The 140035-nt window shown below is 60.8% G+C and overlaps 2 protein-coding genes across 6 annotated transcripts; one reads left to right on the top strand and one right to left on the bottom strand.

Moving 5' to 3' along the window:
- Positions 1-12778: 12778 nt before the first annotated feature.
- Positions 12779-20791, top strand: ODC1 (ornithine decarboxylase 1). Of its 2 annotated transcripts, none has more exons than XM_080684534.1 (12): positions 12779-12957; positions 15515-15627; positions 15719-15849; positions 16104-16277; positions 16409-16581; positions 16802-16936; positions 17064-17145; positions 17309-17392; positions 18321-18483; positions 19031-19143; positions 19234-19448; positions 20320-20791. In XM_080684534.1, exons 3-12 carry the CDS (start codon positions 15748-15750, stop codon positions 20459-20461), a joined length of 1383 nt encoding a protein of 460 aa, XP_080540660.1. In that variant the 5' UTR covers positions 12779-12957; positions 15515-15627; positions 15719-15747; the 3' UTR covers positions 20462-20791. The 2 variants fall into 2 exon arrangements, with proteins under 2 accessions (XP_080540660.1, XP_080540659.1); XM_080684533.1 differs by having other exon boundaries at positions 12952-13209.
- Positions 20792-27649: 6858 nt separating this feature from the next.
- On the bottom strand, positions 27650-107941 carry HPCAL1 (hippocalcin like 1). 4 transcript variants are annotated; one of them, XM_080685993.1, is made up of 5 exons: positions 107805-107941; positions 47729-47813; positions 33395-33790; positions 30047-30152; positions 27650-28397 (listed from the first exon to the last, which is right to left on the bottom strand). In XM_080685993.1, the coding sequence occupies exons 3-5, from the start codon at positions 33770-33772 to the stop codon at positions 28300-28302; spliced, it is 582 nt and encodes a 193-aa protein (XP_080542119.1). In that variant the 5' UTR covers positions 33773-33790; positions 47729-47813; positions 107805-107941; the 3' UTR covers positions 27650-28299. The 4 variants fall into 4 exon arrangements, with proteins under 4 accessions (XP_080542119.1, XP_080542120.1, XP_080542118.1 ...); XM_080685994.1 differs by lacking the exon at positions 107805-107941 and adding an exon at positions 106965-107258 and having other exon boundaries at positions 33395-33784; XM_080685992.1 differs by lacking the exon at positions 107805-107941 and adding an exon at positions 106965-107258.
- Positions 107942-140035: the final 32094 nt, after the last annotated feature.

The raw sequence follows: 140035 nt of genomic DNA on the forward strand, positions 1-140035 counted from the left end.
GCCCACTACGTAGGGAGATTGCATGACTCTCTGCCTCCCTTGCGTTCTCTGTGCATCTCATATAGAAAGGGGAAGTAAACACGACCTTTTTCAGTGTTGGCTGCTTTACATGCATGGACGAGGCGGCCCCAGGCTACAGCCTTCACCCCACGTCTCACAGCTCCCGGGGGCCCCACGCCACCTGTGCTTCCCCAGTAGAGGACCACCCTGAGACCTGGCTCGTTCTGCCCACCCCCCACCCCCCCCGCAGGGCTCCCCAGCCTGGACATAGCTGCGTGCACGCCCGGGCGGGCTTCCAGGAGAGATGAGAGTGATCGGCCGCACAGATTTCCCGCACGCAGGCCTTGTCCGAAAGCTCTGTCTCTCCGCCCACCATCTGTTCACTTTTTAAAAGAAGAAAACGGACTCGCCAGCACCGCTCGGAGCAGGTGGAGACGGTCTTTCCTTTTTTCCTTATGAAGGAAGAAGCCTACAGCCCGGCCGGACTGGCTCCGAGGCTGAGCGTCACCCTACGAACCAGGAGGTCAGGGTTCGATTCCCGGTCAGGGCACCTGCCCGAGCGGCGGGCTTGATCCCCAGTGGGGGGTGTGCAGGAGGCTGAGCCATGGTTCTCTCTCATCATGGGTGTTTCTCTCTCCCTCTCCCTTCCTCTCTGGAATCAATAAAAAAAAATTTTTTTTTTAAAGAAAGAAAGAATCCTGGAGATGAGCTAGGCGGTTTTGTGGGGGAGACGGGTGTTTGAACGTGAACTACAATGCAGGATGGCAACACATCATTTTTCCTTTATTTTTAATTATTTTTTTTAATCCTCACCCGAGGATATTTTTCCACTTATTTTTTAGAGAGAGTGGGAAGGAAGGAAGAAGAGAGAGAGAGAGGGAGAGAGAAACATCAATGTGAGAGAGACACATCAATTGGTTGCCTCCTGTACACACCCAGACCAGGGCTGGGGATCAAGCCTGCAACCGAGTTACATGCCCTTCACTGGGAATCGAACCCTCAACCCTTCGGTGGGCAGGCCGGCGTTCTAACCACAGACCCACACTGGCCAGGGCAAAACGTGTTATAATTTTTTAAAAATTATATGAATTAACCTCTGGACTTTTTGGTTAAGCTTTCTATGACTATATCTGCCCTTGTTTCTGCTTGCATAGACATTAAATTTTTGCCTTTTCCTGCAAAACGATCTTTTATAGCCTCCCGGGTCACGGTAATAATGCTGCTACTTCTGCAGCGCCTTTTATCCGGGCTCAAAGCACTTCATAAACTTTAATTAATTCTTGCAACAAGCCCCGTGAGGTGGGTAAGTATTATTATCCCCATTTTACAGATAAGGAGAGCGAGACAGGGAGAAGTTAAGTAATTTGCCGAAGGCCCCAAAGCAGTTAGTAGCTAAGTCTGAACAAGACCACAGAACACAGAACGCCCGTCTCAGCCCTCCCTGGGCCCCAAGGCGTGATTGATGGGGGAGGCCTCCGTCCATGGCAGCGCCCGTGTTAAATACATGTTGTACCGCTCCCAGGCATTATGAGGAATTATTCGGGCTGACTCATAGGTTTCTCCCGCGGGGACTGGCCTGTGTTCAGGGGAGCCGCGCCAAGCCTGCAGACCCACTTCTCAGCTCTGAATGCTCCTGCTCCGACACGGTCTCGGCCAGGGGTGTCCCATCCCCCCATATTTTGGACTCAACCAAGCAGCTGCTGTGTGCCAGGCCTGTGCCCGCGCCTCTAAGTGAATCCTCATGGCAAGCCCATTGTTATCCCCATTTTACAGATGAGGACAACTGAGTCAGGGAGTGGCACCCATGAGCTCACACAGCGGCACCGGGATCCCAACCAAGCTCTGACCCCAAGGTGAGTGATCCTGTCACTCGGCCAGCCGACACCGGGGCCCAGGTCCACCACAGAAAGCGTCATCGACCCCACATGGCGTTTCCAAGGGCGACCGCAGGCGGGTAAAGAGCTTTCACTGCGTTCGTGAGGCAGGGCAAGCTGGCGGCTCCCGCCCGAGGCAGGTCTGGCCATCGGCGAGGGGTCAGTCAGAAAGGGCCATGTCCCTGCAGAGGCCCTTTCCGGTGGTGCCGGCCGCAGGCTCTCCTGTCTGCCCAGCCGACCCCTCCCCCCGTCCCAGTGGCCTCTCACCCAGACGGCAAAACCCCTTCCCTCGGGCCCCAGCTTTGGGATGGCTCAGGGTGCCTCTCTGTCCTCCCTCCCAGGTGAGTGCGGAAGCCGGACAAGCCTGGATTTGAATCCGGGTCCTGCATTACGGTTGACCTGGGGCAAGCCCCGACCTCTTCGCGAGCCTCGGCTTCTTATCAGCAGGAGGAGCTGCTGCCGAGAGGGCCTGGCCGGTAGCGAGCCCGCAGCCAGTGTCACCCCTCGCCCTCCTCACCCAGGAGACACGGAGGCCCGAGAGGTTGGGATCTGCCCAAGGTCACACCGCTGTTCCACGGGGGCGGGGATCTGACCCCAAGCTTGGCTGCCTCACAGCCCGAGCCCTTCTCAGAGGAGAAAGGCGCTCCCGCCGAGGTCCTGGCGACCAGCAACCCGTTCCCGCTGCACGTGTCCGGGAGGCGGGCGGGGACGCTGGCGTGTGCCCTGCCGAGGGCACGGCTCTGCTCACGCACCCGAGGCCAGAGCTCCGCCCACATCGCCACCCGTCTCCCTGAGCAGATCTTTTCCTCCCGTTGCTCTCTTTTTTCTTTTTTTCTTTTTAATGTTTTTATGAATTTTCGAGAGAGGAAGGGAGAGAGGAACATCCATGATGAGAGAGAATCATGGATCGCTGCCTCCTGCACGCCCCACACTGGGGATCGAGCCCGCACCCCAGGAATATGCCCCGACCAGGAATCGAGCCTTCTGGTTCTTCTTCTTTTTAAATCTGTTTTTATTGATTTCAGAGAGGAAGGGAGAGGGAGAGAGAGAGGAACATCAATGAGCCCTAGCCGGACTGGCTCAGTGGAAAGAGTGCCGGCCTGCGGGCTGAAGGGTCCCGGGTTTGATTCCGGTCAAGGGCATGTACTTCCATTGCAGGCTCCTCCCCGGCCAGGGCCCTGGTCGGCGTGTGTGCAGGAGGCAACCCATCGGTGTGTTTCTCTCACATCCATGTTTCTCTCTGCCTTTCCCTCTCTCCTCCACTCTCCCTAAAATCAATGGGAAAATCTCCTCGGATGAGGATTTAAAAAAAAGAAAGAAACATCAATGATGAGGGAGAATCATGGATCGGCTGCCTCCTGCACGCCCCACACTGGGGATCGAGCCCGCAACCCTGATATGTGCGCTGACCAGGAATTGAACCGTGACCTCCTGGTTCCTGGGGGGACACTCCACCCCTGAGCCCCGCCAGCCCAGCGGCGCGTGCGGCGGCTCCCGCGGGTGCAGGTGCGGGCCCTGCAGTCCTCGGCCCCGGCCGTGCACACGTGCAATTAGCCCCCGGGAGCCGCCTCGCCCGCGGTCTGCGGCCACAAGGCCGCTCTGTGCGCTGCGTGCAGTGATGTCACCGGGAGTTGTCCGCGTGTGACTCCGCGGAGGTGGGACAGTGGCGCGCACCTCTGGGCAGCCCGGGGCTCAGCACCCTCCCGGAGCCTCCCTGCCGTCCGTGTGCGGCAGGAAGAGCTAATGGGTAGGTGGAGTCCATTTAGCGTAATGAGGGGGTTGGTTTTACGAGCAGGAAGAATTGCTTTTGTCCAGCAGCATGAAAAAGTGGTTTTAAAGTTAAAATTATGTCACGGGTGGCGCTCAGACTGGTAATTTATGGCACCTCGTTGGGCGCTTTCTTCCGAGGCCGGACCGAGGGGCTCAGCCGGCCTCCGGCCCGTCCCCGCCTGCTCTGAGGCCGAGCTCCCGGACTTCCCAGGACGTCCCGAAGGGAACGGGGGACGTGGCCCTGGCAAGCTCAGGGGCCTCCAAAATGCAAGTGCCGCTGGGTGTGCTGTGTGTGCACCCGACACCAGCGTTTCCGGCTGGGGCTGAGCGCCGCAGCGTCCGGTGCGGTAACCACCAGCCCGCGTGGCTGCGTGAGCTTCCACGAGAGTGAAAATAAAATGCAAGGACAGATGCGCTTTCTCCGTCACTCCTGCCACATTTCAAGGGCTCGGGAGCCACACAGTAGTGCCATCCTGGGCAGCAAAAATACAGTCACCGGCTGCTGTGGGTCAGCGGTTAGAGCAGGGGTGGGCAAACTTTTTGACTCGAGGGCCACAATGGGTTCTTAAACTGGACCGGAGGGCCGGAACAAAAGCATGGATGGAGTGTTTGTGTGAACTAATATAAATTCAAAGTAAAGGAGCGGAGGGGCGAGCAAGAGAACCCTCCGCTCTTTCGGCTCCGTGGGCCGGATAGAACAGCCGAACGGGCCGGATCCGGCCCGCGGGCCGTAGTTTGCCCACGGCTGGGTTAGAGCATCAGCCCACACAGCAAAGGGTTGAGGGTTCGATTCTCGGTCAAGGGCACATACCTGTGTTGCAGGTTCAACCCCTGGCCCGCTCAGGGTCAGGGCATGTGCAGGAGGCAACCAATCAATGTATCTCTCTCACGTCAATGTTTCCCCCCTCTCTCTCTGTCTGTCTGTCTCTCTCTCTCCTTTTCTCCCTTCCTCCCTTCCACTCTCTAATATTTTTTGTAATATATTTTTATTGATATTTTACAGAGAGGAAGGGAGAAGGATAGAGAGTCAGAAACATCGATGAGAGAGAAACATCGATCAGCTGCCTCCTGCACACCTCCTACTGGGGATGTGCCCGCAACCACAGTACGTGCCCTTGACCGGAATCGAACCTGGGACCTTTCAGTCCGTAGGCCGATGCTCTATCCACTGAGCCACACAGGTTTCGGCCCTTCCACTCTCTCTAAAAATCAATGAGATCCCGAGATGAGGATTAACAACCTATGGACACGGACAATATAGTGGTGAAGGCCTGGGGTGGGGGGCGGGGGCGGGCCAGAAGGGGTCCATTGGGGGAAAAAGGGGACACATGTAATACCTTCAACAAGAAAGATTTTTTAAAATATATATTACTATATTTTCCTTCTCCCCACAAATCTCATCCATTTTCAGGAAGGATGGCTGAGTACACGGATGTGATTTTATACAGACGGGAGCCGTGTTCTCCTGTGCGGTCCCCATTCGCCCGTCATTGTAACATGTTAGAAGCGGAATCTAACAATGTCGGCTGATGCCTCCATAGCCACCCTTCCCTTAATACAGCCCAGGCTGTTTCCATGATAATACTTCCGTGTATTTGCTCGCATCTCATCTGTTACCTTTAATAAGGGGGCTGGGGGAGGAGGTGGGTCTCCCACAAGTTTAAGAGATCGTGCTGAATTCAATCTTTATGGCTTGTTTTGTGAGTGTACTACGAGACTCCGTGAAGCTGAGAAGTAAAATGAAACAGCATCTAAGGTTGAGGTGTTCCAGAGATGCAGAGGCAGATACAAGCACTGACAAGGTTTCTGTTTGTTTTTGTAAGCCTCACCTGAGGGTATACATATATTGTTATTGATTTTGAGAGAGAGGGAGGAAGGGAGGGAGGGAGAGAACATAAAAAGAACAAAGCAGCGACCTATTGCCTCCTGCACAAGCCTCAGCAGGGGATTGAAGCCAGAACCTGGGCAGGTGCCCAACTGGGAATTGGACCTGCAACCGCTTGGTGGACAGGACGATGCTCCACCCATCGGAGCCACCCAGCTGGGGCGAGAGAAGAGACGCACTGTGAGCCCCTTTATTTATTTATTTTTTTTATATTTCTTTATTGATTTCAGAGAGGAAGGGAGAAGGAGAGAGAGATAGAAACATCAATGATGAGAAAGAATCATTGATCGGCTGCCTCCTGCACACCCCCTACTGGGGATCGAGCCCGAAACCCAGGCATGTGCCCTTGGCCAGAATCGAACCTGAGACCCTTCAGTCTGCAGGCCTGACGCTCTATCCACTGAGCCAAGCCGGCTAGGGCTGTGAGTGCCTTTAGAGCTACCATCCTAGTGGATAAGCCTATGCAGCCCGCTGTCCAACAACCAACAAAGTGACGCTTAGACGCCCAGGCTGCCAGCGGCAGACAGACTGAGCGGCTGGCTGGCACGGGCGCTCCCTGGCGCCCCCCAGGTGTGCAGGCTAAGAAGGACGGGGCACGAAGTGGGCATGGGGCCCGTACGGCCTGTGGGTGATTTAGAAAACCCGGATACAACCCACTGCATACCGCTCTGCTGGCTCTTCTCCCTGTGCCCCTCAGCTCTCAGCAGGTGTCTCTGACAACATGCTCGCCCTGCCAAGCCCCTTTGTCCCCGACAACTGCTGAGGGTATGCGTGCGTGTTAATGACATCCGTGGAGCCCACTCCCTGCGGCTTGCCCTCGCCTGAACGTCGGATCCCGCACCGCACTTCCCCCGGAGGACTCCCAGCTCCACCGTGGCCCCCGGTTCCCACGGGCCGGGGGACGTGAGTTCACTGTGGGATTTCTCCTGGTTTCCAGTCCTTCCGCGGGCTGGCCCTGAACGGCACACCACCAGCTCCCTGGCCAACAGGTTCGGCCCTGGCGGAAGCCTGGAGGCTGGGAGGCGCCGTCCCGTGTGGCTGCTCCCTCTGCGCGGTGCCAGCCCCCCGCCGCCCCCCCCCGGGTCAGCGCCTCTCTGGGGTGGTACCCACTGGACAGCCCGGCGACCACAGCTCTGCGGGCCCTCGCCCCCTCTCAGGCCCTTCCCTGTGAGTGGCAGCCGCTTCCTGAGCGGTGACATGTCATCCTGTCACTGGCTCCCGTGTTCAATGCCCCCCTGCCCCCGTCTGCCTGCTCAGGCCGGAGTGACACAGGACATGCCAGCGGCAATGTGATGTGCTGTCCGCGTGGCTGACTGCCTTCTGGGGTCTCCGGAGCTGCTGTCGGCCAGGATCCAGGGGGGCTGATGGCAATGCACGTTGAGGCGAGCTGATTGTGTGCACAACAGAGGAGTGACACGCGGGGGCCGGCTGCCGCCCCAGGGGGACCCCTCGGCCCTCTCCCCTCTGAGCTGGACGTATGGGTGGCCCACCAGGCTTGTGCTTGCCCTGGTGCCTGGCCCCTCCCCACTCACCCTCGCCCTGCACAAGCCTTTCCCAGCCCAGGCTTCTCCGGGGGCTGTTTCTAACCGCAGCGCGGAGCTCATGGGCCACCGTGGCACCCTGCGCGGTCACGGTCCCGGTGTCAGAACACACCGGAGCCCAGGACAGGGCCCAGCGCCGTCTGGACCGTGAGCTCATCTCCTTCTCCTCGGCAGCCGAAGGGCCCGGCCGGCCCCGGGGCTCACGTTTGCAGGGAGACCCGGAGCATCCTCTCCGGATGCGCAGCCTCTCGGAGCCCAGCTGCCCCGTGCCCAGGCCCCTGGGGCTCCGCCCAGCGTGACCTCACAGCAGGCCCTTCGGACTCGGCGGGAGTGCGGAGCTCAGGCCACCGGTCAGGGCACACGCCTCCCAGAAGCCTGGGTTGTGCAAGGCCCGCCGTGTGCTGTTTCCTAGCGCTCGAAATCTGGGGCTTCCCGAAGGTGGGGCCCGCTCGGGTGGGGCTCCAGCAAAAAACGGGGCGGCAGCAAACCCAGCAGAGGTGCTGCGACATGCCGGGTCAGAGGCGGTCACCCGGAGCCTAGGAGAAAATGAGACAGAGGCCGTGTTTCCTGTACGTCGGCTGGAAGGTGGGGCTTCACTGGGCCTCACGGCTTCCCTGCGGGTCCCCCAGCGCCCAGATGCAGCCAGCGGGGTCCCCTCGCCCAGCCTGGCACTGGCACGCGGGCGACACTCAATATAAACGTGTTGAATGAATCGATGACCAAAGGAAGAACGTTTAGAATATTTTGTCCCTTTCATTTTACTTTTTAAATTTATTTCATGGAGAGAGAGAGAGAAACATCCATGATGAGAGAGAATCATGGATCGGCCGCCTCCTGCACGCCCCACACTGGGGATCGAGCCCCCAATCTGGGCGTGTGCCCTGAGCGGGAATCGGACCCTGACCTCCCGGTCCCTGACTGGATGCTCCCGCACGGAGCCGCGCCGCCTGGCTGTCCCTTTAGGTGGCACACGGGAGAATCAGTCACGTGGCAGGCAGCCGACCACGGGGTTCTCAGGACTGGTCTCGACTGAACGATATTGATTGTGCTGGGCCCGGGGCCAGAAACGGGGCGTGCGAACATCAGTGAATTGCGGTCTTGACTTCACAGGGAGATGGAGGGCAGAGGAGGGGCGCGGCCAAGGTGCCCGCTGGGTAGCCCCTGCTGTGATGGCAGCGGGCAGGGTGGGCTGGGGAGGTGAGCAGGCAGCCGGGGAGCCTGGGGGCCAGGCTAAGGCGTTTGGACTTTATCCTGTAGCCCAAGGGCCACAGGGAAGGTTTAACGTGAGTGACGGAGTCAGATCGGAACCTCCTTTCCTGCCGACGGCCCCCACGTGAGGAGGGTGGCCCCCGCGTGAGGAGGGTGGCCCCCGCGTGAGGAGGGTGGCGTGTCTGAACGCGGGCCCCGCACACGCTGGCACTGGTTTCAGTCCGGTGAGAAGGCAGCTGGGGGCGAAGGCCCCGCCGAAACCCTCGGCCCGTCCAGTGCCCTGCTTCTCAGCCTCGGGACAGAGGCCGCCTCTGCTCTCTCTGCCGTGTGCTGTGTGGCCAGCGACCCGCCACAGGGAGGCCCCAGCCCCAGCCCCTTCCCGGAGCCACACAGGGCGGGGGCCAGGCGGGTGGGGCAGTGGTGCGGGACTTCTATGACCTGGGCGAGGGGGTTCCAGCAGGCCCTTTCGGGGCGTCCCTGATGACGCGTCTCTGATGACGCCCGTGTTGCTCAGAGCGGAGGACCTCCCGGAAGCTCTCTGCGCCCGGGGCTCCTGGTTTGCAGGTCGGCAAACATGGCCTTACAGGGCGGACTGGATTTTTTGGAAACGCCTAAAGCAATCCAAGGCCGAGGCTGGCGCACGGGAGAGCGATAGAGCTTTGAAACACTATTTTTTGGTCAAACATCCACACGTGACCAGGGTGTCCCATGCCTGTTGGCCGTAGTAACCAGGTGTCCTGAGTTCCGGCAGGAGAGGTCCTGACCACCCAGGGCCCCAGGTGGCTGGGTGTCATGAGCCACTCCCCATAGTCAACAGGATTTTTGTTAGTCCTCACCGGAGACTATTTTTCCATTGATTTTCAGGGGGAGTGGAAGAGAAAGGGAAAGACAGAAACATCGACCGGAGAGAAACATCGATTGGTTGCCTCCTGCACGAGCCTGATCAGGGCCCAGGCCGGGGAGGAGCCTGCAACCGAGGTCCGTGCCCTTGACCGGAATCGAACCCGGGACTCTTTGGTCCGCAGGCCAGCGCTCTATCCACTGAGCCAAATCGGCCAGGGCATCCATAGTTAACTTTTTAAAATATCTTAATGTTGAAAGTATCACATATGTCCCCTTTCCCCCAACCCCCCAATGACCCCTTCTAGCCTGCCCAGGCCTTCACCACACTATTGTCTGTGCTCATGGGTTATGCATATCTGCATATCAGTTCTTTGGTTAATCTCTGTGCTCATGGGTTATGCATATCTGCATATCAGTTCTTTGGTTAATCTCTTCCCACCCACCCACCCACCCCCACCCAACTCTTACTGTGCTTCTGGGAAGAAATTTTGTTTTGTTTTGTTCATCCTCACCGAGGATATTTTTCCATTGATTTTTTAGAGAGAGTGGAAGGGAGGGGAAGAGACAGAGAGAGAAACATCGATGTGAGGGAGACACATGGATTGGTTGCCTGTGCCCAACTGGGGCCGGGGAACGAGCCTGTACTGAAGTAGGAGACTTTATTAGAATCCAACCCAGGACCCTTCAGCCTGCAGGCCTGCACTCTATCCACTGAGCCAAACTCGCTAAGGCTTGGGAAGAAATTTGGTGCAGAATATGACCACAGACAGAACAAAAACCCATTTTCCAGGAAGTTCTCAATGCTGAATATTCCAGTATCCAGAATACATGGACACATAAATGCTTGCTATTTCTTTCCAGCAAATATGACTCCTTAAATTTGTAATCACCATATACCTTTATAAGCCCTTTCCTGTAAATAAATTAAGAAAAAACACCTTCATTAGACGTGTGGCCTCATTTTTGGTTTAAAAAATGTGGTCAGGGCTCTCTTTGTGAAGAAGTCAGAGATTCTTAGATCAGCCTGCCAGAGCCTCCGTTTTCAATCAGTCCAATCAGGCGTGAGAGCATCTCACAGAAAGATCCCGAGACCCAGACAGGGGAAGGGAGCCGGGGCTTCCTGGTGAGCTGGTGCCGAGAGGAGCTGACAAAATTGCAGTTGGTCCCAGAACTCAGGTGGGGTGACTAAGGATGCAGGTCCCATTGGCAAGGTTCACATGCCTTTGGACGGTTTTGCTCACTTCCTTTACTCCTGCAGCACACATAACATGTCACCTCCAGCCCTGGCCAGTGTCTCCCAGTGGTTAGAGCATCAGCCTGTGTACTGAAGGGTCTCAGGTTTGACCCCTGGCCCGGTGGGGGCACGTGTGGGAGACAACCAATGGATGCGTCTCTCTCACATGGAAGTTCTCTCTCTCTCTCTCTCTCTCTCTCTCTCCCTCCTTCCCTGCCGCCATCTCTAAATATCAACTTCTGGATGTTAGGAGGCCCCGCAGAGTTTACAGGGACCTGCTGCTTCCTTTTGGAGGAAAACGCAGTAGGGGAGGACAGAGTCTGCTGAAGACACGCAGAAAGGCGTGGGCCGGTGCATCTGAGTGAGGCCAGGCTTAGTCACCACGGCTTTCCATTCTCAAATCCAGGTTAGTAACCCAACTTCATGACTCAGCCCAAGGCCAAGGCCTCCGAGAGTCTGCCCGCCGGCGGCAGGGCCAGCCTTTGGGGAGCAGCATTGCCTCCTTCCCTCGCCTCTGTTTCCCCGTCTGAGTCAGATGCACCGTCTGGGCACAGCCTGGCCTCCGCGGAGCGAAGTGCAGCCTGTGGGCAGAGAGTTTGCATGTTTGAGGTTAGGGGCAGACAAACCACCTGGGTCCTGAATCAAGAACTGAACTCTGGGGTTAATAGGGGGTGGGGTTGGGGTGGGGGTGGAGGGACATATGTAATACTCTCAACAATAAAGACTTTTTTTAAAAAAACGAACTTTCACGGCCCGGCGTGGCTCAGTGCTTGAGCATCAACCTATGAACCAGGAGGTCACGATTCGATTCCCGGTCAGGGCACATGCCCTGGTTGCAGGCTCCATCCCCAGTGTGGGGCGTGCAGGAGGCAGCCCATCGATGATTCTCTCCTATCACTGATGCAGAAATCCCTCTCTCCTCCCTTCCTCTCTGAATTCAATACAAGTATGTTTTTAAAAGTTCCTTCAGCCCCTCCCTGGGGCCAGCAGTGGGGGCCGTATACACCCAGAGAGGTGCTGTCCTCCAATGGGGTTTCCAGCTCAAGGGGTCCACCACTTGGGGAGCTCCCTTGTCATGAGTTAGTTTTATTTATTTTTTTATATATTTTATTGCTTTTTTACAGAGAGGAAGGGAGAGGGATAGAGAGTTAGAAACATCGATGAGAGAGAAACATCGATCAGCTGCCTCCTGCACACCTCCTACTGGGGATGTGCCCGCAACCAAGGTACATGCCCTTGACCGGAATCGAACCTGGGACCCTTCAGTCCGCAGGCCGACGCTCTATCCACTGAGCCAAACCAGTTAGGGCGAGTTAGTTTTATTTACCCGTAGCAAATAAGGAGACAGGGACTCATGTCCTAAACTCTGCCTCCCTAAAGGGAGGCTTAGCCCCTGCTTATACAGGGTGTCCCCCAAAAATGTATGCACACTTTAACAGCTGATGGCTGAATTTTGAAAATGAAAGGTATTTTAAGAAACACTCGCTGCCTTTATAATTATTCAAAGCGTGTCTATACGTTGTTGGGAGGGACACCCTGTACATGCCATGTGGTCTGTTGCCTGTTGATGTCTCCCTTGCAGTTGGCTACACTTGACCCTGTTGGATTCCGGTCAAGCTGACCCAGTTGAAGGCTGATCTGCAAAACGCTGTGCTACATTTTAACATTTAGCAAGACCCGCCCAGACCCTGAGACTCTGGGGCTGACTCTGGCGGCACTGGCTCCGCTCTTAGGACCAGTCACTTCCTACCGGGCCTCTGCCCTGTGCACTCACTGCTAGGCCTCGGGGCGCCGGCACTTAGGCAACTGTCCACGCGGCCAGCCACCGCGCCGTCCGCGGGCACAGGGCAGTGGCGCCCCTGGTGGCCTGCGGACCCCTTACCTCCCACCCCTTCTCCGGACGCCCGGCCCCGCCTCGGGCTGGATGAAGCCCGGCGTGTACTTCGCGTGTCCCCTGCTGTCGGCCTGCCCCTTCTGGTGGCGACAGCGGCGGCCGAAGCCTGGCCAGGCCCCTTCCACGGGAATGGAGGTGGCGGGGTCCACGTGGCCCGCTCGCGTCCGATTTCCTTTCTCTGCCCAAGGGCCGGGGGCTTTTAATGCCAGGTGGAGGGACAGTTTTGCGTGGCGCGGCCGCTGGAAGTCGGCGGCGGCTCCTGGCCCAAGGCTGAAGGTCCAGCGAGCGGCGGGTACTCAGCACCCCGCACGGACGGAGGTAGCGCCCGCGGGGTCCCTGCGGTTCTCTGCGCGTGCGCGGACCTGCCTCGGGGTCGCAGGGCCAGAAGGAGCGAGGCCGCCGGTGGGGGCGGGGGCGGGACCTGCGGGACCTGCGGGGGCGTGCGCGTGCGCAGACCTGGCAGATGGCGCGAGGCCGCCGGCGGGGGCGGGGCCTGCGGGGGCGTGCGCGTGCGCGGACCTGCCTCAGGGCCCAGAGCGGTGCGAGGCCGGGGGCGGACCGGGCGGTCCTGGGCGGGGCTGACGTTTAGCCGCCCGCGCCCCCCGCCCCCCGCCCATCCTCCAGGCCCCGGTTGGCCGCCGCCGCCGCGCTCCGCCCCCTCCCTGGGAGGACGCCCGGACGGAACCGATCGCGGCTGGTTTGAGCTGGTGCGTCTCCATGACGACACGCGCGGCGCTATAAGTAGCGGAGCAGCGGCGCGTCGGGCTTTGTCAGTCCCCTCAGCCTCCGCCGCCGCCGCCGCCCCTCTGCCAGCGCTCCGGCGCCACTCGGGCCGGCGGTCTCCGCGGGAGGGAGCGAGGCGGCGGGCGGCCGGGCGGGCGGCTGACGGGGGCGGCCGGCGGTCCTGCGCGCTCGGCGGCGACTCCATGGGGTCGGCGTGAGGCGTCCGGCGCTCCGAGGTGAGAGGGGCGCCGGGGGGCGGGCGGGGGCGGCCACGTGTCCTGCGCGCCGGGCCGGAGGCCGGGACAGACCCGCGCCCGGACCTGCGAGGGACACGTGGTCGCAGAGCCGGCCGCCGGCCCCTGACCTTGTGGACCGGTGCCCGCGGGGCCCGGGTTCCCGGTGACGCGTGCCGGCCCGTGCCCTCCCCGCGGCGCGGCCGTCCCGGCCTGGGCGTCCCGCCTCGGGCAGCCGGGCTGCGGGGCCCCGCCTCGCCTCTCGGGCACCACGGACTTGGGGTTCTGAGCCGGAAGCTGTTGGGAGGCCCGTTGGTCCCTTCAACCGCTGTTTTCCTTTTTTAAACCCACGTGGCCCGCCGGGCGGCAGGTGCAGGTGGGAGCGCCCGCGCCGCTGCGGAGACCGGGCTGCCGTTCTGCCGTGCGTCCGACTTTGGCTTTAGGTTGTTTTTTGCGCGGTTCGTCGCTGCGTTTTGCTCTCTGGACAGAGCAAAGGGCCCGATAGAGAACCGCGAGGGCTGCCGGGGCCGAGATAGCCGGTGGTGGCGGAGGATCAGTGCCGGCCAGCCGGCCCGGAAGGTCCGTTTAAGGAATCGCAGTGACTTAGTGATTCCAGAGAAGCCCGAGCGTTCAGGTCCCAGCTCCGGCGCAGGTTGGACGTGGAGCCCACCCCTAGGCTTTCAGAAAAGGCCATTGCGTCCGAGAAGCCTAAGTAATGGGTGCAGGCGGGGGAGCAAGACCTTAGAAATGCGGGGAGAACAAAGAATGTGTGGACCTGATCCAGACCTGAGACCGGGCGGCAGTTAGCCGACGGGTGTACCGTTTTCATTTCTGTTGGAATCAGCCCCTCTCTCTCAACACGAGCCAGTGGGCCGCCAAGGCTCTCCTGGCAGGAAGGTGCCGCCTGGTGCCTGTGGACTCGTCCTTTTAGGGAACTCGGCTACACGGAGCGCCTGGAGGGAGGCGTTCCTGGTTAGACTTCCCTATGGCCAGGTGCTCAGAGCCTCCGAAGAGACAGGAGAGCAGCGATATATTCAAGAGAAAAACGTCCCAGGTTTAAGCCTGAGCATTGCCTTGACGATAGATATTTACCAAGACCCTAGTTAACCCAAGCCGTCACCGCTCCCGCCCCTGATGTTCTTTTTTTAAAATATATATATATATTTCTTTGTTGATTTCAGAGAGGAAGGGAGAGGGAGAGAGAGAAACATCAATGATGAGAGAATCATTGATCGGCTGCCTCTTGCACGCCCCCTACTGGGGATCGAGCTCACAACCGGGCATGTGCCCTTGACCTGAATCGAACCTGGGACCCCTCAGTCCGCAGGCGGACGCTCTATCCACTGAGCCAAACCGGCCAGGGCACGCCCCTGATGTTCTTTATACACTAGTAGGCGGGAGGTATTTGCTGGCCTCAGTCCGTTGCGCTGCCGGAGGGGTGAGATGGGAGGTGGATAATGCCCAACAGTCACATTCGGTGGAGAGCTGAAACCAGCCCTGCCGGCACGGCTTTGGATGGATGGCAGGCCCGTCCCCCTGGGTCTCTCATATGCCCCGTGCCAGAGCAAGCTGCGGCCTCGAACCATTGCCCGGCCTCTGCCCATAGGCTGCAGGCACTGAAGCAGGTTGCACAGGGGGAAGCAGGCTTACCTGGCAGGAAGTGAGTCGGTTTAAATAAGTAACATTCAGACAAGTGTCCTTCACCAGGGTCATAGTTTATGAAGTCCAAGGACAGTGGCTCTGATTGGTACCAGCTTTTTGCTTACCCATAAGTCATTTATGCTTGCTTACTTAAGCAAATATTGCAGATATTAGAGTGCCTGTGGGGATTCCCAGAATTGCTCATTTAGTAGGCAACACTAGTCTAAGAATGCTGATTTTTCTGGTCAGCTACAGCCACTGCAATATATTATGTTGATTTGAAGATGCAGTTTTTAAAAATACATGCCCACCCTGCAAATAAAATTAGCTCATAAAATTCCCAGGAGATTTGAGCACACTCTGTAAGTTGAGCCCTAGATGTTTCCATGATATGATTCTGTATAATTTAAAGTATAATTCTGCCCGATGTACAGTCCTCTGTATGGGGTTTCAATGCTGCTTAAAAATAATCTGAGGTGTTGAGTCTGGTGTCCTCAGATGCTGTAGAGGTTTGTGGGTTCATAACTTATACCCAGGAGTAATAGGGTTCCCAAACCCAGAGGGAGCTGTGAGGTGTCTGAGCAGCCCTGCTGCCTGGGTGGGCGCCGTTAGGGCCTGGTGTGTCCACTTGATGTGTCCTAAGGGGGCAGCACATCTGTGTTACCAGGCATTCCTGCTGCTGCACCGAGAGGACCCGTCTCCCGTGGACCGGGAGTTCCTGGAGAGCCGCGTCTGAACAGCTGGCAGTAATTTCCCAAGTCCCGTCTCTTCATTTTCCTTGTAAGTATTCTTGGCTGTTGCACGTTAGTCTTGTTCAGATGACTAAGTATTTAATGTAATTTAATGAGTGAATGTCTCCACCCTCTTGCAGTGTGTAGCATTTCGGAACATCCAGAAACCATGAACATCGTTAGTAATGAAGAGTTTGACTGCCATTTCCTCGATGAGGGCTTTACCGCCAAGGACATCCTGGACCAGAAAATTAATGAAGTCTCTTCTTCAGTAAGTGTATGGAGTCCGTGCTGGCAGCGTCGCCGGGGCAGTGCGGCCCCTGGGGGGGACCTTCCGTGGGGTCTGAGGAAGTGTGGTGGCACTTGGTGTCTTGGTGGGGAATTTAGAGTTTAATTGGCTGCGGATCGTCCAGAATAACAGTGATACTCACGTCGTTGGGTGACTTGAGGGTGATGGGAGAGATGGGGGGCCGCGGGTGCACACATTGTTTACGGCTCGTAAGCTCTGTGCGCCCACTCCTGTAGGACGACAAGGATGCCTTCTATGTCGCGGACTTGGGAGACATTCTAAAGAAACACCTGCGGTGGCTAAAAGCGCTTCCGCGGGTCACCCCCTTCTATGCAGTCAAATGCAATGACAGCAGGACCATCGTGAAGACCCTGGCTGCCATCGGGACGGGCTTTGACTGTGCCAGCAAGGTGAGCGAGACGCAGCTGCATCGTTTCCTGGGCAGTAGAGGGGGGTCGGGGCGTGATGGGGCAGCTCCCCGTGTTTCTGTGTCCTGCACTATTGCCTGCATGTGTACGGTGCAACATCTCTTCTGTCTCAGACTGAGATACAGTTGGTGCAGAGTCTTGGGGTGCCTCCAGAGAGGATCATCTATGCAAACCCTTGTAAACAAGTGTCCCAGATTAAATACGCCGCCAGTAACGGAGTCCAGATGATGACTTTCGATAGCGAAGTCGAGCTGATGAAAGTTGCCAGGGCACATCCGAAGGCAAAGTGAGTTCCTCCACGAGAGGGCGGGGTGGGAGACGGGATCTGTGTGTTGTCGAACAGGCTCAGATGTCCAGGTGCTGGGTCAGAGCAGCGTGGGAAACGGCTTACAGCCACTTGGTTAAGGAAGCCGTGTTAGCTCCCACCAGGGACCAGAGCCCAGGAGACCGTGTGGTGAGCACGTGCGTGGGCCGCCCTGTAAAGTCGGTGCCCCTCTTGCTTCTAGGCTGGTGTTGCGGATTGCCACCGATGACTCCAAAGCAGTGTGTCGTCTCAGTGTTAAATTTGGTGCCACACTCAAGACCAGCAGGCTTCTCTTGGAACGGGCCAAGGAGCTAAACATCGATGTCATCGGTGTGAGGTGAGAGCGTGGGGGGTGGTTAGAGGCTAAGATAACGATAGACAATGCACGTTTTACAGTTTGTTCCCCGCCGTGAACAGTTACCTCCAGAGGTGATAAAGAGCGTCTTCTCCTTTTATCGCCCCAGCTTTCACGTGGGCAGTGGCTGTACTGACCCGGAGACCTTTGTGCAGGCCATCTCCGACGCCCGCTGTGTCTTCGACATGGGGGTGAGTGTGGAACCCTCAGTGTGCGGTGGGCAGGGCCGCAGAACTAGGCTCAATTCTAGAATCAGCCTTTTAGGAGGCCTCACTGCAGAGGCTCCAGCCCCCTCCGTTCTTCATGGCCTGTTGTTACACATGTCGCTGTTTGACCCCATTTTCTTGCCTCTAGGCTGAGGTTGGCTTCAACATGTACCTGCTGGATATCGGTGGTGGCTTTCCTGGATCTGAGGATGCAAAGCTTAAATTTGAGGAGGTAATTCATAGCAAAACGGACATGCGGTAGCTGCTCTAGCACGTCCCCTAGTGGAGTACTTCACAATGCACGTGTTTTAGCTGATAACCAGAGGGACTGACTAACATGAAAAGAAATGTCCTGAGCGACGTTTGTGCTATTTAAAATTGTACTTAGTATTCTTTGGTTTTCTAAGACGTGAGTCAATTTCTAAAATGTCTCGGGAAACAATTAAGAAATGTTGCTGTGATGAGAGAACACTGACTTTAGTACAGCAAGTGCCCACTATGTCATTAATAGGTTCTGTGACTTTAAATGAGACGACTTGTAACAAAACAATTGCTTTCTCCTTGGCTAATGGATATACTGAGGGTTCAGTTCCTATGGCTGCTCATCGGTGTTACAGCAGAATGACAACATTTGAACAAGGCGACATAACTGGGGGACCTGCTGTTCATCTTTATACCAAATGTGCTTTGCTAGAAGTCGCATTTCCTCTCATTAAAACATTAAGTGTTTAGTCACTTAGGAAGTTAAGCCCCATTAAGTGGTGTTGAAGTTTATAAAATATCCACATTGTTACTTGTTCAAATTCTGTGAGGTTGACAGAAGAGAGTTTTATCCTGTTGGCATGTATTTGCTAGATAAAAATATTTGGGGCGCTCTGACCCCTCAGTAAGTAGTAATACATTGTTTACCGTGTGATGAAATCGTCCCTGTAACATCTAGAGGATAGGAGGGTGTCAGGAGGGGAATCCAAGTGAAACCGTGGGGTGGGGTACGCAGCTGGTTTGGAGGGGCAGTGTTTATTTTTGCTGTTGCCTGGTGATAACCTGCTGAGGCTGTGCCAACGTTTCTATCACATCAGAGCACTGCTCTCTCCACGCCTGGGGCCCCTGATGGCTGACTGCTCTTGTCTGTCTGTCTGTCTGCCTGCCTCACTCCGCAGATCACCAGTGTAATCAACCCAGCCCTGGACAAGTATTTTCCATCAGACTCGGGAGTGACACTCATCGCGGAGCCGGGCAGATACTATGTTGCATCAGCTTTCACGCTTGCAGTTAACATCATTGCCAAAAAGCTGGTCTTAAAGGAACAGACGGGCTCTGATGGTAGGTGTAAAGGGGAGCTCAGTGCACCTGTGAGTGAAAGCTGGTACAGAAGGTGGTCACTGAGTCAGCAGATGACTGGATCAGAAAACTATGGTACATCTACACAATGGAATACTATGCTGCCATAAAAAAGAAGGAATTACTACCATTTGTAGGCACCTGGATGGAATGAGAGAACATTATGCTAAGTGAAAAAAGCCAGTCAATGAAAGAAAAATACCACATGATCTCACTCATTTGGGGATAATGAAAAACAGTATAAACGGATGAACAAAAAGATAGATACAGAGGCAGTAAAGCATCAAACAGACTGTCAAATTACAGCGGGACGGTTAGGGAGAGGTGGGGGAAATAAGAGATCAACTGAAGGACTTATATGCATGCATATAAGAGTAACCAACGGATGCAAAACATTGGGGGGTGAGGGCATGTATGAGAGTGGGGTGGGGGGGGCAATGGTAAGATATGTACACATAATTTTAATTAAAAAAAATTAAAAAAAATAATTTAAAAAAAAGGTGGTCACTGAGACTGATCTGCTTTCTAGATGAAGATGAGTCGAGCGAGAAGACCTTCATGTATTACGTGAATGATGGAGTATATGGGTCCTTTAACTGCATCCTCTACGATCATGCGCACGTGAAGCCCCTTCTGCAGAAGGTACCTCCGATCAGCGTACTTACTGTGTGCGAGGGAAGGTGGTTGGTCATGGTGAGGGTGACTAGGTGCGTGTCTCTCTCTCTCATGCAGAGGCCCAAACCAGATGAGAAGCACTACTCCTCCAGCATCTGGGGCCCGACCTGCGACGGCCTCGACCGCATCGTGGAGCGCTGCGGCTTGCCCGAGATGCACGTGGGGGACTGGATGCTCTTCGAAAACATGGGCGCCTACACCGTGGCGGCTGCTTCCACTTTCAACGGGTTCCAGAGGCCGACGATCTACTACGTGATGTCAGGGCCCACATGGTTAGTGCCAGTGCGTGTGTGTGGGCCTGATAAGAGAGACCTTGGGGCGCTCCCTCCAGGAGCCCCGCACCTGTCTCTCGCCCTCTTCCCCTACAGGCACGCAGCTAAAGGCTAAGGGCTCCCACAGGACTTAGAAGCGGGGCAGCAGGGGCAGCTCGTGCTGGGCTAACCCTGAGCCTGTCTCCGAGGCCCTCTTTCTGCCTTCTCAGCCCCACCTGGTCCCTCTCGTTGCTGCTTCTGTTCTAAGCCCTTCTTGTCCTAAGCCCTTCTTGTCCTAAGCCCTTCCTGGTTTTGGTGTCCCCAGCTTTAGTAAATGTACTTTTTGGGGGGGTGGGGGGGGGAAGGGAATAGATACCTTCTTAGATTTATGCTCTTATCTTACTCTAATTGAAAGGAATGATGTTGCTTGATTAAATAGAACATTTTTAAGTTTATTTTCTCCCTATTAAGAGAGATGCTCTAGAATAGATGCTAGAAAATTTGGAGAATACAAATGGGTGGGAAAATCTCTCCAATAACTGTTTCTACACGTGGGAATCCATGTTTCCATTTCCCCAGAGGACTGGAGAGTCGGTGAAACTCCTTGGACACGCTTTTCTGATGGGCATTTCTGTGTCAAGGTTTTCCCTCACCCATAACCATTAGAAAAGTCTGGTTAAGCTATTTCTATGTGGCGGGAATATTAATGAGTGCACGTGACCTGTGGTTTCCTTATTACCCAAAGGATGGTTCTGGAGAAACGCTAGCTTTAGAAATACTGAGGTGCTCCTCCTGGCAGGAACAGGGAAGTAAGCGGGCTCCTGAAGAAGTTAGTGGGAGCTGCTCGGTGTGGGAGACCCGGGTTCCTCAGTGTGCCCCTTCTCTCCCTCAGGCAACTGATGCAGCAGGTCCAGAACCGGGACTTCCCGCCCGAGGTGGAGGGGGACGCCGGCGCCCTGCCTGTGTCCTGCGCCTGGGAGAGCGGGATGGAGCTCCTCCCAGCAGCCTGCGCGTCAGCCCGAGTTAACGTGTAGACGCCATTCCTGTAGCTGTGACGCGAGTGTAGCTTGACTTAAGGATTGGGGGGACCACTTAACTTAATGATTGCTAGTTTGAAATGTCTTTGTAAGTGGGGGTGACACAGATGGAACAAGGTGGAAGGCCTAGGCGACGGGCTCACACTTACGTGTTCCTATGGAAACTTTGAATATTTGTTTTATATGGATTTTTATTCAATTCTCAAACGTGCTACTGCAGAGCGCCCCTCAGCTGCCGGGCAAGCATTTGTAGCTTGTGTGTTGGCAGAACCAGCCGAGGCGGAGTGCTGTGACCTGTTTCACCAATAAAGTACCTTGGAAATTGGGCGCTGGGAGGTCTTCAGTGTGTCCGTCCACACGCCGCCTTGCCTGTGCGTCTACACGTGGGAATCCATGTTTTCACGTCCCTAGAGGACCTGAGTCGGTGAAACTCCCTGGACACGCTTTCCTGTTGTGGGCGTTTCTGTGTCGAGTCCCCGAGTCCTGCATGAAGTCTGCTGGGGGTTCTGGAAGGGAGTAGGTCCAGCCCCAGGCAGCTGGAGGGAACAGGATGGGTGAGCAAGGCCACGTCTGCCCTAGTGGCTCAGCCCGCCCGAAGGTCCGCAGGAGCTGGGACTGCAATGCCCAGAGCCCCTGGTGACTGACTGGCCTCTCCTGTCCCAGCCAGTGCCCAGGGGAGGTGCACGAGGCCCCGGAGCCCTGCCCACAGAGCAGGGCGTTCCCTTCCCACCTGTCAGCACTCCCCAGGCAGGTGCCAGGGTTACAAGTGAGGAATGGAGTGCAGCCTTTGGCAGTCCACTTAAATCCAGCAGCACTGTGTGTTGTAGATCTTTGCCTTTTTCTCTGACCACCACGTCCCCAAAATCAGCAGGCCCATACACAGGCGGCTGTACCAGCACCCACGGCCCATACACAGGCGGCTGTACCAGCACCCACGGCCCATACACAGGCGGCTGTACCAGCACCCACGGCCCATGCACAGGTGGCTGTACCCAGCACCCACAGCCCATACACAGGTGGCTGTACCCGCACCCACGGCCCATACACAGGTGGCTGTACCAGCACCCACGGCCCATGCACAGGTGGCTGTACCAGCACCCACGGCCCATGCACAGGTGGCTGTACCCAGCACCCATGGCCCATACACAGGTGGCTGTACCCGCACCCACGGCCCATACACAGGTGGCTGTACCAGCACCCACAGCCCATACACAGGCAGGTGTACCCAGCACCCATGGCCCATACACAGGCGGGTGTACCCAGCACCCACGGCCCATACACAGGCGGGTGTACCCAGCACCCACGGCCCATACACAGGCGGCTGTACCCGCACCCACGGCCCATACACAGGTGGCTGTACCAGCACCCATGGCCCATACACAGGCGGCTGTACCCAGCACCCACGGCCCATACACAGGCGGCTGTACCCAGCACCCACGGCCATGCACAGGTGGCTGTACCCAGCACCCACGGCCCATACACAGGCGGCTGTACCCAGCACCCATGGCCCATGCACAGGTGGCTGTACCCAGCACCCACGGCCATGCAGAAACAGCAGCTTCTTCACCTCCCCCCTGGCCATGTTCCTTGCCCACCCTTCCCCAGGGGTTTGGCTGGGGTCTGCGTTCAGCCAGGCTGCCGCGGGCCCTTGTCCACTGTGACTGGTGTCCCTGTAAGAAAAGGAAGCAGCACCTGGTTGCTCTGCCCCCGGTGGGCCCAGCGCTCCTATAACTTACAGTGTCGGTTTCTTCTGTGGGTGTGGTTCCCTCACTTTGGGCTCCGATTTTTAAAAAGAAGAAAAGAACACCATCTGCAGGTGGCTTACCAAAACTCCCCGGCGTGTGGTGTGCCGACCCTGCACTCGCCGAGGCAGGGCCCTGCGCACCCGGAGGCGGGACTCCCTCCGGGCACCTCACGGTCTGCTCCATGGGCTCCTCAAGCAGGATCTGTGGCCCGATCAGTTTGCTCAGCCATTTACACCTGTTGCGCTCTCCCTGACTTCTTACCACCCTCTCCATTCTCGGGTGCATGTGGTGCGCAGGTGAGGGCATCTGTGTGAGAGGGAGACACGTATTGCTGCCCAAACTCACCATAAACAGATGGCGTGTAATGTGAATGTAAAACCGTGCAACCCGTTTTATGGCAGACACCTGTGAACACGGCCCAGCTTCCGCGGAACCAGGCTGGGAAGCTGTAAGAAGCGCTCGGAACGGTAAGCAGCTGCTAACACTGGAGCCGATGTCTGGATTTTCCACGAGAGCATTTTTATCGAAAAAAGAGTCTAATGTAAACTCCAGTTTTAACCTGTAAGCTGAGAAGAGCCAAAGCTGAGATGCCGAGTGGGTGGTGTGACTCAGATCGAGGAGGGCCACTTGGGTTAGTGAACGCTCCGTCAGCCGCTTGCAGGACCTCGGATTTCCCGACAATGATTTTTCACTGTCTGCTATTTTGTTGTTGTTAATCCTCACCCAAGGCTATTTTCGCCATTGATTTTTAGAGAGAATGGAAAAGAGGGAGAGAGACAGACAGAGAAACATTGATGTGAAAGAGGTACATCGATTGGTTGCCTCCAGCATGTGCCCTGTGTGGGGGGAGGCAGGGCTGGAGCCTGCAACCCTTGACCAGAATCAAATCCTTCAATCCACAAGCCAACGGCTCCAACTGCTGGGCCAGCCGGCTAGGGCTGACTACTATCCATTTAAATGTTGGCTCCTGCCACACTGAAACATGCCTGCGTCTTCCCACGTAATGATGATGCTCCGAGAGTGGTGGAGCCTGGTGGGGGGGGGGGGGGGTGCGGGGAGGGCATTGACAGAGTGGAGGGTGACCCTGCCAGGCCCCGCAATCAGAACCCCCTGGGTGCCAGCCTGGACCAGCCCCTTCCCCAGCCTCTGGCACAGCCCAGGCCACGGCCTGAGCGGGAAGCAGATGCCGTGAGTGACAGCTTCAGCCTGAAATGATGGAAATCCTGGAGCTGAGAGGTGCTCTCCGCCGGGCAACGGGACCAGAGCTCAGCGGGGATGAAACTGTGAGCCAGTACAGACAGGTCCCTCGAGGCCCTGGGGCCTGAGGCTGTGGGCATGGACACGCCCACGTTAGGTGAGCTTTAGGGCGTCATTGTAACGTGAGCCGAAACTTGCTGAGCTCGGCTGCCAGGCCCTGAGCGGGAGCCCTTCCCCAGGGAGCTCGCCCACCCCGCGGCAGCCCTGCAGGCGCCTGGCTCACGTTCCACGGAGCAGGGAGAACCCCCGGGCTGGCAGACGGAACTCACGCAAGGGAAGCCCCCTGGAAGCTGGCCAATGGGGAGCTGGCTTCAGAGCCCAGACCCCTGCTGTGCGTCGATGGCCTAACCCCTCAGCCCTATGGCCCCTAAACCCATCACTTTTCTTTTAAATCCTCACCCGAGGATATTTTTCCATTGATTTTTAGAGAGAGGGAAAGAGAGAGAAACATTGATGTGAGAGAAACACATCGGGTGCTTGCCTCCTGCATGCGCCCCAACCAGGGCCTGGGCCAGGGAGGAGCCTGCAACCAAGATACATGCCCTTGACCGGAATCGAACCCGGACCCTTTGGTCTGAAGTCCAATGCTCTATCCACTGAGCCAAACTGGCCAGGGCCAGATCCATCGCTTCTAATTTTTTTAAATTATTTTTCTTTCTTTTTTAAATATATTTTTATTGATTTCAGAGAGGAAGGGAGAGGGAGAGAGAGCTAGAAACATCAATGATGAGAGAGAATCACTGATCAGCTGCCTCCTGCACGCCCCCTACTGGGGAATCGAGCCCGCAACCTGGGCATGTGCCCTGACCTGGAATCGAACCTGGGACCTTTCAGTCTGCAGGCCGATGCTCTATCCGCTGAGCCACACCAGCGAGGACTAAATCCATCGCTTCTAAAAAATATACATTTTTATTGATTTCAGAGAGGAAGAGAGAGGGAGACATAGAAACATCAACGATGAAAGAGAATCACTGATCGGCTGCCTCCTGCAGGCCCCCTACTGGGGGTCAAGCCCGCAACCCAGGCATGTGCCCTGACTAGGAATGGAACCGTGACCTTCTGGTTCCTAGGTCGACGCTCGACCCCTGAGCCCCGCCAGCCGGGCTCTCAGCCTCTAGTTTCACAGATGGGAAGCCGGCCAAGTGATCCGCGTAAAGCCAGCCAACCAGGAGGGCCTGGGAGGAAACAGGTCCCCCGCTGCCCTGGCCACTTGCTGAAGAAGGAACACCGAGGTTGGACTGAGCCCCCTTCTCCGTCCCACCTGGGTGGGGCCGGGGCTCCAGTCCGTGCCGTCCCCCAGCCTCATCCCAGCCCAGGGCGGCGGCAGTGGGTGGCCAGGGCACCTGTGGTCCCAGCTCTGCGGGGTTGGCCCTGTGAGCTGACTCCGCTGAGTCCAGCCTGGCAGTGACCAGGCCCCCCGTGGTCCCACCCCCTGAGCTGGAGGCTGGCACGCATGCACCTGGCGGGTCATTAGCGGGAGACAGGGACGCTCTGGGCTCCTGGAATCCTTGCTGCTGTCCTGGGCGATGGAAGGATTTTTCCATCCTGACTCCAGAATGAGGAGGGTCAGGTTGTGACGAGACAGTCCGTGCCTCTGGCCACAGGGGTCACCGAGGTGGAGCCTGAGTCCAGTGACCTTCCTCGGACTGTGGTCTCAGGGCTTCTGAGCGGCCGAGCTCAGGGGGCCTGAGCTGGACTGAGGTCAGTCATTGGCGTGACCCTCATGTGCCCTCCACCGTCTAACCGGCCCCAGGCTGTGCAGGCTCAGCCCCATGGCTGACACGTGGGGCTGCCAGGCACAGCGAGTCAGCACGTGAAATACCGCGTGGGACACGTGCACGCTGGACGATCACTTGTGGTTTGTCTGAAATTCACTTTAATCGGGCGCCTACTGACAGGCCTCTGAGTGCAGGGTACCAGGCGCCCAGCCTCAGATTCGGGGGCTGGGTCACTCACCGAACTCCAGGCTCTGGGAGGCCTTAGGGGTGCAGACAGCCTGGCCCGGGAGGCCCTCCCGGCCACAGCCACCAGGGGGCAGCAGCACCCAGCGCCCGAGGCCCCTCTGCAGGTGGGGGCCCTGACCCAGGTCCCAGGTCACCCAGGTCCCAGGTCACCCAGTCACTCAGCAACGCTGGCGGAGCCGATGGGGACAGGGCTGTGGGAACAGGGGTGTGGCCTGGCTCAGAGGGCGATCCAGGGCTTGAGGAAGGGGCTCCAGCCGCCTTGTCCCCAAACCAGGCTGCTCCCCCCGAAACTCTTCCCGGGCCCGACAGGGGAAGCCCCCCAAGCCCAGCCCTGGCCTCCTGCCTGGCCCGGGGAACAGCTCCTGGGGCCCTGCAGCCTGTGCCTGCTGCCCCCTGCCTGTCGGGCGTGGGTGACGCGCCCACTCACCTCCCGAAGGGCCCACAGGGCGCTGCAGCCCTGGGCTCTGCTCACAGCCGCCCGCCCTGGCCGTGCGCAGGTGGGTGCTGTGGGAAGCGGAGGGTGCTGTCCTCGCCCATCCCCCACCCCTCACCCCCCACCCCCACCCACGGAGGCGGCCCCGAGGCCAGGGTCCAGGTCCGCCCCCCACGACCAGTGTCGCCTGCTTCCCACCTTGGCACTCTCCATCCGAGCACTTCCCACACTGGGGCTGCCCCCCAGGGTGCCTGGTCCCGCCCCGGCTCTGACCCCACATCCAGAGGAGCGGGGGCCGCCCCGAAGCCCTGCAGCCCTCTGCCCGCTGACAGGCAAGGCCCAGGTCAGGGCCCGGCTCCCCGACTCCGGTCTGGCTAGTGGGACAGGGAGGGCCTTGTCCAGGGTCACGGAGCCACCCTGGGACGTGCGTGCCAGGCCCCTGTGGGTGCGCTTCCAGGCAGGGCCGGTGGGGGGGCCACTCACTGACTCATCCGTCCATTCCCTCACCCACCGCTGAGCAGCGGGTTCTGCCGGCCTGGCCCTGCGGAGCAGCCGTGGGCGGCTTGGGGGTGTAGGGGTATCGAGGGAGGGGTATCGAGGGAGGACGGGGGACAGCTCCCTGAGGAAGGGACACTGCTCGGAGTCTTAGGAATGACCTGGGGTGGAAGGGGGGTGGGAGAGAGAAGAGGCTCTGGGGTAGAGATGGTGATGGAGAGAGACTTGACTTGGGGTGGTGAACACGTAACACAACATACAGATGATGTGTTATAGAATCATAGACCTGAAACCTACATAATTCCATTAACCAACGTCACCCCAATAAATTCAGTAATAAAATAGTAATTTAAAAAACGAAAGGAATGGCCTGGCATGTGGTGAGATGAAGTTCAAGGCCACAGTCAGCCCCCGTGGGGGCCAGGGGCAGGGCGGGGCCCACAGCCGCGGCAAACCTGGGCTGCTGATGGCCGGGGGCAGAGGCGTGGGTCCCCCCCACCCCACCCACCGGGGAACGAGCTGTGAGGGCTGCCACTCAACGCAGCCTCACACTCGTCCCCAGGAGCCACCCACCTGCCCAGCAGACCCAGGCCACGTGCTCCGGACCCTCCACGCCAGCTCTCTGCACAGGAGGTGCGTCTGCCACACCCCATACAGGACACACTTCACACTGGGCCCGTCCCACAGCCGCGCCAGACCCAGCCACACACCACATCTCCCGTCCCTCCCAACACACAGACACCCCCAGCCACACAGACCTGCACACGCCCGGGGAGGCAGGGCGGGGCGCTGCCGGGGCGCAGAGGGCCTGGCTGGCTTAGTTCCGATTCTGCCATCGAGTGAGCCCGGGGGAGGGCCTGGCTGGAGTCGGTGATGTCTGTGGGGCAGGCCCTTCCCTCCCGGTTCTGTGCACCCCGAGGCCCTTGTAAAGTGTGAGGTGCGCGGGAGCAGGTCAGCCACGCTGGGGAAGGTGCGCGGGCGGCCAGGGCCACGCGTGTGTGCCGGAGACAATGGCCCCCTCCTCTGGGTGCGCCCACGGCCACCTTGCTGATTACACCACAGGGTGGAGGCGCGGGGGGCAGTGTCCCCACAAACCTGCCAAGGACAGTCCTCTCTATTCCCACCAGTGCTTCTCGGCACCAGGCGGGCGCTGAAGAACAGGCTGTGCCGACCTGGAGACACAGTGACAACGAAGGGGCTCCGAGGGGCGAGTTGCGGGGGCCCACCCTTCCCGAGGGCGCGAGGGCGCGGGCTGGGGCTCTCAGGGGCCAACACACGACTCGGAGGATGCTGTTTATTCGATCATTTTAATACAGGAAACGCCGGGCCGGCCACACGACACCCCTTACCCAGACCCTGCATTCTTGGGGGCCTCCCCGCCGCGGACGGGCATGCATGTCCTCGGACACGGGCAGGTTGGGCATAAATACCACAAGAGAACCGGCTCGGGGGGGTCACAGGCCACGAGGGGACCACGCTTCGGAGGCCATCGAGGCATTAAATACGGGACCTACACGTGACACTTCACATCAAAAGGCGGGTAATTTACACACGACAGGGAGGCGCCCGCAGCACACGGACGAGCGCGTGGCTTTGGTTGAGAAGACGAGCTGGGTGCTGCCATGCACGGGAGGCCGCCCTCCTCGCCGCTCCTGCCCCCCCTCCCATCACCCGCAACCGCAGACACCGCCGCCTGCGCCACCTTCAGGGCCCACCGAGTCCTGGTGGGGTCCCGGCTCCCTGCGGCCGATGAGCCCTGGACGCGGGCGGGCGGGAGGGTGGGGGAGGCCAGGCGGAGGGGGCGCGGCTGCGGGGGGACAGGTGAGTGCGGGGTCACCTGGCCCGGCCGGCCGGGGTAGCAGGGATGATGGAGGAGGCATCGCTTCTGCGAGCAGAGCTTTTCCGGCGAGAAGCCCCCGCTCCTGCCGCCGGGCGCCGGGCTCAGAACTGGCTGGCGCTGCTGGGGTCGCACTGCAGCAGCCGCACGATGGACGGGTCGCTCTTGGCACCTTTGATGAACTCCTCCAGGGACAGCTTGCCTGCGGGGAGGGGGCGGGAGTCAGCGGTGCCCGCGGGCTTTCCTCCCGAGCCCGGGGACCCCTCAGCCGCCCCTCAGGAGGCCGGCCGGACGCCATCCCGGTGCCGTTGCTTCGTGGGCTTTTCGGGAGAACCCTTTTGCTTTCCCTGCTCACTGCTGCAGGCACACCCAGTGTGGCGGCATGCGGGGCCGGTGGGCGGTGTCAGTCCTTTAAGGGTCACCCCACGCTTTACCGAAGGGAGACGTGGCTTGTCCCGAAAACAAGGCCTCTGCCTCTAACCCGTAACCCGGCCAGGGCTGGGGGCCTGAAGCAGCCGGCCCAGGGTGACTGCCCACAGGGACAGCCCGGCCCACGGTCACTGCCCACGGGGATGGCCCAGCCCACGATCACTGCCCACAGGGATGGCCTGGCCCAGGGAGACTGCCCACGGGGACGGCCCGGCCCAGGGTGACTGCCCACAGGGGGCGGCCGGCCCAGGGAGACTGCCCACGGGGACGGCCCGGCCCAGGGTGACTGCCCACAGGGACAGCCCGGCCCACGGTCACTGCCCACGGGGATGGCCCGGCCCAGGTCACTGCCCACAGGGGGCGGCTGGCCCAGGGAGACTGCCCACGGGGACAGCCCGGCCCAGGGTGACTGCCCACAGGGGGCGGCCGGCCCAGGGTCACTGCCCACGGGGGGTGGCCGGCCCACATCACTGCCCACGGGGGACAGCCGGCCCAGGGTCATTGCCCACAGGGGGTGGCAGGCCCAGCTGGGAGACCCGTCTGCTTCTGGCCCGTCTGCCCCTGGGGTGGTGGGGACTGGTGACACGTGCGCCCTCCCCAGGGGCCTGACCCCGCGCAGACGTGGGCAGGACGGGGTTTGAAGCAGACACTGTCGGAGTCTGTGCCAAGCTCTGCTGCCACCAGGGCGGGGAGATTGGGGGGGTCAAGGGAGGAGGGGGCAGTTCATGGGGGGGGGAGGCAGTAGGAGCTCGGCTGGTGCCCAGCGGTGCCCAACGCTAAGGAGTGGTCAGCTGCCAACCTCCCCGCCCCAGGGACTTCAGTGCAAAGCGGGGCCAGGGGACAGCCGTCTCCAAGGGCCGCTGGCGGGACGGAAGGGGAGGAGGCGCTGGAGGGGTCGGCCCAGGCTGGTCGGGGGCCCATCTCAGTTAGGGAGCTTCTGCCAGGAGGCCGGGAGCCGGCTGCAGTGACAGGTACAGCGGTGGGCAGGGACCCCGCCTGTCCAGCGGAGAGGGCCCCCTCCCGGGCCCCAGCAGGGGCAGGCCGGCACCACGGAGACTAACAGCGTCCAGGCTCGGGCAGGCTGGAAGGGAGGGAACAGCACCCTCCCAGGAGAGTTCCCAGGCACCCCCCCCGCCCCCCCCTAACGCCCGCCCCGCCCCGGGCTCTTGGCCTGTTGCCCTCCTTGGCGGGTGGGGCTTTCAGGGGTCACACCCACTCCTCAGGCTGAGGGGTCCTGAAGGCGCCCCCTCCACCAGGGCGGGTGGGGGGGGCCATCAGCACGCGGGCCACGCCCCCAAGGCTGCTTGTGTCCCCAGTTTAGAAGCTCGGAGACCGTGGCTCAGGGGTGCAGCCCCACCACCCTGCCCTGCCCTGCCCCGGGCTCTCCCGGGGACACGCTGCAGGGGAGGGGCCGGGCCTTACCGTCGTTGTTGGTGTCCATCTGCCTGAAGATCTTGTCCGTCCGTTTCTCCGGAGTGGACTCGTCCTCGGGCATCTTCATCACCGAGGACACCATCTTGTAAATAGCCTGCAAAGGGCACACGGAGGCGTGAGCTCAGATTCCGGAACATTCCTGGGCGGCGGGGCAGGAGTGAGCTTCCGTCCAGCCCACACCCCCGCACGGAGAGGTGGGGATGCTCGCCGGCCTCCAGGACCCCCCCCACCCCCCCACCCGCTGGAGGAATGGCCCCGGCCCCTCCCGGCACCCGGGTGAGTATCACAGGTGGGAAGTCGGGCAAAGGAAGCCGGACGCAGTGATGGGGGCTCAAGAGCAGGCGCAACGACCTCACTGCAGCGGTCAGAAGAGGGGGGCCGCCTGGGGGGAGGTGCCCAGAAGGTGCGTGAGGGAGCCTTCCGGGGGCTGGGAGCTCCCCGTAGCTCCCCGAGGGGCTGACCCAGGCCTGTGCTTGTACCACCCCTCCCGCAGCACACACCGCTGTGAGCATCGCACCGTGAGGCTGGGCCTCGGTTCCGAATGAAGACTCCGCCCCTGAACCCCTGGAGAACCACAGGAGCAGCCCGACGGGGCAGCCGGCGGAGGGGGGACCGGGCGGCCAGCAGGATGCGGAGACCCTCCTCAGGCACTGCCATCCAGGGCTCAGCCCCAGGGTCCGGCCGGGCAGGGTGTGTGTGTGTGTGTGTGTGTGAGTGTGTGTGAGTGTGTGTGTGTGTGTGAAGGGCCTCGATGCCGGGACGGGCACGCGTGGGGCTCTGTGCCAGTCCCCGAGCCTGCGCGGTGTGTTCTGTGTGGAAACCAACTACAGGGGACCTGCGTGGCCACACCTTTGCTCACGGAGCCCTGAGGGCCCTAGCGGGTGGCGAGCACCTCTTCCGGGACATCTAGACCCAGATCCGCCGGCTGGGAGTGGGGGGATAGCAGGGGCGAGGGGGGGACAGCGGGGCAGCCACGGCCCTCTGTGCCTGCACATCGCTAGGCACCCGGAGAGCGAGCACTCGGCTTCCCTCCAACAGCCTTGCGCAGAGTCCTCGACAGCGCGAAGGCAGGGAGCCGGCTGGCACAGGCGCCGCTGATGTCCCGTCCACCGCACACCGCACGTTCCTGGGGGCACCGCCAGCTGCCGGGGCCCCTCAAACCAGGACTCACAACTGTCCAGGGTCCCCTGAATCACGCCACTCTCAGCTGTTGATTCTCAGGAAACCGCCTCCGAGGCTCAGCTGTGTGACGTGCAGGGAGTGACCCTCTCCTAGGGCCGTGGGACCAGCTGATGGCAGGCAGCATGTGACTCATGGTCACCGGGGCAAGGACCCACAGCCTTAAACAAAAATGCCTGCACGCTGCGGGGGAGGGGGACACAGCCCTGCCTGACAGTGGACCTGGCGCTCAGGACCCTCAGCCTCCCCCCAGCACCCCTCCCACCCGCACCATCTCCAGCCTCTTCCCCAGGCCCCTCCCACCCGCACCATCTCCAGCCTCTCCCCTGCGGCCCCTCCCACCCGCACCATCTCCAGCCTCTCCCTCGCGGCCCCTCCCACCCGCACCATCTCCAGCCTCTCCCCCAGCACCCCTCCCACCGGCACCATCTCCAGCATCTCCCCCAGCACCCCTCCCACCCGCACCATCTCCAGCCTCTCCCCCAGGCCCCTCCCACCCGCACCATCTCCAGCCTCTCCCTCGCGGCCCCTCCCACCCGCACCATCTCCAGCCTCTCCCCCAGGCCCCTCCCACCCACACCATCTCCAGCCTCTCCCCCGCAGCCCCTCCCACCCGCACCATCTCCAGCATCTCCCCCAGCACCCCTCCCACCCGCACCATCTCCAGCATCTCCCCCAGGCCCCTCCCACCCACACCATCTCCAGCCTCTCCCTAGGCCCCTCCCACCCACACCATCTCCAGCATCTCCCCCAGGCCCCTCCCACCTGCACGATCTCCAGCCTCTCCCTCGTGGCCCCTCCCACCTGCACCATCTCCAGCCTCTCCCCCAGCACCCCTCCACCCGCACCATCTCCAGCCTCTCCCCCAGGCCCCTCCCACCCGCACCATCTCCAGCCTCTCCCCCAGGCCCCTCCCACCCGCACCATCTCCAGCATCTCCCCCAGGCCCCTCCCACCCGCACCATCTCCAGCATCTCCCCCAGGCCCCTCCCACCTGCACGATCTCCAGCCTCTCCCTCGTGGCCCCTCCCACCTGCACGATCTCCAGCATCTCCCTCGGCCCCTCCACCCGCACCATCTCCAGCATCTCCCTCGGCCCCTCCCACCCGCACCATCTCCAGCATCTCCCCCAGGCCCCTCCCACCCGCACCATCTCCAGCCTCTCCCCCAGGCCCCTCCCACCCGCACCATCTCCAGCATCTCCCCCAGGCCCCTCCCACCCGCACCATCTCCAGCATCTCCCCCAGGCCCCTCCCACCCGCACCATCTCCAGCATCTCCCCCAGGCCCCTCCCACCCGCACCATCTCCAGCATCTCCCCCAGGCCCCTCCCACCCGCACCGTCCCCACCATCTCCCCCAGGCCCCTCCCACCTGCACGATCTCCAGCATCTCCCCCTGGCCCCTCCCACCCGCACCATCCCCACCATCTCCCCCAGGCCCCTCCCACCCGCACCATCCCCACCATCTCCTCCAGGCCCCTCCCGCCTGCACGATCTCCAGCATCTCCCCCAGGCCCCTCCCACCCACACCATCTCCAGCCTCTCCCCTGCCCCTCCCACCTGCACCATCTCCAGCCTCTCCCCCAGGCCCTCCCACCTGCACGATCTCCAGCCTCTCCCCCAGGCCCCTCCCACCCACACCATCTCCAGCCTCTCCCCTGCCCCTCCCACCTGCACCATCTCCAGCCTCTCCCCCAGGCCCCTCCCACCTGCACGATCTCCAGCATCTCCCCCAGGCCCCTCCCACCCACACCATCTCCAGCCTCTCCCCTGCCCCTCCCACCTGCACCATCTCCAGCCTCTCCCCCAGGCCCCTCCCACCTGCACGATCTCCAGCATCTCCCCCAGGCCCCTCCCACCCACACCATCTCCAGCCTCTCCCCTGCCCCTCCCACCTGCACCATCTCCAGCCTCTCCCCCAGGCCCCTCCCACCTGCACGATCTCCAGCCTCTCCCCCAGGCCCCTCCCACCTGCACCATCTCAGCATCTCCCCCAGGCCCCTCCCACCCACACCATCTCCAGCATCTCCCCTGCCCCTCCCACCCACACCATCCCCAGCATCTCCCCCAGGCCCCTCCCACCCACACCATCCCCACCATCTCCCCCAGGCCCCTCCCACCCACACCATCCCCACCATCTCCCTCAGCCCCTCCCACCTGCACGATCTCCAGCATCTCGCTGCGGCTGATGTAGCCGTTGCCGTCCAGGTCGTACATGCTGAAGGCCCACTTGAGCTTCTGCTCCAGCTTGCCGCGGGAGGTGACGCTCAGCGCGATGATGAACTCCCGGAAGTCGATGGTGCCGTCGCCGTTGGTGTCGAAGGTGCGGAAGACGTGCTCGGCGAACTTGGAGGCGTCGCCGTAGGGGAAGAAGTTGGCGTAGATCTTCTTGAACTCGTCCACGGTCAGGTGGCCGGTGGGGCAGTCCTTGAGGAAGCCCTTGTACCACTCCTGCAGCTCGTGGTCCGTGAACTCCGTGTTCTCCCGCAGGTCCTGCAGCACCTCGGGCCGCAGCTTGCTGTTCTGCTTGCCCATGGCGGCCGGCGGCTACACCTGCGGACAGGGCTCTGCTGGGGCCACCGGGCAGGCCTGGCTCCCCACCCCTGCCGCCACCCGGAGGGCTAGGACTCCCCTGTGGGTCCTGCACCCAGGGCTGGGGGGCCCCTAAGGGCCATCCCTGTGCCCGGCTGCCCTGGCTCCTCCAGGCCCCCGGAGGGGCGGGGGAGTCTACGAGGCATCGCTCCGGTCCTTCCTGGCACACGCCAGAGCACGCCGCCCGGGGCCCGTGCGGCCCAGTGGGCACCGACTGCGTTCTGGTGATGGAGGGGGATGGAGTGGCCCCTTCACTGCCGGACACTATCCCAGGGAGGCTGGGGCCCCGTGGGCACAGGCCCGGAGTCTCCTTACGCAGCTCAACCAGGCTTCCTCACCTGACCACGCCCCTCTCTCCGTCTCCTCATTACCACCGTTTGGGGTGCACGGGGGAGAGCCATCCTCTGCTCACAGCAAGCACCTGTTCTTCCCTGGACCCCACCCGAGCTGACGGAAGGGAGCCGCTGGAGCCCTGGATGACTGGGTGGAGCGGAGCTCGCGCGCCCAAGTCACATGGCCCTGGAGCGCCTGGGAATGCACCTCGGCTGTGGTAAGCAGGGAGATTTGGGCCGTCTGTGCCAGCAGTAAAGCAGCCCCTCAACGGGCAGTTGGGTGGCTACACCCCCATCTCCAAGGGGGGGCCTGTGGGGACTCTGGGCAAGGGAATGACAGGGCCAGAGGAAGTGGGTGCAGAGCCAACATGGGAGTTACGGGGAGGCCTGCTCACCGACAGAGCCCCAGCCTGCTCACCGACAGAGCCCCAGCCTGCTCCCCGGCCCGCCAGCCTCAGCCCACATCACCGGAGGATCTTCTCTGGAGAAAATGACCCCCTCCCACGACAAGACCTTGAACTACACTACATTTGGGGTCCTCCACAAAGCTGGCCACCCTATCAGCTGCTGCTGTTTTTGTTATAAAAAATGAGAAGGTATAGTCACAGAGCATGAATATAATCCAGTGTGGATCATCTTCGGAAATTCAAATAAATTCTGAACAAATCCTATATAATAAAAGGCTAATATGCAAATCGACCAAACTGCGGAACCACAAGTTGCTATGACACGCACTGACCACCAGGGGGCAGATGCTCACACAGGAGCTGCCCCTGGCAGTCAGTGCACTCCCACAGGGGGAGCACGCTCAGCCAGAAGCCGGGCTGAGAGCTGGGGAGAGCAGCGGCCCGTCTCCACAGCAGCGCTAAGGATGTCCGACTGCGGGGGGCGGGCCTAAGCCATCAGTTGGACATCCCCTGAGGGCTCCGGGACTGCGAGACCACCCCCCTTCCCAGAGTGCATGAATGTCGTGCACCAGGCCTCTAGTATTTATTAAGAACGTATTTCAAAACCACCACCATCCTAGAGTTTCCGGGTGGGGGTGGAACAGAGGCATCGAGCATGTGTCCCGTTTCAAAGCACTTATCAGGCCCGAACACACAGCAGGTCGCACACTGGTCCATTCCGGCAGCACATTAACTAAGGGCAACATGCTAACCGCAGCCACCATTCGCCAGGCGCTCACGCTGTGCCGGGCGGGCGAGGGCAGACCCTTTTACGAACGGTGACATCGACGCCCAGGGGGTGTTAGGCAACCTGCTCAGGGCCCCACAGCTCATGCACACTGGTCCGTGTGAGCGTGACCACAGAGCTCTACCCTGGACCCTGGGCCCTGGGGGGTGGGCCCGGCAGGCCTGGCACGTCTGCCATGTCAGAGAACAGCTGGGAGATAGTGAGTGACGTGTTCAGGAAACAAAAAGGATAAGTTTTATTTTGGAGAAAAACGATCAAGAAATCGTGGATGACATGGAGACCCTGCGGCTCCGAGGCGGGCGCCCACCTCCGCCTGTGTGGTGTCTTGACCACGCCCATTTAAAACCGTTTTTAAAGTCGGTAACATTAATTCCACTCTTAGGAAGTTCAAGCCAGCTGGTGTTCTCAGAGGCTGAGCACTGACCTATGAACCAGGAGGCCACGGTTCAATGCCCGGTCAGGGCACATGCCCAGGTTGTGGGCTCAATTCCCAGGAGGGCACGTGCAGGAGGCAGCCAATCAACGATTCTCTCTCATCATTGATGTTTCTATCTCTCTCTCCCTCTCCCTTCCTCTCTGAAATCAATAAAAAAATATATATATATATTTTAAAAAACCAACTGGATGCTGAGGACTTTAAAAGGTGCCCCCCCCCCAGGCCACCTCTAGGGGGCAGGGTACATGGCAGGTCCCAGGTGCTGGGGAGGCGGGGGCCATGCTGGGCCAGGCTGGGAGGAAGCAATGCCATCTCATCGTAGAGACAAGCGCTGAGGCCATTCCGGGCATGTGCGTGTGCGCGGCAGGTGGGCTGTGAAGGGTGAGGGTCCCTGGGCAGAGGGAAGGCGCCATGGCGCTCCAAGCCGGCGCCCGCCTTGCTCCCTTGCCATCACACGTGCTCCCAGGACAGGTCCACTCGCTGGCCTTCCCGCTGTGACGTGCAGGGAGCCGCGACGGAGCCCGTGAGTGCCCAGCATAGCCCACGCACCCCGGCATCGCTGGGCCGGCCGCGGGCGCTTGCCAGCGGCTCGGCTGGAACGGGTCCTAAGAACCACCCTTCCGGTCTCTCCTGAGGCTCAGCCGAAGCAGGCGGCCTCGCGGGGACGGTGGGACGCGGCATGCCCGGTGGCCCCTGCTACCAGTGAAGCCAGGGACCCAGCTGTACCGACAAGCCACTCTGCAAAGACAGCGCCATCACCCCGTCACCCAACAGAAATGGCGCCCTGGGCAAAGGCTCCCGCGGAAGAGGAGGGCTGACTGCACGCGCCCCTTTTCCTCCAGGGGAGCAGGGCCTGCAGCAGGCTTGGGGCACAGCTGCTGGGAGGGAGGGCCGAGCCCAGTGCGGGGAGAGGCAACCGGGGGAGGCTCGGGCTGCAGTGAGGCGAGGCGGACACCAGAGGGCGCAGCGGGGACAGGCTTCCCAGGGCCTCAGCTGGAGGCCCCACCTCCGCTTCCCGACCCCGCCCCGGCCACGCCCCCTCCACCTAGCAGCTGCCAAAGTCCAGGGATCTAGCTCAGTTTCTCCATCTATGAGCTAGATCTGTCCACCGACGGAGCCCCAGCCTGCTCCCCGGCCCGCCAGCCTCAGCCCACATCACTGAAACAGGTGCAGCTGCCTCAGTTTCTCCATCTATGAGCTAGTGTTACCACCACTCCCTCCCATGCGGCCATCTGAATTCGTACCCGTGCCCTCAGAGTAAGATGCACACTAGGTGTTGACGGCTTTATGAGGAAGACGAAGTGCAGCACCTCATGAATACTTTTCCTCTCCCGATTACATGTGAAATGGAACCTGACAGCCTCTGGGTTCAATGACTCGTGTCGGTAACATGCATCTCACCTGTCTCTTTTTCCGTGTTTAAATGTGTCTCCTGGGCAAGGGAACCTCACACATGCAGGTGGTGCTGCGTTTCTGGTGGCCGCTCGGCCCTGGGCGACCCCTGGGACACACTGTGTGGATCTGGGGCCACCCAACAGAACCTTCCAGTTCTCAGGTCGTCAGCATCCGGCTGACAGGCCCAGGGCAGCTGGGAGTCCTTGTTTACTTCCCTCCTTAGTGCCCTTGAGTGAAAGATAATGGTGTTTGCATTTCACAATTGTGTGGGTCCCACCGGTTCCTATTTTCAGCAGCTTCAAGTCCTCTGCCAGAGGCCAGCTGCCGTGGGGACCCAGGTCTGATCCTGGCTATGGCGTGGGGCGTGGGGCGTGGGGTGTGAGTGAGGTGTGAGCCGTGAGGCAGAGGGGCAGGGGCTGCAGGAAGGGCCCGTCCCCTGCCCCCTCCTCCGAGGGTGAACTGGCAAAGCCGAATGATGGGGAGGGAAGAGCTCAGAGGCCTCTGGCGCCCGCAGTGCAGGGTGTGCCTAGATCCAGGTCCCCCTGTGACCCGGAGCCATGTCCGAGGGCTCCCTGAGACCCTGTTGCATCATCACAGTCTCCCCGGCTGGATGGGCTCCAGGCCAGTGACCTGGGGTTGGGAAATCCAGCGGAAAACCCTCTGACTTCTGCACGCATCCCCAGCAGCTTAAAATCCCCATGACTCCAACGTTTAGAAAATAAATAAAAGGAGGGAGGGAGGGAACAGGGGGGTAGGGGGTAGGGGGGAGGGAGGGAGGGAGAGAAGGATGGAGGGGGGGAGGGAGAGAAGGATGGAGGGAAGGGAAGGAGGGGGAGGGAGGGAGAGAAGGATGGAGGGGAGGGAAGGAGGGGGAGGGAGGGAGAGAAGGATGGAGGGGAGGGAGGGAGGGGGAGGGAGGGAGAGAAGGATGGAGGGAAGGGAGGGAGGGGGAGGGAGGGAGAGAGAGGATGCAGGTCAAGCAAGGCACCGAATCCCTCCCTTCTCAGCCACCCGCCCTCCGCTCACCGCAGGCTGAGGTGCCCTCACGGAGGCTGGGAAAGGAAGAGTGGAGAGAAGGGAATACATCCCCGAGAACGTTCTTTCCTTGCGGGAAGGGCTAATGCCACCGGAAGAGGCCGGTGGCCACTCTCCGCACACACCTGGGCCTCTGAAGACACCAGCTCATGCACGCGGCTCCTTGCCTCGGTTCCCGGCAAACTCCTACCCACCCACCAAACCCCAACTCCAGTCACCTCCTCAGGGGGCCCCTCCCAACTCCCCTGCCCCGGCTCTTCACTCGGCATTCCCGTCGCATCTTCTCAGCCTATTTCCATCAAAGCCTCCGCTTGTGTGATTCCATTTACCGCTTCCCCTGCGGGACCCGCTCCTGGAGGAGAGACCACCTCACCCACCAGGAGGAGAACCTGCTGAGCCTGCTCTAGCCCCCCCCCCCCCCCCCGGCCCTCACTCCACCCGGGTTTCCTCCCCCTGCGGACCGCAAGGCAGCCACCTCTGCTTCAGGCCCCAGGAGCCGTCAGTCCGGGGGCGGCTGCCCCCTGAGGAGCCACCTCGAGCACATCCGGCCCTCGGCCCTCTCAGAGCGTCGCCCCCTGGCACCATGTCGATGGGTCTTGGCCGCCCCCCTCCTGTGTGCTCTTGTCCCCGCGGTGCCCGGAGCAGGGCCTGGCACTCAGTGCTCGGCAAGCACACGTGACAGAGGGCTGTGTGTGCCCAGGGCGGGCACCGCCGGACAGAGGAGCAGGTGACAGCGATCTCGGCCCCCCAGGCCAGGGATTCGGGTGGCAAAGTGCTCTCCCGCTTGGGTTCGAGGCTCCCGGACGGACATCGGGAATCAGACTCGGTTCCGGAAGCTCCATCTACCAGCGCAGTGTCAGCCTGGGGGGCGGGGGGTCCATTCACCAAACCGGGGCTTGTCCTCCCTTCCCCAGCCACAGGGTCCCCGGCGGGGGGCTGGGGGCTTCCTGCCAGCAGATCTCACTTGGGTGGGTGGCCTCGGCTTCATCCTGACCCACGGCACCCACTGGAGGGTCTGGGGCGGAGCCTCACAGCAGCAAGGCAGGTAGGCCAGTGGGACGGACCTACACAGGCCTCTGGGGGAGGACCTGACGGACAGAGAGGAAGAGGAAATGCCCCAGAGGAGGGTCCCTCCCCTGCCGAGTCCTCAGACGCCCAGGAAAAGGCCTCCAGGCAGGACCAGAAGCAAGACACGTGGCTGGTCATAGAGCCGCAGTCCCGTCAGTCCATTCCCATGTGGCTCCACGCTCCCACAAGCGCTGGTGGGCGGGGCACGGCGAGGGGGGGAGCCCAGGTGGGTCCTGCGGGGACCCTGGCTTCCTCCGCCTGCCCCGGCCTCGCTGGGGGCCTTGCTGTGCGGGCAGATTTGGAGCTGGGGTGGGGGAGTGAGGGAAGGGGCACGATGGAGTGGAAGGAGATCTCTTGTTCCCTGTGCCCCCATTTCTGAGGCCCGCTCTGTGCTGGGCATGGGTACCTGGATGAACAAGACAGAGGCCCTTCCCAGGTACCCACACTCCCCCTCCCCAACCCAGAGACAAGGGGGCTGGAGTGGGGCCCGCCTGTCCCTGTGTGAAGGTTAGAGGCCGCCCAGGTGAGGTCTGAGCTGGACTTCGGGGCTCCAGGTGGGTGGGCAAGGGGAGAGGCATGGAGAGAGCCGGGCCAGGCCAGAGGCTGGATGTCAGCGTCCAGCGTGATCGTAACGTGTGCCCAGGACGCAGAGCAGCTGGCGCAGGAGAGATGGCAAAGGCACAGGAGGGGCTGACGGTGGGGCTCACAATGGCCCCCAGCCTGTCCAGCCAATGCCCCTGCCCACAACCAGTCAGGACAGGGGCCGCCTGATCATGTTAAAGCCTCCAAAACATCTCATCCCTCAGCGTCTCCTTCTCAGGGACCTGGGGCGGACCCCAAGCCAACTGAGCTTTAAGTATATATATTTTTTATTGATGTCAGAGAGGAATGGAGAGGGAGAGGGAGAGAAACAGAAACAGCCATGATGAGAGAGACTCACATCGGCTGCCTCCTGCACGCCCCCCACTGGGGACCGAGCCCGCAACCCGGGCGTGTGCCCTTGACAGGAATCGAGCCCGGGACCCTTCAGTCCACAGGCCGACGCTCTATCCACTGAGCCACACCAGCTAGGGCTCGGCTGTCTCTTAATGCCTCTGGGCCTCCGTGTCCTTGAGGGTAAATGGGAAGAAAGGTCCCTACCTGCTGATTTTACAGCATGGCCGTGAGGAGGGAAGTAAAGGCCCTGAGGGGACTTGGACAAACTTAAAGCACCGGACACAGACTGACAGACGGACCGATGGAGGGTGATCCCAGCGTTTATGCTAAAACCAGCCGGGGCTGCCTAGAACCGCAGTGTGGGACAGAGGCCCAGACGCCGGCGGGCGAGGGGGAGGGAGGTCAGTGAAATTCCTGCTCTTCACAGAGGAAATGAGGGGAAGGATGGAAGAAACCCGGGCGGCGTGGGGGGCAGGGGGAGCGGGCCCTCGGCCAGCTCGCGGGCTGCAGCGAGGCTCCGTGGTGCTGCCCTGGTTGTTGGCCCAGCGACACCCTGAACCGCCAGCCCCAGGGGGTGGCCTCTCAGGGGAGGGCCTTCCCACCACATCCCAGGTGCTGCGACCAGGACTTCACTGGGGGAATTTTCTCAGAGAAACCAGCACGAGCCACGTTTACCACTCACTCATTCATCCACAGACACTTCACACACTCATTCATCCATCCACAGCCACTTCACACACTCATTCATTCATTCCACAGCCACTTCACACACTCACTCATTCATTCATTCCACAGCCACTTCACACACTCCCTCATTCATCACAGCCACTTCACACACTCATTCATTCATTCCACAGCCACTTCACACACTCACTCATTCATTCATTCCACAGCCACTTCACACACTCCCTCATTCATCCACAGCCACTTCACACACTCATTCATTCATCACAGCCACTTCACACACTCATTCATTCATTCCACAGCCACTTCACACACTCACTCATTCATCCACAGCCACTTCACACACTCACTCATTCATCACAGCCACTTCACACACTCATTCATTCATTCCACAGCCACTTCACACACTCACTCATTCATTCCATAGCCACTTCACACACTCACTCACTCATTCCACAGCCACTTTACACACTCACTCACTCATTCCATAGCCACTTCACACACTCACTCATTCATTCCATAGCCACTTCACACACTCACTCATTCATCCATAGCCACTTCACAAACTCACTCATTCATTCCACAGCCACTTCACACACTCATTCATTCATTCCACAGCCACTTCACACACTCACTCATTTATCCACAGACACTTCACACACTCACTCATTCATCCACAGCCATGTTTACCACTCACTCACTCATTCATTCCACAGCCACTTCACACACTCACTCATTCATCCACAGCCACTTCACACACTCACTCATTCATTCCACAGCCACTTCACACACTCACTCATTCATCCACAGCCATGTTTACCACTCACTCATTCATCCACAGCCATGTTTACCACTCACTCATTCATTCAACAGCCATGTTTACCACTCACTCACTCATTCATTCCACAGCCACTTCACACACTCACTCATTCATCCACAGCCATGTTTACCACTCACTCACTCATTCATTCCACAGCCACTTCACACACTCACTCATTCATCCACAGCCACTTCACACACTCACTCATTCATTCCACAGCCACTTCACACACTCACTCATTCATCCACAGCCATGTTTACCACTCACTCATTCATCCACAGCCATGTTTACCACTCACTCATTCATTCAACAGCCATGTTTACCACTCACTCACTCATTCATTCCACAGCCACTTCACACACTCACTCATTCATCCACAGCCATGTTTACCACTCACTCACTCATTCATTCCACAGCCACTTCACACACTCACTCATTCATCCACAGCCATGTTTACCACTCACTCATTCATCCACAGCCACTTCACACACTCACTCATTCATCCACAGCCACTTCACACACTCACTCATTCATTCCACAGCCACTTCACACACTCACTCATTCATCCACAGCCATGTTTACCACTCACTCATTCATCCACAGCCATGTTTACCACTCACTCATTCATTCAACAGCCATGTTTACCACTCACTCACTCATTCATTCCACAGCCACTTCACACACTCACTCATTCATCCACAGCCATGTTTACCACTCACTCACTCATTCATTCCACAGCCACTTCACACACTCACTCATTCATCCACAGCCATGTTTACCACTCACTCATTCATCCACAGCCACTTCACACTCACTCATTCATCCACAGCCACTTCACACACTCACTCATTCATTCCACAGCCACTTCACACACTCACTCATTCATCCACAGCCATGTTTACCACTCACTCACTCATTCCACAGCCACTTCACACACTCACTCATTCATTCCACAGCCACTTCACACACTCACTCATTCATTCCACAGCCACTTCACACACTCATTCATTCCACAGCCACTTCACACACTCACTCATTCATTCCACAGCCATGTTTACCACTCACTCACTCATTCCACAGCCATGTTTACCACTCACTCATTCATTCCACAGCCACTTCACACACTCACTCATTCATTCCACAGCCACTTCACACACTCACTCATTCATCCACAGCCATGTTTACCACTCACTCATTCATTCCACAGCCACTTCACACACTCACTCATTCATTCCACAGCCACTTCACACACTCACTCATTCATTCCACAGCCATGTTTACCACTCACTCATTCATTCCACAGATACTTCACACACTCACTCATTCATTCCACAGCCACTTCACACACTCACTCATTCATTCCACAGCCACTTCACACACTCACTCATTCATTCCACAGCCACTTCACACACTCATTCATTCATCCACAGCCACTTTACACACTCACTCATTCATTCCACAGCAACTTCACACACTCACTCATTCATTCCACAGCCACTCTACACACTCACTCATTCATTCCACAGCCACTTCACACACTCATTCATTCATCCACAGCCACTTTACACACTCACTCATTCATTCCACAGCAACTTCACACACTCACTCATTCATTCCACAGCCACTTCACACACTCACTCATTCATCCACAGCCATGTTTACCACTCACTCATTCATTCATTCCACAGCCACTTCACACACTCACTCATTCATCCACAGCCACTTCACACACTCACTCATTCATTCCACAGCCACTTCACACACTCACTCATTCATCCACAGCCATGTTTACCACTCACTCATTCATCCACAGCCATGTTTACCACTCACTCATTCATTCAACAGCCATGTTTACCACTCACTCACTCATTCATTCCACAGCCACTTCACACACTCACTCATTCATCCACAGCCATGTTTACCACTCACTCACTCATTCATTCCACAGCCACTTCACACACTCACTCATTCATCCACAGCCATGTTTACCACTCACTCATTCATCCACAGCCACTTCACACACTCACTCATTCATCCACAGCCACTTCACACACTCACTCATTCATTCCACAGCCACTTCACACACTCACTCATTCATCCACAGCCATGTTTACCACTCACTCACTCATTCCACAGCCACTTCACACACTCACTCATTCATTCCACAGCCACTTCACACACTCACTCATTCATTCCACAGCCACTTCACACACTCATTCATTCCACAGCCACTTCACACACTCACTCATTCATTCCACAGCCATGTTTACCACTCACTCACTCATTCCACAGCCATGTTTACCACTCACTCATTCATTCCACAGCCACTTCACACACTCACTCATTCATTCCACAGCCACTTCACACACTCACTCATTCATCCACAGCCATGTTTACCACTCACTCATTCATTCCACAGCCACTTCACACACTCACTCATTCATTCCACAGCCACTTCACACACTCACTCATTCATTCCACAGCCATGTTTACCACTCACTCATTCATTCCACAGATACTTCACACACTCACTCATTCATTCCACAGCCACTTCACACACTCACTCATTCATTCCACAGCCACTTCACACACTCACTCATTCATTCCACAGCCACTTCACACACTCATTCATTCATCCACAGCCACTTTACACACTCACTCATTCATTCCACAGCAACTTCACACACTCACTCATTCATTCCACAGCCACTTTACACACTCACTCATTCATTCCACAGCCACTTTACATACTCCCTGAGCTCGCACAGGGATTTTATGCACGAGGACCGTGGGGTGTAAAAGGGATCGCCGTGGGCCTGAAGTGAAGAAGGCATGCAGGAGCCGGAGCCGTCGGGGACAATGTCGCGTGGACAAGGGCACTCCCCGGGGAACCGCCGTGTGCCTGAGGTGTGAGGTGGAGAAGCAGCGTGGCTGGGCAGGGCTGGCTTAGGGGGTCCTGGCTGGAGAGGGGGTTAGGGCCAGCCTCCCGACTTATCCTGGAGATGCAGGGAGCTCAGGACAGCGTCTTGGCCTCAATGATTCTCAGGCCGGAGTTTCTGGGGGACCACTCCCAGCTGACGCCTGTCCCAGCCACACAGCTCTGGGCCTGTCACCTCCCAGGCGTCCTCCTGAGCAGGGACGGGACCGGCCCGTAGGAACAGACGGGTAGATGAACACATGTATTAGCGAGGGGCAGGGAGAGGGAAGAAGCCATCAAACCCAGCGATTCGGTCCAATCCCTGGAAGGGCAGTTCCAACTTGTCAAGTCTTAGTCCAAAAACACCCGAAAAAGTGCCTGTGAGCCTGGCCGGTGTGGCTCAGTGGTTGAGTGTTGACCTATGAGCCAGGGGGTCACAGTTTGATTCCCGGTCAGGACACATGTCCAGGTGGCGGGCTCCATCCCCAGTGTGGGACCTGCAGGAGGCAGCCGATCAGTGCGTCTCATCATTGATGTTTCTCTCTCTCTCCCTTCCTCTCTCTGAAATCAATAAAGACATTTTTTTTTTTTTAAGTGCCTGTGAATTCCTTCTTAGGGAAAGGGAAGGGCTGAAGGACGGCGCCGTGGGGCAGGGGGAGGAGTGGGCGTCTGGAGAGCAGGTAAGAATTGGCTGTTACCAGCACATCGGCCGTTTCCCCTTCGGAGCGGAGCCGAGCCTGGGTGATCTCGGCCCGTCACTTTCCTCGTCTGTGCTCTAGGACTTCGGACGACGAGGCCCGAGGCGCCCTCATGCCCACACATGGCCTTAGGGTCTTGGTGCGGCTCCCCAGGGCGGCTTCCGCACGGCGGGGAGGTTCGCCCGCTCAGCTGCGCTCGGTCCCTCCCCCACCTCGGTTGGCAGATCACCGGCTTAGCGCGTTTCCCAGCGGACGGTGGAACGCGGAGCGGTGCCAGGTTTCCGCTTCAGGGGTGATTGCAGCTTCAGTTCATGGGCCCCCAATGAACCACTGAGCTCTGGCCACATTCTAAGACATCTTGGATAGAAACTGTCGGTAAGAAACGTCATCTATAATAATAAAAGGGTAACATGCTAATTGGACCGGACGTCATTCCAGACATCCTTCCTGATGAAGCCGGGGCCGGAGGGAAGCCCAGGCCCCGGGTGCCAGAGGGAAGCCGGTGCCAGCGGCCGGGGGAAGGAGGGCATGCTCTGGCACAGATGTTGTGCATCGGGCCTCCAGTTACGAACGTTAGACTTCAGAGGTGTTTTAAAGACACGCACGGCCCCCGGGGTCCTGTGTCCGCTGACAACGGGCTCCGTCCGCCGGGGAAGGTCCTCTCCCCGCAGGGAGGCTGCCCCAAATGCCCGTCTGGTATCGCTCCTGGCTCAGCACACGAACCCAAACACATTCCCTGTCGTGTTTTCACACTTGGAAGAAAACTCCCAGTGAATCATCTCGGGCGTTTGATTCATGTTCAGTGTCTTCGGGAAGAAACAGAAACAGTAAGTCACTCCCAATAAAAAAGGCATCAGCCAGGCTGAAAGGTCAGGCGCACGAGTGGCCGCAGGCCAGCCGCCCTGGGGCCTCGGCGGCCGCAGTCCTCCGCTGTCGTGAAGGGGTGCTCCCATGAGGAGTGAGGACAGCTCGTGAAAGCCGCCTTTGCCACTTCTAGGGATCACCACACCAGAAGCCCTAGGTGCCGCAGGGACGGGGGGCCACCGCACGCACTCACACGCTGATAAGCACCTACTAAGTGCACCCACCGTGCTGAGCGCTGGGACACACACAGGTAGGAGAGGCCCTCAGAGCGCGTGCGGTCTGGTGGGGAAGGCCAGGCCTGGGTTTCCTCTCCTCGGCGCCCAGGTGGCTCCTGCTTGGCGCCCGGCACCACGCCGGGGCCAAACCGACAGACTCTGGCGTTCAGGCTGGGGCCCAGGTCCCCCCGTCACCCCTCTCCCCAAGGACCTGGCTCTGAGTTCCAGGGCCCGGCTAGGAATAATCCCACACCAAGGAGCCGGCGCCTGCAACTTGGGAAGGACACGGGAAAGACATGGGAAGGACACGGGGAAGACATGGGAATGACATGGGAAAGACATGGGAAGGACACGGGAAAGACATGGGAAGGACATGGGAAAAACACATGAAGGACACGGGAAAGACACGGGAATGACACGGGAACTGATAACAGGAAGGACACGGGAAAGACACGGGCAGGACATGGGAAAGACATGGGAAGGACACGGGAACTGATAACAGGAAGGAAGTTGGGGGGAGGAGGAGGGTCCGGCGGCTGTGGGGACTCCTTCCAGACAAACCCCAGGCCCAGTGCCTCCAGGCCCAGCAGCGTCACAGGGGCCCGGGGCCCGCGGAGGCCCGTCTGCTGAGCCCACCTTCCTCGGCAGGCCCAGGTCTCCGAGTTCCATGGAGACTTCCTGGCCCAGGTGGCCTCTGCCTTCACAGCGTTTCCTGGAGACCCCCCACGGTCCAAGCACAGCCCACAGAGCGAACGTTCATTTGGGGAGCGTGTTCCCAGTCATAACTTCTGAGCTAAACATCTGCACGGGGGTCTGACAAGTCCAAGGATATTCAAGGGCCCACAGGACAGAACGTGGGGGATCTGGGCCTCCCCGCAACCTGGGCCCTGCGCCTGGGGCCGTGCTGGCGGCCTTGGGAAATGAGAAGGGTCCGCGTGGGCTGGACCTGAGGGGCCCTGACCCACACGCCAGCAAGCAGCTCGACCGCCGAGACGTCTTTTGATCGCTCATTCATTCATTCATTCATTCACTCATTCATCGTGCAGCCTTCCTCTGTCCCCGCCCCTGGGCACTGAGCGAAGACCGGCTGGCAGTGACAGGTGAGAATGCCAAGCCACGTCACGCGTGCCCACTGTGCGCGCACGTGTGTGCACCGGCCGTCTGCCCGCAATGCCCGTCGCACAGGACCTGCCCCCATGGCTGAGGGCTGCCTGGATGCCCACAGGAAGTGATCCTGCTAAGTCAGCCTGAGTCATCCTAAAAGCACCCGCCCCCAGGCCCGGCAGGCCTCCCCGAGCGACTTACCCGAGGCGAGCGGAGGTGGAGACGGAGCAGGGCTCAGGGCCTCGGGGGCTGGTTCCCGTCCTCGCAGGGGCCACTAGACCATGCCCTGGAAGGGAGAACCAACAGGTGACTGGGTGTGGACCCGGCCCCGAGGGAGCCCGTGGCTTCTCCCTCCCGTGGCTTCTCCCTCCCGTGGCTTCTCCCTCCCGTGGCTTCTCCCTCCCGTGGCCGGTGGGGGGACCACGGCTTTCTCAGGTCCCACGCCACGTACAGGAAACCTGGTTCCTGGCTCAGGAGGGAGGGACGCCACCCCGTACTGAAGGGAGAAGGCCCCTGGAGGCGGGGCCGCCCCTGGGGTGGGGCTGGAGCCAGCGCTGGGTGTGGCTGTGGCCTCCGGCGGCCACCCAGGCTCAGGAGCTGCAACATCGCTGAGTGCTGGGCGCCTGCGGCCACTGTCTGACCCTCGGCATCACTGTAAGGGCCCTGGCACAGGGCGGGGCACAGGGGCATCCACCCAGCTGTGGCCCCACATGCAACGAACGACCAGAAGGCATCACCACCAGCATGCTCAGTGACCGGCTCAGTGACGGGAGAGCACCGGTCGCCAGGCGGACACCTTCTACCCCGGACCATCCCGCCTCCCTAGACGTACATCACTCTGGTTCAGTTTCCCATCTGCGACAAAGCAGGGGGTGCCCTGCATCCCCTAGAAGGAAGCCGGCAGGCGGAACACCAGGACGCCAGGCCTCCTCGCCAGAGGGAGGAGGGGCCGCCATCCCGGAGGCCCCGAGGGCCCTGGCTCCCAGGCTGCTTGGGACGGGCCATTAACTCGAATTGCAAATCCCCCCCTGGCTCTGCCGCTAAGCCACAGGGGCTCCCGCCGCCAGCCTCCCCGTCACAGATAAAGATTACAGTCATGGCATCAAGTAGCAGAAGTCATTATGCAGAAATAATTATGCTGAGTTATAGCTGGTTGCTCCCGATGTCTGTCACACAGCAAGCTGGGGTGATTCAAACAGATCTGCGGGCGCCTGGGGGCTCTCTGGGAGAGCCCCCCCTTTCTCCCCAGCACTTGGGGGAGGAGATGTAAGAGACAAGTCACACCCCCAAAGTCACCCCGTAGGGGCCCTGCCCTGGACCCGCCTTGGAGGCCCACTTCACACATCATTTTCTCCCAGGGGCCCTTCCTTCACCCGCCACCCCCAGGCCTTTGTTTATGTCAGGCCTAAGGCACCTTCCTCTCTCAGGTTTGGGGTCTCTGTACTTCCATCCCAGCACAGAGCAGGGCCCCGGGAGAGCAGGGCAGGAGCATAGGGGGCGGGCTGTGTGGCCGACTGCCCGGGTCCAAATCCTGGCTCCATTATTTCCTAGCTGTGTGACCCAGCTCATTATATTTCACTTCCTAGCACACAAAATGGAGATGTTCATCCTGCCTAGTTCATCGAGTTCTTGTAAAAGATTAAATGAGCTCATGCACAAAAAAGTGCTTGGCACATCCAACTCAATAAATGTCAGCAAGGACGGAAAACAGAGGCAGGCCTCCAGGGCGCTGTGGGCGTCTGAGCCCACCCGAGAGACGCAACAGGCAATCCACAATAAAGAAACACAGCTGATGCCCGGCCCGCGGGGCTCAGGGGCTGAGCATCGACCTGTGAACCAGAAGGTCACGGTTCGATTCCCGGTCAGGGCACATGCCCGGGTGGCGGGCTCGATCCCCAGTAGGGCGCGTGCAGGAGGCAGCTGATCCATGATCCTCTCTCATCATGGATGTTTCTCTCTCTCCCTCTTCCTTCCTCGCTGAAATCAATAAAATATCTATTTAAAAATACATATATATTTTTTAAAAAAACAACAACAACCTAAGACTGTAAGAACTCTTAGAAGGAAGCAGGGACAAATCTGCACGGCCTTGGATTTGGCAGCGGATTCTTAGGGCTGACACCAAAAGCCCCAACAACCAAAGAGAAGGTAAGTTGAACTTCGTTAAAATTTAAAACTTACGCTTCAAAGAACACAGTCAAGAATATGAAAACACAAATACAAAATGGGTGAAAAATATTATCTAATAAGGGGCTTGTATCTAGAATATACTATATAAAGGACGCTTTATATATATGTATATATATATATATATATATATATATATATATTTAATTGATTTCAGAGAGGAAAGGAGAGGGAGGAGAGATAGAAGCATCAATGATGAGAGAGGATCATTTATTGGCTACCTCCTGCACGCCCCCTACGGGGGATCGAGCCTGCCACCCAGGCACGTGCCCTGACCGGAATCAAACCGTGACCCTTCAGTCCGCAGGCCGACACTCTAGCCACTGAGCCAAACCAGCTAGGGTAAGAACTCTTATGATTCGATGGAAAGACAACCCGATTAAAAAATGGTCGAAGGACTTAAAGAGATATTTTTCTAGCCCTGACCGGTGTGGCTCAGTGGATAGAGCGTCGGCCTGCGGACTGAAGGGTCCCGGGTTCGATTCCGGTCAAGGGCATGTACCTTGGTTGCGGGCACATCCCCAGTAGGGGGTGTGCAGGAGGCAGCTGATCGATGTTTCTCTCTCATCGATGTTTCTAACTCTCTCTCCCTCTTCCCTTCCTCTCTGTAAAAAATCAATAAAATATATATATTTTTAAAAAAGAGATATTTTTCTAAAGAAGATCCACGATAGAGCCAATAAGCCCATGAAAAGACGCTCGGCACCACTCGTTATCAGAGAAATGCAAGTCAAAACCACGAGACCCCGCCTGGCACCCACTGGGATTCCTGGCGTCAGAAAGCTAGGCCCACACGCGAGCTGGCGAGGATGCGGGAGACGGGGCCTGCCGGCACTGCCGCTGGGGATCTCACGCTGCCGCCGCTTCGGAAAACAGCCTGGCGCTCCTTCCATCACCAAACCGGCAGTCACCACACAGCCCACACACTCCACTCCGAGGTGCACCCCAGAGGAATGAAACCACGTGTCCACGCCAGAGCCTGGACGCAACGCTCACAGCAGCAGCAGCTTGGTCACCAAAGGGCGGACACACACCTGGTGTCCACCAGCAGACGGGGGGATAAGCAACAGGTGGTCTATGCGCACGGGGGCTATTGCCACTCAGCTGCACGCAGGCACCAGGCGCTGGCCAAGCGGCCGCGTAGCCGGGCCTAGGACACACCGAGTGAAGAAGCCAGACCCAGCAGGACAAGCACGGGCCGGCCGGTGTGGCTCCGTGGCTGAGCGTCGACCTAGGAACCAGGAGGTCTGAAGTCAATAAAAAAAAATATGTATTTCTTAAAAAAGGACCAAAACTGTATGATTCCATTACCTAAAACATCCAGAATAGGAAATCTGGAGAGACAGGCAGTAGATTCGTGGTTTCTCGGGCTGGGAGGATGGGGGGGTGGGGGACGGGAGGTGACAGCTTTCCTTGGGGGTGATGGACGTCATCCAGACTTGACGAGCGATGGGGCCACACGTGTGTGATGAACTGACCACCGCGCCCTCGCTGACCGTGTGGATTGTATGGAATGTGAATTCCACCTCTATAAAGTCGTTTTTAAGAAGGAATCCTCGCCGATGCTCTTGAACAGCCGTGGGCAAACGACGGCCCGCGGGCCGGATCCGGCGGTTCTATCCGGTTCTCTTGCTCTCCCCTCCGCTCCTTTACTTTGAATTTATATCAGTTCACACAAACACTCCATCCATGCTTTTGTTCCGGCCCTCCGGTCCAGTTTAAGAACCCCTTGTGGCCCTCGAGTCAAAAAGTTTGCCCACCCCTGCTCTTGAATGTCTCCATCCCAGAGGCCAGAGGGGCAAAGAGCGGGGTCACAGGTGCCGGGAGGCAGACCGCAGGGTTTCCCAGGGCTGCCGCCAGGGGCCGTCCGGGCATCAGCTGTCATCGCCCCAGGCGGCCTAGAGAACCCGGCAGCCTCCAGTCCAGGGGCAGCATGGCCAGGTGGGTGCCGATGTCAGGGTGGGCTCTCGGGATCGCTCCGCATCCCGGGGGCGAGGGGCCGTCCCTCGGTGTCACTCTCAGTCGGGTCCCTAAGGAGCTTCCGTGGACCTTCGGCTCATTCCGGGCCCTGCAGTCGCCCCCTAATCTGGGGCCAGGTCCTCCTCCCGAGGCGCCGGCCTGGGGGACCGGTGCCCGCGGCCCTCGCTGCCAGCCCGGGGAGGCACCGGGAACGCGTCCTCTTCTACGGCTGGGCGCCTCCTGGTGCCAGGCACAGGCTTCCCGCACGGACTGGCGGCGGGAACCCCAACGCCCCTCCTGCCGCGCACACCAGGGCGCACGCCTGCTCGCGAGCTGACCGACCGACCGACCGACCGACCGACCGCTTTAGTACTTCCTGCAGCCCCACTGACTCAGGAAGCCGGGCGCCCGAGGGAGAGGATGGAGCGGGTCCGGGGTCGGAGACGCCTGGTTTGGGGATCAGGGCGTCTCGGGGGGGCTGCGGCCGAGGATGGCTGATCCCACCGCGGTCCCCATGGAGACGGCGGCCGGCGGGACGCTCTCACACGGACGTCCGCACCAGGGCCGCTCTCCGCAGCGGCCTTTGCTCCCGCCGCCCAGTTCCAGGACCGAGGGAGGGGCTGCGTGTCCTGCGTGTCGCGGGGCGTGGGGTCCGGGCTGGGAAGAGCCACAGGGCACCGTGTGGACGCCAAGAGGGAAGGTGAGAGCGCACGGCTGCGGCGTCACGAAGGGGGCACGCTGGGCCATGGCCAGCCCTCGGGTCCCCCGGGCACTGGGCGCCGGCCACCACACGCCCGATGCCCACGCAGTGCAGGCCTTCTGTCGCTCCCACGTCCACTCCCAGGGCCAGCGTATTCGAGCTCCCGTCGCCAAACCAAGGGACCTGCCATCTCCACCCGTCGGCACAACTGTTGGGCCCGTTGGCTAAAGATGACCCCCCTGCCCCCACGACCCAGAATTCAACTCCTTGATCTGCGCCCAACAGACGCAGGGACCCATGTCCACCAACGCCGCGTGCAAGGATGCGTATGGCCGCACGGCTGGGGACAGCCCCACGGGGAACTGTCCCGATGTCCGTCTGCAGCATCCGTCCAGGGGGCGGCCTCCACACCCGAGGCGGCCTCGGTGCGATCCATGCACAAGAGAACGAAACCAGGAAAGCGGGCGCGTGGCGAGGAGGGCGAGGCGGCGGCCGCCCGGGGGGGGGGGGGGGTGGGCAGCGACGAGGAAGGGCTGTGGGCCTCTGGTGCGGGTTCGAGGTCTGCACATTTTGTGAGAATGTAACAAGCTGAACACGTGTAACGTGTGCACTTCAACGCACTCAAGTTCAACATCAACCAGAAATTAGGACCGTGAGGCATCCGCCCCGTCCCCGCCCACCCGGCTGCCGGCGGAGGACGGTGGGACGGAGCCCGGGTGCTCGGTGAAGCCCAGCCCTTGTGAAGGGAGCGGGGACCAGAGTGGACACCCGGACTCCGTGGCAACCTGCTGAAAACAGGCGTCCGAGGCGGGAGGTGAAGGTGGGCGTCCGGGGCCTGGGAGGGGGTGAAGATGGGCATCTGGGGCCTGGGAGGGGGTGAAGGTGGGCATCTGGGGCTGGGGAGGGTGAAGGTGGGCGTCCGGGGTGGGCGGGGGGGTGAAGGTGGGCGTCCGGGGCGGGCGGGGGGGTGAAGGTGGGTGTCCAGGGCCTGGGAGGGGGTGAGGGTGGGCATCTGGGGCTGGGGAGGGTGAAGGTGGGCGTCCGGGGCGGGTGGGGGGGTGAAGGTGGGCGTCCAGGGCCTGGGGGTGAAGGTGAGGGGCCGGGGAGATAAAGTGGGTGTCCAAGGTCAGGGGGGGGGATGAAGGTGGGCACCCAGGGCCGGGGGGATGAAGGTGGGTGTCTGGGGTCGGGGGGGTGGAGGGGGTGAAGGTGGGTGTCCGGGGTGGGGGGTGTGAAAGTGGGCGTCCGGGGCCTGGGAGGGGGTGAGGTTGGGGGGCCGGGGAGATAAAGTGGGTGTCCAAGGTCGGGGGGGTGAAGGTGGAGGGGCTGGGGCGGGGGGGCGGTGAAGGCTCTCCTGCCTGAACCCCTTTCTCAGGAGCCACAGCCGGAGCCCAGCTGCCTATCGGGGATGAAGGGATGTCGTCTGAAAACAGATAAATTATTCATTCCCCACAAATGAGCAGCAGCCGCTTCCTGCTTCCCGCTTCCCGCACCGGCTGCCGCACCACCAACACCCAAAGGCGCGGTGAATCCTATGAGCCACACGCTTGGGGGCGGGGGGGGGCAGACACGGGGTCCGCCATCGCCTTCCGCGGACAGCGCTGGCCTGACCTGCCCCCCTGCTCGCGCCCTGCATCGCAGGAACCAGCACAGTGTCCGATGGAAAATCACAGCCGGCCGGCAGCGGTGGGGAGACGGCTCGAGCCGAGCACGTGTACCCCGAAAGGCTCGCTCCCCAGGAGCCGCCCTTCACTGGCAGCCTCCCTCGTGCTCCCTCCAGGGTCGAATCCCCTTCCAGGTCAGGGACGCAAGCCTGGCGCCGGGGACACTGCGTGTCTGGCGGTGCCCGGAGCGGAGGTCACCGGGAGGAAGGGCTCAGGCCTAGGGTCACCCCGATCAATCCCAGCTCGGCTGGCTCCACAGCGGGCAGCCCAGGTCAGCGTCTGGGCCTCTCCGACGGGTCTGTCTGCTTTTTAATGTATTTTTATTGAAGTCAGAGAGGAAGGTAGAGGGAGAAGGAGAGAGAGAAACATCCGTGATGAGAGAGAATCATGGACTGGCTGCCTCCTGCACGCCCCACACTGGGGATGGAGCCCACAACCCGGGCCTGTGCCCTGACCGGGAATGGAACCGTGACCTCCTGGTTCAGAGGTCAATGCTCAACCCCTGAGCCCCGCCGGCCGGGCACGCTTTGCCTTTGAATGAAACACGGGTGCGCGCCTCCCTGCACTCCTGGAGGGCAGCCTGGTTCAGAGCCACCCTCTCTGCCCTCAGCACGGCTGCTGGGCGGCAGCTCCGAGGCAGGAAAGGGTCCCTATGCCAGCACCCTGCGCCCCACAAGGCTGACGAGAAGCGGCTCCTCCCTGCAGCCCTGCAAGAAGCGAGAACCGCCGGGGGGGGGGGGGGGGGGCGGTCACGAGTCAACATGACACGCAGGCCAGCGCGGCCAGGGGCGACGGGAGACGCGCCTGCGTGGGGAGGCCACAGGCGGCGACGTCTTCATTTCATTTTGGTTTTTTTTGCCCGTATCTTGCCAGCGTTCCGATGGGATGTTGTGTAACTCTGCTGATTGAACGCGTGCCTTGGCAGCCTTGTCCCCGGGCCCTGGCACTGCCCCACTGACCTGAGGACACGGCCGGTGGCTCAGGGGAAGACCCAGGTCACCCTGAAGGAAGGAAGGAGGGGGGACCTGAGGGCAGGGGCAGGCCAGCCAACCGGGCCGGCCCCCCAAGCTCCTGGGACACCAGTCAGGAGACGGGGGGCTTCAGGCCTGTCCACTGGGTCTCCTAGAGGCCCAGGGGGACTCGGACCTCGAGGAGAAAAGCACACACAGTCCACTCGGCAGGAGCCCAGGCGGGGGGGGGGGGGGAGGACTAGGAGTCCCCAAGGGCCCCTGGTCTGAAGGTTCAACCGGATAAGCTCCTTGGGGACCAAATGGGGAGGGGTCGCACGTGCCGGTGGGCCTGCCACCGAGTGAGGTCACCACAAACCCCTGCGATGCTGCTGGCGGGCCAGGGCTCCCCGCTCCCCCAGGGCCGGCCTGGAGGCTGAGGGCCAGGCGGGGAGAAAGTCCACATCTCAAAGCTGGGGGCGGGCGGGGGTCTGAGTGAGCAGGGGCCTCAGGTCCCCAGCACGGCCCCCAGCCTGGAGCCTGGGACACGGCGGGAAGACTGAGGACCACCCCCCACGCACACACACACCCCAGAATAAAGGCACCCTCTGTCCTTGGCTTAGAAGTCAGAATCGGAAAACCCACCGATGCCGGGATGTGGTTCTGACGCACCCACACCGGCTCCGCTCGGACCCAATCTCCAGCTTCTAGGCGCAGCCCTGTCCCTTGTCACTTTACGTTTTCATTTTCCTGTTAACAAGCCCGATGATAATGAGGACGGTTGAAGGCCTCCCCCGCCTCGTGCAGAAGCAGCGCGGGGAGTGGGGGAGCTGCCGGAGGCCCGGCCGGCCGGCCTCTCCAACCTGGCCTCGGTCTCCCCGACTCTCGTTCCAGTCGGGGGACCTTCCCCACCTGCCTACCGCGCCACCACAGGCCACTCTCCTGCCCAGAGTCCCCTCGGCGCTCAGGCCTGGCAGCAGCTGTCGCTCTGAGCTGCGATGTCACACCGTCCAAGACCTGCTGACCTGCTGACCGGGAGGTCAGGCCCACCTGAGGGAGAGGGCGACACCCCCTTTCCGGGAGCACTGATCCGTCCGCTCCGGGGGGCACTGAAGGGACGGGGTGGGTAGAGGCCCCCCCACCTCAGGTGTGACCGCCAGGGCCCGGCCGTGGGGACTTCCTGGCAGGGCGAGGCCAGGTGTCCCCCGCTGCCCCGCGGCCTCCCGAGATGACAGGGCGGCCTTAGGGGGTCCGAGGCCCCGGAAAGGAAGAGGCCGAGGGAAAGCCGGGCCCGGAGACAAGGGCCAGTCCCCGCCCCGCTGACCCCTCCCCGCAGCCAGGATGCCGGGAGGGCTGCGGGCGGGGGGTGGGGGGCGGGGGGCCGCTCCAGGCTTCCGGCCGGGACCACGGTGCCTGCACCCACCGGGAGCTCCCGGGCCTCTGAGCACAGGAGGCACCGCGTTCAGAGGACACGGAGCCGCGGGGGAACGGGTGGCGGGTTCGCTAAGAAGCCCTTTGCAGAGGAGTGGCCCCGGGTCAGGCCCGGGCGGGTATGGCCCAGCTCCGCCTGCGGGCCCAGCACCGGGGCCGGCGGGTAGTCAGACGTTCCCTCCAAGCCTGCAGCCAGCCAGACTCAGACCTCAACCCTGCAGACACCCCGCTGCCGGCCCGCCGGCCCGCCCACCGCCCCACGGCATCTCACAGGCACCAGCTCCTGGGCTCCCCACAGGCCGGGGCAGCCCCGCAATAGGTCCAATTCAGTGACGGCCTCAGGGGGGCTCCGAGGCCGCAGCGGCAACTGGAGCCCGTCCTCCCCCGACGGGGCTGCTGCCTGCGTGCGAGCCTGGCCCAAGGACCCCGGGGTCTTCACCAGCAGAGAGGCTCCGGCTGCTCCCTTTGGGGGCGCTGAGTCACACCCCCTGGCAGGCTCCTGTGTCCGCGACAGGCTAGCGCTGGTGGTCACCCCCCTGTCCGGAGCCTGAGCTCAGCGTCCAGGCGTCACAGGCCAGCTGTCCGAGGGCCACCCCTCCCTGCTCCTGGGCGCCTCCCCCTGCCAGCGCCCACCCACCGCTCCTCCGAGAGACAGCCCAGGGCTGCCCGCGGACCACAGAGGGGACCCATTCACAAAACAGGCCAGAACCGAGCCGGGCCACACCCCTAACCCCAGGCCCCAGGCCCCCTCCCCGGTTCCATACATGCGCTGTGGGCTCACGTGGGCACACCCATGCTGCCCGCCCTCCGCCACACCACACCCTCCTGTAGAACTGCAGGGCCCGGCTGGGAGGACCGGGCTGGGAGGACCAGCTGGAGGCCGAGAGTGGGAGCAGTCACTGCCGAGGGAAGGAGCCCCAGGAGAGCAGGGACCTCGTCAATTGGGCTGTCCCCTCGTCCACTGGGCTGTCCCCTCGTCCACTGGGCTGTCCCCTCGTCCACTGGGCTGTCCCCTCATTAAATGGGCTGTCCCTCGTCCACTGGGCTGTTCCCTCGTCCACTGGGCTGTCCCCTCGTCCACTGGGCTGTCCCCTCGTCCACTGGGCTGTCCCCTCGTCCACGGGGCTGTCCCCTCGTCCACTGGGCTGTCCCCTCATTAACTGGGCTGTCCCCTCATTAACTGGGCTGTCCCCTCATTAACTGGGCTGTCCCCTCATTAACTGGGCTGTCCCCTCGTCCACTGGGCTGTCCCGTCCACTGGGCTGTTCCCTCATTAACTGGGCTGTCCCCTCGTCCACTGGGCTGTCCCCTCGTCCACTGGGCTGTCCCCTCGTCCACGGGGCTGTCCCCTCGTCCACTGGGCTGTCCCCTCATTAACTGGGCTGTCCCCTCATTAACTGGGCTGTCCCCTCATTAACTGGGCTGTCCCCTCGTCCACTGGGCTGTCCCGTCCACTGGGCTGTTCCCTCATTAACTGGGCTGTCCCCTCGTCCACTGGGCTGTCCCGTCCACTGGGCTGTTCCCTCTTTAACTGGGCTGTCCCCTCGTCCACTGGGCTGTCCCGTCCACTGGGCTGTTCCCTCATTAACTGGGCTGTCCCCTCGTCCACTGGGCTGTCCTGTCCACTGGGCTGTTCCCTCATTAACTGGGCTGTCCCCTCGTCCACTGGGCTGCCCCCTCGTCCACTGGGCTGTCCCCTCGTCCACTGGGCTGTCCCCTCGTCCGCTGGGCTGTCCCCTCGTCAACTGGGCTGTCCCCTCGTCAACTGGCTGTCCCCTCATCCACTGGGCTGTCCCGTCCACTGGGCTGTTCCCTCATTAACTGGGCTGTCCCCTCGTCTACTGGGCTGTCCCGTCCACTGGGCTGTTCCCTCATTAACTGGGCTGTCCCCTCATCCACTGGGCTGTTCCCTCATTAACTGGGCTGTCCCCTCGTCCACTGGGCTGTCCCGTCCACTGGGCTGTCCCCTCGTCCACTGGGCTGCCCCCTCGTCCACTGGGCTGCCCCCTCGTCCACTGGGCTGTCCCCTCGTCCACTGGGCTGCCCCCTCGTCCACTGGGCTGTCCCCTCGTCCACTGGGCTGTCCCCTCGTCCACTGGGCTGTCCCCTCGTCCACTGGGCTGTTCCCTCATTAACTGGGCTGTCCCCTCGTCCACTGGGCTGTCCCCTCGTCCACTGGGCTGTTCCCTCGTCAACTGGGCTGTTCCCTCGTCTACTGGGCTGTCCCCTCGTCTACTGGGCTGTCCCCTCGTCCACTGGGCTGTCCCCTCGTCAACTGGGCTGTTCCCTCGTCTACTGGGCTGTCCCCTCGTCTACTGGGCTGTCCACTTGTCTACTGGGCTGTCCCCTCATCCACTGGGCTGTCCCCTCGTCCACTGGGCTGTCCCCTCGTCTACTGGGCTGTCCCCTCGTCTACTGGGCTGTCCCCTCGTCTACTGGGCTGTCCCCTCATCCACTGGGCTGTCCCCTCGTCTACTGGGCTGCCTCCCCGGCCCCACGCCTTGGGGTCCCACTTGGGCAGAATGCAGAACACAGCCTGAGGCCCGCCACCCGGGCCCTGGCCCACGGTGGCTTGCAGATAAGTGGAGGCGCACGCGGAGATAAGGGCTATATATAGCAGGGAGCCGGGCCTCCCACAATGTCAAGCACGTTTCACGCAGCGAAAAGGTTTCAAGGACACACTGGGGTGGCCGAATGAGGCCAGAGCCGCTTCCTTCTTCAAAACCCTAAGCTGAACGCCTCCAAGGGTAACGAGTCCCGTCCTGGTTGAATCCGGGCTCCTTTAGCTCATCCAAAGGCCGCATGTTCATCGCTATCTGACTAAACGGGGAGTCGGGGACAGGGCCCCACAAAGCTGGCTGGCTCACCGCCACCTCCTCCAGGGAGGCCTCGGGCCGCTCCCAGGCTCCACGACACCAGCTGTCACCCCAGCCCCGGCAGAGCCTCCGCGAGAGCCCCTCCCTCTGCCCTGGAGCCCAGGGGTGGGGTGGGTCCCCCCGTTCTTGGACTCGCTCCTGGCACCAGGAGGGGGCTTACAAGGCTTGTCAAACGGAACTGAACTATGAGGCAAGCGGGAGGCCACGGGCACGTGTATCTCCTTAAAACACCACCGACAAAAGCAGGTCTTATCAACCGACTACCTGCCTCGGTGCAGGTCGGATTCCCGTTCCTCCGAGCCTTTAGACAGGAACGTGGCGGCCCTCACACAGCCGGGCCCGGTGTCGGGTGGGACGCAAAACCCAAGGCCCCGTGCGGGCCTAGACCTGCTGCAGCTTCACCCCCACACGCGATCACCCCAGAGCAGAGTCTAGCTGGCCTCCTCCTCCAGCGGACCTCGCAGGGGTGGGTGAGGGCAGGGCCAGGCGGGCAGGGGGGTGGGTGAGGGCAGGGCCAGGCAGGCAGGGGGGTGGGTGAGGGCAGGGCCAGGCGGGCAGGGGGGTGGGTGAGGGCAGGGCCAGGCGGGCAGGGGGGTGGGTGAGGGCAGGGCCAGGCGGGCAGGGGGGTGGGTGAGGGCAGGGCCAGGCGGGCAGGGGGGTGGGTGAGGGCAGGGCCAGGCGGGCAGGGGGGTGGGTGAGGGCAGGGCCAGGCGGGCAGGGGGGTGGGTGAGGGCAGGGCCAGGCGGGCAGGGGGGTGGGTGAGGGCAGGGCCAGGCGGGCAGGGGGCTGAGCACCTTCTTTCTGCATGAAATCATCTCCCTGAGGATCCTCAGGCGAGAGCTCACCTCCTAGGGTAGCGGGTGGCAGGCACCGGGGCTTACACCTGCCTCATCTCAGTGCTGGGGAGCACAGCTCCCGCTTCCTACAGCAGCAGACAGCTCCCCAACCCCCGGGGCCGCCTCCAGGCAGAAGCACAGGATACACAAGGCAAGCAGCCCCCTCGCCCCGACCCAGCTCGGCCCCAGGGACTGGGGAGCAGGAAGGCAGCGCCCTGCAGGGCTGAGAGGCATCCTGAGGCCCTGAGATTCTCCTGAGACTGTGGCCCCCAAACCCGGAGAGACTGTCCCCTGGGGAGAGGAAAGAGCAGCTGGCGCGGGGCTGCTGAGGCCGCGAAGCGTGACCCCGAGGAAACAACCCTGGCGGGAAGGCTGGGACACGGAGTCGGCACGGAGTTAGTTCCGTGGCTTCCGGAAGCCGCAGGAGACGGCTCCCCCTTCCCGGCCCCAGGAGCTGAGGGAAGAGCCCCCTGGGCAGCCTCCGTCATCCTTGGGTCCAGGGAAGAGCCGGTGGCGCCAGCTCGGGGACATGCTCTGGGGAGAATCCAGCCCTCAGACTTTCGTCGGCCGCCTCTCCCCACGCGGGACAGATGCTGGCTAAGAAATGAGGCCAGTTGTGGCAATGACTTCCAGCAGACATAATCGAATTACCCAGTTCTGAATTCTGCGAGCACCGAGCGCTGTAATGCGATTCCTGAAATGTCATTTGGAGCCGCTGGTGCAGGCGGCGAGCCGCTCAGTAAACACATCATCATTCAAACCCGTCACACCCGCTGACCCCGAGCCCTGTGCCCGGCGCTGGCCTGAGGCTGGCCACGCAGGCGAGGACTCCACGGCCAAGGACGCGGTCCAGGGGAGGCAGCGAGGAGTAAACACTGACCGGGCCCGGGAGGTGAAGGCTGGGAAGGGTGAGGGCCGCCGAGCTCGAGGGAGGAGCGCTCACGGCGCCTGGGGGGTCAGAGGCTCCCAGGGAGCCCACAGGCGTCTCAACGCGCCACTGACCGCTCGGCTAAATGCCAGGCCTGCGCTGAGCCCTGGGCACGGAGGGGCGAGCTTTAGTCTAGTGCAGTGGTCGGCAAACTGCGGCTCTGTTGACTAATGAGTTTGCCGACCACTGACCTAGACTCTGGATTCCAATAATTACAGGCTGTTGTTGTTCCTTGTGAGTAAGCCCCTATCCCAGTGGTCGGCAAACTCATTAGTCAACAGAGCGGCAAACCGCGGCTCGTGAGACGCATGTGGCTTGTGAGCCGCAGTTTGCCAACCACTGGTCTAGTGAATGCGCACCTGTGGGCACATACAAATGACACACACGTGCACACGACGTACCCTGACACAAATGCATGTGCGCACACAGACACACAGACACACACATACATAAACACATGTGTGCACCCATAAACACAAGGGCATCCATATACACATGTGCATAGAGACACACACAAATGTGCACACAAACACACATGTGTGTCCATACACACAAGGGCATCCATGTACACGCATGCATGTGTGCACCCGGACACGCACATGTGTATGTGCATATGTGCACACACAGAGTCCCAGCTGTGCAGCAGAGATTGGGGGGGGCAGAGGACGGCCGGGCCCCAGCGCCGCAGCCTGGCTGCCTGCTCCAGCGTCGGAAAGGGGATCCCGCGGGTGCAGATAAGCACCGGACGGGTGTGTCCCTGGCCAGGCTGCCAGCGGGCAGGGCGTTACAAGAGAACATGGCGAAGGCCTCGCCTCCCCTCCCCGCGGCTCACCTTTCCTTCCTGCAGGAGCGTGGCTCACTTAGTGAGGAGACGGAGGCCCCAGAAGCGACCCTCTCCTGTCCTCCCACCCCGGGCGCCGGGCCGCACTCCCCAGTGTCTCCCCGCAGACGTGAACCCCTCTGGGGAGCGGGACCCGGGGCACTCGAAGCCCTGCCTGTTGTCACCCTCCCCTCCCCCAGGTGCTGGCCCCACCTGTTGGCCCCATGGGCCCGCCCAGCCACCTGCCACGGCTCCTCCCCCTGCCTGGTCCTCCCAACCCGTGGCGGCCACCTCCCTCCCAGGCCACCGCGGGCACGGTGCCAGCCTGCTCTTCTCCCCGGGCGGCACCCAGCCAGAGCTCACCCAAGGCAGTGGCAGCAGAGGCCCTGACCTGCCACCACCAGCTGGGTGACCTGGAGCACATGATGTCCCCGCTCTGAGCCTCTGTTTCCTCGTCACAAGAGAGGCGACACCCCGTTCCTGGGGTTCTCGTGAGGATCAAATGAGCCAGCATACAGGGGAGCAGGTGGCAAGCTCTCAGAGCAATGAGGGGTGAACGGGTCTATCAAAGGTCAGTCGCCGTAAGAGAAACGCCGGCCTCCGGGGTGACAGTGTAGTAGGTACAACACGAGGGGGCCTTGGCATGACGTGAGGCATGACGGACAGAGCGGAGGAGACCCGTTCACCGGCTGGTGACTCGACCCATCATCTCAAGCCCCCGGACATGACTGGGCTCACACACCACCGCCGAGAGGCCAGACCCCAAAGCTGGGGCCGGTCACGACCCTTTGCTGGGAGTGCTCCCTGCCAATCACTGGAAGGCAATTAGGGAGACATTCCCTACAACGGCCTGAGAGAAGCAACCGTGCTCCGGGGGTCCCCACGCCGGCTCCCCAGGGCAGTCCCCCCCACGCTGAGGGTTATGGGAACAGCGTGCCCGGCCCACAGCTGCCCACCTCCCTCCCCTGCACCCGGGCACATGGAGAGATCTGCTGTAATGAAAAGTGCATCTAAGAAAGTTGGGGCTCAGTGGTTGAGCATTGACCTATGAACCAGGAGGTCACGGTTTGATTCCCGGTCAGGGCACAGGCCCAGGTTGTGGGCTCGATCCCCAGTGGGGGTGCAGGAGGTAGCCGATCCGTGATTCTCTCTCATCATTGATGTGTCTATCTCTCTCCCTCTCCCTTCCTCTCTGAAATCAATAAAAATGTATTTTTAAAAAAATGCAAGGCTGGAAAGGAAGGAAGAAAAGAAGGGCGGGAGGGAAGGAGAGAGGGAGGGGAGAGGACCCCAAGGAACCTTCTGGAATGTGCACGGGGCTGGGCCCTCGTGTCAGGAAGGCGGCTGCTGTCCTGTCGCAGGGATTTGTTCTCCAAAGGAGAGTCCAAAAGGGTCCGCGTGGTTGGGTTTTGCTTCCATCTCTCAGCCTCGCAGCGGACACGCAGGGACCCGTGCACGAGTCTCTCATGAAAGGGGCGCCGGTCACCTCCGCCCTCGGCCGGCCCCGAGTCCTGGCAGCAAACGGCCAGCGTCCCGGACCAGGCTCTGCCCCCGGAACCCGTCCACCCAGCACCTCAGCGCAGCCCCTTCCAGGGACGCCGTGCGGTTGGGGGTTGGGGGATCCCCCTCCAGCCACGCGCTCTGCAAGGCCCTGCCTGCCTCTGGGACCAGCACCCCAACCCGAGCTCTGGGGGCACGTCAGCCTGAGAATGAAATGAACAAACAAATGAAGAGGGAACGATGGTGCTGCTCAGCTCACAGGTCAGCCAGGGGTGACGAGGAAGGGGTTACAACACAAATTCAGGGTCCCCCCGCGCCTCTGAGAAGGGGTGCCCCCTGTGCACGAACGCGGCTATAAATCATCAATTCGCCCCCTGCCGCTGGGGTCCCAGGACTCGGGGAGGAGCTGGTCTGACGGGGTCGCCCACAGGCAAGAGGGACTGACTCGGGGTCACAGGGGAAGGGAGGTGAGGGCTGTGGTTCCTGTGGGTTTGGAGGGCGAGGCCACCACCGGCCGCGGGGGGCCGGCGCAGGGTGTGGTTTGGGCCCATGGCTTCCTTCCCTCTGCTCGGCCTCCTCCGGAAGGCGAGTCCGCCTGGGGAGGGGGGTCCGAGGGAGGCGCCCCGCTGCTGCGGCTCAGGGGCTCCCCCGGGGCATGGCAGGCGAGAGCGCCCCTGTGCGGCTCCCTGTGCGGCTCCCTGTGCGGCACCGTGCCCTCGCGGCTGCATGAAGGCGGAGGACAGGCGGATGTGGGGCCTAGGAGGGAAAGCAGGCTGGGGGCACCCCATCACCCGCCCGGGGGGCTGCCCGGAGCCCCTCGCCGCCAGCCAGCACCTCTGCCCCGCGGCCACCAACACAGTCCCCGGGTGACGGGGACACAGGTGGCTCTCCAGGCGGCGGCCCTGCCTTGTTCCTTCTCTCCTCGGAGTTCTGGGCACAGAGCAGGCCTGGCCCCGCTCTCCTGGCAACACGGCACTGCACATCCCCGTCCATAGAGGGGGCCGGTCATGGCGACCAAGGCCTCCCCCCCCCACAGCCGGAAACTAAAGCCAAACACCTGCTTCTCCCAGCAAGTCCTGTGGCCGAGGAGCGAGGCCCTTTCGCCAGGGCTGCCCACAGCGAGCACCGAGCACCCAGCACCGACGGGAGGGGAGGGCAGGGGAAGGCCGTGGGCGGGGCGCCATCCAGGTCACCGCCAGCCCCTCCCGGGCACAGCCCAGGGTCGTGGGCCGGAGGGTGGCCAGCGCTTCCCCTTTCTGCCCACCACACGCACTCCTGCCTCAGCACCGGCCGCTATTTCTCCCAGGAAGCCAGGGGCCCTCGTGTGCTTGCTGCTGCGGGGATGGGCGGTGGGGGGAGAGAAAGACCATTTCTCGATTTTCTTCTCAACACGCAGGTGGGGAAACAGCAAAGTAAATGGCACACGCCCCTCGGGGGAGGGCAGGTGGTGATGCTTCCGACAGCCTGGCTCGGCGGGCGGGTCCCTGGAGGGGGAGCTGATAGAGATGCCAGAGGCACTCTGCTCTTCCCAGCGCAGCCCGGGGGGAAACGCAGGATCTGCCGGCCGCGCCCCACACGGCGCCCCCGCCCTCGTCCACCGGGTCGGTCGGCGGGTCGGTATCGCTCCACAGAAGGGCTCAGTCACACAGCGCACACCGTGAGGAAGAGGAAGGCAGGACCCCGGCCGGCGTGGCTCAGGGGCTGAGCATCGACCTAGGAACCAGGAGGTCACAGGTTTGATTCCGGGTCAGGGCACAGGCCCGGGCTGTGGGCTCAGTCCCCAGTGGGGGGCGTGCAGGAGGCAGCCGATCCATGATTCTCTCTCATCATGGATGTTTCTCTCTCTCTCCCTCTCCCTTCCTCTCTGAAATCAATAAAAACATATTTAAAAAATAAAAGAAGAGAAGGAAACACGACAAGATCATAAGAAAAATGCACGGAGGAGAAGGAACAAGATCTAAGACGGAGGTACAGGCCCCGGCGGGGGCCCGGGTGTGAATTCGTCATGTGGCTGTCACTTCTCTCAGCTGTCCCCTCCCCAGCTGCCAGCCTCCTGGGTCCCCAGAACACCTGTCCGTCCCTCCCGCCACCCCTCAGCAGGAGCGGGGGGCGCAGGTCAAGAGCAGCCCTGTGTTAGACAGCTTTGGGGATGAGGACCCGCACGAGGGCTGTGGGTGGGGGGCAGTGAAGGTGGGAGCCCCGCGTGTGGTCAGGCGGGAGGCCGAGAACCCCCAGGGCGCAGGGCAGAGGTGCACCCCGAGGCCCTGGGCGGCGCTGGGAACTCCAGGCCACCACCGGCGGGGTGCTCTTCTCTGCCTGCAGCACCCCGGGTGGGGTGGCACACAGCACAGACCTGCTACAGAGCCAGGCAGCCCCGGGGCCCATCCGACTGACACGGCCTCTCTGCGCAGCTGCAGGACCACGAGTACGGGGTGTGTGGCCGTGTCCCTCTGTCCCCACCACCCCAGCCCACACCCAGCGTCCATTCTTCCTCAGCCATCCTAGCTCAAAGCCACCCCGAATCCCACAGGCGAGAGGGCTCTCCACCCGGACTGGCAGCTGTGTGGTCTTAGGCAAGGCACCTAACCTCGCTGGGTGTCAGTGTCCGTGCAAAAGGCAGTCACACCCGTCTCCCGGGGTAGCTGCTAGAACAGCCGTGGGCAAACTACGGCCCGTGGGCCGGATCTGGCCCGTTCGGCTGTTCTATCCGGCCCGCGGACCCGAAAGAGTGGAGGGTTCTCTTGCTCTCCCCTCCGCTCCTTCACCAGCAGCAGTGTTAACATGGCAACGTCGGGAAACACGGCCGCAGCTCCTTCTTCTGAGGGGGCGGATTTATATCCCCATTCAGTAGAAGGAACAACCTCTCCATCTTCCAGAGGCTCCTTGTAATGCCCGCGGACGCGTCCCCTGACATCACCCTGGGAATGCGGAGACACGTTATCGTGGTGATGTAGGGAGACACGCCCCTGGAGAGCACAGTATCAGAGCACAGTTTGAAATGAATAAAACTACTGAAATAAAAACAAAAAAAAAGGCCGTACCCTTTTATGTAATGATGTTTACTTTAAATTTATATTAGTTCACACAAACACTCCATCCATGCTTTTGTTCCGGCCCTCCGGTCCAGTTTAAGAACCCATTGTGGCCCTCGAGTCAAAAAGTTTGCCCACCCCTGTGCTAGGATCAGAAGAGCAACTGAACGAAGGTACAAACAGGTACCCAGAAGGGGCAGGCACAGAACAAGCCCACGGGGCGAGCAATTATCAGTCCAACCTGTCCAAGCCAGGCGCACGCGCGTGAGAGCATGATGTGTGTTCTGCCCCGCAGCACGGGCACAGGGCTCGCTGCAGGATACACGCCAGCGAGGGTGTGAGGCGGGCGCGGGAACTGCCCCCCACAAGGTCTAACACACTGCAGGGCCCAGAGCCGCCTTCCCCAGGCCAAGGGCCCCACCCCAAGCCTGGGGTTCCCGGGAGAGAAGGGCCAGGGATGCGAGTGACTCCACACTCCGGCCTCGCTCCCCCGTTCTCCCGCTTCTCTGGGTCTGTCTGCCTCCCCGTCTGTGTCTCTGTCCCCGCCCTGCCTTTGCCCATCTCCCTCTGCACATCTCTCTCGGTGTCTCTCTCTCCCTCTCCATCCGCCTCCCCTCCACACACTGGGAGCGCAGGGCAGGGCCTCGGGCGCGGAGTCAGGCGTCCCACCCACAGGCTGCTTCTCCTGCCAAAGGCCCACCAGCCAGGGCCCTCCCGCACCAGGCAGCTCCCGAGGTGAGTTACCCATGGGTGCCTCATGTTCCGGGAAGAGACCGCGCCCGCCAGGCGGGGATCCAGGCCTCCGCCAGGGCCTCCATCTCCCAATGAGACGGCTTAGTGGCCTCTGCGGACCCCGGGCCGAGCCGAGGGAAGCCTGCGAAGGCCCTTCCTCCGTTTGGAAACGCGTCTGACTGCGTGAGTCTAACCTCCCAGGCCCCGCACAGCCGGCTGTTCAGTCTCCCGAGCCCCGGGCAGTGAGCTGGTCACTCGCGAAGTCAGAGTGGCTGACGCGCCCCCCCATTCCCAGGGTGTCGCCCACAGACTGACTTAGTCGCTGCCAGTCCCCGGTGAGGGCGGTCTTTAACGTCTTTAAAAATATGTGGTTGTTTTCAGAGTGTAAGCATTGCACTTCCTTTATCAAATTTGTTCCTGAGCATTCTGTTCTTCTTGATACTATTGTAAATGGAATTATTTTCTTAGTTTTACTGTCAGATCGCTCACTGCAAGTGTCTAAAAATGCCCTTATCTCTACTGGTCTTATAGTCTACAACTCTGCCAAACCCATTTATAAGCTCTTTTGTTGTTTTTCAGTGAATTCTTTAGGATTTCCTGTACAACATCATCTCATCTGCTGATAGTTTACTTCTGATGTTCCAGGCTGGATTCTCCTGTTTCTTTTTCTCGCCGAGCGGCTATGGCTAGCACCTGCAGTACCATGCCGGACAGAGGGTCACTGTGGACTTAGTCCCTGATGTGAGGACGTTTTCAGTCCTTCACCGTTCGGTATGATGCTGGCTGCTGCTGTGTGTGTTTCAGTGTAAAAACTTCAGTCTGGAATTGATAACGTGATGAGACTTCTCCGCGTCGTTCGGAGAGGGAAATCACACAAAAGGTTCTGTGTAGGAAAACGAGCATCGATTGTCCTGGTCCCTGGGACTCCGAGGTTAGAGCATCACCCTGTGCACCCAAGGGTCACGGGTTCCATTCCAGGTCAGGGCACATACCCAGTCCGCAGGTTTGATCCCCAGTCGGGACAATGTGCATGAGGCAAAGGATCGATGTTTCTCTCACCTAGACGTTTTTCTCTCTTTCTCCCCCTCCTTCCTCTCTCTGGAAAAAAAAAAAAAATGAGTATAGATGGAAAGCAACAACCACAAATGAGGCTTCCTTACCTGCCTGCCGCTGGACTACGGGATACGCTCGGCCTCCTCGGGCCTGCCAGACCCTCAGGGTGGCTGGCTGTCTGAGCTCATCAAAACTCAGCTGTGCTTTTCCTCCAACCTACTTATTTATGCTTAGGAATAAGTTTGACAAAAGAAGTACAATACTTACACTCTGAAAACAACCACATATATTTTTTTATTTTTTTATTAAGGTATTATGTGTACATATCTTACCATTGGCCCCCCACCCCACTCCCATACATGCCCTCACCCCCCAATACAACCGCATATTTTTAAAGAAATTAAAGACCCAAGTAAATGGAACAGCACCCCATGTTCATGGACTGGGAAGCTTAATATTATTAAGATGGCATTGCTCCCAAATTAATCTACAGATTGTGCTTATGTGATTACACAACTCAATTAAGTTTTATATCTACCACTGGAATTTGAGTTTAAAAGGAATTGGTTTTTAAAAATATATATATTTTTTTATTGATTTCAAAGAGGAAAGGAGAGGGAGAGAGAAATAGAAACATCGATGACGAGAGAGACTCACTGATTGGCTGCCTCCTGCACAACCTGCACTGGGGATCGATCTGGCCACCTGGGCATGTGCCCTGACCGGGAATGGAACCGTGACCTCCTGGTCCGTCGGTCAGCACTCGACCGCTGAGCCACGCGGGTCGGGCAAAGAATTGTTTTTATGAAGCAAGAGCTGAATGTCTGGGGAAGATTACTGTTCAGTTAGACATGGGCAAAATAACTACACAGTACACGGATGTATGAACATCCGCATATACTGGGCACTCAGTTTCACTCAATGGAAACAGAAACTTAAGAATCACAAAAAATGCATGAACGGGTAACACAAAGAAGATAATGTGGACATCACCCCACGGACCCGTAACCCAAAAAGGCCTTGGCCCCCCCAGGAGCCCGGGAGTGAACGCATGTTTCATGTTAAAATGCAATGTTCTGTACAAAAATGGAACGCTCACGGTACGTCCTCATCGTTGTCACGATCCCCTCGTTAACCACCTTTGTCATTAAGCCACTCACTGCGTGCTGAGGGCACCAGACGGGTGCTTTTTCTGGTGGCTCCTGGGGAGGTGTGACACATGTCGTCTTTCCCATCTTTTTTTTTTTTTAAATATATATTTTACTGATTTCTTACAGAGAGGAAAGGGAGAGGATAGAGAGTTAGAAACATCGATGAGAGAGAAACATCGATCAGCTGCCTCCTGCACACCTCCCACTGGGGATGTGCCCGCAACCAAGGTACATGCCCTTGACCGGAATCGAACCCGGGACCCTTCAGTCCGCAGGCCGAAGCTCTATCCACTGAGCCACACCGGTCAGGGCTTTCCCATCTCCTTTTACCATTTCGGTGTTTCAAGATGTTCTGACCAGTGTGTGCTGCTTTTATAGGAGAGAATGTCTGATAAACTTTCTTTTTTAAGACTCAGATTCCATTCCTTCCTTGCACTGGCAGCGCTGTCCCTGGAGCTAGTAAAGTACCCAGGGCCGCGAGGGTGAGCCAGGGACCCGGGGCCGCGACGGTGAGCCAGGGACCCGGGGCCACGAGGGTGAGTCAGGGACCCGGGGCCACGAGGGTGAGCCAGGGACCCGGGGCCACGAGGGTGAGTCAGGGATTCGGGGCCATGAAGGTGAGCCAGGGAACCGGGGAAGCGAGGGTGAGTCAGGGATTCGGGGCCATGAAGGTGAGTCAGGGACCCGGGGCCGCGAGGGTGAGCCAGCAGGAAAGGGGACAGGAGCAGCAGACAACAGACTAATGAGGACGTCTTGCCTGCAGTGACTGCCGCTTCCACTGAGGTTAATAAACACTGAAATCGATGCCTTAATTTGGTGGAAACGAAGCCGCTTCTCGGAGCTCTCGGTGCGGCCATGAGGCTGGCTCACCGCGGGGGGTGAGACCTCACACCACAAAGGTCCGGATTTCCTGGGGGGAAGGCCAGCATTCGGAGCATTTTTAAAGACGCCAGGTTTCTGCTTAGATAGATGCAAACTAAGAGGGGTAAGCGGTCCATCTCGCCGGCTGGCGGGGCTCAGTGGTTGAGCGTCGACCTATGAACCAGGAGGTTGCGGTTCGATTCCCGGTCAGGGCACTTGCCCAGGTTTCGGGCTCGATCCCCAGTGTGGGGCGTGCAGGAGGCAGCCGATCCATGATTCTCTCTCATCATGATGTTTCCATCTCTCTCTCCTTCTTCCTTCCGCTCTGAGATATACATCTATCACTGCAGCGGAATTCCTCCATCGCGGAGCCGGCCCCCGCGCCCCGCACCTGCTGGGTTCAGCAGGCGGCCATGAACGGAATGGGAGGTGGCCGAAGCACATGAGAGGCTGGCCTTCCCTCGGGACCCCGGACTTCCAACAGGGGAGAGGCCGCCCGCCCCAGGTCCCCTGGCCGCACCGCTCCCCACATCCTCACAATTACCCTCTCCGTCTGACATACAGTTTGCTAAGCCAGGGCGCTGTCTGAATCGGGGAGGACACAGGAGACGGGGAGGGGGAGCTAAAAGCAAGTGGAGGTGGCCCGTGCTTGGTACCAGGCACCCCAGGTCCCCAGGGCACGGAGGGAGGCCTCCGGGAATTCCCATCCGCCCCCCAGATAGGGATGAGCCCCACAGCGCCGGGGAAAGCAGTGACCAAGGTGTGCTCAGACCTTACCGTGGGGCACCCAGGCCGGAAGGCCCAGCGCGTAGGCGCTCACTTGAAGGAAGAGAAGGCTATTTGGGGCTGACACCCCTAATCAGACCTGGAGCCCCAGGGGAGCCAGAGGGGTGGTAGGCGTGGCCATCAGACGCCTGCTTTCCTCTGCCCACCTCATTCCTAACAGGATGGCGGTGGCCCCAGCCATCCCCAGCTGGGGGAGCTTTCCTGGGAGGCGCCGTCCCCGCCCCGTGCGTGCGGTCCTGACCCGGCGGAGCCTGGCACCGAGGCGGGGCTCCGGGGCGGAAGGACACGGCCGTGAACTTGGGAGCAGGCTGGCCCCGGATCAGGCCCAGGCTCCCACCGCAGCCGGCACCTGGGCAGGGCGCTGGGCTGTGGAAGTGGATGCCCTAGCACAGTGCTCCCCTTATCTCGAACACTCTGTTCCTCCGAGGACGGAAGCAGCCAGCCTGGCTCCACCAGCAGATAAAATCCCTCAGAAATAGTCTGGGGGGGGGCGGGGGGGTGAGAGCAAGAGGAACACGTGTGGGAAATGGAATGTGGGAGTGTCCGCAGCGCGGTCCGGACCCAACAGATGGGGGAGGGGAGGGGAGGAGGTGGAGTCAGGGGAGGGAGAGCAGGGAGGGGGTCGGGGGGGGAGCCGGGGGGGCTACATGAGAAGCCAAGGGGGCGGGCAGGGGGCATAGCGCTGAAGACCGAGTCCGCGTAGTCTGGCTTGACGGCAAGGACGGCACCCATCGGCCTAGATGAGCCCTGGGTGGAGTCCGGTTCTGGTGAGCTGCCCGGCGTCCCCACGGGGACACTCCTGACGGGTCACTCACACGCACCTGCTCCAGACACGGCACCCCCAAGGGTATCTGGAGGTCCTGGAGGTTTGTGTTGTTTAACTGTCTCTGGGAGACGGAACTGCCTCCTGATCCAAAAGGAAAAAAGCCACGGGGGGGGGGGGGGGGGCGGGGGGTGGATGGGGAGGGGACAAGCCAGCTGTGGGGTGAAGAAGCCCTCCTCCCGACTCCGAAGGCTGTCGGGTTGATGACAAGCTCCGTGTCCCCTTCCACCTCCTGGCAAGCCCAGCACGAGGATTCATGCATCCGCTATATCCCGGAGCTCCGGCCTGGCCTCTGCCCCGCCTGCCCCCCCACCCCCACCCCCACCCAGAGAGACCCTGGGCGGCCAGCCTCGCCCCCACATCCCCTGCACCCCCAGCACCCCACCTCCTCTGGGAGAAAGGCTCAGATGGAACGGAGCTGGTGGGCCCTGCCCAGGAAGCCGTGGCCCTGCTCTGACCCCGGGTGGTCTCAGGCCCCCAGGCGTCGCACACACATGCACACACATGTGCACACACGCCCCCTTTGGAGCACACACTCAGACTTGCCCGCGGACGCACACTTGGCTCACACAGGCCATCCGTGTGCTCGGTGTTCGCCCCTCTGGGGGGAGGGAGGGTTCCGGATCAGTAATTTGTTTTCTAGTCTTTATATTTCCTGAATGTTCTACAGGGAACATGCATGTCCCCGAAACAGTCCAGGCACACAGTTTCTGAAAGTCCAAGGCAAGGCGTCAGTCGCATCGGAGAGGGACACAAACGCCCATGAGCCGCTTTTGATCCGCATTAGCAGCCCTGGGCACGGGGCCTCCATGTCACCACGGGACAGGATGAGAGATGACACAGCTGCCCAAGGTCACAGCCACATGCCCCCAACCCAGACACAGCATCTTCACTCCTCCTGGGAAAAGACTCCTCCAGCGTTTCCCAGGGATGGGGGGGTGGGGGGGCGGGGACGGGGGGGGGCGCTGGGGGAGAGGGCTGGGGGAGCCGTGTACACGTGGCGTGCGAGAAGCCCTTCTTTCTCGTTTGATTATAAAATATTTCTGAGCCAGCAGATGGTACAATAGCGGCTGCAGATGCCCCGATAGCTTAATGCCTTTGCACAGGGCTCCATTTCAGGGACCTGGTGCGTGACATCCAAGAAGCTGCTCTGGAGTCCCACAGAGACAACCACCGTACGATTGAAGAGACGCCGTGCAAGGCTCAACAGATGCGCCTTCATTCGCGCTTCCGAGACGAGAGCTGGTCTCCGGCGGATCCCGGGGCCCGGGGCCCGGGCAGGAGCCATCCAGGCCCTGTCCTGCAGCTGCCCGCCCAGGGACCCGGCTCTGTTACATAATTAATCCTGGGCTCAGCGGCACAGCTCTCCCTTCCGACCCAGCCAGCGAGGCTGTGGGGGGAGCGAACTTCAAAGCCGGCTTCCCGGCCCTCCCAGACCACAGCCGCAGGGTGGACGGGTTCACGCAGTCTTCCGCGTGGCTGGTTCCGCCTGCTCCGGCTTTGTTTGCTCTTTAATGAGGGACCCTTCGTGCCTGGTCGTCAACCGCTCAGTCGCCCCGTGAAAAGGCAGCATCAGGCCCTCGCCGGTGTGGCTCAGTGGCCAGAGCATCGGCCTGCGGCTGAAGGGTCCCAGGTGCAGTTCTGGTCAAGGGCACGTGCCCAGGTCGTGCACTCGATCCCCAGTGGGGGGCGTGCAGGAGGCAGCCTATCCATGATTCTCTCTCATCGTGGATGTTTCTATTTCTCTCTCCCTCTCCCTTCCTCTCTGGAATCAATTAAAAAAAAAAAAAAAAAAAAGGCAGCCACAGGCCAGGGCTCCGTGCAGGGCACCGCACCGTCCTCTGGCTCTGCGGGGTCTGCGCTCAACGACCCGGTGCCCGACGTGCTCCGTGACCCGCGGGACGTCCCGGAGGCGCCGGCTTAGGAGGAGCGCGGCCGCGGCCAGGTGTCCGGCCTGCACTGGTGACGCGGAGATGCCCACGTCTCTCCTCTAGTCGCTCCTCTGTCCTCTTAACCTCTTACCCAACAAGAAAGACCCTACATGCCCTCCGTGGCCAATCCGCGTCCCTCGGCAAGGATGTGTCCGTTCCAGCCAGGTCACGCTGAGCTGGCAGGGGCCACGCGCCCTCCGAGGTCTAGCAGTCGAAGGCGGCTGCAGCTGGCAAGGCCATGCACCAGAGGCCCCCGCCAAAGCCACTCCTCGCCCTGAAAATGCTGCAGACGTCCAGAAACCTCCAAAGTCAGAGCAAAAGACGGGACAACCCGGAGAACAACAGACGTCTTACACAGACGTCTGCAGGCACAGGCTACCGTGGCTCACCTGCTCGCTCACCTGGTGGCCCACCCTCCAAACAGCTGGGGAGATACGGTGCCATCAGCCCTTCACACACTAGTGCGAATTAGCACCCGGCTGCATTCATCTTGCCCCACCAGAGACCCACGGCTGCCAGGATGGGCCTTCTTGGCGGAGGGGCAGGGTAAGAAGGAATCAAGTAAGAAGTGTGATGTGGCCCTGACTGGTTTGGCTCAGTGGATAGAGCATCAGCCTGCGGACTCAAGGGTCCCGGGTTCGATTCCGATCAGGGGCATGTACCGTGGTTGCGGGCACATCCCCAGTGGGGGGTGTGCAGGAGGCAATTGATCGATGTTTCTCTCTCATCGATGTTTCTAACTCTCTCTCCCTCTCCCTTCCTCTCTGTAAAAAATCAATAAAATATATTTTTAAAAAAAAGAAGTGTGATGTGTGTAGGGATGGGACAGGCCTCCGTGGGGTGCTGGAGTGGGCATCTTAGGGAACAGCAGTCTTTGGCAGGAAGGGCACACTAGGGAAGGGGGTGTAAAGAGGAACTAAAAGGGGCAAATGTTTCCTTTGTCCTAAAACTCTGCCACCCTCAACCTCCCCCCGCAACCCCCGTCAGGGAGAAGGAATCCGGTCCTCCTCCTCCCCCAACCCTCGTGGGGCCCTGATCGGGAGACCGTGTTTCTGCCACGTGGCTCAGCCACACCCTGGGATGGGGGGGATGTGGGTGGGGAGAGACGCAAAGGGCCACTTCCATGCCACAGCCTTGGATTCAGGCCATGAGGCCGCCGGGCGGACAGACCGAGAGGCTCGGCAGAGGCAGGGCCAGGGCGACCCGGCCAGCCTCGGGGCGGGGCCCGGGGAGGGCGGCCGGGAACACTCTGTGCCTCTCCGTGCCTGGTGACAGCACAAGACTCAGAGCCATAGAAAGGACTTCAACACAGCGGGCTCTTCACAGTCAGAGGCCTTAGCACATGCTGTTCCTTATGCCTGGAATGCGCTCGCCCCAATTCCTTCCCGTGCCGAAGTCTGGCGTCCTTCACGCCCAGGCAAGCGCACCTGCCGGGCTGGGGTCTCAGTCCTCCTGGAACTCCCTGGGTGCTTGTCCCGTGGTCTCTATTATGTTTTTAAAATATATTTTTTATTGATGTCAGAGAGAAAGGGTGAGGGAGAGATAGAAACATCCAATGATGAGAGAGAATCACGAACAGGCTGCCTCCTGCACGCCCCACACTGGGGATGGAGCCCTCAACCCGGGCATGTGCCCTGCCTGGGAATCGAACCGTGACCTCCTGGTTCATGGGAGTGTGCTCAACCACTGAGCCACACTGGCCAGGTGGCTCTGTTATTTATGTCTGCCCTTCCCCACCAGGCTGTGGGCCAGCGACTGTAGCTCACAGGATCCCAGCACCACAGCTGTCTGGCCTGGCACACACACGGCAGGGCCGTGGCATTCCAGGGGCGCCTTCCAGAGAAGGCAGTGAGCCCCCGGAACCGGACAGCACAGCGCCCCTGCCCCCATGCTCACGGCACGGCGAGTTACTGGTTCCTCACCAGCAATGAAAATTCTGTCCTAAATCTTTCCAACTCCCATCTAAACGAAAGACAGCGCAACTTTGAAACAAAGGACCCCCAAAACATTAAACTTCTGGGTCTTTTCCAAATGTTAGAATCTTCCCAGGGTAATAATCCCTGGTGTCGCCTTTAAGACAGTGACCTCCTTCAGGAGGCGGGGCCCGGGCCAGCCTGTGCTCTATCTGCCTCTCCCGCCCCTCGCATGGCCTCTCAGCACAAGGCCACCTGCTCCCAGGTAGGTGTCTGCAGGCTTCCGGCACCTTCCACGCACCTAGAAGAGGGTTCCTGCCCCCACGCCACGGCCACAGCAGAGAAGGCGGCAGCACCCTGGCGTTAATCTGGCACCAGTATCAGCCTACAGCCTACGCCCCGGGCAGTTAAATCGGCTTTCAGGAACCCGCCCAGCACCAGGCTACAGCACCGGCTGACACCTGCCTCGGGGCGAAGATGCTCAGCTTAGCGCCAGCAAATGAACTTTATTTGCAATGCAGCACACTCCCAATACAGCATCTGGAATTCATACAGGGGTTGGCGGCGGCGGGGGAGACTTGGCCCAGGGAAGTCTGAGGGTTAACTTCATGAAATCCTCACGATTGTAAAGGCTCTTTCCCACCCAGAGGCAGTGCACAGGGCAGGGCCCGGGCGGGGGGGTGGGGGGGGGGCGGGGAAGGGCTCCTGGCAGCGGGCTGGCTGCAGAGAAGGCCCTGCACACGGGGACCAGCTAGACCCCTTAGAGGTCAGACTGAGTCCCCAAGTCTCCCGGCACCTGAGTGACAGCATTGAAGTGAAGCTTTAGGAGGGACAGGCTTGAAGGTGGAGCCCAGCCCCTGCGTGGTCCCCAAGTCAGCCCCATCTGGGCCTGCATCTCCGTGGGACAAAGGGGTGCCGTGCCGCCCCTCCAAAGGCCTGCCCAGGCCCACGTACAGGTCACATCTGACACTGAAGGGCGCCAACAGAACACTGCTCTGCAGGCCCCGGGCGGGACAGCCAGGCCTCCTGCAGCGGTCACAGCACCTGCAGACCACACGGAGGTCCGCCAAGGAAGGGTGAACACCTCCCTGTTCAGGTGAGGAGACGGCTCAGAGAGGGCAAACCACTTCTCCAAAGCCACACAGCCGGTTAGGGGCCGAAATTTCACACTCAGGTGGGGGGGGGGGGGGCGGGGCGGGCAGTGCAGGGGCACCCCCCCCCACACACACACACACACACATCATTCCCAACTTTCTCAAAGGCCGCGGAGGGAGAAGCAGTGAGTCACATGCCCACAGATGTCACCAGATCAACATAATCAAGTGAATGCACCAGGAAGCCAGATTACCCAAGAATCCCTGCACCAGGCGGGAGGGGGTGGGGAAGGGAAATGTCTTCTCTCTCTAATCCCCAGCCCTAATCCCCCCACCTGTCAAGCCACACCTCTTAGGACAGAGAAAGGGGTGCAGCCCTTGACCGGCTTGGCTCAGTGGATAGAGCGTCGGCCTGCAGACTGAAGGGTCCCAGGTTCGATTCCGGTCAAGGGCGTGTACCTTGGTTGTGGGCACACCCCCAGTAGGAAGTGTGCAGGAGGCAGCTGATCGATGTTTCTAACGCTCTATCTCTCTCCCTTCCTCTCTGTAAGAAATCAATAAAATGTATTTTTTTAAAAAAAGAGGGGAGCAATCCAGCCATGGTGGGGTGCGAGGAGACCCAGGCCCTGAACGGTTCTGGTTCCTGTTTCACCGCCGCTGCTGAGCCCCCTGTCCCCCCTGCCCCCCATCCATAAGAGCGTAGCGAGCTGAACCTGGCACGCTCCGTACCTCGATTCCCCACCTGAACACACGGGTAACAGCCCATCTCATGGTGCTGCTCGTCTCTAAACTTTCTTGCAAAAAAAAGTCCAATGTGGATACACAGAGATGAGTATGATGGATGACGGTGCCGCCCCCCAGCTTCAGGCACCCCACACCTCGTGCCTCTGGGCTGTGCTCACGGCCCCACCCGCGTCTCCCTGGAAACATGCCGTCGGTGGCGGCCTGGAGGACAGAGATGGCACAGGCGATGCCCCTGGCACCGGCAGCTGGCACGCGGCGAGCACTCAGCGAACAATGGCCTCTTCCCGCGGTGACCGAGCACACGAGCCAACGCGACCGCTTCAGCCGCGCGGAGCCGGGCGCGGAGCCGGGCGCGGAGCCGGTGGCCGAACCTCACAGCCCCCGCTCCGTGGGCCCCTGCCCGTGCCCAGCGACGCCAGCGTCACCTCCTGAGTCTGCACCCCAACCCCACAAAGTGGGAATTATACCCACTTGACAGACAGGGAAACTGAGCCTCAAAAAGATGAAGCAACCTGTTTTCTAAAATACACAGACACCCAGGCCTGTCCTGTTCCAAAGTTCGCACTCCGTGCCCTCATGTTGCCCCCCAATAACCGGGCGGAACACTGTCCGCTATTATTTGTTCTTTCTTCCTGTTTTTTTTGTTTTGTTTTGTTTTTTTAAATATATTTTATTGATATTTTACAGAGAGGAAGGGAGAGGGATAGAGAGCTAGAAACATCGATCAGCTGCCTCCTGCACACCCCCTACTGAAGATGTGCCTGCAACCAAGGTACATGCCCTGGACCGGAATCGAACCCGGGACCCCTCAGTCCGCAGGCCGACGCTCTTTCCACTGAGCCAAACCGGTTTCGGCTCTTCTTGTTTTTTAAAGTATGCAAGCCCGTGGTTTCTCGTGCTCGTTTATTCACAAGGTCGTACAGCCATCACCACTGTCTAATCCAGAGCCTTTCACCACCCCCAAAAGAAGCCCCACGCCCCTTAGCAGGAACTCCCAGCCCTCCGCACCGCCACCCCGGGCACCCGAGAACCCACTTCCTGTCTCGGTGGGTGTGCGCGCGCGTCGGCCGTTCTGTACCCAGGCCCCCGTGCCAGGCCTCCGTCGCTGAGCATCACGTTTTCAAGGTTCCCCATGCCGAAGCGGAGCCAGCACCTCCGTCCCCCTCGTGGGTGAGTGACCGTCCACCGTGGGACGGACCGCGTTCCGTCTGTCCCTCTGTCAGGGATGGCCACGGGGACTCCCACGCTTTGCCCACGTGCATCACGCTGCTGCAAGGATCTGGGAACACGCTTCTGCACGAACATGTTCCCTGTTCTCTCTCTCGGGTACGTGCCTGGCAATGGAGCTGCCGAGTCGGGCTGAAACTTTTTGCTCCGTTGTTCGAGGAACTGCCAAGCTGGCTTCCCCAAGAGGCTGCACCCTTCTGCATCTTCATTCGAGAGCCCTGATTTCCCCAGCTCTCGGCCAACACTTGCTATTGTCCCCCTTGTTTATCCTAGCCACGTCCCCCCCACACCCCGCTCCGCGCGCGGGAGTACCGCTGTGTAGGATGTACGTCCCTAGCTCACTCCGTCCTTCTGCGGATCTCACGGGCCCCTCACAGCATCCACATAAAGTGTGTGTGGGTGTGGGTGTGTGTGGGGGGGGTACATTTCGCAGGTGAGTGACCTGTGGGCTCGGAGGAACAAACAACCCGCCAGCAAGGCGCCTCGGTCCCAAAGAAATAAGGAGCACCCGGGACAGTCCTGGCTCCGCCTCTCCTCCGGTTTGCCGACCCGACGCTGGGAGGAGGAAGGAACCCTGACCTCCAACCTGCCCCGCGGGGAGGGTGACACGGAGTCCAGCACGTAAACCGACGTCACCCCAACCCGACGGGGTCCGAAATGCGCCTCTCGGACAGACAGCCGTCCATGCCGCGCTGCCACTAACAGGATTAACGACGCTCCCTGCCCCTTTCCTGAAATAGTAAATCCCTCCTCAGCCCCAGGATGGCCAGGGGCACCGTGACTCCGACGAAGCGCTGCCACCGCCGGGCCTGGCCTGTCCCCAGAGCACGGGCCGGGCCCCTCCGAGGACGGCCTGACCGGCACTGGGCGTGACTGGACATGCAGCACGAGGGACAGTCCAGTCCCGGCTCCCAAAGGCCAGAGGCCAGAGCCGGAGCGGGGGCCTCCCCTCAGACCCGCTGTGCGGCCCTGAGCGCATTTCCCAGCCTCTCTGAGCCCAGGCGTCGCGGCTGTGCATCAGCCAAGAGCCCCTGCACCACCAGCCTCAGCGGGCGGCGGTGAGGCGTGGGCAGAACACGAACAATCTGAAAACCAGCAGGCTTGGCACGCTGCCATGGTCTTGGGGGTCGGGCAGTGCAGTGGAGTATTGCCAGGTGACAGTCTTTTGTCCTTTAAAAATGGTGCAATCCTATATAATGAAGAGCTGATATGCTAATTAGACCGGAGGGCAGAACGACCTTCCTGAACGACCAGTGGGCGGGGCCCCGGGGCCACGAGGCAGCTCTCTCGTTTCATAATAAACAGCAAAAGCTTTACAAACGTGCATATTCCTAACCTATGGGCGATTCTAAGAATTTACCCTGAGGCAAAATCACACAGGTTAGGAGGGGGCGGGAGACTACGAGAATGTTCATCGCAGTGTGTGGTCAACTGTGGGGCTCAAAATAGCCACTGTCCCTGCGGGGGGGGGGGGGTTCGGGGGGGTGGAGGAGACCAGAGACACTGCCCACCGCACCCACGGCAGGCCTGGCCATAGGTTTGCTTTAGCCGATAAAATGATAAAACTGAAGGGGGGTTGACAGTGGTGACCGATGTCCAACTCCCATTTCTGAGCAGAGGCGTAAAGAGCCACCATCATTTTCCTTTCTGCCACGAGACCAGCAGGGTCACCAGGGCTGCGGTCAGCCTGGATCCCAGAGGGACAAGGGCCCAGAGCAGGGCCACAGCCAACAGTCTACGGCAGGCGTCCTCCAACGACGGCCCGCGGGCCACAGGCGGCCCGCCGAGGACATGGATCCGGCCCGCCAGGTGCCGCTGCCTGTCCTGCTTAGCAGCCGACGCGTCCCGGGCTCGCAGTGCGCACAGGAATTTGTTCATAGTTTTTTTTTTAAACTATAGTCCGGCCCTCCAACGGTCTGAGGGGCAGTGAACTGGCCCCCTGTTTAAAAAGTTTGAGGACCCCTGGTCTATGGTCACATAACTTGAGTGAGAAAGAAACCTATGATGTTGCAAACCATGAAGATGCAAGGCAGGTGGGGGGGGGGGGTGTCATGTTCCTAATAATGCAGACCTGCAAACAGCCTACACAGTTAGCTAAATATAAGTACATGTGTTTGTTATAACATATATACACATATATATGTACCTCTACAACAGAATGCCAATAAAATGACGTATACGTTGGCATAGCAAAGCATTCTCAGTATGCTGTTAACTTCAAAAAGCAGACTGTAAAATAGTATTGCTGATAAAGGATTCGTCTCCAAGATATTAAAAGGCTATAAATCAGTAAGAAAAGGATAATCTACACCCCCCTCCACACCACCAAAAATAAACAGGCAAAGGAAATAAACGTGCAATTCACAGCGGAGGAAACCAGAAAAGACAACAGACGCTGACAAGGTGTTCCCCTGGCTAGAACGCAGGAAAGTACAAATCGAAACAACCAAGAGATACTATTTCACACTCATCAGATAAAGGCGTGAGGATGGTAACGTCTGGCCCTGGCCGGTTTGAATCAGTGGGTAGAGTGTCAGCCTGCAGACCGAAGGGTCCCAGGGTCAATTCCGGTCAAGGGCACGCATGTCCGTGGCAGGCTGGATCTCCGGCCCTGGTCGGGCATGCTTCTCTCACATGGATGTGTCTCTCACATGGATGTGTCTCTGTCACATAGATGTGTCTCTGTCACATGGATGTGCCTCTCTCACAAGGATGTGTCTCTCTCACATGGATGTGTCTCTCTCACATGGATGTCTCACATGGATGTATGTCTCTCTCGCATGGATGTGTCTCTGTCACATGGATGTGTCTCTGTCACATGGATGTGTCTCTCTCACATGGATGTGTCTCTCTCACATGGATGTCTCTCTCACATGGATGTGTCTCTCACATGGATGTGTCTCTCTCTCACATGGATGTCTCTCTCACATGGATGTGTCTCTGTCACATGGATGTGTCTCTCTCACATGGATGTCTCTCTCACATGGATGTGTCTCTCTCACATGGATGTCTCTCTCACATGGATGTGTCTCTCTCACATGGATGTGTCTCTCTCACACGGATGTCTCTCTCGGCGTCTCTCCCCCTCCCTTCCACTCTTTCTAAAAATCATTGGGAAAATATCCTCGGGTGAGGATTAACAAAAGGAAAAAAAAAAATGGTAACGTCTGACGGTGTAAATGGGGAAGAGGAACTGGTTTATCCTTGTAGCAGGGAGACTAAACCTGGAGATCAACTTAGTGTCCAACAGTGACCGTGAGCATCTGGAGATCAACTTAGTGTCCAACAGTGACCGTGAGCATGAGCGTGAGGGAGGAGCCAGCAATGCCACTGCTGGACAGTCTGTCTGCAGGGACTCTCCAGTGCACTGTGTTGGTTAGCTAGTTGTATACACTTAGCCGGTAAACCAGCAGGTTCTTTGGGTGCAGCTGAGCGGGTGCCTCTGGTTCAGGGCTTCTCATGAGGTCCTGTTTGGGCTGCTGTCCGGGGGGGAGGTAAAGAGGCGGGGGGGGGGGGAGATGCGGTCTCATCTGATGGCTCAGCTGGGATGGGTGTGTGCAGATCTGCTCCAAAGCTCACCTCCCCTCACACGGGGCTGCCTCGCCACACCTCAGCGGCTTCCTCCAGGAAAAGTGACCCAAGAGGCAGCGAGCGAGAACACCCAAGATGGAAGCCACAGTCTCCTCCTAACCTAATATCCAAGGGATGGCCCATCCTTCTGCTGTTTTCTATTGGTTGGAATCAAGTCCATGTGTCCGGTCCACACCCTAGGGGCGGGGTTACACAAGGGTAGAAAAACCAGGAGGCAGGAATCCTGGGCACCATCCCCCAGGCTGCCTTCCACAGAGAATCCAATGTCATGACAGCATTGTGTAGTTCCATGCAGCTAGGAAACGCCCTAACTGCACGTAACTCAGGAAATGAGGACATGGGACTTACTGACATAATGAAACTCCGTGAGCAGTCAACGCAAGCGAGGAATGAAGAGAGCCACGTCAACCTACCAACACGATAAAGCTCAACTCCGTGCTGAACAAGCTGTCAAAGGCCAACGATATGAGTAGCAAGCGTCATTATAACTCATGAGCACACCTAACACAGAAAAACGAACATTTCTATTCCAGGTATCTACACAGTCCGGACACAGAGGCCCATCTCCTATTCCTCTGCAGACTGAAGGTGTGCTGGGTGTTAGCTAGGTGTCCGGACCTCATGGACACCTGTGCGTAGACAGAGTGAGTCTCAGGGGTGCACAACAGAAGGCTGGCAAGAGAAATGTGGGGGGGCAGGGTGGGGAGGGGGCATTTTTCCCTTCTTCTTTGCTCTTCTGTGTTTTCTAATCTTACCAAAATAAAGAACTTCTTCAAAAATGAAGTCAAGCTCAAAAGCAAACTGGGCATGGCTGACCACGGGGGAAGGTTTGGGGTGCAGGGAGGCGCACCTGCCTCCCTGAGAAGACGAGACACTGGGTCCGGGAGGCCCACCTGCCCCTGTGTGCCAGGTAAAGGTGCCCCTGCGTCAGGCTCGGGAGCTGAAGGAAGGAAGGCTGTTGAGACTGAGGTGCTGGCTCCCTTGACCTCCGGCGCAGGCCGGTCCCCCCTCCCCCGCCCCACACCCCCGCCCAGGGTTCACAGCGAGCAGGGGTGGGAAGCAGACACCCACCCAGCACCCGGAGCGCAGGCACAAGCATCGACAATTCATTGTGACACGGATACGGGCTCTTCTCCACTGCCCAAGTGTCTCCTGGGAAAAGGCACTGCTTTTACCACCGGAGAACAAATGCACTTTACAAAGACAAGTACCTTGCCCGGCCGGCGTGGCTCAGTGGCTGAGCGTCGACCTATGAACCAGGAGGTCAAGGTTCGATTCCCAGTCAGGGCACGTGACTGGGCTGTGGGCTCGATCCCCAGTGTGGGGCCTGCAGGAGGCAGCCGATCGATGATTCTCATCATTCATGTTTCTCTCTCTCCCTCTCCCTTCCTCACTGAAATAACAATTTTTAAAAAGACAAGCACCTTTGTCCACACCCACTGCGTCCAAGCCCAGCGTGACCCAGCTCATGCAGGGACCTCCACGGCCCTTGTATCCAGTCACCATTCAGCCCTCCCACGGAGCCCTCCTCTCCACCAGACCTTGACCTCGGCCTCCATCCTGGCTCCAGCCTGCCCAGCCTGGTCAGCTTAGCAGAAACCCCTGCCCTGGATGTCTGGTCCCCCTGAGTCCCGGGTCCCGTCCTCATCCCCGACCTGGGATGCAGGCATCCTTGGCCTCCTCTAGCAACAGTCCTGTCAGGCAGGGTTGGCTCAACCCCCAACCCCTGATGGCCCCTCAGTGATTTTCCACCCACTGAAGCCCTCATTCTGCTCCTTGGCTGTGAACCCCCACTTGGCTCGCCACACTCTCTCCCCATTGAACAAGAGCCAGGATAACAAGGGGGCACAGGAGCCACCACCCACCCCAGCAGGAGCTGCCCGAGGAAGGGGAGGGAGGGAGGGATAAGAGGGGCCTCGGGGTGGTTAGTGGGACAGGGGCTGGAGGGAGGAGGGCGGCTGCAGAGAAGACAGACACCTGTAGGCCGATGAGACTTGAACATACACTTAAAAGAAGGTCGGGGAACTCGATGATGGACTTCAGGCTCCGGTAACGCAGCCTTCACCAGAAGGGGAAGGTCGGTGCTCAGGAGATGGGAAGCAAAGAGAGGCAGAAAGGTCAGCCGGAGGGTGCTGGGGGAAGCAGGGAGGTGGCCGGGCTCCGGTCCAGCGCTGCCTCTAACTGTGGCCTCAGCCGGGTCACCGCCCGGGAACCGCCCCGCCGTCCTCCTCAGCAGCAGGAAGGGCGGGGGAGGCGACAGGAAGCCGGCTCTGGCGGTGACAAAGCAAGGGAAACCCGCAGCACCGCCGGCTCCCGCACCGCGGCCGGATCAGCACGCAGAACACCAAGCTCACCAGGCTCTGCTAGACCCAAGGCCCTGTCTCAGGGGCCCGTCCGGCTCGCGGCAGCCACACGTTCTCTCCGGCTTGGTCTGCGGGATGACGGCATCCGCTCACCCACGGGCGCTGTGGCTGACGGCCTCCGCCTCCAGCACCTGCCCTCTCCCGTCAGCTCACGTGTCAGTCATCTTGCTCCCCCCGCAAAGCTGTGGTGGTCCCCCTAAAGCTAGTCCCCGGACGTATATCCACCAGGCTCCAGGGAGGGGCCGCTGAGCCCATGGCCCAGCCTGTGGCCGGGAGCGAGCCCAAGGCTGGCAGCTCCGTCTTCGAAGGGACCAGTGACCAGCAGGGCACCACTGTGGACAGCCAATTCGGGACCAACGCCCGTCCCCTGGTCACCCCAGGGAGCCCCACCTGCCGGGCCCCCCAAGCGGCCTTCCCTCAGCCACGCTCACGGTCCCTTCTGGGCAGCCAGGACAGATCTTGGGGACAGCGGGACAGGCCGCCTGACCTCAGTGGCCGCTAGGGAATGCATCTGGAGTTAGGAGGGGCTGGGTCCACAGGCCAGAGAAGGTAGTGCTGGCAGGGACCGAGGTGGCAGAGCCTGCTGGTCTCAAACTTCCTGATAAGGATTTCAAAACGAAACCTACCCCAGGCCCGCCATACAATGCAGAAGCCGGGGATGCACTCAGCTCTCCCCAGTTACTGCCGGGCCTCTCCCTTCCCCAGAGCCTCTCCCTTCCCCGGGGCCTCTCCCTTCCCAGGAGCCTCTCCCTTCCCAGGAGCCTCTCCCTTCCCAGGAGCCTATCCCTTCCCTGGAGCCTCTCCCTTCCCAGGAGCCTCTCCCTTCCCAGGAGCTTCTCCCTTCCCCAGGGCCTCTCCCTTCCCAGGAGCCTCTCCCTTCCCAGGAGCCTCTCCCTTCCCCGGGGTCTCTCCCTTCCCAGGAGCCTCTCCCTTCCCTGGGGTCTCTCCCTTCCCCGGGGTCTTGCCCTTCCCCGAGCCTCTCCCTTCCCCAGCGGCTCCACCGCAGAGCAGGCAACAAGGGCGGCTCACCACAGCCCTGGACCCTCCTGGAGAGGAGCAGACACTGGGTGACAGCACAGCCAGAAGTCCAAGGGCGTGGAGTACAGGTATCACGGCCCCTCCCGTCCTGACAGCAGGCGACGCGAGCTCCGCACCCAGCCCCGCGAGGGCACAGGCACGCTCAGCCGGGGCCACCACAACGTGGCCCAGCCGTCAGTGGCAGTTTGTTTATTTCCGAGTCCACGGAAGCAGAGACGCCCACCGGAGGGGGTGGGGGGGTGGGGAGCAGCCGGAGAGCACAGAGCCTCACACCGAGGAAGAGACAGAACCCGTGCGAACTCACGCACGTCGGGCGGCAGTGAAGGGCACGCGGCCTCGGGCCCTGAGTACGGACCGGCCTGGAGAACACCCCTAAAGGGCAGGCGTCCCTGCTTGGCCACCGGCCGTGATGCAGCCTTGACAACGTCCCTGGAGTTCCTTTCCTCTCCGGGAACGTCACGTCTGCGTCCCTTCGGCCACCAAGAACTCCTGAGTGTGTCCAGGCTTCGGGAGTGGTGTGGGGGCCGCAGAGGACACGGAGGAGGGCCAGCCTGCGTGGGGGATGGGCGGCGGGGGCGGCGCCTGCTTTTTTTAAGGCTCACGCCACGGCACTGCGTCCACCCAGGTGCCCAGGACACTCTCCTCACGTCAAGGTCTGACTCTTCCGTCGCAAAGCCCTTTACCACGCAAGGGCACATCGTCACAGGACCCCCGGGGGTTCGGCCACGGACCCCTCCTGGGGGCCCGTCAGCTGCCACGCAGTCACGGGCGGAGATGCACCCACAAGCTGGAGCACTCCCAGTGCACACGGGCCCGGGCGGCTCACGGGCCTTCGGAGGCTCCCCCCTCCCCACCACACCCCGCGTCCTGGGTGCAGAGAGTGAGCGGGCGGGGGAGCAGCCGGATCTTGGGCACCACGTCTTCCTGCCAAGCTGTGCCAGGCTGGACCAGACACCCCGAGTCCCACACGGGCTGTCCCTCGGGGCTGCGGACCCTGGCAGGTCGCTTGGCCATCCCCCCCGCCCCCCCCCCCCCCCCCCCCGCCGCGGCACACCACGTGGCCTGGGCCAGAACTACACGGACAGCTCGGGCACAGACACGGCCTCCGCCCGAGTCTCTCTCTGCGTCCTCGGTCTCGTGGCCATCGCGAATGAAGCCGCTGAGACACCAGTTGGGCAACGAAGAGCTACGGGTCTGGTGTGAACCATCCATCACCCACGTGCGACATAAATATAGCAAGTCATTAGCGGCAACGCCATCTGCAGAGAGGCCTGCCCGAGGGTGCGGGCGGGCTCGGAGCAGCGCCATTCTCGGCAGCACGGGGCGGGGCTCGCGGCCAGAACCCGGTCCCGGTGCAGGTGAGCGTGCTCACGCCCCCGGGCGGGCTGGCTCCCCCACGGTCTGCAAATAAAGACACGTCGGGAAACACACCCTCGAGCCCCAGCATTAACAGAAGAGCGAACGTGGATGCAGAACCATGATATCCAGAACTCGTCGGATCCCCGTGACAGCCTTACCGGGCCGGCAGAACTTGCCCGTGAGGAAGCCGAGGGGTTGAGAAGATGAGCGGCCTACGTGGGCTCACAGGCCATGGAGCCGAGAGCCAGGGTCCGACCCACCACCAGCTGCCACGCGGGACAGGCCACCGGGGCAGTCTCCCCCGACCTCGCCAGCATCGCCCACAGCAGCCACCTGGGGGAGCAGCCTTGTGCATTTGGGGGTAACAGAACTAGCACCCGCACAAAGACACGTGACGTTCTGTCTAACGCAGACGGCGGCAGAGCACTCTCCAGCCCCGAGGCATAGCTGCACCGCAGAGAAGGAGGACGGGACTCCAGGTCACGCAGGCCACAGCCAGGAGGCTGCCACGGCCGGCCGGAGGGGCGCGGGGCCACCGGGAGGATGCGCCCGGCTCATGCCCTGGGCATGCACGTCTCCTTGGAGGATCCCGCTAAGACACGGGGTCCCCTGTAAAGTAGGGGTCAGCCCCATGTGCTCCGGCCACCCGGACAAGGAGCGCTCACCATAGACTGGCAAAGCATGGCCCCCGAGGAGCTGGTGCCTGGGGCTGGGCGAGGAGACCGCTAAGACGAAGCGCTGGAGGCCGGAGAAACGCCCCGTGGCGACCGTCCAAGCCAGCTGGGCACGGGGTGGGTGCGGGGCGAGCGGCCACGGTGGCGGGCGGCCCAGGCTGGGAGCCTGCAGAGTCTGCCCGCAGCCCCGGCCAACTGCTAAGTGCGGGGGCAGGGGGAGGGCAGCGTTCTAGAAAAGCCCAAATCTGTGTTAAGTGACACTGCCCCAGTTATCCCCATGGGAGAAGCCACACGTCTCGCGTATGTAGGCGAGCTGCTGCTGGGGGGGGACATGAGCCCCTCACGCAGGCCCGGCGCGTCGGCCAGCCTCCCCCGTCCCACCCTCTCCTCTGGTCACCCTGACCCACCCTGACCCGGGGCACGCCTCCCCTCACTGCACAGGTGAGGACGCCAAGGCTCGGGACACTGAGGCGGGAGGCGGGGGCAGCACACACCTAATTCTCGGCCCAAGTGTCCAGCCAGCCCCACCGGACCAGGACCCCCGCCCCCAAAGAGTGGCCAGTCACGGTTCTCAAAGCAGCACCCACACAGGGGTCCCCCCCACACCTGCTCAGGAGCCCGAGGGTGACGAGGAGGAGGCTGCGGGGCGGCCTCCTTCAACACACCCTGAAACCAACCTCCCCCTCCCAGCGCCCCGCTGGGCCAGCCGCCCCGCCAGCGCCCGCCCCTGACCCGGAGGCAGGGGCCCTGGGAGGTGAGGGAGACCCCCTCTGCTTTGAGAAGCGACCCCAAGAGAGTGTGGCTGAGCTAACAGCCTTTCCAGCCCGAGCGGGACGGGCCGCGGACTGCCCTCCGTTCAGAGCCGTTCAGGGAGCTCCTGGCATGTGACAGGACCACCGCGGCCCGGCCGCTCCAGAGGGCAGATGGCGGCCCTCGGCGACATCCGTCTCCCTCTCCGACGGCAGGGCTGTGCTTTCCCGGGGCCTCCCGTCCAGGCGGACGCTGGGCCAACTCTGCCAAGGGTTAAAGGTCAGGGCAACGACCTATTTCCTGCACAGAGTTTTAAAGCTCCCCATCTGCTTCATCATGCCCAGCCCCGGCCCCCCACCCCCCCACACACCCCCCAGAGTGAAAAAGGCAGTGGGATCTCAGCGTGCAGCCCCACAGAGGCACTAATTAGCCCCAATTTAGCAGGACCGGGGGCAGGGGCAGTGCCAGGTGGCCCTGCGCAGCCAGCCCTGGACCTCCTCCCAAGCTAGGAGGGCAGATGCCCTGCAGCCCCAGCTCGGGGCACCCTAAAACCCCGTGTTACTCAGGAAGTTCCTCCACACAGACATCCCAGGACCGCATGGCGGCTTGGGGCTCCGGGCCTGGCGCGGAACTGAGGCCTGGGCAGCCAGGCGCTGGCCGGCGGGGTGGAAGCAGGTGCAGGAAAGCCAGCGAGGCCCAGCTCGGGAGCCTGCACCCGCCCTGGGGCGCCACCTCAGAGTCCGAGACCTCGGGCAGGTCCCATTGGAACCCCAGTGTCCGCATCTGTTCGACAAGGATGGCCCCGGAGGAAAACTCGGAGAGGATGTGGCACGGCAGCTCGCGGGCTAGCAGTGTCATCGGCGGGGAGCGGGGCGGGCCGCCCCTGGCTGCTGCTGGGCGGGGAGAGAATTTTCTGAGCCTCGCACGAGAGGATGAGGTACAGGAGGAAGCTTTATTTCCGTGGAGTTACACCCCTGGGTTTCCGAGGTCCCAGGTCCCTCGGTCCAGTCACAGGCGACGCGGAGCTGGGGTTTCGGTGGAGCTAAATCAGAGCCGGTGTCCAGAGCTCCCATGGTGGAGCCGGTCCAGGCCGGCGCCAGGCCCGCTGCAGGCCGTGAGCCCACTATGTGCGGCCCACATGGCCGGGGGCTTAGGGGCCAACGCAAGAGAGCACGCCCCGAGCCACAAGTCCCAGCGTCCCAAGAGGAACCAAGAGAGTGAATTCCTTGCCCAGGGGATTATGTGTCCCCAAGTTTCCACGTGCACGCAGTGGCCACACCCATTCCGGCCAAGGACCTCTGTCCCCAGGTGTGACTGACAACAAGCACCTTCCCTGGTCCCCCCAACTTTACTGGGCGTTCTCCCACCTCCCCTTTGTTGGATCCCTGGGGAGAGGGTCCACACGGCAGCTTCCTGGTGAAGGGTCCACGCGGCCTGTCTCCCATGCCTCCCTCCCCCTCTGCTCCTTCCCTGTCATTAATAACTAGCAAATCACACGGTATCATCAGCGCTCAGAGGTCACCCTAACGACCCCCCTTAACCCCCTACGCGCACACACACCCCAAAGAAAACAAGCGAGACCCAGGCTGGTCATTCACCGGCTGTGAGCCAAGACGATAAAGAACTCCGTTTTCACCAAAGGTCGGTGACAGGGAAGGCCAGACCATGCCGGCCACACACCCGCAGGCCGATCGGCAATCCCAAAACTCGGGGCGGCGATCTCTGAGACGTGCCGGAGGTCTGTGACACGCGTGGGAAACTGAGGCAGGGAGGCAGTGGCTCTTCGGAACCCAGACCAGACGGCAGAGAGTCCCAGCCGGAGCCCCAGCCCAGCCCAGGAGGAATTTCTGAATCACAGACCACTCGCTGGATAGTACCGTCGCCAAGGCAACCAGCGTCTTCACAACTTTGGCATTTCCACAACCCTGAATCGATCCCGTTCTCCACATTAACATGACAATGAAATGGTATTTGCATTCCAATTTATTTTAATTGGCTTTTACATAACAACAGAGTGAGTGCCTTCTTCAGAGGGGGGACCACCCTTCACAGCCAGATGAAAGCTAATAATTCAAAGTTCTCCTGTTCGGGAGAATTCTTCCCTGACTTCCGGGAAGCACGTCTTGCTAATTCTCCTTTCATCTGAGAAGACAGCAGGCCCTTTCTGCACGTCGAGGGTCACGGTGTGGACTCTGTTCGTGCCTCACGTTGTAAAACGAAGGAGGCGGGTGCTGTGGGTGCACGAGGACAAGGCGAGGGAAGGAGGACACGGGCTCTGGTTCGGGGCTGGTTTTCCATGAGCACATCCCCGTGCCCAGAAGAAACGCTGGCGAAGAGTAAGCACTCTGCCCACCTGCTGAGTGACCACGCGTGGGCCAAGGAACACATCGGGCTGACGCCCCCATCGGGGCTCCCGTGTGGACAGCACCTCGGACAGTGCCCATTTGTTAGCTGAGTGCTTACTATTTTCCTTCCAAGTGAGGAGTGGTTCCTGCCTGGGCACACTTCTGGGCTGGTAAGGATAAGGGGTGCCCGTGGGAGGGCAGGGGTCTCGCCTGGCAACCAGCCCCTGTCACTGCCTCAGGTACACCGCCCCCCCAATTCCACTGAACTTCCCCCCCCCCCCCCCCCCCCCCCGCTGCCGGGCCCGTTCCAGTCCTGAGGCAAAGCCCCACACGGACAGAGGGAGCCACAGGAACGTGGCTGGTCTCTGTCTCCTGGGAAGAAAGACGTGTTTTTCAATGCTATCCCCTCCCCCCCCCCCCCCCAGAGCTGCTGTACCACGGACAGGCCGCGTCTGGTGCACGGGGCACAGGCAGGGAACAGGGATCCGATGGCTGCTTCTAGAAGGCTGTGTGGGTGCTCACCAGGTGTGGGAGAGTGGGGAGCGAGGGTTTAAGTGATTCCCAGAAGGAACAGCATGTGCAAAGGCCCAGAGGATCCAAAGGGTGACAAGGAACTGCCAATCAGCGGAGTTCAGCCGTCGGGGTGCAGGGTGCGGGGTGGGAGGTGGGACGAGCAGTAAGGCGTCGTACAAAGGGCTTTTTAGGCCACGCTTAGCATGCAGACTGTTCCGGCAGCGAGGGCCTGAGAGCCTTGGGCAGTGTGAGCGAGTACGTCTGAGAAGGCTCGTGCTGGGTCCGTGTGGGGAATGGGGCTGGGGGACAGGGAACGGAGACCCCTGGAAACTGACAGTACTGTAGGCAGGTGACAGTGCGTGTAGCGCAGGCTGGGATGGGTCTGGGGATCTTATCTTTGTTTTTTTTTTAAATTGATTTCAGAGAAGAAGGGAGAGGGAGAGATAAACACCAATGATGAAAGAGCATCGTGGATCGGCTGCCTCCTGCACGCCCCACACTGGGGATGGAGCCCGAACCCCAGGCATGTGCCCTGCCCGGGGATCGAACCGTGACCTCCTGGTTCATAGGTGGACGCTCAAGCCCTGAGCCACGCCAGCCGGGCTGGGGATTTTAATGAGTAACTCAGAGACCAGTCAGATGGGACGGAGGGAGAGAGAGCTGAGCAAGGGCCAGAATGTCAGCCAGGCCTGGGTCTGTCACGGGGACTTGGGGACACGTAGGCTATTCGGTGTGGATATTCCATCAACGTAAGACCGAAGGCCGCGGCTCAGACAAGGCAGGGTTTTCTCTGTGCCGGGGGCTCGGGCAGTGGCTCAGCAACGCCATCAGAAACCGAGTCTCCTGCTCCACCGTCCTCACCACGTGAACCTCAGCCGCGTGGTCACGGCTGGCTGCCCTACTTCCAGAAATGACATCTGCTTTCCAGGCAGGGCCGACGAATGGGCGGGAACTGGGACAGGAGAGCAGGCAGCCGCCTTGAACGCATCGCTGGGTTCTCCCGACCGGAGGGCAAAGCCGTCAGTTGTCGGCCTCTGAGTAGAGGGGCCACGACTTGCTGTCCCCCATGCCCGCTGTCCTCCTGCCCAGCGTCCACGTGGCTAACGCCCCATTTCTTTCCAGCCTTCCTTTGCTCGAATGCCCTGTCTCATGAGGCTTTCTCTGACCACCCTGTTTATGATTCATCCTCACCCACCCCCTATCGGATACTCCCAGCCTTCACTGACTTCTTTTCCCCACAGTCCTATCACCTCCTAAGTATGCCTACACTGTCCCTGCATTATCCACCTATTGAGTTCACTGTCTGTAGGTCCCAGCTAGAAACAGAAGCTCTGCAATGGCAGGGTTCTGCCTAGGTCATTCTTTATAGATATACTAGAGGCCCGGTGCACGAAATTCGTGCACGGGGGTGTGTGTCCCTCAGCCCAGCCTGCACCCTCTCCAATCTGGGATCCCTCTCACAATCCAGGACTGCTGGCTCCCAATTGCTCTCCTGCTTGCCTTCCTGATTGCCCCTAACCGCTTCTGCCTGCCAGCCTGATCACCCCCCTAACCACTCCCCTGCCAGCCTGATTGATGCCTAACTGCTCCCCTGCCAGCCCGATTGCCCCTAACTGCCCTTCCCTGCAGACGTGGTCACCCCTAACTACCCTCCCCTGCCAGCCTCATCACCCCTAACTGCTTTCCCCTGCTGGTCTGGTCCCCCCCAACTGTCCTCCCCTGCAGGCTGGTCCCCCCCAACTGTCCTCCCCTGCAGGCCTGGATCCCCCCAAACTGCTCTCCCCTGCAGGCCTGGTCCCCCTCAAATGCTCTCTCCTGCAGGCTCGGTCACCTCCAACTTCCCTCCTCTGCTGGCCTGATCACCCCTAACTGCCCTCCCCTGCAGGCTTGATTGCCCCCAACTGCCCTCCCTCTTGCAGGCCTGGTCCCTCCCAACTGCCCTCCCCTGCTGGCCATCTTGTCGCAGTCATCTTGTGTCTACATGGGGGCAGCCATCTTGTGTGTTGGAGTGATGATCAATTTGTATATTACTCTTTTATTAGATAGGATAGAGGCCTGGTGCACGGGTTGGGGCTGGCTGGTTTGGCCTGAAGAGTGTCCCGTATCAGGGTGGAGGTTCCCTTGGGGCGTGGGGTGGCCTGGGCGAGGGGCCTGTGGTGGTTTGCAGGCCGGCCTCGCCCCCCGGAGACCCAAGCATAGGCTGGAAGCAGGTATCTGGGATTTATTTATCTTCTATAATTGAAACTTTATAGCCTTGAGCGGAGGCCAGGGCATGCCAGGGCCACGGGAAGCTTGGCTTCTTCCATCGCCAGGGGCAACCCAAGCCTCCTCCTTGCTCCAGCTCTGTGGCCTCCACCATCTTGGTTCGGTTAATTTGCATACTTGCTCCTGATTGGCTGGTGGGCGTGGCTTGTGGGTGTAGTGGAGGTACAATCAATTTGCATGTTTCTCTTTTATTAGATGGGATATCTTATTATGCCAGAGAGGAAGGGAGAGGGTAGAGGGAGAGAGAGAGAAACATCAATGATGAGAGAGAACCATTGATTGGCTGCCTCCTGCACGCCCCACACTGGGGATTGAGCCCACACCCCAGCATGTGCCCTGACCTGGAATCGAACCATGACCTTCTCATTCATAGGTCGATGCTCAACCACTGAGCCACGCTGGCCAGGCTGCCTGGATCATTCTTAGCACAGAGCCTGGAACACAGGAGGCACTACATGAGGGAGGGAGGAAGGAAGGGAGGAAGGGAGGGCAGCTTTGCCTACCTGGGGATTCTCCTCCCAGCCCCAGTCTCTGCTTAAACAGCGACTATTCAACAGAGTCACCACCCCTGGGGGCCCAGCTGGGAGGAGAGAGGAGACCCCGTGGGGAGGTGATGGCCATGGAGCCTGGGCAGCAGGGTACCAGGAAAAGCAGGGGGGCTGAGCAGGCCTGGGGGGCTTCTTGGTGGAGGCAATCCCCGAGCAAGGCTGGGAGCCGGAGGGCGATGGGGGAGGGTGCAAGGAGCCAGAGAATCTGAGGCAGGAAGGTTAGCACATGACCCTCTCCTCCAATAATGGTGCTGAGAATTACGATGTGTTCTTTCCCACACCACCCACTACGGGGAGCGCTCTGCAGGCGCCGGTCAAGTGAACAAGTCCCTGAGAGCTGGACACCCCAGTCCCCACCCCACCCCCTGCTAAAGGGGACCACCCCTTGGCTGTAACCCCGGGGCAGGTTTAGGGGGGCTACGTGCTAAGCACAGGCTCTGACTAGAGCCAAGCAGACTGGATCTGACAAGTGTTTTCCGTCTGAGCAGTAAGTCCCAGCCCAGCACACAGCAGCCGGTCCCTCCCCTGCCTGGCAGGCAGGAAGGCGGGGCAGGTCTGAGGATGGGTGGTGTGGGGGGACGGTTGAGCAATAGGAATGTTAACCCGTTTCCTTTTGGGGTTAACCGAGGATGCTGGCGAAGGAGATGGTGCAGGGACAAGGCATCGCAGAGAGTACGGGAGTCTCCCGGCTGCTTCACAGAGCCCTGCCGGAGGCTTTGTCACTCCCATTGCACAGACGAGGGTGCACTGGGCGCTGCCAGGCAGCCGGCCCAGGGACCTGCGTGGCGAAGGTGACGGTGGTGCCTTGGGGAGGGGAGCAGGACAGTAGCAGGTCACAGAGGTGCCTTTTCCTTTAGAAAGAAGTCTGATCACTGCCCGCAGACAGTGCGCAGTCAGCCCTGCACCAAGAAGAGAGATCTCGCCCTGGCCGGTGTGGCTCAGTGGACAGAGCATCAGCCTGCAGACTGCAGGGTCCCGGGTTCGATTCCCGGTCAGGGCACAGGCCAGGTTGCATAAAGGAGGCAGCCAATCCATGATTCTCTCTCATCACTGATGTTTCTCTCTCTCTCTCTCCCTTCCTCTCTGAAATCAATAAAAATACATTTAAAAAAAATAAGAACAGATCAACGAAACAGTTGGTGTAGCACCCCTCCAACAAGGCCCGGCCTTCACCCCACGGGACGGCGAGGGGTCCTCAGCCAAGGGTGGCCGGGGTGTGAACTGGGAGCCGATCAGCCAGGGTCCTTCCTTGGGTCCTGCTGTTTGCTTGGGTCACAACCACAATACAAGTTGGCCCAGGGCAGGGCCCCCAACAATCTCATTCACTGCGTGTCCCCAGAGCGGACGTGGCATAGGCCACATAACGGTGACCTACACGGCTGATCGTCACACACTGGCGGGAGCATGTGGCTTCGTTAGACAAGTTTGTTCTGGTTGTGTTCTGGCGGGGGGGGGGGGGGAGCGTTCCCTTGGTGCGTTTGAGTGTTCTGGCGAGGGGGGCAGCGGGGGCGGGGGGGGAGACACAGTTCATAATTGAGCCAACAGAGCAGAGGGCAAAATGGTGTCAGAAACCACTCCGTGAGCCACCGAGCACAGATGACCTTGTTCAGAAAAGTGGAAGTGGCGCACGGAACTTCAGAGCGACCGCGTAAGGGGCGGCTTGCTCCTTCTGGGGGGCCCCTGGCAGACCCGGGCACCGCAGGGACGCACCGCAGCCACGCGCCCGGGCGCCATGGCAACCTACCCGTTCCCCAGCAGCAGCGCCGCCCTCCTGCGTCTCCGGGGAGCCCTGCGAACACCCAAGGACCGACCGGCTTTCGGAAGTAACAGTTTCTGAACACTGGAGCCGTGTCCGCGTTCTGAAACACTGTTTCCTACGCTGAGGCTTCTGGAGTAACTTATAGGATGTGCGTGGGACTTTGCGGACAGCCATGCCTCTTTCTTTCTTTTACTAATTTATTTATCTTTGTGAACCCTCAAGGGAGGATATTTTTCTCCCATTGCTTTTCAGAGGGAGGGAGGAAGAAGGGGAGTGAGGGAGAAACATCGACGTGAGAGAAGCACATCAGCTGGGGGCCTCCCCCACGTGCCCGCCGGGGGACGGGGAGCAAACCGCAACTGGGAATCGTACCCGAGGCCCTTCCGTGCACCAGCTGATGCTCTGAAGACCCTAACTGTGGACGGCAGGCTGTAACGACGGGGTTTGTTTTTTTTAAAAAAAAATTCTCATCCAAGCAACTATAAACAATCACTGAGCCAGTAGCAAAGGCAACCTTGGGTTTTTCAGTTTATAGCGATATTATTTGCCTGGAGAGACAGCCCGGTCCCCAAGCACCTTTCTCCTTCCCTTCCCCTGAAGTTAATCTTCTACATTAGCCGGTTTCTCTGACGGCTGGCCTCGTTCTCATGACTTTCTGCTGCCGACTCCCCAGCCCGGACTCGGGCAGGTTAAACCTCTGAAGAACGACAGGAGTAACAGCCTCAGGCGCCTTGGGAGGGATGCCGCCGAGTCAGGAATGGCTCCCCGGAGAGCTCCGATGGCCCTGCTTCTCAGCCAGGAAATAAAGACCGTCGGCCCCATGGCGTCAGCCCAAGGTCGGCCCAAAGGTCAACTCCATGCCAGCCCAATATCAACTCAAGGTCAGAAGCAGCAGCAGCAGCAGCAGAGGGATGTGAGAAGGATCACTCCCAGGGCTTCCTCCAACTCACAGGAGCTCAGGACCAGCAGTCTCGCCCTCAGGGGTCGTGAAGGAAGGGCAGGGATGGGGGACAGAAAATGTCCCTTTCAAAAAGGAGCTGAAGGCCCGGCCAGTAGCTCCGTTGGTTGGGGCATCCTCCTGATACACCAAGGCTGCAGGTTTGATCCCCGGTCAGGACACACACAAGAGGCAATCGATGAGTGCATACATAAGAACAACAAATGGATGTTCCCCTCCCCGCTTCCTCCTTCTCTCTCTCCCCATCCCGCCCCCCGCCCCCCAGATCAATCAATAAGTAAAAAGGGAGCCGGGAAGCACCATCCTGGTGCACAAACAATACGGAGATGACTCCTGGACTAGGGCCACGGCGTGAACGCTGGTGATGAGAACAGAGGGAAGCGGGGCAGCTGGTCCGAGGACGCCCAGTCCCCTCATGGACATCCCCAAGGTGGACACAGCGTGAGCCAGGGAGGCTCCTTCCAGGCCAAGAAACCAGGAAAAGGGCCAAGTTCAAGCACAGGAAGAAGGAGAAACACAGTCTAGCCCGCATACTAACGCTACCCTCCGCCGTGTTGAAATGGTGAGTCTCTTGGAAGACACGGAACATCTTTCTTTATGTCCCCGTTCATGGAGTTGCTGGGTATTGAATTCAGATGAGATTAACAAATTGCAATGATGCACAAGGAAATGCTAATGATGCATTATGATAAAGCTCCATTCGTTCAACCACCACAAGGATGGAATGTGGGGGTTCCAGCCAGTCTGACTGTAAAGAGACTTTGCTAAGCAAATAGAGAGAGTAAACGAGGTTATCAGAGGAATGTGCACTCGGATTCCTTTTAAAAGCCTTTTCTTCCCTAAGTGCAAAAGGGATCCACGCCCATCGGTGAACATTTAGAACTTAAGAGAAATACGAAAAAGCAGGACAGAGAAACCACTCGTGGTCCCACCAGACTCAACCGCTGCTAGCATTCGGTCTACTTCCTTCCCATCCATTTCCTCCCCAACGGAATTGAAACGAAACCGTATTTGCTTCTCAGCTCCCTGTTTTGGAGAAATGTTTAAATTACTTATTTTCAACTCCTTTAGCAAGTTCCGACGGAGCCTACTCTGACACATGGTCTCATGTCAAGGAATCCTTCGTAAGTTATTAAAGAGACCAACTGGAGGCGAAATCTGGTCCGGACTTGGCATGAAAACTTACACTTCTGTCCGAAAACAATACAGGGGTGTGTGTCTTCTACAAGACTCCCTAGTCCCGACTTCTCTCTCATTCACACGGAGTCAAAACAAGAAGTTCAGCTCACCGGTTCCTGAGGTCGGCAGCGCTAAGACCTCCCAGGAAGAACAGAATTGCATCAGGAAGAACAGAATTGCATCACGGAGCGAGGAGGGCCACGCCTCCGGGCTGGTGTTTCTGGCCAGTGTCCCCTTCAAGGCGCTGCAAGCAGCTCCCGCAGCAAACCCGGCTCTCAGGCCGACGAAGCGAGCTCCACCACGGCCTCCTGTGCCCCCACAGCGCATGCCCCGCCGACAGCACTCACCTCCTTTGTACCACGAGCCCACCGTCTTGGTCTCGGATGCCTTGGCACACAGCACCATTCCCGGCCCAGGAAATGGTAAGAAGGCGCTGCATCGACGGATGGGCGGATGAAACACAGAGAGCTCACCCCCATGACTTCAGGACCCTCTGGCCTGACCCCTCCCGTCTAATCTGAGCCCACAAATTTGTTCCCCAATATTATCTGTTTCTTCTGAGTTATGATGCCTGCTCTTAAGACGGCAGGTGCTAAGGCATCTGTGCTTCCTAGGAGGTTCGTTTTCTTGCAGTCAGCGTAGCCGGGAAAATGCTCTCTGTGCTGTAGGTGGGATGCACCCTACAAATCAAGTGCACCTTTTAACCATGTGTCCCGAGTTGTCGAGCTGACAGAATGTGGAGGTTATCTAGCCCCGAGCTCCATATGACAAGCAAGGAAACTGAGATGTGGAGATAAAGACACCCGGGTCACGTGAAAGCCAGACATGAATAGCGGTCACGCCACCAACCCTCGAGCCTGCGTGGCTTCCCGACCGCCGTCCCGCAGTTTAATGTGTAAAACACCCGCCAATCGGCATGAGCACAGAGCAGCCCTCCTGCGCGGACTCCCAGCACACCGGGTCTGCAAAGCAAGCCCCCTCTGCTCCGGGGCCAGGCCCCAGCAGACAAGCTAAGCCCTCCTCCCTCTGTCTTTCGGTTCTGCTCAGGCCCGCACCAGACCGATGGGGGGCACCGCACTGGTAACAGTGACCCCGACTCAGTCTCCTGCTCCAAATGCTCATTTCTCCCTGAGATGCCCTCACAGGCGAACCCGAAATAATGTTTACCAGCTCTCTGGGCATCCCTTAGCCCAGTCAAGTAGACATAAAACTAACCGCCACCGCTGGGATTCTCCAAGAATCTTCCAGATCATTCTCATGAGGCCCCTTTTCAGAGTAACATTTTATCATCTACCCATTCGGGTTCCCTGACCCTACTGGTCATCCCTTCGTTACCCCCCTAACAGTAGTGCCCTGCACCACCCCACCGCTGGCAACAAAGAGCTGATTCAGCATAAATGGGCTCTGTGATGCCATGCCCAAAGGTTGGAAGGGAACGCTGCGACTGGGTGATGATGATGGTAGTGGTGCTGATGGTGATGATGGCGACAGAGGTGATGGTAATGGTGACAGTGGTGATGGTGATGTAATAGTGACAATGGTGATGATGATGGTGGTAGTGGTGCTGATGGTGATGATGGTGATGGTGATGATGGTGACAGAGATGATGGTAATGGTGACAGTAGTTGGTGATGGTGATGGTGATGGTGGTGGTGATGGTAATGATGGTGATGATTGTGATGACTGTGATGTAATGATGGTGGTGATGATTATGGTTGTGATGGTGATGATGGCGATAGAGGGGATAGTAATGGTAATGGTGACAGTAGTTGGTGATGGTGACAGTAGTCGGTGATGGTGATGGTAATGATGGTGATGATGATTATGGTTGTGATGGTGATGATGGCGATAGAGGGGATAGTAATGGTAATGGTGACAGTAGTTGGTGATGGTGACAGTAGTTGGTGATGGTGATGGTAATGATGGTGATGATTATGATGACTGTGATGTAATGATGGTGGTGATGATTATGGTTGTGATGGTGATGATGGAGATGATGAAGGTGCTGATAGTAATGGTGATGGTGAAAATAAGGATGAAAGTGAGGATGTGGTTGTGCTGGGAAGCCAGCAGCTGGCCACAACAAGACACAGGGGAAGGAGCTATGGGCCAGCGAGACCGCTGCTCGGCTCGGGGTCCCTGCAGAGAGAGCTGGAATTCTTGGCCTGTGCTACATCTCCCCTCGCCACTCCCACCAACACTGGTGAAGACAACTCCCCAGAGCAGATGTGTGCACCTCACAGCCAGCTCTGGGACAGCCAGCCCGGCCTTCCTACGCTTAGGTCAGGAGAGAGCACGTCACCAAGACCCTATGCCAAGAGCAGCAGCAGTTCTTCCCCCGTCCTCAGAGGACGTGCACTCCCCAGAGAATGAGCCGTCACACATGTCCGTCTGAGGCCTTCTTCTTCCTTTTCTTTTCATCCTCCCGGGAGGGTGTTTTCTCCACTGACTTTTACAGAGTGGGAGGGAGAGGAAGAGATGGAGAGAAACATCGATGTGAGAGAGACACATCAATGGGTTGCCTCCCACATGCCCCCAACCAGGGCCCATGCCCCTGACCAGGGCCGGCAGCCTGCAACCGAGGTACCTGCCCGTGACCAGAATCGAACCCAGGACCCTTCAGTCCGCAGGCCGACGCTCTATCCACTCAGCCACACCGGCCAGGGCTGGGGCCTCCTTTACTTACTGGGAAGAAGAAAGAAGTCCAAGCCGCCGCCACCTGTCTCCTGCCCCTGGTGGTTGAGCCAGACTGTCCAGGCTGCGTCAGGCATGAGGCTGGCACCGCCTGAACGAAGGGTTTGTAAGAAAGCCTGGTTCCTGCCACCGCCATCCCCCCAACGCCCCGCTCCGGCGAGGGGAGAGGGAGTCACCATCCCCCCCCCCGGCCCGGGTCCTGCGTGGGGCAGGCTTTTCTGGACATCCCACGCTCACTCCGCCAGAGTGACTCTCCAGCCACACACGTAAACACAGAAAACGGCACAGTGTTGAAAAGGACGTTTTTAAAGCCCCGGTGATGGATTCTGAGAGGCGCTCACTTCCCTCCAGAAGCGGATTACCGTGCGTGCCGCCACGAACGAGCAAGGATGGGAGTGACAGGGAAGAGCGGGGAGCTGTGGTCAATTCCATTTTCTGGAAACGTCTGTTAAATGCACAGGAAGGAAGCAGAATCCTGAGCATTTTGCCGCCCCAGGAAGGGGGGGCGGGTGTGTGTGTGAGGGGAACACTGTGATCTAGAGGCCGCTGCACGGAACCAGAATTCTGCCAGCGTCCCCAGGAGCCCCCGCAGCCACAGGCACCCTAGCACCCGTGCACCCAAACTCAACAAACACTTTCCAAGCACTCCAGGCGGGAGGGGAGGGGGTCTGGGCCTCCTTAAGTCTGATCTCTCCGTGCATGCCCCCCGCCCCCCACCTTCATGGTCACCGTGGCTTCTTCAAGGACCCCCGAGAGATGCTGCTCAGAAGACATGAGCTGGGACAACCCAAAATGGCAGCTCCCCAAACTCCAAATCATGACCCTCTACCCCCGCCCCACCCCCGCTGGCACCCTTCCAGGAGCCTGGCACACCCACTCAGACCGCACGCCTTGCGCTGCCCACCTGGGTCAAAAGATGCCTAAAACCGCCGAGTTTGAAAAGAAAAACTTGAGGAGCAGAGGACGCACTGAAAGTGAGCACACTCCTGGAATATAGATTATTTCTCAATAAAGCCGCTCGTTACAAACGCACATTCTTCAAGGATGAGTAGGAAGGAGGCTAACAGGTGAATCTGGGAGGGAGAGAAGGCAGTGCCGCCCGAGCCCCTGTCCCCACTCCCTCCAGACACCTGCTCTCATCCTGGGTGTCAGCTTGGCCTATGCTCCTCAGAGTCCCGGGGGGGGGGGTGCTCACTCCCCACACCCCAGCACCTGCCATGCTCACGGGCTGTTTGATGCTCTCCCCACCCCCAGTCCAAGACCCACCCCACCTCAGGAGGGAGGAGGCCTGTGCCCAGCCTTCCAGGCGCAGGGAGGAGCAGGCACAGAGCCGGTGCTCAGAGGAACAGCGTGAACCTGGGGGTGGCGGGCAGAGAGCGAGACGACAAACACTGACCCAGCCGCAGCAGGGCCTCAGCAGCGAGGGGAGAGCAGGCTTTGCTCCCAGGAGGGAAGGCGTGGGGCGGGGAGGGGGCAAGGATGGGGAGGGGGCGGCGCCACGGAGGGCTGACCCACTAGCTGAGGGGGAAGAGCACAAACACTGAGATCTCCAGCTGGGAGATGCTGAGAGCCAGCCGCCTAACAGGCAGAAGATGGTCTTCTTGGTGATGGGGCGCCTAACAGGCAGAAGATGGTCTTCTTGTTGATGGGGCCGCCTAACAGGCAGAAGATGGTCTTCTTGGTGATGGGGCGCCTAACAGGCAGAAGATGGTCTTCTTGGTGATGGGGGCGCCTAACAGGCAGAAGATGGGTCTTGGTGATGGAGGCACCTAACAGGCAGAAGATGGGTCTTGGTGATGGGGGCGCCTAACAGGCAGAAGATGGGTCTTGGTGATGGAGGCACCTAACAGGCAGAAGATGGGTCTTGGTGATGGGGCCGCCTAACAGGCAGAAGATGGTCTTCTTGGTGATGGGGCGCCTAACAGGCAGAAGATGGTCTTCTTGGTGATGGGGGCGCCTAACAGGCAGAAGATGGGTCTAGGTGATGGGGGCACCTAACAGGCAGAAGATGGGTCTTGGTGATGGGGGCGCCTAACAGGCAGAAGATGGGTCTTGGTGATGGGGGCGCCTAACAGGCAGAAGATGGGTCTCGGTGATGGGGGCGCCTAACAGGCAGAAGATGGGTCTTGGTGATGGGGGCGCCTAACAGGCAGAAGATGGGTCTTGGTGATGGGGGCGTTGGCTCTGGGTCTGGAGGACGGGCGACTGCGTTGGGTCTGAGCATTGGGACAGCTCAGGCTTGCTCACCTGACTCAGCACAGCCCCCAGCTGAGGGGTACCCCCCCCCTTGCTAAGGGGCACACAGAGCAAGGGAAGGGTCTGGCGGGCAGCAGGGTGCAGAGGCCATCAGGGGAGACTTCCGGAGGGGAGCCGGGAACCCCCAAAGCCTTCTTCCTGTCTGCGGGAACATGGCAGCTTTATCCACAGAGTAAGCACTTCAGAGTCCTGAGTGTTTCTTAGCCAAGGGCCCGAGACTCATCCCTCCCCCTCACTTCCCGGCCGGGAGGCAGGAGGGGCTGTGCTGGCAGGGACCCCCCTCCGGCTCCCGCCACCCTGGCTGCACCTCTGGGTGCAAAAGAAACAACACAGGGAAGGCACAGCCCTGGGCGAGCAAGTGGGGGGGCATGAAAAGAGCCCCCAGTGTCACCTTCGCGGCCTGCGGTGGGCGGGAGGGCTGCAGCGGCGGGAGCCCCCCCCCCCACCCCCGGCTCTGGGGAGGCGGCTGCGGGTGTCAGGGTGTCAGGGTGTCAGGCCTCAGGAACGCAGGGGAACGAAGCTTTGCCTCAGAAACGCAGTTAGCAGGGCGGGCCTCTGGGAGAGGACTCTGCGCTTTTAGGGCGCCTGGAGCAGAACTCCTTGGCCGGCACCCTGCTCATCACGGCCCAAGCAGCGTGCCGCACCGCCGGTCAGACGGTGGTGACGACCCGACCTTAGCCTCAAGCCTCGTGCCACTAGATTCCAACTGGTTGGGATTTAAAAGAAACCATTTCCCCGTGGGCAGGTGGCACCGAGAGCCGGCGAAGCCCGCTCCGCGATCTCCGTATACAATTACCCTCTGTCATCCCCTAATTAGAAACCCAACCCCAAGGGCCACATGAGATGCCCAGCTGTGCCGCCTGGCGCGCGGGCATGAGACACGAAGGCAGCCCAACGAGGGGGTGGCGAATGGTGCGTCCCCAAGCGGAGCGCCGGGACAGCGCCCTCCTTCCCCACGCCACCGTGGCATCAGGTGCCACAAGCCAGCAAAAGGCACATCATCCCCCACCAAGTCTGGGCCGGCAGCTCATAACGTGGTGGCATTATCCCACAGCAAACAAGCATGGGTTAGGGCTGTCTGGAATGCTAAGTTCTAATGCAAACCCGACCCCAGGCTAGATAACCTTTCAGCGGCCAAGCAGCTGGCTCTTTGGTGCCAAGTGCGCTCTGGGTACGAGTGCGAGTGCCCCGGATTAGCACTGGTTCATCAGTTGGTGCTGGGGACTCGGCACTTTACCGCCCGTGAGTGGCAGCACAAGGTCTTAGGATAAGTTTGGGGGAAGGACCACAGGAGTAAGGAGGACACGGACACTCCACACGGTCTTTTATGTGAAGGGCACCCCTCGGAACGGTGCACGCGGGGCCCTGAAGGCAGTGGGTGCAGCCCTGGGAGACAACACTCCCGCTTCACCGGGACCGGGCTCCATCCGCAGCAGCTCCAGGCCGACGTGCCGCCGGTGTGGGCACCGGGGAGTCCACCCCCGGACCCTCTTGGAGTTCTCATTCCGCACGGCCCGGTGGCCAGAGGGGGCGTTCAGTGAATTCCGAAGGCATCTGTCCCAGCGTTTATTTCTCTCAGTGTCTCTCTAGGAGGGGTTGTTGGGAAGGCCTGGATGGGTTGGCTAGAGTTTGGGCAGACCTCTGTTCTTCTGGGGTTTGACTAGTTCTTGTTTCTCAAGTCAAAGGAGATTCCCAATGCCAAGTCTCCCAAATGATTCGGGCACACTGACGTCTATTTCCCACCCCACAGAAAGCGTCACAGTGGGACGCAAGGGGAGCAGGCCAGGCTAGAGCGGGAGGCAGAGCCCCCGCGCCTTCTCTCGGGCACATTATTCAATAAAAGCTCAAGAGCTCAGTAATGACAGGCACTTTCAAAAGCGAAACAGAAATAGATCTAGGGCCAAAGTACTGGCCTGCTTGAGACAAGGGGCTGGTTTTAACAGGGGAATAACCCAGCTTTTGGTCTGTCTTCTGAGAGAGCCAGGCAGATTTTTTTTTATATATTATTACTGAAGCTGGTTATGGGGAAGACAATAGGGTTCAGATCGAACGCCCCTTCTCTGCTAGGATATAAAATCGCTTTACCAAACAGGTTGTAGCCTACGTGGGCCCCTGACCTCAAGCAGGAGGAGGAGTTCGCTGACTCTGTTCCCCCTACATGCCATCGCTCTGAGAGCTCAGAGCTTCCGTCCCCCGTTGGAAGACAAACCAGAGGAACCAACCCCGAGTTTTCTGTGCTGGGTCGTGAATGAATGCCTGCAGAGGGCTCCAGCCCCCCACCCCCAACACCCTCCCCCCAACACCCGTGGGAGGCCGTGGCCACCGTTCCGGCACCCCTGCCCATTCCACGCCAGCTCCATTTTGAGAGCCTGGCGCACCGTGAGGCTGGCCGCTCCCCCGGTGAGAGGTTATTTTGGTGTTCAGACTGGGCAGGGTCCTGAGAGGAAGGAACCGCAGGAGAGGGAGGGAAGGAATCACTGGCCCTGGCAGAAGGCACCTGCCAGATGGCCCTGCTGGGTCGGAGCAAGCGCTTTGGTGCTGTGGGCAGGAATCTGAGGGTGCATCGAGGGCAGAGCGGTGTGCACACGCACTGCGGTTCAGTGGTGCAGGCAGCAGGTTGCAAAGCTAAATCTCCCTTAAATTCAGGTGTGGGGCCAGGATGCAGGATCCCACAGGAACCCTCAGCCTCCTGATGGAAGGGAGTAGGGTGGGTGGGGTGGGGTGGGGCAGGAGGGTTTCCACCCTGGCAAACACCCTCCTCTAGGGGGAACAGGCCCAGCCCGGATGCGCCATCGATCTGTACCTGCGCCTGCGGGGAGCGCCCCGTTCATGCCTGGCTGTCAGATTCCGCGAGCCGCACCCCCCCCCCCCCCCAGGACTAGGCACTTGTTGAACAAAAGGGCTCCTCGCAGCCGCTGCCTCGGCCGGGGAAGCGCCCCCGCTCGGCCGGGCCTTCGTGGCTGGAAAAGGGCCAGCGTCCACGCGCTGCTCGCTCCTGCTCGCTCCAGGCGGCCGGGAAGGTGCAACGAGGAGGAGGGGGTGGCGCCCCCAAACTTTCTCGAATCTCCGAGCTTCGCGGTGAAGTTAGGGCCGGGAGAGAGGCAGGGGGGGATGTAAGCGCCCCACCCGTGATAAAGGGGAGAAAAGATTTTAAAAAGGAACTCCGATCCAGGCAACGTGGCACCTACTACGTGCCAGGCCCCGGGCGAGGAGCTCCCTTGAGTGCGTTCTCCCGGTGACCGTCACCACAGGCCCCGAGGCACGAGCTGTCCCAATTCGACAGAAGCGACTCACAGCCCAGGGAGGCGGCGTGTCCGCCGGGGCGCGGCGCGGGGCGCGGCAAGGCCAGGGCTCCGGACTCGGGAACAGCTCGGCCTGTCTGTCGCCCCTCCGCCCGGGAAGGAGGAAGCGGGCGGCCGACGCGCCCCCTCCCCCGGTCGGAACTCACAGGCGACCCACGTGGGCCGCGCGGACCTGCGGGGTTAGTAGGGCTGCCCCCCAGGCCCGTGCCCGTCCCCCGGGACCCCAGCTGTCCTCCGGCGGCTCCGGGGCTCCGCATTGCGCGGGCAGGCGGGGGGCACCGGGCTCGGAGCGCGGGGCCGGAGCGCCCACGCCCACCCGCCACTCCAACCCCACGCACAGCCGCTCACACTCGACACCCGCCCCGCACCTGTCCCCACCAGCAACTGTCCCTGGCACCATCCCACAAATGCCCCCCAAAATGTGCACACACAGATCCCCACGAGGAAACGCCATTCCAGGGCACACCACCGTCCTCGGTTACCACAACTCCAGCGCACAGAGAAACACAGGAACCCGCCAACACACACACACACACACGCACACGCACATGCTTACACACTCACACGTAGAGAGCCAGTGTGTGTGAGCGTGCGACCCCAGCGCACACGCCCGCACTCCCCGAGCCCCGCAGCCTGCCGCTTCCCTACCTGCTCCAGGGCAGGACGCGTCCCCCGGCTTCCCGAGCCCAAGTTGGGCGCCGCCGCGCTGGGGTAGGCGCCGGCCGCCGCCCGGGACGAGCGCGCTGAGGCCGGGAAGGGTGGCTAGGAGCGCGGGCCTCCTCGCGCCCGCAGCCGCCGCACCGGCCCAGAGCTCATCGCCGTCCAGAAAAACAAAAGGAAGCCGGCAGCGAGGGAGGGAGCGAGCCGGAGGCACCCGCCCGTCCGCCGCCCGCAGACGCCGCGGCCCGCCTGCCAGCCCCGGGAAGGAAGGGACGCGAGGGCGGGGCGCGGAGGGGCGGCGAGGGGCGGGGCCCGAGGCCGGGGGCGGGGCACGCGGTCGGGGGCGTAGCTCGTTTTCTGCGGGCCCGCCCCCGCCTCGGCCACGCCCCCTATTAGCCCCGCCCGCCGGCTGGCGCTCCGGCCACGCCCCCGCCGGCCTCGCCCCCCCCCCGGCCGCTCGGCGCAGGACCCCTGCTCCTGTCCACGCTGGACCCCAGCTCCTCGTTAGCGCGCTCTCGGCGGAGCGGCGCCCTGACCCAGTCCCAGCCCCGCGTGGATTGCGGGGCGGGGGTGGGGGGGGAGCCGAGCACTGGTCCCAACTCCCAAACCCTTGGCCTCTGGCCTGCGGACGTGGGAGAGAGGTCGGGAGGCGGCGCCCAGGAGGAGCCGGCCCCCGCCTGTTCCCCGCCTCCCGAGGTCCCTGCAGGAAGTGCGGCCTGGGTGGCCCAGAAGGGGAAGAGGCCGAGTCGTCCCAGGCGGTGGCCACGCACCTCTGACCCCGCCTGCCCCCTCCCGCCGCCGCCCGTCCCGAGAGCAGACACCACCGACCTTCCCGCGCCTCCTCGAGGGAGGGAACCCGCGTGCGGAGGAGGGGTCTGCACTGGGCTCCGGTGACTTCGCTCCCTCCTGGCCGTTTGCGCAGGCCCCTGAGGCTCCCTGGCCTCGGCTCCCCTCCTACGACATGGGGAGGAAGAGGAGGAGGAGGAAGACGGGGAGGAGGGGGAAGAGGGGGGGAGGAAGAGGAGAAGGAAGACGGGGAGGAGGGGGAGGAGGAGCGGGCTTCCTCGCGCCCTTCCCTCCCTGGCGCGCTATGGGTCTCTAGAGGAAGGGGCTTGGCTGACAGCTCAGCCCCGGGCACAGGGGGCCTCCGGGTCTCAGGGAGAGGCAGACCTTGTTCCCCAGACCCCCTCCACCCCTGCCCAGGGCACCTGCGGGAGGGCAGTCCCAGGGACTTCTCGCCCAAGCAGCTCCGGAATGGAAAATCAGGGCCTGAGAAGAGCAAATGTATCCACACTCCACACTCCCACCACCGCCCACCCAGCCACCCAGCGAGGTAACCACAGAAACAGCCAGAAATGCGAGCCGGGCCCTGGCGTTAGGCAGACAAACTGGCTTCCTGGCGTCTCCAGGGGAAAACTCAAATCCTCCTCCACACAGATAGGGTGCGGGACTCCCACTCCAGGAGGCTGCCCCCCCGAAACGGTGGGGGGCGGCTCCCAGGGGGCGTTGATGGGGCTTGGCAGGCAGGGAGGTCGGAGCCCAGAACCCTGTCTCCTCGGGCAGAGGGCAAACCCAAACCCACAGCGGTGATGCCGGACGGAGCCAGCTCTGGTTCCGTTCTCCGCAGAGACCCGAGGCCAAGGTGGAGGGGGCCGCCTGTGGCATACCCAGGCCGGGGGGGGGGGGGGGGGGCGGGTTCCAGGTGAGGGGCCCTGGGTCCGATGCCCAGACCACGCCCAGGGGTAGTTTAGTTCTGCTGTGGTCACGTATCTGACCCCACTGCAGTGCAGCTTGGCGGGTGTGGGGAAGACACCCTCCAGGTGCTCAGGAACCCCACATCTTCCAGCTGGAGATCCGCCACCCTCCCTCAGGGCCCCCGAGCCTCCACTGGCCCCGGGACCTCCAGCCAGCGGCAAGAGGAGAGCTCAGGCCAGGGCTCAGCGGTCAGGAGGAGCCAGGCCTGGAGGGGCACACATCACCTCTGCCCATGTCCACGGTCCAGAGTTAGTCACGGGGTCCCTGGATGCAAGGGGTCTGGGGGTCGCCAGACGAAAGCAGTCGCTTTGGGGAGCACAGAAACGGGGCCCCTCCTTCCACGCTCAGTCGCAGGGCAGCAGCTGTCCACACAGAGCTCGATGACGGCGGTCACCTGCCAAGCTGACCCCTGCAAACTCAGCTCCTGGGATGAGGGTCAGGAAAGTCTCGCCGAGCAGGTGGCCGTCTGGCTGGGCCTGAAAAGCAAGGAGGAGGGGAAGGCCCGGGAGACGCAGGGGAGAGGCAGGGAGGACGGTGAGGAAGCTCAGGGAGAGAGAGCGCCGACGCTGACCGCTGACCGAGCCTGCTCCTGGACCCCGCGTCTCCCACGGACCTCCGCGCCTGGCCCGCGGGGCTGTTCTCGCCCCTGGCCCGGCTTCCGCTCTCTCCCCAGCAATCTGGATCCTCCCTATCCCTCGAGGCTCAGTTGAGCGCTCAGCGAGCCCTCTAGCCTCCCAGCTCACATGTGCTCCTCCCTCCCCTGAATTTCTGAAGAAGGCCTGTGTCTCCGTATCGCTTCCTTTTGTGTCTACGGCACCTTCAGGACCAGGACTATAAACCCTTACAAAGCTTCGTGGAGAGAAGGCGTATAGTAGTTGCTCAATAAGTACTTTGGCATTTAACAAACTAGGGCCAATAAGGAAGCAAAGTCAGGGTAAGGTATCGTATTCGCTTCCGGGGGCTGTGGTCACAAAGCACCATGGGCTGAGCGGCTTCAACGACAGGCCGCATCTTCACATGGTCTTCCCTCCGTGTGTGTCTGTCTCTGAGTTCTAATTCCCCCTTCTTATAAGGACACCAGTTGCATGGATTCGAGCCCACCCCTCCCTCGATGCTCTCTTTCTAACGCAATCGTCTGTAAACACCCTATCCTATATAATAAAAGCCTAGGCCGAAACCGGTTTGGCTCAGTGGATAGAGCGTCGGCCTGCGGACTGAAGGGTCCCAGGTTCGATTCCGGTCTAGGGCATGTACCTTGGTTGCGGGCACATCCCCACTAGGGGGTGTGCAGGAGGCAGCTGATCGATGTTTCTCTCTCATCGATGTTTCTAACTCTCTATCCCTCTCCCTTCCTCTCTGTAAAAAATCAATAAAATATATTTAAAAAATAAATAAATAAATAAAAGCCTAGGTGGCGTCACACCCTCACGCACACCCTCGGCTTCAATCAGGCCTGCAGGGGAGGGCAGTTGGGGCAATCGGGCTGACAGGGGAGCAGTTAGGCATCAATCAGGCTGACAGGGGAGCGGATAGGGGGCAATCAGGCTGGCAGGCAGGGGAGCGGATAGGGAGCGATCAGGCTGGCAGGCAGAAGCGGTTAGGGGCAATCAGGCAGGCAGGCAGGGGAGCTGTTCAGAGCCAGCAGTCCTGGATTGTGAGAGGGATGTCCGACTGCCGGTTTAGGCCCCGCGGCATTGGGCCTAAACCGGCAGTCGGACATCCCCCGAGGGGTCCCAGGCTGGGCTGAGGGACACTCCCCTCCCATGCACAAATTGCGTGCACTAGGCCTCTAGTTTCCAAATAAGATCACCTTCACAGGTACCAGAGGTTAGGCCCTCACCCTCTTGACGGGGAAACAATTCGACACATAATGAGTGCCGTGCCATATAAACAATTTGTCTCCCGCACGATGGCTGTAGAAACCGAAAGGTGGGAGCAGCTGGTGGTTCTTAATCATAATAATACCTGCCTTCGTTTTTTGAGGCACTGTGACCTATGCCACTTCCTCTGCGCTTGAAAGTATCCCCGCCCGTTACCGAGGAGGGCACCTACGCTTGGAGAAGTGAGACGTCCCCGGCACCTATCAGGATCAGTGACAACAGGTCTAAAAGCCAGACTCAGGGTCGCTGGGCTGGGCCCACACAGCTTGGGAAAAAGCAGTATTTAAAGATTACGTGTCGCCCTCTGATGAACTTGAGGGTGTACCCTGCCAGGGAGGCCTTTCCAATCGGCATGCGTCTCGCTCACAAACCCCCGCTCCCAGACGTTTGAGGAAGTGGGGGCCAGCGTGCTTCCGGGTCCGCTTCTGACTCTGTCCCTGTTTCATTTGTCATTACAGAGGGGACAAGGGTGGCCTCTGGGAACAGAGCAGGCGATCCCCTGACCTCTGGCTGCCCGCCCTTCCCCTGACCCCAGAGGCTCAAAGCAGAGGACCAGCCACAGAACACGCTGGAAGGAATCGCTGGGTCCCGCCTGGAGTCGGTACCTGAGTCAGAATTGGGGAAATCGGCCCTGACCGGGTTGGCTCAGTGGATAGAGCGTCGGCCTGCGGACTGAAGGGTCCTGGGTTCGATTCCGGTCAAGGGCATGTACCTTGGTGATGGGCACATCCCCGGTAGCAGCTGATCAATGTTTCTCTCTCATCGATGTTTCTAACTCTCCTCTCCCTTCCTCTCTGTAAAAAATCAATAAAATATATATTTTTAGAAAAGAATTGGGGAAATCAGATCACTAGGCCATCTTGTTTATACCTGAGGACCACCCGTGTTCATGGCCCAGGTGTCACCCAGGAAGTGTAACTCAGAGGCACACCCTGATGGGTCCCCTTCCTCCTTCATCCCTGGGAGCTCCCTTCTCCTAGAGCCGTGGTCGGCAAACCGCGGCTCGCGAGCCACATGTGGCTCTTTGGCCCCTTGAGTGTGGCTCTTCCACAAAATGCCACGGCCTGGGCGAGTCTGTTTTGAAGAAGTGGCGTTAGAAGAAGTTTAAGTTTAAAAAATTTGGCTCTCAAAAGAAATTTCAATCGTTGTACTGTTGATATTTGGCTCTGTTGACTAAGGAGTTTGCTGACCACTGTCCTAGAGCAACTGCCGTGAGCGGAATTGTACCCCCCACAGATTCATTCATTGAAGCCCTCACCCCCAGAGGGCCTGTTGGGACTTTTAGGAGGAGATCAACAGTAAATGACTTCACAAGGGTGGGGCCCTAATCCTATAGGATGGGCGGCCTTACAAGAAAGGAAGAGAGAAAATGCGATCTCTCCCTCTCTCCACAAACGCCATGCGAAGACACAGGAAGGCAGCCCCCCGCCAGCCCGGCAGAGAGTCCTCACCAGATTCCGAAGCAGCCGGCACCAGCCTCCGGGGCCGTGAGGAATCAGTGTCTCTTGTTTCAGGCCCCTCCAGCCTGAGGCGCCCTGTGGTGGCCGCGGAGAAGAGACACGTGCCTGTGCATCCCCATCTCCTACTGCCCCCGCCTGCCCCACTGCCCCTCTCTAATCTCAAGGCTGGGGTCCCTGAGGTCCTGCGCCTTTTAGGACCCTATTCTGTTCCTTGAGACCCTGCCCTCCTGTCCCTGCTCCCTGACCGCGGTCTCTGGGGAGCAGGGTGAGAGTGAGGCAGGGGATACAGGGTGCCTGGCTTGCCGGTGAGGGTTCGGGGTCTGGACGTGTCTCTCGCCGCCAGAGGAAGGTGAGCAGGGTTCTAGGTCAGGCCTCCCGGAGGCAGGGCCCGGGCCTGCAGCCAGTCGCATCAGGACCCTGGGGCGGCCCCTTAAACGTGTCTGGGCCTCTTGAACCACCTCATGGGATGGCTGAGAGGCTTCACTTGGTAACGCCGGGCATGCTCACATTCAAGCCTGGAGCAGTGGTCGGCAAACTCATTCATCATCAGAGCCAAATATCAACAGTGCAACGATTGACATTTCTTCTGAGAGCCAAATTTTTTAAACTTCTTCTAACGCCACTTCTTCAAAATAGACGCACCCAGGCCATGGTATTTTGTGGAAGAGCCACACTCCGGGGGCCAAAGAGCCGCCTGTGGCTCGCGAGCCGCAGTTTACCGACCACGGGCCTAGAGCACTCTCTGCAACCGCCCCAATCAAGCCCAATCCGGGCTTCTGGTTTCCTAATGTGTAAAATCTGGATTTTAATGTCTCCCCTGGAGGGAAGGAGACGGCCCCTGTGGCTTGAGAGATGCTCACTGAGTGAGAAGCACAGTCCCTTCCTCCTCATCGACTGACTAGGACGAACGTAGAAAGGAAGCCACCCCAGTGCCTGTCAGGAGACGTGGCCTCTGGCCCTTGGTAGCTGTGTCACCTGAACGAGACACCTAACCATCTCTGTGTCCTCGGGCATGCTCTGCGCTCAGAGGGGTCGAGGGGCTCCGAGGTGCCGGGAGAGGGAGTGGCTGTGTGCCATTGAAGTGCGCGCCCGGGACTGTGGGTGGAAGGAGTCTCGGCACGAGGTGGCTGGGCCGGGCGGGACTGGGCCCCGGGGCAGATGTGCGGTGCTGGTTGGCACAGCTGGATGGACGAGGGCCTGAGTCCATGCCCTGCGTGACCCCTGCATAACGTGGTTGCCCAGTGCAAGGGGGGGCACCTCGCCAGCAGCCTGCCAGCCCGCCCCTTCCGAAGCCCCCCAGCCCGGGGCCCTGCACACCAGGCCTGGTGCCTTTTCCATGGCGCTGAACCAGGAGGGGAGCGGTCCAGACTCCGGCTGCACATCACTTCTGCTGCATCCCAAACCAGTTCAAACCGGAAAAGGCCGCTTGCCCTTCCAGCTCCACTCCAGCCGGCTCCTCTCCTGGGAAACAGAGCCCCGGGTGCCTGAGCAGGACAGCAGGGGAGGTCTGCCCGACACAGGCCCCGACTCGTGGGCGAAGTGCCCCCACAGCCCTGCGCGTCTCTCTCCATCAGTAGCCAGCACCGGCCAGACGCCCCCAGAGGAGACGCCAACCCCGTGTGGGGGCTCGTGTTCAGGAGAAGGACACAGGGGAAAGGCTGTGGACGCGACGTTCTCCTTAACCCGGGGCGCAGGAAACGCTAACCCTTCCCCGCCGTCAGCCCGAACACCGTGACTGAGCTACTCGTTGGCATTGGCGTTTCCTAAGCCTTGGCCACGCAGTATGCGCCTGTGCTTCCATCCAGCACGTCTAGTGTGGCCTCGCTGCCCTGCGGTGCGGGATAGCCGCACGCGGCCGGCGCTGTGTCTGGGTGGGCAGATGTGGGCCAGCGGGTCCGACTGCAGTGTGAACCCCAGTCCCGCAGCCTCCGCCTGATCACAGTGCAGCCTGCTGGGAACTCAGGCCCCAACCCAAAGCCGGCCTCCCCTCTCCCTCGCCTCCCCCTGCGGGCAGGCCCTTCCCAGATTTCTCCGCTAAGGAGCACTCACGTCAAAGTTCAAAGGTCGCCTCCCCAAAGCACAGGTCTGGCAGCCAGCACCAGCCCCCCAGGTCCTGCGCCCTGAGCCTCCGCTCCCTGAGTCCCTCCCTCACAGCACCAAGGCCCAGCTTTGCAATGACCTGCCCGCACCCCACCCTCATCCCTGCTCCAGCCCTGCAAACGCAGTGGCAGAGGAGGGGCTGGGCCTCCCTGGGCCCTGCAGTGGGGGGGCGGGGGGGCCTGGCGCAGGGGACCCGTGAGACAGGGAACAAGCACACAGCCCCGTCTGACAGGGAAACCGAGGTTCCCCTCTTCGTTTTCTTCGCTGCACCAGGATGCAACCATCCCGGTGGGAGGCGCCTTTAGCCTAGGCCAGCGGTCGGCAAACTCATCAGTCAACAGAGCCAGATATCCACAGGACAACGATGGAAATTTCTTTGGAGAGCCCAATTTTTTAAACTTAAACTTCTTCTAGCGCCACTTCTTCAACATAGACGCGCCCAGGCCGTGGTATTTTGTGGAAGAGCCACACTCAAGGGGCCAAAGAGCCGCATGTGGCTCGCGAGCCGCAGTTTGCCGACCACTGGCCTAGGCCCCCAGGCCGGGCTGATCCCGCCAGAGAGGTGCATATTGGACGGGGTGAGGTTGAGGAGCTGCTGGGAGGGGCTGCGAGTGGACTGTGAGAAGGACCGCTCAGGGGGGCCACCCTGGGGATCCAGCTCCGGCCATGGAGCCCACCGCGCTGAACCAACCCCTCCCGCAGGCCGGAAGGCCCGATGCCTCCCTGAGACGCTCAGATTGGGTGGGTGGGGCCGGGGCGGGGACGCGCCTCTGGGCGGGGCAGTGCTTGCTGACACCCCAATAGTTGCTGGGTCAGTGGGTGGAGGGGGGTGGTGTGGAGAGGGGGACGTGGTGGCCCTCGGGGAGCAGGCCCCGGCGGTGACACCCCGCCTTTCCCCGCCTTTCCTAGCTCCCATGCCAGACCCAGCTCCGGGCCCCAAGGGCTCGGTCTCGCTTGGGGTGCTGGTTGAGAACCCACAGAGAGGAGAGGCCACCAGCCCTCCCTGTGCCTGGACGGCCTCCCCCCGCCCTGCTCCTCGTCCCCAGGAGGCTGCCGGGACCCGCTCGCCTTCTCTGTGCTGGGACGCTGACCCCGTGGGCTGTTGGGCCAGGCTCCCGGCCAGGGCTGTGCAGGAAGCAGGGACTCGTCACTCACGTGTCGTCACTCGTCACTCACGTGTCGGGCACAGACCTGCTGTGTTCGTCTGCTCAGCCCGGGCCCCAGAAAAAGTCCCCCTGGGCTCCATGCGCTCTGTACCCCAAATACACTGGTTGCCCCGCATGGAGCGGTTCTGCAGCGGGGTGCCCCGCAGTTCAGCTCCGTTCTGGCCCTACAGCCCGGGGATGGCGCTGTCCCCCGGTGCGGGCTCGGTCTCACCAGACTCCCCTCATGCCATTGTGATCAGCGCCAGGGGTGCGGTCATCGGACTACGATCTGCCTCCCGCGCAGGTGGGACCAGCCGGGAAGGACGTGGGCACCCCGCAGACGCTCAGTGCTGGCCGAGTGCATGAAAGCCTTCTCCAGTCAGAGGAAAGGGGGGTCAGAGAGGAGGGGACGAGGTCGGCCGGGCCCCAGGACTGTGGGGCTGCGGGACCCGCTGCCGCATCTGCTCGCTCACAAGGCGGGTGCCCCCGTCGGGGGGAGGACTCAGCTCCTGCCACAGGGGCCTCTCCAAAGAGGCTCCAGGGTCCTCACGGTGCCAGTGTCCTCCAGGGCGCCCCCCCCCCCCCGGCCCCCGAGAACCAGGCAGAGCTGCCTGCCTTTCTCGCTTCACCTCGGGAGCCACAGGGTACCACTTCCCCGTCGCCCCTCGGCCTCACAGACCAGCCCTGCCGGATTCCAGGCGGGAGAGGACCACGCACAGGGACAGTGCGGGGCCGCAGTCACCCGGCCACCGTGAGACTGGCTATCGCCACAAGCTTAACTCAACAGCAATGGTTTTTTATATTTTTAAAAAATGTATTTGTATTGATGTCAGAGAGGAAGGGAGAGGGAGACAGAGAGAGAGAAACATCCAGGAGGAGAGAGAATCATGGATCAGCTGCCTCCTGCACGCCCCCTACTGGGATCAATCCTGTAACCCGTACCTGTGCCCTGACCGGGAATCGAACCCTGACCTCCTGGTTCGTAGGTCGACGCTCAACCGCTGAGCCACGCCAGCGGGGCAACGGCAGTATTTGTAAAGCGGCTCGCCTTTTGAGTCTTCTTCAAAGCATTCCGTTTAGTGCTCACAGAAAAACTCTCTCTTTGAATTCGCACTTGATCGTTTTAGGCGTTATTTCATGTCACCCCGTCACGGTAAGAACAAGCATAAGGAACATGAACGCATCGGGGACATCACTGGCTGCCAGGGGACGGGGCGCCGCCACACGCACCAGCCCGAGGACACGGCGCCCCAGGGCAACGCTGGGCCAGGTCGGAGGCGCCCTGTGGATGCCGTCAGGGGCTGCAGGCACCGGGGAAGCAGACACTCCGGTCACCGGGCGCCCCTGGAGCCCCCGAGAGGGTTGAAGGGTCTACGCCAGGGGTGGGCAAACTTTTTGACTCGAGGGCCACAATGGGTTCTTAAACTGGACCGGAGGGCCGGAACAAAAGCATGGATGGAGTGTTTGTGTGAACGAATATAAATTCAAAGTAAAGGAGCGGAGGGGAGAGCAAGAGAACCCTCGGCTCTTTCGGCTCCGCGGGCCGGATAGAACAGCCGAACGGGCCGGATCCGGCCCGCGGGCCGTAGTTTGCCCACGGCTGGTCTACTCGCCCAGTGAACCTTGGAGCTTCGGAAGGCTGCGTGCCCGGACTCGGAAGAGCTTAGCTCGCTCTAACAAGCGCTCCTGCCCTGGAGAGGCAGGCAGCCCGCCCCGGGGTGCAGATGAGTTCCGCTCCAGGAGCCATCGGGTGGGGCTGCACAGCAAAGCACCTCCGACCGAGGGGCTTAGACCCCAGGCATTTGTCCTCTCCCATTTCCAGAGCCCAGAGGCCCGGGATCAGGGGGTCGGTGGGGTGATGTTCCCTGACACCCTGTCTGTGGAGAGCGGCCACCGTGTGTGGACAGGTCCAGCCTCGGACTAAGGAGAGGGCACAGTCCTCTCCTGGCAAAGCCACGGGCAGGTCCCAGCGTGGAGGGCAGAGCCTCCCAGCACCATGACAGCCAACAGCCGGAGCTGTCAGCTTGAACCTGTGGTCCGAACACGTGGCCCCACGTGCCTGAGTGACGTGGGCTTGACAGCGTTCAGGTGCACGCAGTTGAGTAGGATCGAAACCCACGAGAATGGTGTAAACCTCCTGACCACGCCCTTCCTTTGCCTCGTGGCATCTGCTGTGAAATAAAGACACGGTTTGGAGTCCGTGGCGCTGTCGCTAGCTCTGCATCAGAGAGGACAGCGTCCCCCCCAGACCCAGCTTCATTCTCTGTCTGTCTTTTCTCAATCCCTCACCGCCCCCTCTCAGGCTCCCCCTCGGCCGTGCTGGTGCAGCACACCTGTCTCCCAATCTCCTCTTTTTTAAAAAAACATGTTTTTATTGATTTCAGAGAGGAAGGGAGAGGGAGATCAAAACATCAGTGATGAGAGACAATCATGGATCGGCTGCCTCCTGCACAGCCCCCTACTGGGGATGGAGCCCACAACCCAGGCATGTGCCCTTGACCAGAACTGAACCCGGGACCCTTCCGTCCGCAGGCTGTGGACGCTCTATCCACTGAGCCACACTGCCTAGGGCTCAATCCCCTCCTCTTACAAGGACGCCAGTCCTGCTGGGTTAGGGCCCGTTCATACGGCTCATTCTACCCTCATCCCCTCTGTGGGGCCATCTCCATGTACCGCCGCATTCTGAGGGCCGGGAGGAGGTTTTCACCGTCTGGATTTGGAGGGGACAGCACTCAACCCAAGCAGGAGGGGTGGGCGCCCCAGACCCGGGGGGCTTCCAGGCGGGCCCGCCCCGTGGGTGCTGGCGGGCGAATAGGAGTGCTCCTGGCAGACAGGGCGGGCTGGGAGCTGTGCTGTGTGCACAGCAGGAGGGGAAGCGAGGACCACGGCCATTCAGTGTGTGGAACTCGGGGTCAACCAGGAGTCCTCCTCCTTTTAGAATGGGCCCCTGAGTCCCCTCCCCCCAGCCTTGCCCTCCGCCTCCCCCAGCCTCCGCACCCACCTCTCAGAACGGAGGGCTGGGCAGGTCGGGCCCTCAGAACTGAACGCGTTGCCAAGGCACCACCCCACGCTGGCCCTGCTGAGTGGGAGGGGTGATGGTGTGTAATGTGGCCTTGAGCGTGGAAAGTTCACTCAGCTGGAAAGAGTAAAAGGAAGTTGGAAAAAGAATTTAACCCAGCCCCAACCACAGGAGCGATAAAGGGTGGGCGAGGTCGCTGGGCCTTTTGGAAAATATGAATCGGCCCCGTCGGAGGAAAGAGAAAGCGGGGAGGTGTGTGCGAAGGGGGCTGGGGGGCTGGCCCTGGGTGATGGTGTCCGTCCCCCTTAAAAGAACCTTCCCCAGGAGGACAGCTGTGCCCTCCTCCCATCAGCTTTGGGAGGGGGCCTGACCCCAATTCCTGGGAAGAAAAAGGCAGGTGACGAAGCGACCCTCCTCTGATCTAAGCCTCGAAATGGAAGCACTCATAGGAAGCAGAGGGCACGTGCACACACACACAGACACACACACAGACATACACACACAGACACACACACAGACACACACACACACAGACACACACACACAGACATACACACAGACACACACAGAGACACACACACACACAGACACACGCACACAGACACACACACAGACACACACACAGACACACACAGACACACACACAGACACACAGACACAGACACACACACACAGAGACACACACAGACATACACACACAGACATACACACACAGACATACACACACAGGCACACACACACAGACACACACACAGACACACACAGAGACACACACAGAGACACACACACACACAGACACACAGACACACACAGACACAGACACACACACAGAGACACACAGACACAGACACACACACACAGACACACACACACAGACATACACACACACACAGGCACACACACAGACACACACAGACACACAGAGACACACAGAGACACACACACACACAGACATACACACACATACACACAGAGACACACACACAGAGACACACAGACACACAGACACACACACACAGACATACACACACACATACACACGCACGCAGACACACACACAGACACACACACAGACACACACCGACACACACACAGACACACACACACACAGAGACACACACACAGACATACAGACACACACCGAAACACACAGACACACACATGCACACACACACAGACACACAGAGACACACATACAGACACACACACAGAGACACAGACACACAGAGACACACACACAAACACACACCGACACACAGACACACACACACACACAGACACACACACAGACATACACACACAGACACACACACAGACACACACAGACACACACAGATACACACACAGAGACACACACAGACACACACACACACAGAGACACACACACACACACACGCACGCACACACTGCCCACAGCCGGCGACGGCAGCCTTGCCAGCCCAGACAGGGTGTGTGGGCAGGGCTGCCTGAGGACGGCACGGCAGCGGAGGGGCTGGCTGGCATGACCCATCTGCCAGGTGGAGCCCGGCGGCCCTAATGGGCGTGGTCCTGGGCGCTTTCCTCCTGGAGAAGCACCTAGAAGCCTGGGCAATGCCCCCCGGGGAGGCCCCCCAGGCCTGGAGCCGAGCCTGACCCTCTGTCTCACCACGGACAGACTGAGGCCTGGAGAGAGGATGCGCCCCAGGTCCCCCGGCCAACGGCCCCGGCTCCCCCCACGCTGTCGGCAGGCCTGTCCTCGCCCTGGGCCGTGTGCCAGGCCTGGGGTCCAAGGGCCCTGGGTGCACAGGCACCTGCAGCAGGTGCTGACAGGAGGGGCCCTCCTTGCTGCCAGGCTTCGGAGAACCGGGGACGCAGGGAGACCAACGTGAACGGTACAGAGTCCTTAGTGTCCCAGCACTCACGGCTCCCAAGCCGCTCCCTCTGCCCCACACTCGGCCTCGCCCTGGACCCTGTGGGGTCTGCAGCGGAATCAGAGGATAGGACCGGGTCCAGAGAAACGAAGCGGTTTGCCCAGCGCTCCGAGGGCCTGGCGTGGCAGAGCCCTCAAAGCCTTGTACCCAGCTCCAAGTTCAAAGCTGCCCTCAGCGTCCACAGGTCGCACCTCCTGGCTTTTAGGCCGCGGCCAGGCCTGGGTCTCGGCCAACATTCTCAGACCCTTCGGTCTCAGGACCCCTAAAAATTTTCGAGGACCCCACAGAGGCTCTGTGTATGAGGTGTATTTATCAATCATCACTGTACTGGAAATCAAAGCTTTCAAACGTCAGCAATATCGTTATTAATCCCTTAAAAATAGTAAGTCCAGCCCTAACCGGTTTGGCTCAGTGGATAGAGCGTCGGCCTGCGGACGGAAGGGTCCCGGGTTTGATTCCGGTCAGGGGCATGTACCTTGGTTGCGGGCACATCCCCAGTGGGAGGTGTGCAGGAGGCAGCTGATGGATGTTTCTCTCTCATTGATGTTTCTAACTCTCTATCTCTCTCCCTTCCTCTCTGTAAAAAAACAATAAAATATATTTTAAAAAATAGTAACTCCAGCACACATTACCATAACAGCATTTTAAGTGTGGGGGGGGGGACCCTATATTTTCTAAAAACAGAAAATATGTAGTGAGAAGTTGGCATTCTCTTACATTTTCATAAATAGCGTTAACGTCTGGCTACTAGCAATGGGTGATGGTTGTTGTGCGCCTCTGCGTTGAATCTGTCACACAGCGCACACGCCTGGAACACGCGTTCCTGAGAGAGTGAGCAGCGTCTGAGTCCGTCCTCGCGTGTTCTGCAGCCGCACCTGGGGGCTCCCCGCTCTCCGCGTTTCCGCGGTTAATTATAGGTGCTCTTTCCGTGGGTGGCTCCGTGCGCTCAGGGACACTGAACGGCATGATCACTGTCGGAGACGCTGCTCTCAGCACAAGGGCCTGCACACATTAACTGAACCGAAAACGGAGCCGAGGCGGGGGCGGGGGGGCGGGGGGGGAGGGGGACACGGAGGAAGCCAGCCTGCAGGCGGCAGGAGGAGCAGACCAGCCCCGCCGCTCACCACCTGGGCAGCCTCGCCCACCCCCTCCCGTGGGCTCCGGGCGCAGGGACACGCTGCTGCGCTATTGGTCTCAGGGTCCGCCTCCCACCTGGCTGTGGCCACCTACAGGGACAAGGAGGGTCTTTTCCATTCTGATAGCCCTGGCACCCAGCTGCCGGTCGGAGGGAGGAGAAAGGAGGCTTTGACGGTGAGGAGACCTTAGTTCCCAGCCCCCTTGCCAGAGCAGCTGGAGGGCAGCGCGGGAGAGGGGCGCGCAGGGCAGCTGGCCGGCGACAGCGCCAGGGCGACACTCGACACAGAGGGAGTCTGTTGGCAGCTCATGGAGGCCTCTGAAGATCAGCTGTGCGGTGCCAGCGGGCAGGGCGCCTCTCCGCAAGAGGTGCTGTCTCAGGTCCTCCACACAAAGCCAACCTGGGAGTGTGTGGCCCCCGGGAAGCGCAGCGATGCCCTCCGCCCAGCAATGCCCTCCGCCCGGGGATGCCCTCTGCCCAGCGATGCCCTCCTCCCGGGGATGCCCTCCGCCCGGCAATGCCCTCCGCCCGGGGATGCCCTCCACCCGGGGATGCCCTCTGCCCGGGGTTGCCCTCCGCCCGACGATGCCCTCCACCCGGCGATGCCCTCTGCCTGACAATGTCCTCCGCCCGGGGATGCCCTCTGCCCAGCGACGCCCTCTGCCCGGCTATGCCCTCCGCCCGGTGATGCCCTCCGCCCGGGGATGCCCTCTGCCCAGCGACGCCCTCTGCCTGGCAATGCCCTCTGCCCAGTGACAACCTCCGCCCGGCGACGCCCTCAGGTTGCGCTGACCTTACCTGTCCGGCCTGGACACAGCTCCCGGCCTCTCCCAGCGGCTGGGAGTTTTTCTCATGCGCGTCACCTCTGGGACCCCAGCCCGGTGCCCATCACGGCACTGGCACCGTGTGGGTTTGTGGAGTTGGCTCCTTTAAATGCATCAGGAAACGTGTCCTGAGAGGAGTGGCAAGGCGACCGCGCTGCCACGTGCAGGTTAACGTGAACTGAGAACCCCTGGCGGCCTCGGCGTGTTTTCTATCTTGGGTTTTCTTCCAATGGAGCCCACGGGGAACTTGTCGCTGAGGCGGCTGGGATGTGCAGGGATTCTCGGCATCTGGACAGGGCTGGGCAGCCACTGTGCCTCTGAGTCCAGAGCACGTGGGAAGCAGGAGAGAGAGGGGCCGACACACGAAGCGCAGCAGAGACCCACGGAGCAGGAGCAGGAGCAGGAGCAGGAGCAGGAGCAGGAGCAGCAGCAGTAGCAGCAGCAGGAGCAGGAGCAGGAGCAGGAGCAGGAGCAGGAGCAAGTGCAGGTGCAGGAGCAGGTGCAGGAGCAGGACCAGGAGCAGGACCAGGTGCAGGAGCAGGAGCAGGAGCAGGAGCAGGAGCAGGAACAGGAGCAGGAGCAGGAGCAGGAGCAGGAGCAGGCACAGGTGCAGGAGCAGGTGCAGGAGCAGGAGCAGGAGCAGGAGCAGGAGTAGGAGCAGGTACCGGAGCAGGAGCAGGTGCAGGAGCAGGAGCAGGAGCAGGAGCAGGAGCAGCAGCAGCAGGAGCAGGAGCAGGAGCAGGAGCAGGAGCAGGAGCAGCAGCAGCAGGAGCAGGAGCAGGCGCAGGAGCAGGAGCAGGAGCAGGAGCAGGAGCAGGAGCAGGAGCAGCAGCAGCAGGAGCAGCAGCAGGAGCAGGAGCAGGAGCAGGGGCAGGGGCAGGAGCAGGAGCAGGAGCAGGCGCAGGAGCAGGAGCAGGTACAGGAGCAGGAGCAGGAGCAGGAGCAGGTGCAGGAGCAGCAGGAGCAGGAGCAGGCGCAGGAGCAGGAGCAGGTACAGGAGCAGGTGCAGGAGCAGCAGCAGCAGGAGCAGGAGCAGGAGCAGGAGCAGGAGCAGGAGCAGGAGCAGCAGCAGCAGGAGCAGGAACAGGAGCAGGAGCAGGAGCAGGCGCAGGAGCAGGAGCAGGAGCAGGAGCAGGCGCAGGAGCAGGAGCAGGTACAGGAGCAGGAGCAGGAGCAGGAGCAGGAGCAGGAGCAGGTGCAGGAGCAGCAGGAGCAGGAGCAGGCGCAGGAGCAGGAGCAGGTAAAGGAGCAGGAACAGGAGCAGGAGCAGCAGGAGCAGGAGCAGGTGCAGGAGCAGCAGCAGCAGGAGCAGGAGCAGGAGCAGGAGCAGGTACCGGAGCAGGAGCAGGAGCAGGAGCAGGAGCAGGAACAGGAGCAGGAGCAGGAGCAGGAGCAGGAGCAGGAGCAGGTGCAGGAGCAGGTACAGGAGCAGGAGCAGGAGCAGGAGCAGGAGCAGGTGCAGGTGCAGGAGCAGGAGCAGGAGCAGGAGCAGGAGCAGGTACAGGAGCAGGAGCAGGAGCAGGAGCAGGAGCAGGTGCAGGAGCAGGAGCAGGAGCAGGAGCAGCAGCAGGAGCAGGAACAGGAGCAGGAGCAGGAGCAGGAGCAGCAGCAGGAGCAGGAGCAGGAGCAGGAACAGGAGCAGGAGCAGGAGCAGGTACAGGAGCAGGAGCAGCAGCAGGAGCAGGAGCAGGAGCAGGAGCGGGAGCAGGAGCAGGAGCGGGAGCAGGAGCAGGAGCAGGTGCAGGAGCAGGAGCAGGTGCAGGAACAGGAGCAGGAGCAGGTGCAGCAGCAGCAGGAGCAGGAACAGGAGCAGGAGCAGCAGCAGGAGCAGGAGCAGGTGCAGGAACAGGAGCAGGAGCAGGTGCAGCAGCAGCAGGAGCAGGAAAAGGAGCAGGAGCAGCAGCAGGAGCAGGAGCAAGAGCAGGAACAGGAGCAGGAGCAGGAGCAGGTACAGGAGCAGGAGCAGCAGCAGGAGCAGGAGCAGGAGCAGGAGCAGGAGCAGGAGCGGGAGCAGGAGCAGGAGCGGGAGCAGGAGCAGGAGCAGGTGCAGGAGCAGGAGCAGCAGCAGGAGCAGGAACAGGAGCAGGAGCAGGTACAGGAGCAGGAGCAGCAGCAGGAGCAGGAGCAGCAGCAGGAGCAGGAGCAGGAGCAGGAACAGGAGCAGGAGCAGGAGCAGGTACAGGAGCAGGAGCAGCAGCAGGAGCAGGAGCTGGAGCAGGAGCAGGAGCAGGAGCAGCAGCAGGAGCAGGTACAGGAGCAGGAGCAGGAGCAGGAGCAGGAGCAGGAACAGGAGCAGGAGCAGGTACAGGAGCAGGAGCAGCAGCAGGAGCAGGAGCAGGAGCAGGAACAGGAGCAGGAGCAGGTACAGGAGCAGGAGCAGCAGCAGGAGCAGCAGCAGGAGCAGGAACAGGAGCAGGAGCAGGAGCAGGAACAGGAGCAGGAGCAGGAGCAGGTACAGGAGCAGCAGCAGGAGCAGGAACAGGAGCAGGAGCAGCAGCAGGAGCAGGAGCAGGAGCAGGAACAGGAGCAGGAGCAGGAGCAGGCACAGGAGCAGGAGTAGCAGCAGGAGCAGGAGCAGGAGCAGGAGCGGGAGCAGGAGCAGGAGCGGGAGCAGGAGCAGGAGCAGGTGCAGGAGCAGGAGCAGGAGCAGGAACAGGAGCAGGAGCAGGTGCAGGTGCAGGAGCAGGAGCAGGAGCAAGAGCAGGAGCAGGAGCAGGAGCAGGTACAGGAGCAGGAGCAGCAGCAGGAGCAGGAGCAGGAGCAGGAGCAGGCGCAGGAACAGGAGCAGGAGCAGGCACAGGAGCAGGAGCAGGAGCAGGAGCAGGTGCAGGAGCAGGAGCAGGAGCAGGAGCAGGAGCAGCAGCAGGAGCAGGAGCAGGAGCAGGAGCAGGAACAGGAGCTGGAGCAGGTACAGGAGCAGGAGCAGGTGCAGGTGCAGGAGCAGGAGCAGGAGCAAGAGCAGGAGCAGGAGCTGGAGCAGGTACAGGAGCAGGAGCAGCAGCAGGAGCAGGAGCAGGAGCAGGAGCAGGCGCAGGAGCAGGAGCAGGAGCAGGAGCAGGAGCAGGTGCAGGAGCAGGAGCAGGAGCAGGAGCAGGAGCAGGCGCAGGAACAGGAGCAGGAGCAGGAGCAGGTGCAGGAGCAGGAGCAGGAGCAGGAGCAGGAGCAGGAGCAGGTGCAGGAGCAGGAGCAGGAGCAGGAGCAGGAGCAGCAGCAGGAGCAGGAGCAGGAGCAGGAGCAGGAGCAGGAACAGGAGCAGGAGCAGGTACAGGAGCAGGAGCAGCAGCAGGAGCAGGTGCAGGAGCAGGAGCAGGAGCAGGAGCAGGAGCAGGAGCAGGTACAGGAGCAGGAGCAGCAGCAGGAGCAGGAGCAGGAGCAGGAGCAGGAGCAGGAACAGGAGCAGGAGCAGGTTCAGGAGCAGGAGCAGGAGCAGTAGCAGCAGCAGCAGGAGCAGGAGCAGGAGCAGGAGCAGGAGCAGGAGCAGGAGCAGTAGCAGCAGGAGCAGGAGCAGGAGCAGGAGCAGTAGCAGCAGCAGCAGGAGCAGGAGCAGGAGCAGGAGCAGGTACCGGAGCAGGAGCAGGAGCAGCAGCAGCAGCAGCAGGAGCAGGATCAGGAGCAGGAGCAGGAGCAGCAGCAGGAGCAGGAGCAGGAGCAGGAGCAGGAGCAGTAGCAGCAGCAGCAGGAGCAGGAGCAGTAGCAGCAGCAGCAGGAGCAGGTGCAGGTGCAGGAGCAGGAGCAGGAGCAGGAGCAGGAGCAGCAGCAGGAGCAGGTGCAGAGCAGGCGCAGCCCAAGGCAGGTCCCGTTTGGTCTAGATTTCTTCCAGAGGCACCCACCAGTCTATGACCTTCAGGGTGCTCTCTCACCCTAGCCAGTTTGGCTCCGTGGCTAGAGCGTCAGCCTTCAGACTGAAGGGTCCCAGGTTTGATTCCAGCTGAGGGAACATGCCTGGGTGGCCGGCTCGATCCCCAGTAGGGGGCATGCAGGAGGCAGATGATCAATAATTCTCTCTCATCAGTGACGTTTCGATCTCTCTCTCCCTCTCCCTTCCTCTCTGAAATCAATAAAAACATATATATACTAGAAGCCCGATGCACGAAGATTCGTGCCAGCATGGCCTTCCTTTCCCTGGCTGCCGGCACCACTTTCACTCTGGTCCGGTGCCGCCTTTCTACCTTCCTACGCTGCTCAGAGGCCCAGAGCGGCCGGGGAGGGGCGGGACGCTTGGCGGCCACGTATGCAAATTAACCACCATCTTTGTTGGTTACTCACTCCTGATCGGCTGTGGGCGTCGCGAAGGTACGGTCAATTAGCATGTTTGTCTATTATTAGGTAAGATCTTAAAGGATGCTTCTCTTCTGCCGTGTCCCGGCTTGTCCAGCGATGACTTCGTTCACCCATGCATCTCCCAAGCAGCCTTGCACGTTGTCGGGGTTTGTAAACCTTCCGTAGTCAACGTTCAGTCAGAAGGGATCATCGGGTGTTATCTGATTTACCCGGAAGAGCCACAGGCGCCTATGACTGATGGTTGATGAGCATTTTTCTAGAAAAACCCAGGACATCGTAGGTGGGTGGAGGCCTCGGGCCAGGGATCCAGGTCCCCGACCCGGTCCGACTGGCTTTCCCGGGTGCTGCCGCCACGTTTGGATCAATGCACCCCCAGGCTACATCCCCAGCTCGGCCCGGGAGCAGCCAAAAGGCCAGGCAGCGGGAGGTGCCGCAGCAGCGGAGAGGAGACGGGTGGCAAGAGGGAACGCCGGGCGGGCGGGGTGACTTGCCGGCCGGGAGGGCATCGCACGGGCCCTGAGCCACACAGGCGTGTGTGAGAGGCCATCATCCATGCGGCTCCAACTGCACGTCTCCCCGGCTGGTGGAAGCTGTGTGCTCCTCAGGAATTTAATGGAGCAATAACCGCTTTAATGACACCCCTCCAAGGACTCTTCCCCTCACCTCGGGGTGCTGGATAGCAAGGTGTGCCCTAAACATGGGCACCACCTGTCCTCCTAAGAGTGGCTGTGAGCTGCAGCTCGGGGGACTCCCTTTCACTTTCCTACACGGCTTCAGAGGTGAGGTCCCTGGGTGGGTGCCCTGAGGTGGGGTGCGCGCACACACACACACACACACACACACACCCCACAGCCCAGTAAATGGCTCCCTCCTAGAGAATGCTTCCAGGGGAGCCCCGTAGCACCCACATCTCCTTTCTGGTCCTGCCCGGTGTCCCCCGAGCATCAGCATCAGGGCTGTCAGCGGCAGCTCCCTCACCCGCGGGCTGTGACTCATCCCCGCTGCGGGCAGCAGCCCTGCCAATTAAGGGGGAGGGAAGCCGTCCGTCCCGGAGGCAGCAGTCTGGCTGCAACAGGAGGGCCTTCTAGCACAGCAGGTCGTTTGCCTGAACCGCTCCAGCGGCCCGTCTCGCTCAGAGCCGAAGCCCCTGCCACGGCCCGCGCGCTGCCCACCTGCCCCGCTCGCTCTGCGCAGCCTCTCTGCTCCTCGACTTCTCCCAGCACGGCCTCCCCGGGGCCTTGGCGCACGCTGCTCCTCCCGCCCGCTGTGCCTCCCGCAAGGGTGCTCAGAGGAGACTCCCGTCTGCCCTGCAGCGCCAGCGACACCGCCCCACCCCCCACACCCCCCTTTACTTTCCCTTTAGCCCTGTGCTAGCTGACATATTATATTTGTTACTTGTCTATCAAGTTCTTTTTTTAAAATGTTTTTATTGATTTTTAGAGAGAGAAGACGAGAGAGGGAGAGAGAGATGGAAACATCAATGATGAGAAAGAGTCATTGGTCAGCTGCCTCCTGCACGCCCCCCACTGGGATGTGCCCAGACTGGGAATCGAACCCGTGACCCCTGGTTCCTGGGTTGATGCTCAACCGCCAAGCCACACCAGCAGGGCTATCGATTTACTTCTTCTTTTTTTTTTTTTTTAATATATTTTATTGATATTTTACAGAGAGGAAGGGAGAGGGATAGAGAGTTAGAAACATCGATGAGAGAGAAACATCGATCAGCTGCCTCCTGCACACCTACCACTGGGGATGTGCCCGCAACCAAGGTACATGCCCTTGACCGGAATCGAACCTGGGACCTTTCAGTGCGCAGGCCGACGCTCTATCCACTGAGCCACACCGGTCAGGGCCGTTGATTTAATTCTTGCCCCTCCCTCAATGCACGGATCAATGCTAACAATGAAAGTAATGACCCAGGTTTATTAGGCCCCTGCTGTATGCCAGGCACGGTGACAGACTCGGTAGCCAGGAGGGACTGAGGAGACAGCCACCATCCCCACCCAGCACCCATTCCCTGGGGGACAGAGCGGGGTAGGGAGCCCATATGTTTCCCCGGCTCCGGCACCGAGACACGTGGCCTCGGACACGTCACGGCCCCCAGGGACAGTTTCCCTGTCTGGAGGAGGAGGCACGTGGAGCAGCAGGGGCTCCGTGGGCCCTTCCCCGCCCCCGCCTCGGCCACGAGAATGACCGTCACGGGAGAGCGTCTCTTGCCTCGCGCAGCCCTCGTTTCGTTGCTCCCGTTAATGTCTACCGTATTTTTAACACCCTCCACTGCCCTCATTGTCTTCTCATTTTCATCCTCATTTTCATCGCGCCCTGGGACCAGGGACCTAATTTCAGCGAAGGTCAAGGCGGCGCTTTGGGGCCGCCCCGCTTCTCGACACAGATGCTTCGGGCGGCTGCTGCTCCTGCTTGGTGGCGGCCGGGCCAGGCGGGGCCTTTGCCTGGCGAGGACGCGCTCAGCCACCCCCGGGGGGTCCGGGCGGGTGCCCGCTGGCCTGGGGGCGCTTTGCAAAGGCTCCCAGCTGCAAGAGGCCCGACTGACCGGTCGCTGCTTCAGCCTCTTCATCCGTCTCGGGGGAAGCCAGGTCCAGGGAGGGCCTTGCACAAGCAGGCCGGGACTCAGCTGAAATCCGCCCCGCCACCCCAGAGTCAGGGTCAAGACGAACGGAAGTGATGCCCTAACCGGTTTGGCTCAGTGGATAGAGCGTCGGCCTGCGGACTGAAAGGTCCCAGATTCAATTCCGGTCAAGGGCATGTACCTTGGTTGCGGACACATCCCCAGTGGGGGGTGTGCAGGAGGCAGCTGATCAATGTTTCTCTCTCATCGATGTTTCTAACTCTCTCTCCCTCTCCCTTCCTCTCTGTAAAAAATCAATAAAATATAAAATAAAATAAAATAAAATAAAATAAAATAAAATAAAATAAAATAAAAAGAAGAACGGAAGTGGGGTCACGCCCTGTGAGCACACCCCAGCATCCACAGCAAACCAAACACCCCCATTTAGTCATTGGGAAACACGGCACCCACCTTCACTCTGCAGGCTGCGGCTGGCTCCGGGGACGGGCGTGGCCCTGGGCGGAGGCCCGTGGCCGTGACTCCATCAGCACGGGCCTGGGCCGACCTTCGCTGGGAAGGCCGCCTGTCCCTTTGAGAATTTCCTAGAAACACGCACCAGTGCCCTTGGCTGACCTGGCTCCCAAGATCCTCGTGTCCGAAGGAGAGGCCGAGTGAGTGAATGCCAATCACATGGGGGTGGGAGGGGCGGCCCCTGCGGGAGCCTTGAGGGCACTGGCTTCATCCCGCAGCCGTTGGGCTTGAATGTGGACTCGCTCACCTGCAACCCAGCCCCGCCCAGGCCCCTGGGTGAGCCCCACGCGGGGGGCCGTGTGGACTAAGAACTCACAGTCCCAAACCTCCCGACTCCCGGGCCCCTGGCTGTCCTTGCCCCCCTCCTCCCCCCAGCCTATTCCGGGACCTTTCGTGCCCACAGCAGCCTCCTGGCCTGCAGACCGGAGTCCCTGCCTTCTCGCTCCCTCTGTGCGGCCAGCGGCCTGGTCCACAGCCGTGAGTGGCCGTGTGTGCAAACCGTGGCTGATCCCCCAGGCCAGGGCCCTGCAAGCCATCAGGCTGGGCTTTTTTCCTTTTTCTTTTTAAATATATTTTTGTTGCCCTAACTGGTTTGGCTCAGTGGATAGAGCATCGGCCTGCGGGCTCAAGGGTCCCAGGTTCGATTCCGGTCAAGGGCATGTACCTTGGTTGCGGGCACATCCCCAGTAGGGAGTGTGCAGGAGGCAGCTGATCGATGTTTCTCTCTCATCGATGTTTCTAGCTCTCTATCCCTCTCCTTTCCTCTCTGTAAAAAATCAATAAAATATATTTTTAAAATAAAAAAAAATAAATATATTTTTGTTGATTTCACAGAGGATGGGAGATGGGAAGAGAAAGAAACATCCATGATGAGAGAGAATCACGGATCGGCTGCCTCCTGCGCCACCGACACTGGGAATGGAGTCCGCAACCCAGGCCTGTGCCCTGTCCGAGAATCGAACTGTGGCCTCCTGGTTCATAGGTCGACGCTCAACCACTGAGCCACACCGGCCGGGCCAGGCTGGGCTTTTGCGTATGGGAGACATTGACGAGGCAGGAGGCAGCCATTCCTGGAAGCTCTCCAGGCTCAGGGGTCTTGGGGGCAGGACCCTCCTGGCATGGCCTGGCAGAGAGCGCTGGGCCCCAGCGGATGAGGGCAGGTGAAGGGCCAGCTCCCCAGGAAGGGCCGGCATCCAGCAGCCCCTCCGTGTGCCGCCAGACTCTGCTCAGACGCTGCCTCATCCGCCCCTCGTCTGACCCGGAGCGCTTCTCTGCTGCTCCCTCCAGATCTGCTTCTGGCACGTGGACACAGCAGAGGGGCGCTCCGGGATAGCTCAGCCGAAGGTGGGCTCCGAGGAGGCTGCGGCCAGGAGCTCCAGCTTCTCCTAGAGCAGCTCCAGCGGGGAGGGGGCCCCACGCCTCTCTCCAGGCTCCCCGCACCCCCTCCTCGCAGCCCTGCTCCTCCCCGGCGAGGTGCTGACCCAGCTCCCATGCGCCCGAAGAGTCCCTTCTTCCTGCAAAACCTCTGCTCAGCCCTCTACTCTCTGACCCAGATGTTTTCACATGTGTGTCTGCACATGGGTGAATTGTGTGCACATGAGTGAGTCTGTGTGCACGTGTGTAGATGTGTGGGCATGTGTGTAGGTATGTGCATATGCATATGCGTGTGGATGAGTGTGTGTGCGTGGGTGAATATGTGTGTTGGTGGGTGTGCATGGGTGAACGTGTGTGTGCATGTGTGTAGATGTGTTGCATGGGTGTGAGTGTGTGTAGTTATGGGTGCATGTGTATATACATGGGCGAACGCATGTGCATGTGTGTAGATGTGTGTGTGGTTGAGTGTGTGTTGGTGGGTGTGCATGTGTGTAGATGTGTGTGCATGGTTGAGTGTGTGTTGGTGGGTGTGCATGTGTGCAGATGTGTGTGCTATGCATGTGTGTAGATGTGTGTGCATGGTTGAGTGTGTGTTGGTGGGTGTGCATATGTGCAGATGTGTGTGCTATGCATGTGTGTAGATGTGTGTGCATGGTTGAGTGTGTGTTGGTGGGTGTAGATGTGTGTGCTATGCATGTGTGTAGATGTGTGTGCATGGTTGAGTGTGTGTTGGTGGGTGTAGATGTGTGTGCTATGCATGTGTGTAGATGTGTGTGCATGGTTGAGTGTGTGTTGGTGGGTGTGCATGTGTGTAGATGTGTGTGCATGGTTGAGTGTGTGTTGGTGGGTGTGCATGTGTGCAGATGTGTGTGCTATGCATGTGTGTAGATGTGTGTGCATGGTTGAGTGTGTGTTGGTGGGTGTGCATATGTGCAGATGTGTGTGCTATGCATGTGTGTAGATGTGTGTGCATGGTTGAGTGTGTGTTGGTGGGTGTAGATGTGTGTGCTATGCATGTGTGTAGATGTGTGTGCATGGTTGAGTGTGTGTTGGTGGGTGTGCATGTGTGTAGATGTGTGTGCTGTGTATGTGTGTAGATGTGTGTGCACGTGTGTAGATGTGTGTGTATGGTGCATGTGCGTAGATGTGTGTGCATGGTGCATGCGTGTAGATGTGTGTGCATGGTGCATGTGTGTAGATGTGTGGCTATGCATGTGTGTAGATGTGTGTGCATGGGTGCATGTGTGTAGATGTGTGGCTATGCATGTGTGATACAATAGCTGCCCTCCCAGCACCTAGCCGGGCACCCCTGGCTGCACACACACGGGCTGTGCGTGTCCCGGGAGGCGATGTGCCAGCTTTGACACGAGGACACTCAGGCTCAGGGAAGTCAAGGAGCCTGCCGCAGACCCCGGCCTCATCCCCTTCGCCCCCGGGAGACTTCCCGCCGCGGCACACGGCCAGGTGGGGGCTGTGAGTGTGTGCGCAGGTGGGCACTGTGGTCACCACGCCTAGCGCTGCCCGGGCCCCTGCAGCTGCCTGCGGGCTGTGAAACCCCATCTGCGTGTGAGTCCAGGGGTACGTGGGGCTAATCCTAAGGGACGGGCTCTCTCCTCCTGTACACCTCCCCCAAGAAAGCGGGACGCCTCAGGCAGGGCCTGCTGCCATCCCCCCCCACCCCTCCACCCCGCTTCCTGCAGGCCCTCCATAGTTCTGTGTGTCCAGGCACAAGGTGCCCGCCCCCCACGGTACCTCCACATCCCCCCACCAGCACCTGAGCCTGCCCACCTCTGATTCTCCCCTCTGCGCTGGGGGCCCTCGCTCCCCCCGGCAGGGGCAGGGCCCACAGCAGGTGAAGGAAACAGGGGCTCTGAAGGCTCCCAAAGACAGCCAGTCCCTGCGGTCCCCCTTCTGGGGGAGCCCCTGGCATCGCCATCACCCGGGCCCCTTCAGGGGGGTCAGTGTGAACCCTGCCCCAAGGGACTCTCCCAGGGACACCCACTGCGGGGGGAGGACGCGGTGGAAAATTCTGCCTGGGACTGCGCTTCCCTGCGTGACCTCCCCAGCACCCGGCCGCTCCCCACCGCTCAGCTGCCCCCTCGCTCACTCACTCCCAGCCTGTGGAGCCTGTGAGAGCTCAGGGCCATCCCTTCGCTCTTCTCCTTCCATTGGAGAGAATCCAGTGGGTGTGGAAACGCAGCCTGAGCACCTTGGGGTGGTGGGTGGGGGGCGCTTGGAGAAAGCACACCGCCCACCCAGTGAACTGGCCTTGAAGGGGCCCTGCCCCGGGGTCACCCGGGGACCACAGAGCTGGGCTGTGGAGCAGGGGCTTTAGGAGACTTGATGGGCACTGACCGCCAAGTACAGCTCATTTGGGGACCAAAATGTCTCGTCGGGCGGCTCTGCTGCCAGCAAATTACCCCCCCCCCCCGCCCCCTACCTCTGTAGAAAGACCTGGGGGGACTGTCACTGAGCCACTCCTTCCCTCCCTCATCCTCCAGGCCTGGCCCTTCCTCTGCAAGGCGGGAGGTGGGTGAGGCTGGCACGGTGCCCTGTGGAAGCCAGACACTCAGGCCTCTCCGGGACCCAGGACGGACGAGGGAGCCTTAGGAAAACCAGCACAACAGCGCAGCCACGGAGAGAGGTGCCAGGGGGCCAGGGCGGCCACAGACCAGGCGCGGTACCATCCCTGACCCAGCCGCGGACGCTCATGCGAAATGGGGGGCCCGTCCGAGGTGGTGCAGCTTCTGGGTGCCCCTGCCACCAATTCTGGGAGACCCTGTGGAGTCCCCACCCACCTGGGCCTCAGTCCTCCCTGAGCCGAGAGAGGGAGTGGTACGGAGACCTCAAAGCTCTGAGATGCCACAGCGCCCCGGAGTCTGTGCTCCTGCAGGGGCCGGGGGAGGGCTCTCGGCCAGGCCCTCGGGACACCCTCGCCTCCTGCAGCCTCAGGCGCGGCCAGGAGCAGCGGCGAATGGGGGGGGGTGGCCGCGCCTTGTCACCCTGCGCGCCATCCAGGGGGACAGCGCTTCGCTGCTCAGAAGCTGCTCGAGGGAACTGTCTTCCTTCTACCGACCGTCCTCCTGTCTGTCCAGACCCTGCGGCTGTGGGAGCGGAGCCCCGGGGCCCAGGAGACCATCGCCACGCTCCCTGCCCTTCTAGGGGCCCAGAGCGGGGAGGCCTGGCCAAGGTCAGTGTCGAGGGGTCGAGAGTCAAGTCAGACGGTTGGTTTCCTCCATCGCAAGGTTCCACGGTGGTGGGTGGGGGGCGCTTGGAGGAGGCACGCCCCCACCCAGTGAACTGGCCTCGAAGGGGCCCTGCCCTGGCCAGTTCACTGGGTGGGGCGTGCCTCCTCCAAGCGCCCCCCACCCACCCTCCGCAGGCCCTGTGACAAGGCCGGCCCAGGAGGAGCCGGGCCGGGGCGGGCAGGGCGGGCTCCCGCACACAGAGGCGGAACAAGCAGGACAACGCCAAGGTCAGTGCGCGGCACAGGGGGCGGAGGGGCTCGGCCCAGCTCGGCCCAGCTCGGCCCAGCTCTGCCCAGCACCAGATGGTGGCCTTGGGCAAGGAGACACTCTTGCCTGAGAAATGGGAGGACAGCCAACGCCGCCCCGTCAGGGTCAGAGAAGACGGGCAGCCTGGCCCCGGGCCACGCGTGTAGACTACGTGTCCCTGGGGGTGGGGGTGGGGGTGTACACAGAGCTCAGGAGGGCGGCGAGCTGCCCCACACACATGCCCTCTGGCCAGCTCTCCCTCAAGCAGGTGCAAGGGCAGGAGCGGGGTGGTCATGGGGCTGCTGGGGACAGGGGGGCCGCTGAGGAGGTGGGATGGCGCGTTACCCCCGGGCAGTTGCCGCCCGAGCATCCCAGCTCCCTGGCTGCGGCGCCCGGGGACAGGGACGTTCTGGGGAAGACCCAGGACGGCGGGCTGGGTGTTTCCACGGATCAGTGCCCAGCGCCAACAGGGACAGGACCCTCCAGCCCACCCCGTCCCCGCGGCCACGGCCACCGGCCACAGAGGAGAGAGCTGAACGGACAGACCTGCTCCTGCCACAGGCATGGTCCCCAGCGCCCAGGCCCCAGCCCCCGGGGGCCCCGCCTCTCCCTCTGCTGGCAGCATCGCATCGTCTCCGATCAAATGGTTCCGCCGCACAGGCCCCAGCTGCTGGCAACATTGTCTGCAAAGAGAATTGTCTACGCCAGGCGTCCTCAAACGACGGCCCACGGGCCACGTGCGGCCCGCCGAGGACATGGATCCGGCCCGCCGGGTGCCGCTGCCTGTCCTGCTTAGCAGCCGACGCGTCCCGGGCCCGCAGTGCGCATAGGAATTTGTTCATAGTTTTTTTTAAAAAAACTATAGTCTGGCCCTCCAACGGTCTGAGGGACAGTGAACTGGCCCCCTGTTTAAAAAGTCTGAGGACCCCGGCTACATATTTGGGGAGTAAAACTAGGAAGCGCTTGATTTGATCCATGGCCCCCACCGGAGGCATTTCAGACGTGTGTGCAGCAGCAGCAGCCCCACACCAAGCACGTCCAAGAAAGCAGAAGGCAGGCCCCACGCTGCCCGTGAGTCACGGCTCTGCCTTCCCAGGACGTTCCTGGGGATCCATCCCGGAGCCACACGTGACTCGCCACACCACACGCCCCTTCCCTGTGCTCAGCCAGGACCACGTGAGCACACAGGCCCCCTCGCACGACTGCGGGACCCCCTCCCGCGGCAGACGGCGTCCCAGGCACCGTAACACCCCAGCAGGCTCCCGTCCCCGCCCCGCAGTGCGTCCTGCATCTACAACACCCATCTGGTGGCCCATGGGTGCAAGGGGACCGTGAGTTAGTGGGCGTGGCTGGGAAGGAGGGAAGGAGGGGCGTCTGCTGATGTCTGGCTGGCCTGATTGGGGCGCTTGGCATCTGCTTTTGGGTGAAGATGGGTCCCCCGTGGTGAGGGAAGGGGGCAGGGCAGGACCAGTGGGGCCATCGGTGGAGGGGCCTGCCGTGGACCCCAGGGGTCGCAGGGCCAGAGCTGCAGGGGGCCTGGGAGGATGGAGAGGAGAGGGAAGGGCAGCGGGGAGGGGTGGGCAGGGGCGGGCCGTCAGGCTCTGCAAAGGCCAGGCTGAGCAGAATCCACCTGAGGCAAAGGGCGGGGCGGCTCCTCCCCCATCACCCCCATTCTGTGGGGTGGGCTCTGGTCCCCCTAAAGCCGAACCCCTTCAAGTCAGCGGGGCTGCAGCAGAAGCCACCGCGGCACTCGTTTCGGACCATGTGACTCAGAACCCGAGCAGGGGCTTTAGGGAGCGAACACGCGTCTCGTCCTGGGACGCGGACGTCCAAGACGCAGGTGGCCCGCCCGGCGGGTCCAGGACCACGGCTGTGCCCTCAGCCTCCCGTGTGGGAAACGCCGACGGTCGGATGGAGCTCAGGGGGTGGCCGAGGGCACGAGGATGGGGCTTTACTTCGTAAACTTCAAGCGCTTCCCGGAGTCACAGGTCCCTGCCTCGTCCTCCTGCCCGTGATGGGGAGGACAGGGACGTGGTTATGGGGGACTTCCCACCCTTTCCTCTCGGAGACAGTGAGCGCTGAGGAGCCCGTGGCCTGGAGCAGGGGCGCTCCGTGATGCCTCGTGTTCCCCGAGAAGCCGCGTCGCACCCTCACCTCCCGGGACAGCCCCTCCCGTCCTGCTGGCGCCTGGTATGGGACCTCCAGCTGCGAATGAGGAAACTCGGTCCGCAGGTCAGGGGCTGGCCCACCATCCGGTCCCGCAGCCAGAACCCGGGCGCCTAGCACTGCCCCTGGGGGGCCTGGCCCCGCGTGCTCCCCGGACCCCGGAATCAGCGAGCATTCCTGCACGGGCCCTGGCCCCCATGGGCTCCCCGGACCCCGGAATCAGGGAGCATTCCTGCACGGCCTGGCCCCCACATGCTCCCCGGACCCCGGAATCAGCGAGCATTCCTGCATGGCCTGGCCCCCACGTGCTCCCCGGACCCCGGAATCAGCGAGCATTCCTGCACGGGCCCTGGCCCCCACATGCTCCCCGGACCCCGGAATCAGCGAGCATTCCTGCATGGGCCCTGGCCCCCACGCGCTCCCCGGACCCCGGAATCAGCGAGCATTCCTGCACGGCCTGGCCCCCACGCGCTCCCCGGACCCCGGAATCAGCGAGCATTCCTGCATGGGCCCTGGCCCCCACGCGCTCCCCGGACCCCAGAATCAGCGAGCATTCCTGCACGGGCCCTGGCCCCCACGTGCTCCCCGGACCCCGGAATCAGCGAGCATTCCTGAGTGGGCCCTGGCCCCCACATGCTCCCCGGACCCCGGAATCAGCGAGCATTCCTGCATGGGCCCTGGCCCCCACGGGCTCCCCGGACCCCGGAATCAGCGAGCATTCCTGCATGGGCCCTGGCCCCCACGGGCTCCCCGGACCCCGGAATCAGCGAGCATTCCTGCACGGCCTGGCCCCCACATGCTCCCCGGACCCCAGAATCAGCGAGCATTCCTGCACGGGCCCTGGTCCCCACATGCTCCCCGGACCCCGGAATCAGCGAGCATTCCTGCATGGGCCCTGGCCCCCACATGCTCCCCGGACCCCGGAATCAGCGAGCATTCCTGCATGGCCTGGCCCCCACGCGCTCCCCGGACCCCGGAATCAGCGAGCATTCCTGCACGGGCCCTGGCCCCCACATGCTCCCCGGACCCCGGAATCAGCGAGCATTCCTGCATGGGCCCTGGCCCCCACGCGCTCCCCGGACCCCGGAATCAGCGAGCATTCCTGCATGGGCCCTGGCCCCACATGCTCCCCGGACCCCGGAATCAGCGAGCATTCCTGCACGGGCCCTGGCCCCCACGCGCTCCCCGGACCCCGGAATCAGCGAGCATTCCTGCACGGGCCCTGGCCCCACGTGCTCCCCGGACCCCGGAATCAGGGAGCATTCCTGCACGGGCCCTGGCCCCCACGTGCTCCCCGGACCCCGGAATCAGCGAGCATTCCTGCACGGGCCCTGGTCCCCACGTGCTCCCCGGACCCCGGAATCAGTGAGCATTCCTGCACGGGCCCTGGCCCCACGTGCTCCCCGGACCCCGGAATCAGGGAGCATTCCTGCACGGGCCCTGGCCCCCACGTGCTCCCCGGACCCCGGAATCAGCGAGCATTCCTGCACGGGCCCTGGCCCCCACGTGCTCCCCGGACCCCGGAATCAGCGAGCATTCCTGCACGGGCCCTGGCCCCCACGTGCTCCCCGGACCCCGGAATCAGCGAGCATTCCTGCACGGCCCTGGCCCCCACGTGCTCCCCGGACCCCGGAATCAGCGAGCATTCCTGCACGGCCCTGGCCCCCACGTGCTCCCCGGACCCCGGAATCAGCGAGCATTCCTGCACGGGCCCTGGTCCCCACATGCTCCCAGGACCCCGGAATCAGCGAGCATTCCTGCACGCCCTGGCCTAGCTCTTGTCCCACTGACGCTCTCCCGGGGGAGTGTCCTGGAGCACACGACAGGGAAGGCCCGAGCCCCCAGAGCTGAGTCCTTCGCTCCAGGGCCCCGTGGGGTGAGAACTTGGTCTCCGCAGACACCACCACCCGGGGTGTGCGCCCGCCAGCCGTTCCCAGGAAAGCAGGCGGGGTCTGGCCTTCCTGCCGCGGACAGGAAGCAGCGAGGGACGCCACACGGAGTGGTGTTTCCTGAGAGCCTGATAAGCGACGTCTGCAGGCCCCGCTGGCCGGGGAGCCTGAGGATCGCTGCTTCCCCGTGACCTCGGCGACCCGGCTCCGCCTGGCAGGCTGGATGTCCCCCCCTGCCCCCCGCCCCCTGACTCCAGCACAGCTTCGGCCTTGACCTCCTGCAGTCAGACCCCTCCCACCCCATCTCTGCTCTGCCAAGCTCAGCTCGGCTTCCTCATGGCGGGTCCCCCTCAGGGCGGGGTCCAGCTCCCAGAGAAGCTTCCATTCCGACTCTCCCTTTCCTGCTCGGGTTCTGGCTGAAGGCCCAGCTTCTCCTGGGCCCCCGGGGAGTGGGGGGGTCGACACCCCGTGCACACACTCAGCCTCCTTGCCCCGCCCCCCTTCCCCACACAGCTCGCTCACCTGCCATGTCCTCATTCAGTCTCTGTCCCCCACAATGCGAGCTCCTACAGGGCAGGGAGACGGCCTGGGACTCTGCAGGAACCCCAAGACACTCGCTGGAGGCCTCTGCAGAGCTCCGGCCAATGACACCCCATCAGCACCCCAAGGCTCGCAGGCCCACAGGCCCCTTGGCCTCGCAGCTCCCAGGGCTGAGTACGGTCATGTGTGTTGCATGCCACTGTTTGCAAAGCACCACCCCAGCACCCCTCCTTGGGCCTCCCGCGAGGACCGTGGGACGACCCTTCTGCATAGCCCCGTGGTCGGCAAACCGCGGCTCGTGAGCCACATGCGGCTCTTTGGCCCCTTGAGTGTGGCTCTTCCACAAAATACCACGGCCTGGGCGAGTCTATGTTGAAGAAGTGGCGCTAGAAGAAGTTTAAGATTAAAGAATTTGGCTCTCCAAAGAAATGTCCATCGTTGTCCTGTTGATATTTGGCTCTGTTGACGAATGAGTTTGCCGACCGCTGGCCTAGACCAAACCTCTGGGCTCCGGAGGCCCCGGCTCCGCCCTGGTTCCCGAGTCCTGCGCCCTCACAGCTCTGGGGCCTCACCACCCGAGGCAGCCCTTGGAGTACAGGCGTGTCCCCATTCGCAAAAAGCCCTTCCTCAGGTGAGCCCAGCCGGCCTCCCTGCGCCCGCCCGCCTCCCAGGACCACGGCGCACGCCCCGGCGGCTCCTGCAGCCACTGGAGACCTCGAGCACCCCCTCTCGGCCTAGCACGTTCCGGCCCCGCCAGCTGGTTCCCTGTGACCCGGCTGAGCCTCTGGCCAGCCCGAGGGCAGGAAGGAGGGTGTTTCGGGTCCGGGTTTTGGGAGGGGCCCAGAGACTGGTGGCAGAGCGTCACGCCTTGCAGCCAAACGTCTGATGCTCGGCACTTACACATCCACCCCTCACTGCGGGGCTGGGGAGGAAGGAAGCAGGAAAGAGAGTCGGCCCTGATCGGAGTGTGGGTGCAGCTCTCTCTGGGGG

The sequence above is a fragment of the Plecotus auritus genome (genome assembly GCF_963455305.1).
Source record: "Plecotus auritus genome assembly, chromosome: 8".
Taxonomy (NCBI): Eukaryota; Metazoa; Chordata; class Mammalia; order Chiroptera; family Vespertilionidae; genus Plecotus; species Plecotus auritus.

Coding starts and splice junctions, on each gene's coding strand:
- ODC1 (XM_080684534.1), top strand. CDS start 15,748: ATGAACATCGTTAGTAATGAAGAGTTTGACTGCCATTTCCTCGATGAG. Junction 19,144..19,233: donor TGAAGCCCCTTCTGCAGAAG/GTACCTCCGATC, acceptor TCTCTCATGCAG/AGGCCCAAACCAGATGAGAA. Junction 19,449..20,319: donor GTGATGTCAGGGCCCACATG/GTTAGTGCCAGT, acceptor TCTCTCCCTCAG/GCAACTGATGCAGCAGGTCC.
- HPCAL1 (XM_080685993.1), bottom strand. CDS start 33,772: ATGGGCAAGCAGAACAGCAAGCTGCGGCCCGAGGTGCTGCAGGACCTG. Junction 30,153..33,394: donor AGATGCTGGAGATCGTGCAG/GTGGGAGGGGCT, acceptor TGCCCTTTGCAG/GCTATTTACAAGATGGTGTC. Junction 28,398..30,046: donor GATGGACACCAACAACGACG/GTAAGGCCCGGC, acceptor CCCTCCCCGCAG/GCAAGCTGTCCCTGGAGGAG.